The sequence below is a fragment of the Anolis sagrei genome, chromosome 3, assembly GCF_037176765.1.
Source record: "Anolis sagrei isolate rAnoSag1 chromosome 3, rAnoSag1.mat, whole genome shotgun sequence".
In the NCBI taxonomy this organism is placed as follows: Eukaryota; Metazoa; Chordata; class Lepidosauria; order Squamata; family Dactyloidae; genus Anolis; species Anolis sagrei.
In genome coordinates, this window is record NC_090023.1 from 272,913,511 (window position 1) to 273,056,503 (window position 142,993).

Here is a 142,993-nt window from a genome sequence, read left to right on the forward strand (position 1 = left end):
CTGAGAAAGGCGGTATACAAATACAGTAAATAAATAAATCAATGTCCCCTCATGGGGAGCTGGAGCTGACAGAGGGAGCTCATCTGTGCTCTCCCTGTATTTGAACCTCTGACCTGTTGGTCTTCAGTCCTGTGGGCACAAAAGTTTAACCCATTGTGCCACCAGAGGCTCCTGTTTACACCAAGTGGAGGAGAATGACCAATGGAGCTCCTTAAACAGGGGGGTTGACCGCTCCCTGAAATTTTACTCAGCATTCACACACATAAACATTCATTCATCCATCAAGCATACATTACAATCCCTTCTTCCTGCTCCTGGAGAAGAGGCCCACACGTAGGGCAGATCGCGTTCCCACAATTCTGCCATCCTGCAAATACACCACACTCTCAGCCCTAGAAAACCTCAGAACAGGATCTCCAAAAATTGGAAATGCCTTGGAAGTTAAGAGGGAAATCTCTGACAGGTGACTTCATAGGTCTCCTCTACTCCATTTGCCCAGATGTCAACAGGGGGTTGACATCTGGGAGATGGGCCTGGGAGATGAGATCTGGGAGATGGGCCTGGGAGAACAAAATGAAGCGGGACGCAGGCTGATAGAATTCTGCCAGGAAAACTCGCTGTGTATAACGAATACTCTCTTCCAACAACCTAAAAGACGGCTTTATACATGGACTTCACCAGATGGTCAACACCGAAATCAGATTGACTACATCCTTTGCAGCCAAAGGTGGCGGACATCCATCCAGTCGGAGAAAACAAGACCTGGGGCTGACTGTAGCTCAGATCACGAACTTCTTATTGCCCAATTTAGAATAAAACTAAAGAGAGCAGGGGAAATACACAGACCAGTTAGATATGATCTCACTAACATTCCTAGCGAATATACAGTGGAAGTGAAGAACAGATTTGAAGGACTAGATTTAGTAAACAGAGTCCCAGAAGAACTATGGACAGAAGTCCGCGACATTGTTCAGGAGGCAGCAACAAAGTACGTTCCAAAGAAAAAGAAAACCAAGAAGGCAAAATGGTTGTCTGCTGAGACACTGGAAATAGCCCAAGAAAGGAGGAAAGCAAAAGGAAACAGTGAAAAGGGGAGATATGCCCAGTTAAATGCGCAATTCCAGAGGTTAGCCAGAAGAGATAAGGAACTATTTTCAAATAAGCAATGCATGGAAGTGGAAGAAGACAACAGAATAGGAAGGACAAGAGACCTCTTCCAGAAAATTAGAAACATTGGAGGTAAATTTCAGGCAAAAATTGGTATGATAAGAAACAAAGATGGCAGGGACCTAACAGAAGCTGAAGAGATCAAGAGAAGGTGGCGAGACTATACAGAAGATCTGTATAGGAAGGATAATAAAATTGAGGATAGTTTTGACGGTGTGGTGAATGAATTAGAACCAGACATCCTGAGGAGTGAGGTGGAATGGGCCTTAAGAAGCATTGCTAACAACAAGGCAGCAGGAGACGATGGGATCCCAGCTGAACTGTTTAAAATCTTAAAAGATGATGCTGTCAAGGTGATGCATGCCATCTGCCAGCAAATATGGAAAACACAAGAATGGCCATCAGACTGGAAAAAATCAACTTATATCCCCATACCAAAAAAGGGAAATGCGAAAGACTGCTCCAACTTCCGTACAGTGGCCCTTATTTCTCATGCCAGTAAGGTAATGCTCAAGATCCTGCAAGGAAGACTCCAGCAATACATGGAGCGAGAGTTGCCAGATGTTCAAGCTGGGTTTAGAAAAGGCAGAGGAACGAGAGACCAGATTGCCAATATCCGCTGGATAATGGAGAAAGGCAGGGAGTTTCAGAAAAACATCTACTTCTGCTTCATTGACTATTCTAAAGCCTTTGACTGTGTGGATCATAATAAACTGTGGCAAGTTCTTGGCGGGATGGGCATACCAAGCCACCTTGTCTCTCTCCTGAGGAATCTGTACAAGGACCAAGTAGCAACAGTCAGAACTGACCACGGAACAACAGACTGGTTCAAGATTGGGAAAGGCGTACGGCAAGGCTGCATCCTCTCACCCAACCTTTTTAACTTGTATGCAGAACACATCATGCGAGGATGTGCGGGGCTTGAGGAATGCAAAGCTGGGGTGAAAATTGCTGGAAGAAATATTAACAACCTCAGATATGCAGATGACACCACTCTGATGGCCGAAAGCGAGGAGGAGCTGAGGAGCCTTTTAATCAAGGTGAAAGAAGAAAGCGCAAAAGCCGGGTTGCAGCTAAACGTCAAAAAAACCAAGATTATGGCAACAAGAATGATTGACAACTGGAAAATAGAGGGAGAAACCGTGGAGGCCGTGACAGACTTTGTATTTCTAGGGGCAAAGATGACTGCAGATGCAGACTGTGGCCAGGAAATCAGAAGACGCTTACTTCTTGGGAGGAGAGCAATGTCCAGTCTCGATAAAATAGTGAAGAGTAGAGACATCAGACTGGCAACAAAGATCCACCTAGTCAAAGCCATGGTCTTCCCTGTAGTAGTCACCTACGGAGGTGAGAGCTGGACCTTAGGGAAGGCTGAGCGAAGGAAGATCGATGCTTTTGAGCTGTGGTGTTGGAGGAAAGTGCTGAGAGTGCCTTGGACTGCGAGAAGATCCAACCAGTCCATCCTCCAGGAAATAAAGCCCGACTGCTCACTGGAGGGAAAGATACTAGAGACAAAGTTGAAGTCCTTTGGCCACATCATGAGGAGACAGGAAAGCCTAGAGAAGACAATTATGCTGGGGAAAGTGGAAGGCAAAAGGAAGAGGGGCCGACCAAGGGCAAGATGGATGGATGGCATCCTTGAAGTGACTGGACTGACCTTGAGGGAGCTGGGGGTGGTAACGGCCGACAGGGAGCTCTGGCGTAGGCTGGTCCATGAGGTCACGAAGAGTCGGAGACGACTGAACGAATGAACAACAACAACAACAGGGGGTCCTTTGTGAAGAGGTGGATGCATGCCATATCTAGCATTATACTCCAAGAGAGGAAACCAACTTGCAAGATGGCCATGGATTCTGCCATACAGGGGCCCTTTTGACTGAGTCTTCTGTCTGTTATATGTTGATGGAAACCTAATGTAGACAATCTCCCTCTGGCAAAAGCAAGAGACTCCACTTAGGAAGAAAAAACGAAATGCAAAGAGACAGAATGGGGGACGATGATGCCTGGCTCGAGAGCAGGACGTGTGAAAAAGATCTTGGAGTTCTCATGGACAACAAGTTAAACATGAGCCAGGAATGTGATGTGGCGGCAAAAAAAGCCAGTGGGATGTTGGCCTGCATCAAGAGGAGCCTAGTGTCTAGGTCCAGGGAAGTCATGCTCCCCATGCTCTATTCTGTTTTGGTTAGACCACACCTGGAATATTGTGTCCAATTCTGGGCACCACAATTCAAGAGAGATATTGACAAGCTGGAATGTGTCCAGAGGAGGGCGACTAAAATGATCAAGGGTCTGGAGAACAAGCCCTATGAGGAGTGGCTTAAGGAGCTGGGCATGTTTAGCCTTAAGAAGAGAAGGCTGAGAGGAGACATGATAGCCATGTATAAATATGTGAGAGGAAGCCACAGGGAGGAGGAGGGAGCAAGCTTCCTTTCTGCTTCCCTGGAGACTAGGACGCAATGGAGCAATGGCTTCAAACTACAAGAGAGGAGATTCCATCTGAACATGAGGAAGAACTTCCTGACTGTGAGAGCCGTTCAGCAGTGGAACTCTCTGCCCTGGAGTGTGGTGGAGGCTCCTTCTTTGGAAGCTTTTGAGCAGAGGCTGGATGGCCATCTGTCAGGGGTGATTTGAATGCAATATTCCTGCTTCTTGGCAGAATGGGGTTGGACTGGACGGTCCATGAGGTCTCTTCCAACTCTTTGATTCTATGATTCTATGACTTCTTTTCTTCTTTCAGCAAATGCAGCTTCTTGGGAATTACCAGTTCCTCCTGCAAGATGGCATTGCCATGGTTGCCTGCCTAACAAGTAAGCAGCCTGTCCTTTGTCCTACCTTCTCCCATTCCTCTCCTCATATCCCTGTGGGGTGGGAGCAAGCACTGCGGAGTGATGGGCAAACCATGCCCTCAAGATGTGGCCCATGCTCCTGGCAGACCTAGCATTGAGTCCCGTTTGCTGGGAGCAGCTTGCCAGAACAAACCCTTGCTTGGGTCCAAGTTCTGCTGAGCCTTTAGGGCAGGTGGGCTCCTGCAGTTTTGGGGAAGCCACCAAAAAGGCCTCTACACAATCCCAAACCTAGCAATCTCCGATGGCGCTTTGGAGACCCTTATCTCTGTGCTCCTGGTCACCTTTCCTTTTCTCCAACCCTTTCCAATGAAGGAGTGAAAACAGAGGCAGAGCTTTATGTTGGAGCTCAGCCTGTGATTGCATTTCTGGATCAGGTGCTTTGGATGTGGGGAGTTATGTCAATGAGTTGCAAGATGAGTTTCAAGATGGCCATGGTTTGGCCATCTTGATGAAGAGATATTGATGCAGAGAATGACCAGGAGATCCCTCTTCAAAGTGTAGTTTCCCATGAGAATGTCCCTGAAGGGTGTGGGGATGATGGTGTGCTTTCTGAATTGTTACCAGAGAGTTCCCATGATAGGGAACATGAAAATAGTTTGGCACCTGGCCCAGCTGCAGAAATTAATGAGGAAATAGATAGAGGGGAAGAGATCAGTCAAAACAGGAGAGCCGAACAGTGGCTTTGGCATTCTGCCAGACTCTGAGAGAAAAAGATAAGAAATTCTCAGCTAAGGCGAAACCAATTTCTGAGTGCTAGAGACATAGCTAACGAGGAGACAAAAGTCCCAAGCACAGGAAATGAGGAAATAGATAGATGGGAAGAGATCAGTCAAAACAGGAGAGCCGAACAGTGGCTTTGGCGTTCTGCCAGGCTCTGAGAGAAAAAGATAAGAAATTCTCAGCTAAAGCGAAACTGATTTCTGAGTGCTAGAGACATAGCTAACGAGGAGACAAAAGTCCCAAGCACAGGAAATGAGGAAATAGATAGATGGGAAGAGATCAGTCAAAACAGGAGAGCTGAACAGTGGCTTTGGCATTCTGCCAGACTCTGAGAGAAAAAGATAAGAAATTCTCAGCTAAAGCGAAACCAATTTCTGAATGCTAGAGACATAGCTAACGAGGAGACAAAAGTCCCAAGCACAGGAAATGAGGAAATAGATAGATGGGAAGAGATCAGTCAAAACAGGAGAGCCGAACAGTGGCTTTGGCGTTCTGCCAGGCTCTGAGAGAAAAAGATAAGAAATTCTCAGCTAAAGCGAAACTGATTTCTGAGTGCTAGAGACATAGCTAACGAGGAGACAAAAGTCCCAAGCACAGGAAATGAGGAAATAGATAGATGGGAAGAGATCAGTCAAAACAGGAGAGCTGAACAGTGGCTTTGGCATTCTGCCAGACTCTGAGAGAAAAAGATAAGAAATTCTCAGCTAAAGCGAAACCAATTTCTGAATGCTAGAGACATAGCTAACGAGGAGACAAAAGTCCCAAGCACAGGAAATGAGGAAATAGATAGATGGGAAGAGATCAGTCAAAACAGGAGAGCCGAACAGTGGCTTTGGCGTTCTGCCAGACTCTGAGAGAAAAAGATAAGAAATTCTCAGCTAAGGCGAAACCAATTTCTGAGTGCTAGAGATATAGCTAACGAGGAGATAAAAGTCCCAAGCACAGGAAATGTAGTCAGATGAAGCATCGTTTGGAATCAAGTCAAAATCTCGTCCTTGTTCATGGAAGCTTTGCTTGGAAAATTCATGCTTTATGGACCTTTGTTTCATGGTTTTGATTCTTGGATTCTATGCTTCTATATTCATGCCTTGGATTCATGTTTCCTGATTTTATTTGGAAAGTTTTGACTTTGTTTTTATGGACTTTGCTGGACTATCACTCTGGACTACTTTGTTCCTGCTTATCTTCCTACCTAATTGGATTTACCTATTTCTTTAAAGTGCTTTTTTTACCTTACTGCTTTTTCATTATCTTCAATAAAAGGATTGTTTTCTATCCAGCGGTGTGGTGTTTAACGTCAGAGGGCTTTTCCTGTCCTGGAGTGCAACACTTTATGGTTCTGCCACTCTTTCTGCCCAGCTCCAGTCTGGCTGTCCTTTCTGGCCCTTGGGTTTAAGATAATTGTTGTTGCATAGGATGGGGATGCCTTGGGACTCCATCCTTCCATCCATCCTTGACTGTTCCCCTCCTTTCCTTCCCTCTGCAGTGAGCCTGACGCAAGCCCACCCCAGGCTGGCCCCCTTCCGCCCCTCCGGGCGCCTCATCTCCCCACCACTTCTGGCCTCCATCATCTTCAGCATCCTCTCGGCCCTCGTCATCCAAACCTGCGGCTTCGTCTTTGTCAAGCAGCAGCCCTGGTATGCAGAGGTGCGCCACTACAGGTGAGCTCTCTGGACAGAGGCCATGGGGGTATCTTCACCATGGGATGGATGCCGTTTTGCAGCACTTGAACTGCCATGGCTCAGTGCCATGGAATCTTGAGAGTTGTAGTTTGGTTAGATATTTATTTACCCTTCTCTGGGTGCATCTATACTAGGGAATGAATGCTATTTGATACTGCATTTCACCACTATGGCTCAAATCTATGGAGTTGTTTATTTACTTTATTTATTTGTATTCCGCTCTCTCTCAGCCCGTAGGCAACTCAGAGCGGTTTACAACCAAGTCAGTATACAAAGTGCACAACATTAGCATTTAAAACACTAACCAAGGCAACTACATCAATATAACATCAATACATCCCTATAACTAATCCATCACGTCTCATCAGCAAAGTCATAGTCCGATCTCCTTGTCCATTATTCCAAGTTCCATGATCAATCGATTAATTGCACTGCTTAATTAAACGCCTGTTCAAAGAGCCAGGTCTTCACTCTTCTCCTGAACGCCAGCAGGGAGGAGGCCGATCTAATGTCTGCGGGCAGGACGTTCCACAGCTGAGGGGCCACCACTGAGAAGGCCCTGTCTCTCGCCCCTGCCAGCCGTGCTTGTGAGGCTGGTGGGATCGAGAGCAGGGCCTCCCCGGACGATCTTAATGTCCTAACTGGTTCATAGGAGATGCATTCGGACAGATAGGTCGGGCCAGAACCGTTTAGGGCTTTAAAGGCTAAAGCCAGCACCTTGAATTGTGCCCGGTAGCAAATTGGCAGCCAGTGGAGCTGGCGCAACAGAGGAGTGGTGTGCTCCCTGAGTGCTGCTCCTGTTAATAACCTGGCTGCCGATCGTTGGACTAGTTGGAGCTTCCAAGCAGTCTTCATAGGCAACCCCACGTAGAGAGCGTTGCAGTAGTCTATACGGGATGTAACCAGCGCGTGGACTACCGTGGCCAAGTCAGACTTCCCAAGGTACGGGCGCAGCTGGCGCACAAGTTTTAATTGTGCAAATGCTCCCCTGGTCACCACCGAAACCCGGCGTTCCAGGCTTGTTGTTTGGTGAGCCTCCAACACTCTTTGGCAGAGAAGGCTAAAGACCTTGCAAAGCTATTACTCACAAGATTTTTTAATATTGAACCATGACAGTTCAAGCAATTGTTAAGTGACCTTACCTGTACAGTGCAAATGGAGATCCTAAGGCAGTGGTTCTCAACCTGTGGGTCCCCAGATGTTTTGGCCTACAACTCCCAGAAATCCCAGCCAGTTTACCAGCTGTTGGGATTTCTGGGAGTTGAAGGCCAAAACATCTGGGGACCCACAGGTTGAGAACCACTGTCCTAAGGGCAGCCATTTTCACTTGGCTTTTGCTGCTCCTCCATGGTTTCTTCCTATGCAGCAGATTTCCTTGCATCCCTAGATCAAAGCTTTCTAAACTGTGTGTTACAAAAATGTGTGTGTCGGCTGCAGTGTGTGGGTGTTGTTGTGTGAACGTAACAAGAAGTCACTAAGCCTATCAATATAAAATGAAAGGTTTTATTACTGATTTATTATTTATTTAGAGCTTTTATAACCCGGTCTTCTCGACCTCCGAGGAGGGGCTCAGACCGGCTAACAACAGAGAATCAATATACAAATAAACTAAAGCATAATAACATCATAATACATTAATACATTAAAACACATTAAAATACAGATCAAGAATGACATAAAGCTAATTCGTCAAGGTAAATCACAAATTCACCACCATCCGCCTTGTGGTCAACAGTTATTGATTCGATCATCAATCTGAGAATGCTAAGTTCCAGAGCCAAGATTTTACCATCTTTCTGAAAGTCAGGAGGGAGGGGGCAGATCTGATCTCTATCAGGAGAGAGTTCCACAGCTGAGGGGCCACCACCGAGAAGGCCCTGTCCCTCGTCCCCACCAGACGCGATTGCGAAGGTGGTGGGACCGAGAGCAAGGCCCCTCCAGAAGATCTTAACAATCTTGATGGTTCGTAGGGGAGAATCCGTTCGGACAGGTAAACTGGGCCAGAGTCGTTTAGGGCTTTATAGGTCAACACCAGCACTTTGAATTGTGCTTGGAAGCTGATTGGCAGCCAGTGGAGTAGTATGCTCCCTGTACCCCGCTCCTGTTAGTAATCCGGCTGCCGCACGTTGGACTAGTTATAGCTTCCGGGCAGTCTTCAGAGGCAACCCCATGTAGAGAGCGTTGCAGTAGTCTATACGGGATGTAACCAGAGCGTGGACCACCGTGGCCAAGTCAGACTTTCATGAGACGTGAGTCTCCTTTGTGGAGAGAAAAGGCAAGGTATAAATAAACATAATAAATCCTCAAAAGGTGCCTTGTCCACAGATGCAGACAAAACATTAGGAGAAAATGTTGCTAGAAACACGGTCATACACCACAGAAACCAGACAACACCCCAGTGATTCCCACAATACATTAAACATCATTAACACCAGAAGGAGGAGGAGGAGGTGGAGGAGGTTCACCGATAGAATCATACAATAATAGAATCAAAGAGTTGGAAGAGACCTCCTGGGCCATCCAGTCCAACCTTATTCTTCCAAGAAGCAGGAATATTGCATTCAAATCACCCCTGACAGATGGCCATCCAGCCTCTGTTTCAAAGTTTCCAAAGGAGGAGCCTCCACCACATTCCCTCCGGGGCAGAGAATTCCACTGCTGAACGGCTCTCACAGTCAGGAAGTTCTTCCTCATGTTCAGATGGAATCTCCTCTCTTGTAGTTTGAAGCCATTGTTCCATTGCGTCCTAGTCTCCAGGGAAGCAGAAAACAAGCTTGCTCCCTCCTCCTCCCTGTGGCTTCCTCTCACATATTTATACATGGCCTTCATCATGTCTCCTCTCAGCCTTCTCTTCTTCAGGCTAAACATGCCCAGCTCCTTAAGCCGCTCCTCATAGGGCTTGTTCTCCAGACCCTTGATCATTTTAGTCACCCTCCTCTGGACACATTCCAGCTTGTTAACATCTCTCTTGAATTGTGTTGCCCAGAATTGGACACAATATTCCAGGTGTGGTCTAACCAAAGCGGAATAGAGCATGGAGAGCATGACTTCCCTAGATCTAGACACAATGCTCCTCTTGATGCAGGCCAAAATCCCATTGGCTTTTTTTGCCACCACATCACATTGTTGGCTCATGTTGAACTTGTTGTCCACGAGGACTCCAAGATTTTTATCGCACGTACTGCTCTCGAGCCAGGTGTCCCCCATTCTATCTCTTTGCATTTCGTTTTTTCTGCCTAAGTGGAGTATCTTGCATTTGTCCCTGTTGAACTTCATTTTGTTAGTTTTGGCCCATCTCTCTAGTTTGTCAAGATTATTTAAGATACAAATTATGTGTGTGTGTGTGTGTGTGTGTGTTTGTATGTTTTCTTATAAGGGGTTGACTTACCTTTTGGTTTGCTAGTAGAACTGAATTACTGTGTCACGAAATGATGCATATGATGTCTAAAAAGGGTGTCACCAGCACGAAATGCTTGGAAAACTTTGACCCAAATACTCTGAAGGTCTTCATCCTGGAAGCTGTGATCCTGGCAGCACCTCTGGTCCTTTTAAGCAAGCAAGGATCTTTTGGGCTCCAGCCTTGGCTCATGTTAAGACCAGAGCATGTTCCTCCAGGCCAAAAACAAGGGGCCCGAGAGAGACAGAGAGTAGAAGATTGGGATGATGGAAGAGGCCATTTCCAGGGTCTGCTTTTCCTTCCAGCCCGTGCCCCTCTGGCAACCACTCCTCCGAAGGCACATTGGCCGTAGGTCACCCGGTGCTGAGCTACGAGGACACCACCATCTACCACCTGTGCAGCCTCGACTGCTGCATCCTGGCTTTCATCTTCTGCAAAGGGAGGCCCTTCCGGAAGCCCGTCTACACTAACTGTGAGTCCAAATACATTCCCAGTATTTCAGGCTTTCGACAGGAGTGCTAAGCAGTGTGATATCAGGAGTGTTATTTCCTGAGGACTTTCCTGGTTGTAATTTATTTATTTATTTATTTACATCATTTCTATCCCGCCCATATCAGCCCGGAGGCGACTCAGGGCGGTATACACAGTCGGCACAATTCGATGCCATAAAAATACATACAGTAATAAAGCAAAAACATTAAAGTGCATTTAAACATAAGGTAAAAAGGTAAAGGTAGTCCCCTGACATTAAGTCCAGTCATGTCTGACTCTGGGGTGTGGTGCTCATCTCCATTTCTAAGCCGAAGAGCCAGCGTTGTCCGTAGACACCTCCAAGGTCATGTGGCCGGCATGACTGCATGGAGCGCCGTTACCTTCCCGCCGGAGCGGTACCTATTGATCTACTCACATTTGCATGTTTTTGAACTGCTAGGTTGGCAGAAGCTAGGGCTGACAGCGGAAGCTCACGCCGCTCCCCATAAAGACAGTGCATAATTCAATCCTCAACCGTTCCATTGTCTTGGTCGTTCCTGGGTCATTTTCCAGCTCTAGTTTGTCTATTTATTCCGGGGTTCCGAATGCTTGCTCAAAGAGCCAAGTTTTTACTCATTTTTGGAAAGTCAGGAGGGAGGGGGCTGATCTAATATCCCTAGGCAGGGAGTTCCACAGCCGAGGGGCCACCACAGAGAAGGCCCTGTCTCTCGTCCCCACCAGACGTGCTTGCGATTTTGCATTTGTGAGGTTTTGAGATGACAGATGACAGATCTCCATGGTTTCCACAGCTGATGAAGTATGTCCTCACTAAGGATTTTCTAGGCCCTCCAGAGGTATCCTGGGCCAGAAGTCCTCCTTTCCAATCTGCTACAGGAAGAGCATCATGGGATTCATTGGGCCTTTCCCCTTTTGTTTCCCTGATTTTCCCCAGATGTTTTCTCCTGCCTGATGTCCATCTGGTTCGGGATTTCGGTGTTCATTCTCTTTGCCGACACAGATGTTGTGTACAAGGGGCTACAGGTGAGTCTACAACAGTGGTTCTCAACTTGGGGTCTCCAGATGTTTTTGGCCTTCAACTCCCAGAAATCCTGACAGCTGGGATTTCTGGGAGTTGTAGGCCAAAAACACCTGGGGACCCCAGGTTGAGAACCACTGGTCTACAAGGTGCTCTGAAGGAAGAGGCATGTCCCATTCCCTTTGCAAGCAAATCGTCTCTTGGCCAATCTGATGTAAGGGAATGGCCAATGGACCACTGACATAGTCATGCCCATTGGCTACCGTTGTTCCTTCCCTGCGCAGAAGTTCAGCTGGGACCCATGGCTTGTGGACCAGCATCTGCCCATAGTACATTTAGAACATGCCCGGGCAATGGGAAACCAGAATTGGAGCCCATGGGGTGCATCTACACTCTCAAATGAATGCAGTTTGACTTCACTTTAACTGTGATTGCTTGATGATATGGAATCCTGGGATGTTTGGTGAGATACCCTACACCATACAATGAAGGTGATTTGACTTCTCTTGAGCTGCCCTAACTCTGGAATCCTGGGAGTTGTAGTTTTGCAAGACTGTTCTCTTCCAAAAAGCCCTGGATGAAGAAGCTGTTCTTCTTAAGAAAGGCCCTCAAGAACAGAAGCTCTAGACATCTGCCCTTCATATATTAAAGTCCATCTGATGCCAAATAACCACACTGACTTTCTGAGGCAGGTGCCAAATGCCCAAGAGGACCACTGTTGTCCTCCATGTCGTTGAGGGCAGATGGAGGCTCATCAGGTATATTACATGGTGGAGGCTTAGATTGAAGGAGCTTGCTGGGGGGCACTAAGTTTGGCCCATTTGGGTCTTTTGTGCAGCAGTAGCTCTGAGCAAAAGGTTGTGTTGGAGACATTGTCCACATCCATGGGAAGTATTTCCTCCCTTCCACAAGGCAAACTGTGTGACCAAGCACCAGGTTCTAGGATCTGTGTCTTTTGTGTGGCCAAAGGTACAGAAAATGCACTAGAATCATAGAATCAAAGAGTTGGAAGACACCTCATGGGCCATCCAGTCCAACCCCATTCTGCCAAGAAGCAGGAATATTGCATTCAAATCACCCCTGACAAATGGCCATCCAGCCTCTGCTTAAAAGCTTCCAAAGAAGGAGCCTCCACCACACTCCGGGGCAGAGAGTTCCACTGCTGAATGGCTCTCACAGTCAGGAAGTTCTTCCTCATGTTCAGATGGAATCTCCTCTCTTGTAGTTTGAAGCCATTGTTCCATTGTGTCCTAGTCTCCAGGGAAGCAGAAAGGAAGCTTGCTCCCTCCTCCCTGTGGCTTCCTCTCACATATTTATCCATGGCTATCATATCTCCTCTCAGCCTTCCCTTCTTCAGGCTAAACATGTCCAGTTCCCTAAGCCGCTCCTCATAGGGCTTGTTCTCCAGACCCTTGATCATTTTAGTCGCCCTCCTCTGGACACATTCCAGCTTGTCAATATCTCTCTTGAATTGTGGTGCCCAGAATTGGACACAATATTCCAGATAAAATGAAATACAGGGGCACCACTGACCCCAAAGGTATCACCAATACGAAGCCAATGAGTCCAACCCTATGCTACGTGGTGTTTTCCCAGGTATGGCATTGTCTTCTCTGTAAGACAGTTGGGTGCAGCTGCGTCCCTTGAAAAGCCAGAACACCATCTTTGGCTTCGTATGTATATATGTATAGTCCCTCTCAAATGGGGTGCCCCAGACCTCTTCCTGACCCCCTTTTCTTTCCTGCAGCTCCTCTGCATCCCTACTCTCTGGAGGGTTTGGATTCTGGTCATGATGGCGGTCCGGTTTGCCGTCTCCTTTTTTGTGGAGGTAAGCAGCCACTGTGAATTTTTAGCTTTCTCCTTCTTAAGTTTCCCTGGACTTCAGTTTTCCTGTCTGAGAAGAATGGTAAGCAATATTGTTGGAACCTGGCCCAACGGAGGCCGAGAAAAGGGGAGTGGAGTTGCCTTCAAACACTTGGGGAGGAAGCAGGCCCTCCGTTCATCATTTTCAGAACTAAACATGGAGTGAACAATGGACAGCAGACCTTTTCATGTCAAACTCTTGATTGGGAAGAGCATTGTTTCCCCATTGCCTCCCAGCTCTCTCATTCATGGGGCTGAACCCAACCTTGCCATACATCACAACAATAACAGCAAAGCAGTCCACCAGGAAATCATATTCATCATCATCATATTTAATTACTTATTAATCACCCTCCATCTGAGATGCTCTAGAACAGTGTCTCTCAACCTGGGGGTCGGGACCCCTGGGGGGGTCGCGAGAGGGTGTCCGAGGGGTCACCGAAGACCATCAGAAAACACAGTATTTTCTCTTGAACATCTGAGTTACGTGTGGAAAGTTAGGTCCAATTCTATTGTTGGTGGAGTTCAGAATGCTCTTTGATTGTAGGTGAACTATAAATCCCAGCAACTACAACTCCCAAATGCCAAGGTCTATTTCCCCCAAACTCCACTAATGTTCGCATTTGGGCAGATGGAATATTCGTGCCAAATTTGGTCCTGATCCATCATTGTTTGAGTCCACAGATGTAGATGAACTACACCTCCCAAACTCAGGATCCATGCCCACCAAACCCTGCTAGTGTTTTCTGATGGCCATGGGAGTTTTGTGTGCCAAGATTGGTTCAGTTCCATCATTGGTGGAGATCTGAATGCTCTTGATTGTAGGTGAACTATAAATCCCAACAAGGACAACTCTCAAATGACAAAACCAGTCCCTCCCCCCAACCCCACTAGTATTCAAATTTGGGCCTATTGGGTATTTGTGCCAAGTTTGGTCCAGTGAATGAAAATACATCCTGCATACTTACATGACGATTCATAACAGCAGCAAAATTACAGTTGTGAGGTAGCAACAAAAATAATTATATGGTTGGGGGTCACCACAACATGAGGAACTGTATCAAGGGGTCGCGGCATTAGAAGGTTGAGAACCACTGCTCTAGAAAATGAGGACTGCTTTGCTGTTATTGTTGTGATATACAGCAAGGCTGGGTTCAACCCCATGAATGAGAGAGGTGGGATTAAAGATTCATTGAATCTTAGAGCTGGAAGGGACCCAAGGGCCATTCAGTCTGAGTCTCCTTCTTCCTTGCAGAAATGCATAACTAAGGCATTCCTAAGAGATGCCCATCCAGTCTCTGTTTATAGCTTTCCAAAGGTGGAGAGCCCAACAGCCTTCCTGGTGGACCATTCCATTGTTAAACATGTTTCCAGTCCCGAGTTCCTTCCTAATGTTTAGATGCAAGCTCTTTTTCTTCCAAACTGCTGCATCTTCTAGAAGCAGGAAAAAACTTGCTTCTTCTTCTTCTCTGTGACATCCTTTCAGCATGGCTTCTCTTCTCCAAGCTGTTTCTTTAAAACATAAGCTGCCACCATTGAGTTCTTGATTTCTGCTTAAAGCCGCTTTTAAACCTTTATGCACAGAGGCACACTTGAGTCAGATGTGATGAGCAATAAACAATAATGTTTATTAACAAGAACAGGAACAATGCAGGAACTAAACTTGGCTGTTACAGAGATTTGTCTAGAAAGCATGTGGTTACATAAACAGTTCTGACTTTATTGCACAAGAAATTCTTCTTTCTCTCTCCAAACAAGAATCCCAACAGGATAGTTTCTCTGACAGTAATTCTCCACCAGCACAGATAGTCCTAACCTGGATCTATCTATCTGTTTCCCAGCTATCCTCCTAATAGCTGTAAACTCCTCACTAACTAACCCTGCTAGCAACTCTGGCCAATCTCAGGCCTTTTCCTAACCCTCTACACTACTCCAAACTACAAACACCCTCTCCCTTCAACACCCAAGTTCAATCTCCTGACAGGGATTTCATAACCTCTCTTTAAAGACATTTTTTTTCCTTTTGCCAAGTTATGCTTTGCCCACTCTAACTCGGCCAATCACATTCCTCTCTCATTTTTCTCCAAAAGCTGGTCTTACTAAACACGCCTTCCTTCCCTTCTTCTTTGCAGGATGCCCTCCTGGAGAACCATCGCCTGTGGCTCTGGGTGAAGGCCCGCTTCCGGATCCACTCCGCCAGCAAATACCGGAAGCTACAAAGGCAGATGGATGGGGATGTGTCTTGGCCTCCGACGAACCACAAAGATTTTGCAGCAGATGGGGAAAGCAATCGAAAAAGCGAAGTCTACATCAACCCCTGTTATGAGAGCAGCAAAGAGGACTAGCTGGCTGGTGGACAAGGGCTTGCTCGCCAAGTCATCTCACTGGCGTTCTTGTGGTGTGTTTTGATATGTGACTCCAGCTTCCCTGCGGGTTCAGGGTCCCCACATGCTTAGGCTCCGAAGGTCAAATGAGACACGAATGAGGGGAAGGCAAAGGACAGAGACTTCATTCCCTCGTCCAAAGTGGATGCCAGGATGGTCTGCTTTCTCCCATCTGACATAAAGGCAGAGACATCTATAAGAGTTTGACAGCTATTCAAACATTGACCTTTTGTCACTCTGAGCACTGATTGGTGCAGGCTGGTTTTTATTTATTTATTGTATCAGGAGCAAACCAATGTATTCCTGCTTCTTGGCAGAATGGGGTTGGACTGGATGGCCCATGAGGTCTCTTCCAACTCTAGGATTCTATGTACAGAAGCACCCTTTGGGTTCAGCAGTCACCCAGTTCCCAATCCGCCTCACAGGAGCATTGCCATGCCCACATTTTATTAGCTTCTCTATGAGAACGCCTTGGGGAACCTTGTCAAAGGTTTTATTGAAAGGAGGGAAGGAGGAGAGAGCAGGGCCCCAATCCTCCCATGGCTTCCTTGAGCCTTGTCTTGGGAAGGATTCACTCCCAGAGGTGTCATCTGGGGAATTCCCTGCCTGGAAAGCACCGGGCTTCAGATGCAATGAGGTTCCAAACACTGCCATTCCTGTTGATCGGTCAGCACCTACGCAGCCTTTGCACCACATAAGGAAAAGCACTGAGCATGCGGGTCTGTGTTGGGTGGCAGGACTGGGAAATTCCCTTTATGAGCTCAGTTCCTACACAACTCTCCAGATCCAGAAGGACATACTTATCTGAGCTCCTTTTTCTCCAACATCTTCTTTGGATTCTGCCTTAGGGCAGGAAGGAGCATGCTCTCTTGCCTGCCCAGCCTCACATTGCAATCTTACAGGTTGCTGAGTAATACACAACAGTGAGGGCCAGAAAGGAGGATGAGCCAAAGGACTCATGGGTTTTTGTTTTGTTTTAGGGTTCAGACAAGGCTACACCCAAAGCTCCCCAAACAAGGCGCCAAATGACTCACTCAGGCTTTGAGGTGTGAGATGAGCACCCACACACCTTCCTTGTGTTTTGCATAGAGGTGAAACTGGCAGAAGGAAAATTGAGGTCACACAATCCTGGAATCCTAGAGTTGGAAGAACCTCCAAAATCCATCCTGCCCAACCCTCTCCTGCCAGGCAGGAAGACATCATCCAAGCCCTCCTGGCAGATGGCCATCCAGCTTCTGCTTAAAAACCCCCAGAGAAATGGACTCTAGCCTCTTCTGTATTGCTATATAATCCAGATAATCAAACCAGATAATCCACACTGCTTGTGACATCAGAGCCAGCTCTGCCAATCAGCGTGAAGCCAGCCCAGCTGGGCATTCATACATGCATGCATGCATGCATGCAAAAAAAAAAAAAAAAAAAGACTGAACTGTATAAAATGTGTGTTTTATCTGTATCATGACATGTCAACTTCTTTGAGCACCTTACCGCTGGCTGTCATCCTTTCCAGCCAGATCAAATAAAATACCTTGGTTACTTCTGCTTCATCTGTTGAGACTTCTTTGATTGGAGAACACTGGGTTTTAGTTTTGGGTCTCTCCAGGCTCAGACTCTGCAGCCCAGTACCGGATCTCATTGTTTGCTTGTCCATTCTCGTTATTCATGTATCGGGTTTCATTATCATAGAATCCTAGAATCAAAGAGTTGGAAGAGACCTCCTGGGCCATCCCGTCCAACCCCATTCTGCCAAGAAGCAGGAATATTGCATCCAAATCACCCCTGACAGATGGCCATCCAGCCTCTGTTTCAAAGCTTCCAAAGAAGGAGCCTCCACCACCCTCCGGGGCAGAGAGTTCCACTGCTGAACGGCTCTCACAGTCAGGAAGCTCTTCCTCGTGTTCAGATGGAATCTCCTCTCTTGTAGTTTGAAGCCATTGTTCCGCCTCCTAGTCTCCAAGGAAGCAGAAAACAAGCTTGCTCCCTCCTCCCTGTGGCTTCCTCTCACATATTTATACATGGCTATCGTATCTCCTCTCAACCTTCTCTTCTTCAGGCTAAATATTCCCAGCTCCTTAAGCCGCTCCTCATAGGGCTTGTTCTCCAGACCCTTGATCATTTGAGTCGCCCTCCTCTGGACACATGCCAGCTTGTCAATATCTCCCTTCAATTGTGGTGCCCAGAATTGGACACAATATTCCAGGTGTGGTCTAACCAAGGCGGAATAGAGCATGGGGAGCATGACTTCCCTGGATCTAGACACTAGGTTCCTCTTGATGCAGGCCACAATCCCATTGGCTTTTTTGCCGCTGCATCACATTCCTGGCTCATGTTTAACTTGTTGTCCACGAGGACTCCAAGATCTTTTTCACACGTCCTGCTCTCGAGCCAGGCCTCATTGTCCCCCATTCTATATCTTTGCATTTCATTTTTCCTGCCAAAGTGGAGTCTCTTGCATTTGTCACTGTTGAACTCCCATTTGTTAGTTTTGGCCCATCATCTCTCTCATCTGTCAAGATCATTTTGAGTCCTACTCCTGCCCTCTGGAGTATTGGCTCTCCCTCCCAATTTGGTGTTGTCTGCAAACTTGATGATCCTGCCTTCTATCCACTGTCTCAATCTCACTATCCACAAACTGCTCTAAATTTTCTCGATTTCACTACTTGAATCCATGGCTCTATTCCATCCCAGTTTCCAGAGTACCAGAAACCAAGCTCACCCATTCCTCCTCAATGGAACACCCTTCCAAATATCCAAACATGGCTCTTGCTTCTCCCAGATTTCTCCCAGCCCTTCCCTTTGGGTCATGTTGTGCTATGGAGTTTTGGGAATAATTCCAAATATTCTGTTCCGTCTCCCAGGAGCCTGATTTTCCTCACTTTAAAGTTGCTTGAGGTTGCTTCCTCTTGCATTTTCTCCCAGGGCTGCTGCATCTTTGCAAGAGTCCTGAAAGTTAATAGTATCAGAGTCTGCAGGTCTCTTTGCAACCATTGGCTTAGAGAGCAGCTCTTTGAGTTTAGGGACTGCCTTTTCTCTCAGGGAAAGATCTCCATTTTAGATTCTCCCCTGCCTTTTCAGTTTGAGGAAAGATTTCAGAAGTGCTGATGGCTAAGCAGTTAGCTCTGGTAGAACCATTGCAAAAACTACACTATAGATAAGTATTAAGCTAAACTGAGTAAGATATATTAAGCTATAGATAGTATAGATAGTGTATTGAGCTGTATTGAGATGTTTTAGACAGATAGGCTTAGTTGAGAAGATTGAGTTATAGAGAGAGTGTGTCATGACTGCTCTGTCTCTGTGACAGCGTGAGTGGCGCCACCTATGTATAGAACTGTTAGTTGCAAGGTTTTAACTGTTGTATCATGCTTAATCCTGCCCCTTTTTACACTGCTTATGTATAATTGTATGGATTGGTTGCTTGTAGCTGTCAATCAGTACTGTTTGGCTCCATCTCTTCCTGCAAGAGGGGAGAACTTCCTTTTCTTTTCATTCTGCCTTCAGAGTTCATACCAGATGGACGTGAGTAAGAGACCTGACTCTAAAGGACCTTGATTTAAGTTACCTCTTAGCACCATTTCTGAGATTTTTACCCCTGGGACTCATGCTTTATGTCCAGATCGTCCTGGACAATTACTGAGGAGACCCAGGTGCCTTCAAGCCGGTTCTTTTGGCTCCAGAGGAAGATTCTGAATCTTCAAGACATAGGCCATCTGAACTGGGGTTGTGGTTTGCTCCGGCATTCACAGCCATTGAGGAAAGAGGAAACTTGGTGAGGCTTCTCAGCTTCAAACCCCTTGGACCCAGGACTAATTGAGACTGTAACGTATGTTTTCCTTCACCCCTCTAAAGTTTTCCAGTTCATTGCATTGAAGAAATGACTTTGTGATCAATAAAACTTATTTTGAGCAATTTACAGCGTTTTGGGTTTTTGGGAGTTCCAGTTTCCTAGAGGAGGGCAAGAAGCAATCCCTTGGGGGGAAAGTGCCACGTCCATCCCTCCTTCATTAAGACTAATAGCCCCCAAGTGTGACGGCACAGTATCCAGAACTAACCTTAAGTTATAGATAGGGGAAAACCTGCTTTTTTCTAAACCACAACAGCTTTAGGTTAGGGTGTAAAGATGCCAGGATCTTATCTGCCATCTGGAGAAAAGGTCACCTCTGTAATAAAGAAAGGAAAGAATATTTTTGTAGTTTCATCTATTGACTGTTTATTTGCAACTTTGATGAACTGTGCCAAGTCTTCAAGGACTTTGAACAAATAAATATCCTTTTTTGATGTTTAAAACCAGTAATAGTCTCAGTTCCTGGGTATCTCAAGCTTCTCAATATAGACACTTGCAGTTCGCTCAGGCAGAGAGAAGCATGTCGCAGTTTTATTTTTTATATCGTCTGGGCGGATGGCGCATATTCCAATGTTAGTTATCCAGAAGCATTTCAGAAGTGACTTTCCCTAGACCAGTCCTGCTTTGCAAATTATTGCCCGCTGATTGAGGGAGAGTTTGCAGGAAAGGAAGGGACAGTTGTGGCCAAAGGGACAAAGGTGCCTCTGGTCCGTCAGGGAAGAAGAAAGCCCCGCTGGTTCTCCACCAAAAATATTAAACACTGGTCTAACCTATTCCCTTATCCACTGATCAGCCCTGAAGATGTTTCGCAGTTGCTTCATGACGTGGAAGGTGATGCACTGGCAACAAAGACAGGTGTGCCCCTCATCCATCACCTGAAAAGCACCTGTTTTGTCCTGGATTGATTGGTTATCTATAGCTATCAATCAGTGTTGTTTGCACCAGTTGAATTGCTTTTCAGCTCAATTGTTTGGCTTCACCTCTTCCTGGAAGAGGGGAGTGCTTCCCTTTTTTATTCCACCTTCAGATTTTCTATCAGATGGACGTAAGAAACTTGGCTCTAAAAGTCCTTGATTAAATTACCTCTCAGCACCAATTCTGAGGTTTTTACCCATGACACTTATGCTTTATGTTCAGACCAAGCTGAATGACGTTGGGAAGTCTCAAGTACCTTCAGACCAGTTCCTTTGGCACCAGAGGAAGACCCTGTGTCTTCAAATATAGGCTATCTGGACTGGGGTTGTGAATTGCTCCGGCATTTGCAGCCATTGAGAAAGAGGGACCTGGAAAAGCTTATCAGCTTCAAAACTTCTTGGACCCAAGACAACCAGAGACTGTAATGTACATTTTCCTTCACCCCTTTGAAACTTCAAGCTTATTGCCTTAAAGAGATAACTCTTTGTGAACAATAAAACTTATTTTGAGTTATCTACAGTGTTTGGGTCTTTGAGAGTCCCAGTTTCCTAAAGGAGGGCAAGAAGCAATCCCCTGGGGAAAGATGTCACGTCTATGGCTCTTTCACTAAGAGCTATAGCCCCCAGACGTGACGGCACAAGCGGAGTTCGCATGATCACATGACTGGCCATGTTGTCTGGATGCCTGACCACCGTCTCCCAAAGCAGTTGCTGTACTCTGAACTCAAGAACGGAAAATGGAATGTCGGAGGACAGGAAAAGAGATTGAAAGTGTTGGGGTTCAGCCTGAGTTTGAATTTGAACCTGATTCTCTGTTTGTTCTTCCTGATGCTAATGAAAATATATTTACTGATGCTAATGAAAATGTACTTCTTGATGTCAATGCTCCTGAAATTAATGAGGAAGAAACTTCTGTAGATTTGGAAAATGAAAGTACCAGTGTTCATGAGACTGTTTCAGAGGGAAGCCATGACCTTTCACTCCCTTCTGCACCTGGTAACTCTAATGAGAATAGAAGGAGCCAGATCTGGCAAGACAGGAGTGAATCACTCAGCTTGCGAAGGTCTTCCCGATTAAAAGAAATACAAACAACGGCTTCAAAGCAGGGAGGTGTTTCACGAAACCAATTCCTCGGCTTTAAGTGCCTTCCGCCGGGCTGACTTTCTCAGTTCAGGCATCGTTTTAGATTGATGAAGACCTTGGCAGTTCTCCCGGTTTCCCTGGCCATCGTCTTGAAAGATTTCTAGGACACCAAGTACGGTTAGTGGATTGCTAACAGGTTCCAGTATTTTACAGTGTGGCTTTGGGTTTTGATCTTGTTCATGGACATTCATGTTTGCTGATTTTGCTGTGGCTTTTGACTTTGCATTTTCCCTTTATTTTGTAACCATTTTTCTTCAATAAAAAAGGATTGTTTTTTCACAGTCAAGTGTGGTGGATGGTTATCTTAGGGCCTCGTTTCCTGCTCTGGATTGCAACAGAAAGATGGGCTCAAAGCCAACCTTAAAAACTCTGGCATAAACACCGAGAACTGGGAAATAAAGTTTAATAAAGTTTATTATTACTATTATTATTATTATTATTATTATTATTAATATTTGGAAGAGAAACATCCCCTTGCTTCTCTAGATGTAGAAAACTATTCCATATTGGCTTCCAACTAATTTCCATTTGAGGACTGTTCCAGCGCCACCAAGAAAGCCCTGCTATGAGTTCTGGGTATCCTGGGTGCCTTTGATGGTTGCATTGTGGGTAGAGCTCAAGCCATGGACCTCTAAGTGGTCAATCCCAACTCTGTGCCATCTGAAGAAATCCTTCACCCTGGTAATTCCTGTCATTTCCCATCATTCACCCCCAGAGGATGACCATATGGTCAGCATGATAATAATGTCTGCCTTTATGCAAAAAGAACGAAAGCAACCCCTTACCCACATTCTCCACGCAATGCATCATATCACACATGTCTGCCAAGTATTTGCATATTGCTCATGGCTAGAAAGAAGAGGACATTTTCCTCAGGGGGATTTGTGATCCCTTGGCTCCGCAGGGGTGCAAATCCCTCCTTTTCTGACCTATGCAGGTCAGAGTGTGGTGCCTACCTCATTGCTTGTGAAGCCAGCAAAGGGGAAAGAGTCACAACAAAGGGACTTACATAAGAAAGATTAATGGCCGGGAGGCAGGAACAGGTTTTCTGAGCCGTGGGTTTTGTGGAAAAATGCTTGTGCTCCAGTTCTTAAAGTCAGCCGGACGCAGCAATGAGGGAGGTCACTGCAGCCCTGAGTTTAGGACCGTTGCAGATGCAGAGAGAGTCCTCTGGAGTGAGTGACAGCTGTCATTCTGGATGGGAGGGAAGCCTTCCTCGCTGGACGGCCACCATGCCCTGCTTGGTAAAGGGACCGAGGAGGAGATGGTAAGTGGAGGAGCGGAAATTGGGCTCTCTGGCACCGTCTTCCCAAACAATGGAGCTTCCCAGGTATTTCTAATCTGGAGTGAGTGACAGCTGTCAGTCTGGAAGGGAGGGATGCCTTCCTCGCTGGATGGCCACCATGCCCTGCTTGGCAAAGGGACCGAGGAGGAGATGGTAAGCGGAGGAGGAGGAAATTGGGCTCTCTGGCACCGTCTTCCCAAACAATGGAGCTTCCCAGGTATTTCTAATCTGGAGTGAGTGACAACTGTCAGTCTGGATGGGAGGGAAGCCTTCCTCGCTGGATGGGCACCATGCCCTGCTTGGCAAAGGGACCGAGGAGGAGATGGTAAGCGGAGGAGGAGGAAATTGGGCTCTCTGGCACCATCTTCCCAAATGTTGGAGCTTCCCAGGTATTTCTAATCTGGAGTGAGTGACAGCTGTCAGTCTGGATGGGAGGGAAGCCTTCCTCACTGGACGGCCACCATGCCTTGCTTGGCAAAGGGACCGAGGAGGAGATGGTAAGCGGAGGAGGAGGAAATTGGGCTCTCTGGCACCGTCTTCCCAAATGTTGGAGCTTCCCAGGTATTTCTAATCTGGAGTGAGTGACAACTGTCAGTCTGGATGGGAGGGAAGCCTTCCTCACTGGACGGCCACCATGCCTTGCTTGGCAAAGGGACCGAGGAGGAGATGGTAAGCGGAGGAGGAGGAAATTGGGCTTTCTCGCACTGTCTTCCCAAATGTTGGAGCTTCCCGGGTATTTCTAATCTGGTGTGAGTGACAGCTGTCAGTCTGAATGGGAGGGAAGCCTTCCTCGCTGGACGGCCAACATGCCCTGCTTGGCAAAGGGACCGAGGAGGAGATGGTAAGCGGAGGAGGAGGAAATTGGGCTCTCTGGCACCGTCTTCCCAAATGTTGGAGCTTCCCAGGTATTTCTAATCTGGAGTGAGTGACAGCTGTCAGTCTGGATGGGAGGGAAGCCTTCCTCACTGGACGGCCACCATGCCTTGCTTGGCAAAGGGACCGAGGAGGAGATGGTAAGCGGAGGAGGAGGAAATTGGGCTTTCTGGCACTGTCTTCCCAAATGTTGGAGCTTCCCGGGTATTTCTAATCTGGTGTGAGTGACAGCTGTCAGTCTGAATGGGAGGGAAGCCTTCCTCGCTGGACGGCCAACATGCCCTGCTTGGCAAAGGGACCGAGGAGGAGATGGTAAGCGGAGGAGGAGGAAATTGGGCTTTCTGGCACCGTCTTCCCAAATATTGGAGCTTCCCGGGTATTTCTAATCTGGAGTGAGTGACAGCTGTCAATCTGGATGGGAGGGAAGCCTTCCTCACTGGACGGCCACCATGCCCTGCTTGGCAAAGGGACCGAGGAGGAGATGGTAAGCAGAGGAGGAGGAAATTGGGCTCTCTGGCACCGTCTTCCCAAATATTGGAGCTTCCCGGGTATTTCTAATCTGGAGTGAGTGACAGCTGTCAATCTGGATGGGAGGGAAGCCTTCCTCACTGGACGGCCACCATGCCCTGCTTGGCAAAGGGACCGAGGAGGAGATGGTAAGCAGAGGAGGAGGAAATTGGGCTCTCTGGCACCGTCTTCCCAAATGTAGGAGCTTCCCAGGTATTTCTAAACACCCACTTTGCTGAGTACTTTGGCTCTTTGGGAAGATTTACTTATGATTGAAAGGAAACTCTCAAGTTTCAGCTCCAAGTAATGCAATGGGAGAATGAAACACTCTTAAAATATTTTTGGGAATGTGTTGTTTTCTGCTGGTATCAAGCTGGCAAACGGTTTGGGACCCGCCTACCTACGTGACCACATCTCCGTATATGAACCCACACGATCCCTCCGTTCATCCGGAGAGGCCCTGCTCACGATTTCACCTGCGTCACAAGCATGTTTGGTGGGGACGAGGGACAGGGCCTTCTCTGTGGTGGCCTCCCGACTCTGGAACTCTCTCCCCAAGGACATCAGGCAAGCCCTAACGTTGGCAGTCTTTAGGAAGAGCTTGAAGACCTGGCTGTTCCAGTGTGCCTTTCCAGAATAGGAAACTCCCACAATCATGTCCCAAACGCACGTTACCAGAGATTTAAGATTGCCTGCACATCGCACCTACCCTAAAATCCTTACATTTACCTGTCATGTCCAGCACTTTTAATTTTATTCATTACATTTGGCCCGGCCCTAGTTTTAAATGTGTCATGATGTATTGTTTTGATGACTTACTGTGATTGATTTAATGTTTATTGGTTTGCTTTATGAGTTTTATTGTTGTATTTGTTATGCTGTTGTTTTATTGAGGGCCTTGGCCTTTTGTAAGCCGCACCGAGTCCTTCGGGAGATGTTTGTTGTTCATTCGTTCAGTCGTCTCCGACTCTTCGTGACCTCATGGACCAGCCCACGCTAGAGCTCCCTGTCAGCCGTCACCACCCCCAGCTCCTTCAAGGTCAGTCCAGTCACTTCAAGGATGCCATCCATCCATCTTGCCCTTGCGGGGTACAAATAAAGTTAATTTAATAAAAAAATGCAGGCAATGCACGGGATGATCGAAATGTCTCCTGCACTGTATTTAATATAATATAATATAATATAATATACTGTGTATACATATAATATTAATAATATTATGATGTGATACAATATAATACTGCTACTAATTATAATAATAATTTATTATTATTAAACTTTATTTGTACCCCGCTAGCATCTCCCGCAGGACTCAATGCAGCTTACAAAGGCCAAGGCCTCAACACGACAACAGCAAAACAATAACAATACAATTTAAAGCAAATTAAAAACATAAGCAATAAGCAATAACAAAACGTTACATCATTATGCAATAAAAACCAGGGCCGGGCCAGTGATGGGCACAGGTTAAAAAAAAGTGCTGGGTGTGGCAGGTGATATGTTGGGATTCTGGGCAAGTGCAGAGTGCAGAGAGTCTTAAACTCTAATAAAGTGCTTCTGGGACGTAGTGCTGGAGGTTATCCTATTCCGGAAAGGCACATCGGAATAGCCAGGTCTTCAGATTCTTCCTAAAGACTGCCAATGTGGGTGCTAGTCTAATGTCTTTGGGGAGGGTGTTCCAGAGTCGGGGGGCAACCACAGAGAAGGCCCTGTCCCTCGTCCCCACCAAACGCACCTACGACGCAGGTGGAATCGTGAGCAGGCACTCTCCGGATGAACGGAGGAAGTGTGTGGGTTCATAAACGGAGATGCGGTCACGCAGGTAGGCAGGTCCCAAACCGTTTAGGGCTTTGTAGGTAAGCACCTGCACCTTATGGAGCCCCCTGTGGTGCAGTGGGTTAAAGCACTGAGCTGCTGAGCTTGTTGATCGAAACAGGTTTGATTCCGGGGAGCGGCGTGAGCTTCCACTGTCAGCCCTAGCTTCTGCCAACCTAGCAGTTCGAAAATATGCAAATGTGAGTAGAGCAATAGGTACCACTCCGGCGGGAAGGTAACGGCGCTCCATGCAGTCATGCCGGCCACATGACCTTGGAGGTGTCTACGGACAACGCTGGCTCTTCGGCTTAGAAATGGAGATGAGCACCACACCCCAGAGTCAGACATGACTGGAGTTAATGTCAGGGGACTACCTTTACCTTTAGCATCTCCATGCAGTCATGCCAGTGGCCACATGACCTTGGAGGTGTCTATGGACAACGCCGGCTCTTCGGCTTAGAAATGGAGATGAGCACCACAGAGTCAGACATGACTGGAGTTAATGTCAGGGGACTACCTTTACCTTTACCTACCTGCACCTTGACTTGGGTTCGGTAGGTAAACGGCAGCCAGTGGAGCTCCTTAAACAGGAGGGTTGACCTCTCTCTGTAAGGAGCGCCAGTTAACATCCTGGCCGCTGCCCGTTGGACCAGTTGGAATTTTCAAGCCGTTTTCAAGGGCAGCCCCACGTAGAGCGCATTGCAGTAGTCCAATCTATAATATGATATTATAATTATATATTTTATATTACATTTAAAATTACTAATAACATTGCAGTATTTATTTATCGTGTCAGGAGCAAGCCAAACAGTTGTATTGCATTTTAACAAACAAACAAACAGACAGACAAAACACAAAGTTTGCAAGCTTGGTAGTTGGTTAAATGTCCTTTGACCAGTATCTGGCCACTTGGAGTGTTTCTGGTGTTGCCGCAAGAAGGTCCTCCCTTGTGCATGTGGCAGGGCTCAGGTTGCATTGCAGCAGGAGGTCAGTGGTCTGCTCTTCTCCGCACTCGCGTGTCGTGGATTCCACTTTGTGGCCCCATTTCTTGAGATTGGCTCTGCATCTCGTGGTGCCAGAGCGCAGTCTGTTCAGCGCCTTCCAAGTTGCCCAGTCTTCTGCGTACCCAGGGGGGAGTCTCTCATTGGGTATCAGCCATTGATTGAGGTTCTGAGTTTGAGCCTGCCACTTTTGGACTCTCGCTTGCTGGGGTGTTCCAGCGAGTTTCATATTATATTACAGTATAATGGTATAGTACAATATAGTAATATCTAGAACTAATATTGTGCTATGATAATAATATAATATATTGTTTTTACTTGTAAGCCTCTCTGAGACCCCTTCGGGGTGAGAAGAACAGCATATAAATGTCATAAATAAATAAATAAATGCTCTTAACATTTATGGGCAAATAATGTTCGTAAGCATGTATTTTCTGCCAGTGCTATTCAAGGAATTGGCAATAGATGTCTCTCCAAAAGGGTGAAGCCAGCTTGTGGTTTCCCCAGAGTTTCCATGGCCAGAGGCCCCTTATAGACCACACACCTCATATGGCCTGGAGATGGAGAAGGTCTCTTTCTTGGGTGCCCTCAGCCTGTGGATCATGGATGTCAGCGCTTGGCTGCACTCACTGTCTACTTGAGGGACAAGATCCTTATCGGAGGAATGTAACTGAACCTGGAGGTATTCTAGGACACTAAAGGAGCTGTTTTACTGGCTTGTGAGGGCAGAGGTTAAGCTGGAAGAGGAGCCACTGTTGGGCACCTTGAAAGGGGGATTGGCCTGGCTTCTGAATGAATCATAGAATCCTAGAGTTGGAAGAGACCTCCTGGGCCATCCAGTCCAACCCCATTCTGCCAAGAAGCAGGAACATTGCATTCAAATCACCCCTGACAGATGGCCATCCAGCCTCTGTTTCAAAGTTTCCAAAGAAGGAGCCTCCACCACACTCCAGGTCAGAGAGTTCCACTGCTGAACGGCTCTCACAATCAGGAAGTTCTTCCTTATGTTCAGACGGATTCTCCTTTCTTGTAGTTTGAAGCCATTGTTCCTTGTCCTAATCTCCATGGAAGCAGAAAACAAGCTTGCTCCCTCCTCCTCCCTGTGGCTTCCTCTCACATATTTATACATGGCTATCATGTCTCCTCTCAGCCTTCTCTTCTTCAGGCTAAACATGCCCAGTTCCCTAAGCCGCTCCTCATAGGGCTTGTTCTCCAGACTCTTGATCATTTGAGTCGCCCTCCTCTGGACACATTCCAGCTTGTCAATATCTCTCTTGAATTGTGGTGCCCAGAATTGGACACAATATTCCAGATGTGGTTTAACCAAAGTGGAATAGAGCATGGGGAGCAGGACTTCCCTGGATCTAGGCACTAGGCTCCTCTTGATGGAGGCCAAAATCCCATTGGCTTTTTTTGCCGCCACATCACATTCCTGGCTCATGTTTAACTTGTTGTCCACGAGGACTCCAAGATCTTTTTCACACGTCCTGCTCTCGAGCCAGGCCTCATTGTCCCCCATTCTGTCTCTTTGCATTTCATTTTTCCTGCGTAAGTGGAGTCTCTTGCATGTGTCCATGTTGAGTTTCATTTTATTAGTTTTGGCCCATCTCTTTAATGTTGCAGTGTGCTTTTTGTGTCACTGCCTTGGAGCGACTTTGGGACGTTGTGGTAGTCCACGTCACAACAAAGACCACTGCAAGTATTTGGGGGCACATTCATAGCAATCTACACAATGAACACAGTTTGAGACCACCTTCACTCCCATGATTCCATACTGTGGCATTCTGGGAGTTGTAGTTTGACAAGGTTTTGAGCTTTCTCTGCCAAAGAGTGCTGGTGCCTCAAGGAACTATAGCTCCCAGGTTTCCAACGCATGGAGACATGGCAGTTACAAGTGGGGTCAAACTGCATCAATGTCAGTGCACCTAGAGAAGGCTATGGACCTTGCAAATCTACAAACCCCAGATCTCTATAGCCTTGAGCCATGACCATTACTGAAGTCGAACATGACCCCCCCCCCCCCCAATAAGAGATAGTAACTTATAGTTTTGCTAAGGGCAAGGACACCAGGCTGGATAATAAGGGTTAAGCCTTGGTCAGTTTGGTGTGTATCATTTAATCAAGGCTTTACGCCCTATTTTCATACGTTTACAGCAGTTTAACCAATTTATTACTCAAAATCATGCCACAAAAGTATTTGAATTTTCCCATCTGAGACACACCTGGGCTCCTGATGGTCCCCCATCTCACAAACATGGGACTCTCTTTCCCCCTCATGGATAGATTTCCCTTTATGGACCTTCCTATGAATAATATGAACTATGGGCACTGGGGGAGGGTAGTTGGGTTTACTCTCTGTATTATGATTTCTATATTTTCATATTTTCTCCTGTATTTCTATATTTCCCGTCATGTATCTGACCTTGCCCTGACCCTTTTGCCCCCTTCCCCTCTCCTTGAGGAAATTACATAAGGAAGTTGCCCTGCCTCTGAAAAAAGCAATCAGCGATCATGAAAGCCCCATATCTTAGGACATTGCTTGCATGGAAAATAACAAAGAATTATCTTTCTTGACTTTGGAGTCGGGCCATCAAGAGGATTTTTGCTTGGCAAACTTTTAATTATATAACAATGGGGGAAAGATGACCTTCGAAAAGTCCTTCTTCCCCCAACCCATTTTTCTTTCAAATCTCTCCACTAAAGACATTCACCAAAGTCTCCCCCTTTGTGCCCTATCTGATCGCAAGAGGAAAACTCGGATTAAGTAATCAATGCTTATCACAGACACATCTCAAGACAATAGCCTTGGTTTTTCTGGCAGGCCGGTTCCTGACTCAATAAGCCTCCAGGACATTAAACTCCATAATCCACTCAAGAATGCATTGTATCCCTTCGTCCCGCCTTCCTCTGTTCTGATTCGCTGAAGCGTCGAGGCAGCAGGAGCCTCCTGATTGGCTCTGGCATACCGCAAAAGCCCTGTGTGTGGCCCTGATGCATGGGGGACAGCCAAGCCTCCTCCCAGCTGTTTGCATGTCAGCCAATCCCCTTCGAGCTGGGCAAGAGGGAGGAGCGGGAATTTTGAAACTCACAACTCTGTATTTTCTATAAAAATGGCCTTTATTTCTGTAACCACATGCTCTGCTTGATGAATGATCACGGCTTTGCATCCTTTTCAGCTGAATCGCTAATAAACATCTCGGTGGCACTTTGGTGAGATTCTTTTTGGGAACTTAAGGAAAATAAATTGCTTAAAATTAGGCTTCTCTTTGCTCACCAATGTAGCAATCCCTCTTTGGTGGGGCCGCAGGGTCTCTCCTCCTAGGATAGACCCTTCTAAAGTTCCTATCGACTTCATTACAAGTGGGGTCAAACTGCATTCTTTAGTCTTTGCAAAACTACAACTCCTAGATGCTGGTGTTGTTTTGCACACGTGCAACTTTTACACGCATGTAACTTCCTGACCATATGCAGTGATCCCTTTTTGGGCATCCCATGACATCTATATTCAAATCACATATTCACAGCTGAAGTCTGACTTGTGCTCCTGTTGCATGCCCAGGTGTGCATTCCTGGATGATGTGCAACTATCTGGAGCATCACTTGCTTCACTGGGAATGTGGAAACTTATGATTCCCCCGCTGCACCATGATATGTACACAGGCATTCTGAGGATCCCTTCCAACCTCTGACTCTAGGATTCTATGAATAATTGAACACTATTTTTTTTCTACCTCTTAGGAAATATTTGGCTACAGGAGCCAGGTCGCCAAGAGGGTCCTTTGCGTTGCTGGCTACCTCTTCTCCTGCGGAGCCCTTCTGCTCCTCTTCTATTGGAAGCCGGAGTGGGACGTCTGGGCCACCTGCGTTCCCTGCCACCTGGAGGAGGCCGATACCGTATTATTACGGGCCACAGTGAGTCTCACATGCTGCTTGTATACATTCTTATCTGTGGATGTTATAGCCCAGGTGAAGGGGGTTCTGCTCCATGTTGCTGTCCACCTCCACCAAGGAGGGTTTCCATCCCTTGTGAAGTCTTACTGATGGGGAGATATTGGAAAAATAGATATTTATTTATACATATATTGTATGTACAAGCATTGAAATGTAAGAAAAAATCAAGTTCTCTCTGTATCAGAAACCCAAGCTGACAGGACAAGCTGCTGTCCAGGCACAGAAAGAGGGGGGGTGAATATTCCAGGAAGGGGGGAGATAAGCCCGTCCTAGCACCAACAGAGATAAGTAAAAAGTAGGGAGCCTATCCCCTCCCTCCTGACAGGTCAAAGTAGGCCCCTTGATTGATGGATGTAAGCTGTCAGCCAGGCTTCAGCCCCCCCCCCCCCTCGAAATTCTCATGGTGGTTTGCGAAAAGGCCTTCCTGGTGCATTATTTAAACTGTTATGTTTATTCATATCATGATCTGATCACCATACTCAATATATCCCATATGCATGGGGGTATTGGGGTAATGATACAAAAGGTTTGCTAGGGTAGACCCTCTTTCACTCAGACTCAGCCCCCCCCCCCCCGAAACTCAGCCCCCCCCCCCGCCCAAAACCCCCTGAAACTGCCCCCCCCTCGAATCGAAATCCTGGCTACAGGCCTGCTGTCAGCTGTATGCTGCTCTTTAGAAAGAAATACAGAGACATGCCTTTTGCATGTTGGAAGATAGAATTTGATATTTCTATGATGCTAAAGTGACGCAGTGAATGATGTCAATGTATGTAGAAGCATGTTTCTTTGTTTGCCTGCATTTGTAGAGGTATAAAAGGCACAGTCAATGCCTTTATCCTCACTCTGGTTGCTTTTGGACACAGCTCCACTCCAGGGTCCCAGCTGGAAATAAAGCCGTACTTTTCTTTCTCCGAAAAGGATCTCTCTTGATATTATCTCTCCTATTTGCTGCTACATTTCCATTTTACCTGGAAGTTGCATGCATGTATCATTCCCACTCTCGCAAGAGTAGAGATCTGCAAAAGCTTCCCTCCAAGAGAATCCACCCCATCTTTCTGCCTTTCTCCCCTGAGGATGAGTTTCAGAGATGCAAGAGGAAGAAGGTGATCTCTCTCGACTTGCAGAATCTCCTGGACAGCGAGACGCCGGATGAGCTCTTCAGCGAAGACCAGGAATCTGTCATCAACAGTGCCATTGCCAGGCCTGGATACAAAGTAAGCACTCCTTGCACTCAAGGAAGTCATCCTAAACAAAGGAGAGAAGGAATTGGAGGAAGTTATAGTTATACTGAGAGCTGGCTGAGTGAGCTTAGAGATGGCTCCAGTCGAAGGAGCCCAGAAAATGTCCAAATGCAATACAATTGGAGCACTTTCCAGTGTTTCACTTATCCACATCCAACAAAGTATGTCCTCTCTGGACATTTTCCATGTCAGCCTTGGCTTTGACTACCTATGCAAAGTCCTGGTGTTGGATAAAACCAAAAATAGCATTCCTAGTATAGAATCATAATATCCTAGAGTTGGAAGAGACCTCGTGGGCCATCTAGTCCAACCCCCTCTGCCAAGAAACAGGAAAATTGCATTCAATGAAGAGCCACACCCACTGTGTTAGTGTGGAGAGATGTGTCTGGCATCTCGTGGTGCCAGAGCATAGTCTGTTCAGCGCCTTCCAAGTCGCCCAGTCTTCTGTGTGCCCGGGGTGGGGTGGGGGGGCTCTCATTGGTTTGAGCCTGCCACTTTTGGACTCTCGCTTGCTGAGGTGTTCCTGCGAGTATCTCTGTCTATCTTAGGAAGCTGTTTCTTGATTTAAGTTGTTGGCATGCTGGCTCAAACAGGGGATGGGCCAGAGATGTCACTGCCTTGGTCCTTTCACTATTGGTTGCTACTTCCTGGCAGATGTCAAGTGTAATTTTTCTCCAGTGGTATAGAGCACAGATACCCCGTGACAATGCAGCATGTTTCATTAAGAGCCACACCCACTGTTTGAGTGTGGTGAGATGTGTGTTGCGCTAAGCATATTTCAGTTAAGTCCAATGCAGAAGATACAATAACATTGCACCCAGGCAAGAGGAAAAAGAACAGAAAAACCTTACTCTTATCAACAGAGTTAAAACATAAACTTGCAATGTTACAAACAGTGCAACAAACTTACGTCATCTTTGTAAGCAATACAGAATAAGGCTTCTTCATCTCCATCCAAATGAGAGAGCAGTAGAAATGGTTGAGCAAAGTGCCTGAGCAAAGGCTCCTCAGAGCAAAAGCTGAACTGTATTCTAAAAACCATACAGTTACACCCCACCGGGTATGGTCCAAACTTACTAGTTGACCTACATTATCAGCTGCACATAATAATTAACAGCATAAGGATTTCAACACATACACATACTTGATCCTGTCACAACTTACTGTAACAATGTGTTCCACACTGGGCATGCATACTCAGCAGCGGAGTAGCAAAGTGTTGTGTATTGCATGCCTTGTGTATTGCAGGTGAAGTACATCCAAGTGCAAAAAATCCGCTGCGTCTGGAACGTGTCCGAAAAAGCCTTTGTCAGAGTTGGGTGAGTTTGGAGCTATTTACCAGGAAAATAAACAAAAGGCCCATTATCTGATATATTATTTCACATCCCTATGAGATGTTTCTCCTCTTTTTGCAGATCACTTGAGGACAGCAACACTTGCTATCAGATACACCAGAAATTTGGAGATGGGCTGACGAGGAAGCAGCAAGAACTCAGGTATTGTCTGCAGAAATTGTGTGACTTGCAGTTCAGATCTCACCAGCAGGAACATCAACTCAGGAGAAAGACTTAGGCCCACCCAATGGCCAAAAAGATGTTGATGCATCCCCTTATTTTCCATCTTCATTGTTATGATACTTCATTTTGTTGATGGGAAGCTTTCCACCGGAGTGAAAATCATCTATTTGGCAGATGGCAAGCTATTTAACCTCAGCAGACTGAACGCCAAAACCAAGGTTACAACAACATCTGGTATAGAGCTCCAGTATGCTGATGACAACATCGTCTGTGTGCATTTAGAAGAAGACCTACAATCCAATCTAAACACCTTTACAGAAGCATACGAGAAGCTCAGCCTATCATTAAACATTGAGAAAACCACCAGCCAATCCCTCTCCAATTGCGGAAATACAACATAATGGCGTAACATTAGAAAATGTTGACCATTTCCGCTCCCTCGGTAGCCACCTCTCCACAAAAATCAACATTGACACTGAATTGACAACACCGCCTGAGCTCTGTGAGTGCAGCATTTTTCCAAATGAAGTAGGAGTGTTTGAGGACCGGGACATCTTATGGGAGACCAAAATGCTTGTTTATAAAGCTATTCCCCTCCCAACCCTGCTATATGCCTGCAAAATGCGGACTGTCTACAGACTTCACATGCAACTCCTAGAACGATTCCATCAGCCCTGCCTCCGAAAAATCCTGCAAATCTCTTGGAAGAAACACTGAAGTGATGCTCCTCTGCCATCAACTCCGCTGGACTGGCCCAACCACCGTCTCCCAAAGCAGCTGCTCTCCTCCAAACTCAAGAACAGAAAACAGAATGTTGGTGGGCAGGAAAAGAGATTTAAAGACGGGCTCAAAGCCAACCTTCAAAACTCTGGCATAGACACTGAGAACTGGGAAGCCCTGGCCCTTGAGTGCTCCAACTGCAGGTCAGCTATGACCAGCAGTGCTGCAGAATTTGAAGAGGCACAAATGGAGGGTGCAAGAGAGAAACGTGCCAAGAGGAAGGCGCCTCAAGCCAACCCTGACTGAGACTGCCTTCCACCTAGAAACTAATGCCCTCACTGCAGGAGAAGATGCAGGTCAAGAATAGGGCTCCACAGTCACCTACGGACCCACCGCCAGGACACTGATCCTGGAGGACTATCCTACTCAGACAATGAGGGATCGCCTAACTTAAGAGTGTGGTGGTCTTGAATAGCACTCAAAATACAATTCATATGCCACATATTCACCAATGTAGTATGTCAGTTCCTTGGAGTGCTGTCTCCACTGACATCCTCTCTGACCATTGAGAATAAAGCCTCTGATTTTGCCTTCAGCCCATCTGCGTCTCATCTGGCTCTTTGGAAGCTTGGAATTCTGGGCGCCAAACCAACCAGCAATTCTTGTGGAACTGAAATCACATAACAATAACTGCATTGAAGTGAATTATATAGGAGCCCCCGGTGGCACAGTGTCGCAGGTTCAAATCCAGGGAGAGGCGGATGAGCTCCCACTGTCAACTCCAGCTCCTCATGCGGGGACATGTATAGCCATGTATAAATATGTGAGAGGAAGCCACAGGGAGGAGGAGGGAGCAAGCTTGTTTTCTGCTTCCTTGGAGACTAGGACGGCGGACGCAATGGAACAATGGCTTCAAACTACAAGAGAGGAGATTCCATCTGAACATGAGGAAGAACTTCCTGACTGGGAGAGCCGTTCAGCAGTGGAACTCTCTGCCCCGGAGTGTGGTGGAGGCTCCTTCCTTCTTTGGAAGCTTTGAAACAGAGGCTGGATGGCCATCTGTCAGGGGTGATTTGAATGCAATTTTCCTGCTTCTTGGCAGAATGGGCTTGGACTGGATGATGGCCCAGGAGGTCTCTTCCAACTCTTTGATTCTATGATTCTATGATTCTATGACATGAGAGAAGCCTCCCAGAAGGATCATAAATCATCCGGGTGTCCCCTGGGCAACGTCCTTCCAGACGGCCAATTCTCTCACACCAGAAATGACTTGCAGTTTCTCAAGTCGCTCCTGACAAGACAAAAAAAAACTGAATTATATGGCTCTATGCTGACATATAATGCAGTTCAATGCTGTTAAGCTGCATCCTGATACTTTAATATATGCCAGTGTAAATGGGGCCCTAGAGCTTGGAAGGGATTGCAAGGACTGTCCAATCCCACCTCTTTCTGCCAGGCAGGAGTATGTTGCGGTTTCCTAAGAGTAAATTGGGAACTGTTGTGTCCTCATCCCACTTCCAAGGCAATCCCATACTTTGTCGAAGGCTTTCATGGCTGGAATCACTAGGTTCTTGTGGGTTTTTTCGGGCTATAAAGCCATGTTCTAGAGGCATTTCTTGCCCCACCCCAGCCATTCCACAGATATATAAACCCATTTTTCCTACTTCCAACAGACCTCACAACCTCTGAGGAAGCTTGCCATAGATGCAGGCGAAACGTCTGGAGAGAATGCCTCTAGAACATGGCTCTATAGCCCGAAAAAACCCACAAGAATCCCATACTTATTATGAGGAAGCAAGAAGTCTGAGGATGCTTGCCATAGATGCAGGCAAAATGTCAGGAGAGAATGCCTCTAGAACATGGCCTGAAAAAACCTACAACAACCCAGTGATTCCAGCCATGAAAGCCTTCGACAAGACATTGGTCTCTGTTCTGCTGTCCTTTTCATCCTTCTCTTTCACCCTTCTCTCTTTTGTAGGAAGATGGTGTGTGGACCCAACGCCATTGAAATCGAAATCCAGCCCATCTGGAAACTGCTTTTCAAAGAGGTAACTGAGGAGTGCCATTCCAGTCTCTTCTGATTACTTTCCCAAAGATTTCCAAATGTTTTCAACTTCCAATAGTTTCCAAGAGCCTCGCAGTGATTTTTGTGGGTTGCCGTGGGGTCGTGCCAGCAAAATGGTACTATCCGGTGATGCCATAATCAGCTTGCATTTGAGTTGTGTGCTCTGGCAGCATAACTTTGGGGCTTTTAGGTTACCATTCCTTGACCCAGAGTCCTTCCTGTGAGTTGGACTGCAACTACTATTTATTCATTTATTTATTTATTTATTTACAGCTTTTCTATTCCGCCCTTCTCCTCACCCCGCAGGGGACTCAGGGCAGATTACAGTGTACACATATATGGCAAACATTCAATGCCAATTTTTGACATACAAACATATACAGACATATACAGAGGCTATTTAACTTTTTTCTGGCCGCCAGGGGAGCTGTCGCTTTCATCATCCATCTGCGATGCTAATGGAGCACTACCGCATTCCCCGCATGCTTCCCCGCTGGAATGCTTTGCTGGAGTCTTCTTTATGGCCTCATAAATCAGTTAATTTAGCCTCCCCACACTTTAAGGTGGTACCTAATTTTCCTACTTGACAGATGCAACTGTCTTTCAGATTGCAAAGGTCGACAACAGGCTACACACAATTGGTTGGAAACCCACTCCAACCCAGGCTGACACTCAACCCTTTTGGTCAGAGTGATCTTAATGCAGCTGACACTCAGCCAGCTGCGCCACAATCCTGTTGCTCCTATCATTCCCAGAAAGTGTGGGTACGGCATTGGAAGTGATGGCAATTAAAGTATTTCATAATTTCTTTGTATTGTCGAAGGCTTTCATGGCCGGAGAGTGAGACCTCACTACCTCTGAGGATGCTTGCCATAGATGCAGGCAAAATGTCAGGAGAGAATGCCTCTAGAACATGGCCATATAGCCAAAAAAAGCCTACAACAACCCAGTGATTCCGGCCATGAAAGCCTTCGACAATCAGAGGCGGCCCTAGGTAATTTTCAAAGGTAAGCAAACAGTATTTTGGCACCCCCCCCCCCCAACCAATCATTGATATGTATATTTTCTGTTTGTCGTGGGAGTTCTGTGGGCCATATTTGGTTCAATTCCATCATTGGTGGAGTTCAGAATGCTCTTTGGTTGTAGGTGAACTATACATCCCAGTAACTACACTTGCCGCACTTGCTCCCTTGCCTGGCCCGCTTTGGGTCCAGAGGCATGCCTGAAGACCCCAGCGTGTGCACCAAAATCACCTCTTCTCCTGACTTTCTCCTCAGCCATTGGGACCAAGAGAGAGAGAGAGAGAGAGAGAGAGGTGGAGATGCCCACCTTTCCTGAAGGTAGGCGCAAAAACAAAGGAGGGAGCAGAGGTGGGAGATACCTCCAGCCGGAGGGGCCCTCTCTCTCTCTCTCTCTCGGTCCCAATGGCTGAAGAGAAAGTCAGGAGAAGAGGCGACTTTTGGTGCGCACGCTGGGGTCTTCAAACACGCCTCCGGACCCAAAACGGACCAGGTGCAGCGGCTCTGCCCCTTGGCCCACCCGCGGATTGGGGAGAGGAGAGGAGGCGGGTGGAGCGCCGGGGGATCGGGAAAGGGAGCCGGTCATGGGGAAGGGATCGAACGCGGAGAACGATTGAGCGCCGGCTCTGCTCGTGCACCCGGTGGCCGGGTGGAGCAGGAACGAGAGGGGCTAGGCGAGGCTCAAGGGCCCGGCCCCTTTGAAAAGAGGATTGCCCGGGAGCGAGGCAAGAAAACTGAGGCTCCCCCCGGACTGCTAGGGCTGTTGTGAGTCGAGGGGGCGCTCCTCAAGTGGCGGTTGTGGGGCATTTACAGAGGTGCCTCTGCGCCCCTGGCAAAAAAAGTGTTCTGCGACTGCTTACTTCGCATAATGGATGAGCCGCCCCTGTCGACAATACATTGAACATCTGTACGGGGAGAAACTTTTCCAAGACACACGGAAACTGGAAAAACTAAGGACCAGGAAAACACATCTACTGACTTTCCTTCTACGCTGCAGACACACAGATACCATCCCACAATAGCTCTAGAACATGGCCATATAGCCCAAAAAAAACCTACAACAACCCATAATTTCTTTGTTGAAGGACTGCATCCTGTACCTCCCTTACTATATGTCCAAGGCTTTCAAAATGTTCTGCAAATGGGGAGTACCAAATTGGGAAAATTGATTGCAATCTAGCAACACACAGTAAACAATCCCAGTTCCACCAGAAAATTGGGGGCTCATCCAGTATGTGCAGAGCATGGCTAGCAAACACGGCAGGACCTTTGATCTAGCTCACTTTGAGAGCTGGCATTTGGCACACTTGGTTTTGCAATCGAACAAAGACTGACCTTCCAAGTTGGCATCTCTGAAGGCATCTCATTGTGGGGGTGGAAACAGGTTCATCAAAGGAGAAAGGCATTTACGGAAGAGGCCAAGGGACGCCATGCATTCCAGCGGGCACTGCGAGTTCTCATTATAGCAATGGACAAATCAGTCTCCAACCCACATTCACTTTTGCAAGTTATTTTGGTCCCACTTGAATTCATTTTTAATGGGACACATATGAAGAAAACAGCCAGACCTATACATACATAATACTTGAACAACAGATGATAATAATAATAATAATAATAATAATAATAATAATATATTTTTTATTTGTCGTGTCAGGGCAACCAGTCAATTATATTATATTTCTAACAGAACAAAGCAAACAAACAGACAAAATACAAAATTTGCAAGTTTGGTAGTTGGTTAAATGTCCTTTGACCAGTCTCTGTCCCCTTGGAGTGCCTCTGGTGTTGCCGCAAGAAGGTCCTCCATTGTGCATGTGGCAGGGCTCAGGATGCATTGCAGCAGGGTTGAGTATCATCTATGCTGATGATCGTGCCATTACTACTCAATCAGGGAGCTTTGAGATGGTTGAACAGAAGCTCTCCAAAGCTCTAGGTGCTCTTACTGCCTATGACAGGGAAAACCAGCTGATCCCCAACCCATCTAAAACACAGACATGTGCCTTTCATCTCAAGAACAGAGAAGCATCCTGAGCTCTGAAGATCACCTGGGAAGGAATCCCACTGGAGCATTGCAGCGCACCCAAATCCCTGGGAGTCACTCTGGACCGTGCTCTGACCTACAAGAAGCACTGCCTGAACATCAAACAAAAAGTGGGTGCTAGAAACAATATCATACGAAAGCTGACTGGCACAACCTGGGGATCACAACCAGACACAGTGAAGACATCTGCCCTTGTGCTGTGCTACTCTGCTGCTGAGTATGCATGCCCAGTGTGGAACACATCTCACCACACTAAAACAGTGGATGTGGCTCTTAAGGAGACATGCCACATTATCACAGGGTGTCTACACCCTACACCACTGGAGAAATGACACTGCTTAGCCGGTATTGCACCACCTGACATCCGCCGGGAAGTAGCAGCCAATAGTGTAAAGACCAAGGCAGAGACATCTCCAGCTCACCCCCTGTTTGGGTATCAGCCAGCACGTCAACGACTTAAATCAAGACATAGTTTTCTAAGATCTACAGAGACACTCGCTGGAACACTTCAGCAAGCGAGAGTCCAAAAGTGGCAGGCTCAAACCCAGAACCTCAACCAATGGCTGATACCAAATGAGAGACTCCCTCCTAGGCACACAGAGGACGACGGGGCGACTTGGAAGGCGCTGAACAGACTGCGCTCTGGCACCACGAGAGATGCAGAGCCAACCTTCAGAAATGGGGCCACAAAGTGGAATCCTCAACATGCGAATGTGGAGAGGAGCAAACCACTGACCACCTGCTGCAATGCAACCATAATAATAATAATAATAATGCAATGCTATAACTTCATGTCCATGGTTTTTGTTTGTCCCAGTAGAGATCATGTTGGATCTGGCTGTATTCCGATTCTAAAAATTTCTTGTAACAACTTCTGCATCAGTATTCTTTTACTCAGTCCTTTACAAGACGCATAGAGAAACCGAGTGCCTGGTGTTGTAGTTCAACCTGTGACTGTGTCTGATGTCAGCCAGATATGATAGCCATGTATAAATATGTGAGAGGAAGCCACAGGGAGGAGGAGGGAGCAAGCTTGTTTTCTGCTTCCCTGGAGATTAGGACAAGGAACAATGGCTTCAAACTACAAGAGAGGAGATTCCATCTGAACATGAGGAAGAACTTCCTGACTGTGAGAGCCGTTCAGCAGTGGAACTCTCTGCCCTGGAGTGTGGTGGAGGCTCCTTCTTTGGAAGCTTTTAAGCAGAGGCTGGATGGCCATCTGTCAGGGGTGATTTGAATGCAATATTCCTGCTTCTTGGCAGAATGGGGTTGGACTGGATGGCCCAGGAGGTCTCTTCCAACTCTAGGATTCTATGATTCTATGAGTGGGGATGATGGCTTTCCTGGGCTTGTGTCTGATGTCAATGGGGATGAGGGTTTTTCTGGGCCTGAGTCAAGCCCATGCTTTGCTGAGACACCTGAGGTTCCTCATGAAGAGAGTGCTTCTCCTGCAGATTCCCAAAGTCAAATTCATGAAAGTGGCCCACAGCAACCTTTCTCTGAGAGACTGTCTTCTGAGGATGATTTGTCAGGTTCAGAAGTTGATGAGATTGAAGATAGAAGACAAGATTTTGTAAACTAAGACAAAGTTCATAAGATTACCAAAGTTCAGCTCGTAGAAAAGAGAGATGAGAAATCCTTATCTGGTTGTAAAGGCAAACGGAATGCTTTCCTTTCATTTCATGGGACAAGAAAAGCTTTATACGGTACGGGGAAAGGATTTTAGCTTACTTTCAGCAACATTGAACTTTCATGACAGTCATAGAATCATAGAATCAAAGAGTTGGAAGAGACCTTAAGCCGCTCCTCATAGGGCTTGTTCTCCTGGGCCATCCAGTCCAACCCCATCCTGGGCCATCCAGTCCAACCCCATTCTGCCAAGAAGCAGGAATATTGCATTCAAATCACCCCTGACAGATGGCCACTCAGCCTCTGTTTCAAAGCTTCCAAAGAAGGAGCCTCCACCACACTCCAGGGCAGAGAGTTCCACTGCTGAACAACTCTCACAGTCAGGAAGTTCTTCCTCATGTTCAGATGGAATCTCCTCTCTTGTAGTTTGAAGCCATTGTTCCTTTGTGTCCTAGTCTCCAAGGAAGCAGAAAACAAGCTTGCTCCCTCCTCCTCCCTGTGGCTTCCTCTCACATATTTATACATGGCTGTCATATCTCCTCTCAGCCTTCTCTTCTTCAGGCTGGCTCCTTAAGCCGCTCCTCATAGGGCTTGTTCTCCAGACCCTTGATCATTTGAGTCGCCCTCCTCTGGACACATTCCAACTTGTCAATATCTCTCTTGAATTGTGGTGCCCAGAATTGGACACAATATTCCAGGTGTGGTCTAACCAAGGCGGAATAGAGCATGGGTAGGATTACTTCCTTAGATCTAGACACTATGCTCCTATTGATGCAGGCCAAAATCCCATTGGCTTTTTTTGCCGCCACATCACATTGTTGGCTCGTGTTTAACTTGTTCCCCACGAGGACTCCAAGATCTTTTTCACACGTACTGCTCTCGAGCCAGGCATTGTCCCCCATTCTATAGTCTTGTTTCCAAGTGGATTTCTAGTTTCGTGTTTCAAGTTTAGCCAGGTTCCTCTTCTGGGTATTGGATTCCCATACTGTCTTCTTCTTTTTGGAGTTTGCAATCTTGGATCTTGTGTACCTTGTACCTTGAAGTTCATGGACTATTTGTTGCCTATGGAAAATACTGTTTTGACTATACTGTTTCTATCATTTTCATTGATTTGCTTACATATATCCTTCAATAAACCACTTTCTGATTTTACTATACTTGTGTGGTGTTTAAGGACAGAGGTGTTCACGCTCTTGGATACAACAACTGGTCTCTGGAGTTCACCAAAGGAGGATGCAATGGTGCTGAAGGGTATTTTGAGGAGGAAATGCTCATTGTGTTTGCTGCACCCTAGAACTATTCTGGTGCATGACCTGTGGCCCCTCTACTCTCTTGACAGATCCTGAACCCCTTCTATGTGTTCCAAGCCTTCACCCTGGCACTCTGGCTGGCCCAAGGGTACATTGAGTACTCCATCTCCATCATCATCATGTCCATCATCTCCATCAGCCTCACCGTCTATGATCTGCGGCGGGTGAGTGGCCCAAGCCCTTCAGCCAGACTGTAAGGCACAGCTAAAGCACTCCTGAAAGATTGCCGTCCAACCCCTATTGAAAGACCTCTTAAGGTGGAGAGTCTACCACCATCCAAGGTGGTCTTTTGGTAGGATGCTAGAGTTAGAAGGGACCCCCAGAGTCAATCTAGTCCAACCTCATTCTACCCTGAAGGAAGACCCAACCAAAACACTCCTGAAAGATGGTCATCCAAGCTAAGTTTAAGGATCTTCAAAGACGGTGAGTCCATCGTCTTACTCTGAAGGAGACTATTCCACTATCAATGGCTTTTTTGCCATTTAAATCCACTGTTTTGTGTTTTGGTTTCTGGCTCATCAGAAGCAAGATCTCTCCATTTTTGACAGCCCCCTAACTATTCATAAATAGCTCTTGCCTCTCTGCTTTTTCTTTTGCTTTCCCACAGCAATCCATCAATTTGCACAACTTGGTGAAGGAGCATAACAAGGTCCAAGTCACAGTCTGGACTAAAGCCAAAGGTGAGAATATGCTGTCTTGATGTTGAGGGGAGTCTTCCTCTATGGAGGTTTTTAAGCAGAGGTTGGATGGCCATCTGTTGGGAGGGCTTGGATTGTGTATTGCTGCCCGGCACAAAGGGATTGGACTGAATGTCCCTTCCAACTCTTCTGGGAGCCCAGTGGAGCCTCATTCTCTGGAGGTTTTCAAACACAGGCTAGAAATGGGTGTCTATCGGGAGGGCTTAGATGGTGTCATCTGGCCTGGCAGAAGAGGGTTAGACTAGATAGCCCTTGGGGATCCAATGAAGGAAACCTCCAGGAGAGGATCACCATCAGTTGGACTCAATGGCAACACTGGTTTCCCATTAAGCTTTGCCTTTCCACAGGTGAGCACCAGTCAGAGTCCTGCAACTTGGTCCCAGGAGACGTTCTCCTCTTGGAAGGCCAGAAGCATTCCTTGCCCTGCGATGCCATCCTCCTGGAGGGAAGTTGTGTGGTTGACGAAGGCATGCTCACAGGTGTGCAATCATGGCCTTTGTCCTCTGCCTCTCCTTTTGTGCAGCTTTCCAAACAGGTGCTGCTTCTGGCACCAAGCAGCAGAAACAGTTCAAAGAGCTTGACCCCACTTGAACTGCCTTGATTCATTGCTATGGGATCCTGGGAGCTGTAGCCTCCTCTGCCAGAGAAGACTGGTGCCTCACCAAGGCATGATTGGCGGATTCCAGATCAAAGAGCCAGGGCGGGTACAGCTAGTAAATAAATAAATATAATGGATTTGCCTTGAACTGCTATACTGTTATGACGCTTTCGCCTTGTGTTGCTATGCTATTTTGACGCTGTTGCCTTGAAATGCTATGATGCTATGATGTTTGTGTCTTGAATTGCTATACTATTGTGATGTTTTTGCCTCGAATTGCTATAACGCAATGACACTTTTGCCCTTATTTATCGTGTCATCAGCAACCATACCATTGTATTACAATTCTAACAGAGCAAAACAAACACACAGATTAAAAAGAAAAAGAAAAAAGACACACAGATTTTGCAAATTTGGTAGTTGCTTAAATGTCCTTTGACCAGTCTCTGGCCCCTTGGAGTGCCTCTCGGGTTGCCTCAAGAAGGTCCTCCCTTGTGCATCATGAGGCAGGGCTCAGGTTGCATTGCAGCAAGTGGTCAGTGGTTTGTTCTTCTCCGCACTCGCATGCCGAGGATTCCACCCTGTAGCCCCATTTCTTAAGGTTGGCTCTGCATCTCGTGGTGCCAGAGCGCAGTCTGTTCAGCGCCTTCCAAGTCGCCCAGTCTTCTGTGTGCCCAGGGGGGAGTCTCTCATCTGGTATCACCCATGGATTGAGGTGCTGGGTTTGGGCCTGCCACTTTTGGACTCTTGCTTGCTGAGGTGTTCCAACGAGTGTCTCTGTATATCTAAGAAAACTATGTCTTGATTTAAGTCGTTGACGTGCTGGCTGATACCCAAACAGGGAATGAGCTGGAGATGTCTCCGCCCCAGTCCCACTTCCCGGCGGATGTCAGGTGGTGCAACACCGGCCAAGCAGCGCAATTTCTCCAGTGGTGTGGGGCGCAGACACCCCGCGATAATGCGGCATGTCTCATTAAGAGCCACATCCACTGTTTGAGCGTGGTGAGATGTGTTCCACACTGGGCATGCATACTCAGCAGCAGAGTAGCACAGCGCAAGGGCAGATGTCCTCACTGTGTCCGGTTGTGATCCCCAGGTTGTGCCAGTCAGCTTTCATATGATATTGTTTCTAGCACCCACTTTTTGCTTGATGTTCAGGCAGTGCTTCTTGTAGGTCAGAGCACGGTCCAGAGTGACTCCTCCCAGGTATTTGGGTGCGCTGCAATGCTCCAGTGGGATTCCTTCCTTCCCAGGTAATCCTCAGAGCTCGGGATGCTTGTCTGTTCTTAAGGTGAAAGGCGCATGTCTGTGTTTTAGATGGATTAGGGATCAGTTGGTTTTCCCTGTAAGAGGCAGTAAGAGCACCTAGAGCTTCGGAGAGCTTCTGTTCAACCATCTCAAAGCTCCCTGCTTGAGTGGTAATGGCACATGCCAAATGCTATAATGCTATGATGCTTGTGTCTTGAATTGCTATACTGTTGTGATGTTTTTGCCTCAAATTGCTATAACGCAATGACACTTTTGCCCTGAAATGCTATAGCACTATGATACTTTGCCTTGTGATGCTATAATGGTTTTGCCTTGAATTGCTATAACACTATGATGCTTTTGACTTGAATTGCTATGCTATCATGACACTGTTGCCTTGAAATGCTGTAATGCTATGATGCTTTTCCCCTGTAACATTATGGCTCCGATGTGGCAGTTCTGTGTCTCTTGCTAATGCTTTCTGCCCAGGTGCACTGATTCAAGGTGTGTGGGGGATGTGGGTTGCCTTTGCAGGTGAGAGTGTCCCGGTGACCAAGACCCCTTTGCCCCAAGTGGACAACGTCCAGCCCTGGAAGAAGCACAGCCTGGAAGACCACCGACGCCATGTCCTCTTCTGCGGCACAGAGGTCATCCAGACCAGGCCTAGCGGCAAAGGGCCGGTCAGAGCCGTCGTATTGCAGACAGGTGAGGGTCTCCACTCCATTTTTTGAGGAAGAGGAGGGCTACTCTGTGCTTGTGGCTGCAAGAAAGAGAAATGAGGAGCTGAGATGGACAGACTGACCATGCTAATCAAGGAGAAATCATTGGCCAATTTTAAGACTGGCTATGATTTGTTTATTACTTTTTAACAAAAAGGGTAGGATTTATGCATTAGAGCAGTATTCTTCAGCTCCTGCCATTCCAAACAGCTGGTAAGCTGCCTTGGATTTCTGGGAGTTGAAGTCCAAAACACCTAGAGAAGGAGAGTCTTGTTGGGGTTCAGCCTGATCCTGATCTGTGTGAACCGGATTCTCTGATAGTTTGTCCAACTGAGCAAGCTCTCCCTGACCCTGACAGTGTGGAATCTGTTGTTGATGCTGAGGTCAGCGGCGATGAAAATGAAACTCAGCTGGAGGAAAATGTTTTGGAAGTTAGCCGCAATATCACTAGCAGTGATATCTCTCCACCTGGGGTTTTTAATGAGGACTGAAGAGAACAGATAGTTAGAGACAGAAATATTTCCCAGTGTCTACAAAGGTCACATCGTTTACAGGAGAGACAGGCCCAGACGTCAAAGTCAAGGGGCGTTTCAAAGCATAGCTTCTTTGGTTTAAGAGGCCTCCTGCCGGGTGTCTCTTTAGATCAAGCAACGTTTGGGACTGTGGCTGTGCCTTGGCAGAATTCCTGTGTTCCATGGCCAGTAATCCCAGAGGCTTCTAGTTTTCAAGTTCATGGTTAGTAAAAGGCTAACAGAATCCTGGTTCTTGTATTGTGGCTTTTGGAATTTTGCTCAAGTTCAGAGATTCTACTGACTGCTGTGTTTTTCTGTGGCTTTTTGACTTTGCATTTACCTTTCTTTTGTAACCAATTTTTCATCAATAAACAAGGATTGCTTTTCCTACAGTCCAGTGTGGTGGATTTAATCTTATGGTCTCGTTTCTTGAACTGGGATGCAACAAGTCTGTGGAACGCTGCATTAAAGAGATGCTATTAAAAGATAGCAGTTGTTGGGAATCAGCCTGTGTTTGTGTTTCAGGATACTGATGTGGGAAATGATGAGGGAAATGATGGTGCCGAGGCTGAGGTACAAGATGGAGATGGTTTGGTCAATGATTTTCAGGCAGACAATGACAGAGAGGCCCCAGTGCAAAGGGCAGTTTCTCATGAGAATATTCCTGCTGGGCCTAGCAATGATGGTTCACTCCCTTTCTCTGTGAGCTCTCAAGATTTGAATTTGGAAAACAATCTGACACCTGGGAATTTTAATGAGCAGCCAGATAGGGAGCTGAAGAATAAGCGGCTGGAGATTGACAGCAAGCTCAGTATTTACACCGCTCTGAAAGACTTTGTCTGATAAGGGGGAAATGTGGGAGGAAGCGAAACCAATTTCTGAGTTTTGGGATAAAAGGTTTGCCTCAAGGGGAAACCTGTTAGATCAGGCATCATTTGGAAACCAAGTTCCTGTGGCATGGAAATCCTGTTCAAGGGGTCTTTTGGATTGTCTTTGCATCCTGTTTGATTCTTGTCTGGATTAATGCCATCTTGGATTGCTTTTATTACTTGTGTGGACATTGCTTTGTGTTACTGCTTTTTACGGACTTATTACTTTTTGGAACCTTCTTATTTTCTTACAAGCATTTATTTCTTCTGACTATTCACTAAGCTTCAATAAAAGATTTGTTTCTTCACTCTTTGAGTGATGTTTTAAAGTCAGAGGGCTTCTTCCTGACCTGGATTGCAACAGTAGTATTGGTTATATAGTACTATCCAAAGGGAACAGGATAAGAAAGGGTGAAAATCAAAAGACAGGGTTTCATACAGCAACTGCTATTCATGCCGGGAGGGCTCCCAGCATATGATACAAGCCTCATGTATTAATCCTCTGAGAGTCTTCCTGTAGGTTTCAGCACAGCCAAAGGAGACCTGGTGCGGTCCATCCTCTACCCAAAACCCATGAACTTCCGGCTCCACAAAGAGGCTTTCTTCTTCATTGTTGGCCTGGTCATCATTGGGCTCATAGGGCTGGTCTATGCGGTGGCCGTCTTTGGGAGCCAAGGGGTGAGTTTGGTCAGTGAAACCCCAGCGTCTCCTTCCCAAGTCCCCTTCCTTCCCCAGTGTTTGGGTGTGTGTGTCTTCTCATCACATTTGTGGGGGGGTCCACAGTCTCTCTCTATGAAAGGCAAAGAGACCATGGGATCTCTCCCGTCCTTCTTTGGAAACCCAGGACTATTCCTCACCTTGGTCCTTCTCATGTGCTGCCTAATGTGTCTTTGCCCCCTTCCACAGAGGCCAGCTTCGGAAACAGTGACCATGGCACTCCTTCTCCTGACAGCCGCTGTCCCTCCGGCCATTCCAGCCGCCTTGACCACCGGCATTGTCTACGCCCAGCGGAGGCTCAAGAAGAAGAAGATCTTCTGCATCAGCCCTCAAAGGATCAATATCTGTGGGCAGATCAACCTGGTCTGCTTCGACAAGGTGCGCCCTGGGATCTTCTGGATGGTTTGTGAATAGAAAATGGGAGGGTGGAGAAAGGAGACCTAGAGCCACTAAAATTCTAGAATTGGAAGTGACCCCTAAGGTCCATCCAGTCCAACCCCCTGCTGCCAGGCAGGAAGACACTTTCCACTCACAATCCTGATAAACGGCCATCTGGCTTCTGTTTCGAAATCTCCAGAGAAGGAGACTCCAATAGACTCCCAGAATCTGTATATTACATGTCAAATAATGTAGACCATCAATAAGTTCTTCCTAATCTTTTCCTGCAATTTGAATCCATCTTCCCTTGTGCCTTGGTACCTGGAGCTCGTATTTTGGCCCCTCTTCAGCAGGACATCCTTTCAGATATTTAAACCTGACTCTTATGTCCTGTTCCCTCAGCCTTCTTTTCTCCAAAGTAAATACTCCACCCCACTCCCTATTCCCTAGGGCATTCCCCATTGGGATTCATAGTTTTCCCACCTTGGGCCTTCTGGTCACCCTGCTCTGGACACTCTCCACTTTGTCCATCTCCTTCTTGAGTTGCTTTGCCCAGAACAGGACTCTGTTATAACCAAAGCATAACGGAGTGGGGATATTCCTTCTCTGGATTTAGTCAATAGATTCCTATAGATGCAGCCCAGCATCACATTGGTTGTTTTAGCTAAATGTAGGAGCTGAATTCAAACCTGCCCTTCCTCTTCCCGTTCCCATTCCACTTCTACTTTTGTTTCCACTTCCACTTCTCCTTTCCCCTTTCCCCTTCTGCTTTCCCCTTCCCTTTTCTCTTTTCTCCTTTCTCCTCCCCTTCCTCGTCCTCTTCCTCTTCCCTCCCCCCCTTTCCCTTTCCCCTTCCCCTTTCCCCTTCCCCTTTCCCCTTTCTCCTTTCCCTTTCCCCTTCCCTTTTCCCTTCCCTTTTCCCTTCCCCTAACTCTAACCCTAACGCTTCCCCTTTACCCGTTCCGCTTCCCTTTTCTTCTTTCTCCATTCTCCTTTTACCTTCCTCCTTGCCCTTCCCTTTCCCCTTCCCCTTTCTCCTTTATCCTTTCCCCTTCCCTTTCCCCTTTCCCCTTCCCCTAACTCTAACCCTAACGCTTCCCCTTTACCCTTTCCCCGTTCCCCTTCCCTTTTCTTCTTTCTCCATTCATCCTTTCACCTTCCTCCTTGCCCTTCCCTTTCCCCTTCCCCTTTCTCCTTTCTCCTTCCCCTTCCCTGTGTCCTTCCCCTTTCCCTGTTCCCCTTTTCTTCTTTCTCCTTTCTCCTTTCACCTTTCTCGTTTCTCCTTCCCCTTCTCTTTTTCCCTTTCCCTTTCCCTGTTCTCCTTTCTCCTTTCACCTTCCCCTTCTCTTTCTCTTTCCCTTTCCCCTAACTCTAACCCTAACGCTTCCCCTTTACCCGTTCCGCTTCCCTTTTCTTCTTTCTCCATTCTCCTTTTACCTTCCTCCTTGCCCTTCCCTTTCCCCTTCCCCTTTCTCCTTTATCCTTTCCCCTTCCCTTTCCCCTTTCCCCTTCCCCTAACTCTAACCCTAACGCTTCCCCTTTACCCTTTCCCCGTTCCCCTTCCCTTTTCTTCTTTCTCCATTCATCCTTTCACCTTCCTCCTTGCCCTTCCCTTTCCCCTTCCCCTTTCTCCTTTCTCCTTCCCCTTCCCTGTGTCCTTCCCCTTTCCCTGTTCCCCTTTTCTTCTTTCTCCTTTCTCCTTTCACCTTTCTCGTTTCTCCTTCCCCTTCTCTTTTTCCCTTTCCCTTTCCCTGTTCTCCTTTCTCCTTTCACCTTCCCCTTCTCTTTCTCTTTCCCTTTCCCCTAACTCTAACCCTAACACTTCCCCTTTACGCTTTACCCATTCCCCTTCCCTTTTCTCCTTTCACCTTTCACCTTCCCCTTCCCCTTCCCCTTCCTCTCTCTGCTTTCTCCTTTCTCCTTTCTCCTTTTACCTTTCTCCTTTCTCCTTTCACCTTTCACCTTCCCCTTCCTCTCTCTTTCTCCTTTCTCCTTTCTTTCTCCTTTCTCCTTTTACCTTTCTCCTTTTACCTTTCTCCTTTCTCCTTTCTCCTTTCACCTTTCACCTTCCCCTTCCCCTTCCTCTCTCTGCTTTCTCCTTTCTCCTTTCACCTTTCACCTTCCCCTTCCCCTTCCTCTCTCTTTCTCCTTTCTCCTTTCTTTCTCCTTTTACCTTTCTCCTTTCTCCTTTCTCCTTTCACCTTTCACCTTTCACCTTCCCCTTCCCCTTCCTCTCTCTGCTTTCTCCTTTCTCCTTTCTTTCTCCTTTCTCCTTTCTCCTTTCTCCGTTCTCCTTTCCCTTCCCTTCCCTTTCCCCTTCCCCTTCCCCTTCCCCTTCCCCCTTCCCCCTTTCTCCTTCCCCCTTCCCCCCCCCCCCCGTTCTCCTTTCCCCTTCCCCTTGGGGAGGCCCTCCTTTCTCCCTCTTGGTCTCTTGACCCACATCTGCCATGGAGGGAGGAAACAGGAGCCTGCCTTCAATGGATCCTAGCTAAGGTTGCTCCATTTGTGAGCAAAAGGAATCCCAAATGCTTCAGAGTGCCATATAAATGGCAAAGGTGAGGAAGCTTTTGGATGTTTGCATTGACCTCTCTGTTGTCTTGAGCCAGTCCATCTGTGAGCATGCCGTACTTTTCTCTTTATTGTTATGTTTTTTAAATACAAGATTTACTATATTTTGCAGTGGATGCCATCTTAATGTGCTAATTGGGTTCTAACCAATATATAATCAGGTCGGAAGCTTGATCTCATTCTTAGTCTTGTTATATTGGTCAAGACTGTTGGTCAAGCTTAATGGTGGCCTTTTGTATGTGCTTAACGGGATTGCTTTTTAAGTGTGAGCTGCTTGGAGTCTCCATTCACAGAAGAAGTAGAAGAAAGCATCATGATGACGATTTAATAATAGACCAGAGGTTTAGATCCCATGGTATTAGCAGTGGGCTCCAGAGAACGTCCCATTTTCCTGAAGGACCCCAGGCTCCTTTTCATCCCACTGCCCCCCATGCTCTCCATATCTGCCCCTCTTGACCCACTTCCACCCCAAAAGGGTCTGCACTTGACCCTTCCCTGCCCCACTAAAACCAGGCCAAAAATCACGGCCATCTTTTCCTAATTTTCATTTAAAACTCTCCTTGATCCTAGACTGGGACGTTGACGGAGGACGGTCTAGATCTTTGGGGGGCCATCCCTTGCCAGGGAAGGAGGTGAGTAAGGAACACGGGTTGTAAATCGGTCCAAAGCATGCAAGGAAGTGGCATCCTGTTGTTGTTTTTTGTTTATATGTTTATATCCCGCATTTCTCTCTGAGTTGAGACCCAAATTGGCATCTCCCAGAGTTTGTGTTGAAAAGTTCTCAGCATCCTTTGGGCGTTCACACCATTGTAAGGCACATCTTAGAATCATAGAATCCAAGAGTTGGAAGAGACCTCATGGGCCATCTAGTCTAGTGTTTCTCAACCTGGAGGTCGGGACCCCTGAGGGGGTCGTGAGGAGGTGCCAGAGGGGTCGCCAAAGACCATCAGAAAACATAGTATTTTCTGTTGGTCATTGAGATTCTGTGTGGGAAGTTTGACCCAATTCTAATGTTGGTTGAGTTCAGAATGCTCTTTGATTGTAGGTGAACTATAAACCCCAAAAACTACAACTCCCAAATATCAAGGTCTATTTTCCTCCAGACTGGAATGTGTCCAGAGGAGGGCAACTAAAATGATTAAGGGTCTGGAGAACAAGCCCTATGAGGAGCGGCTTAGGGAACTGGGCATGTTTAGCCTGAAGAAGAGAAGGCTGCAAGGAGATATGATAGCCGTGTATAAATATGTGAGAGGAAGCCACAGGGAGGAGGGAGCAAGCTTGTTTTCTGCTTCCTTGGAGACTAGGACGCAAGGGAACAATGGCTTCAAACTACAAGAGAGGAGATTCCATCTGAACATTAGGAAGAACTTCCTGACTGTGAGAGCCGTTCAGCAGTGGAACTCTCTGCCCCGGAGGGAGTGTGGTGGAGGCTCCTTCTTTGGAAGCTTTTAAGCAGAGGCTGGATGGCCATCTGTCAGGGGTGATTTGAATGCAATATTCCTGCTTCTTGGCAGAATGGGGTTGGACTGGTTGACCCATGAGGTCTCTTCCAACTCTTTGATTCTATGATTCTATGACTCCACCAGTGTTCACATTTGGGCATATTGAGTATTTGTGCCAAGTTTGGTCCAGATCCATCATTGCATGAATCCACAACACTCCACTGGATATAGGTGAACTACAACTCCCAAAATGCCCACCAAACCCTTCCAATGTTTTCTGTTGGTCATGGGAGTTCTCTGTGCCAAGTTCGGTTTAAATCCATTGCTGGTGGAGTTCAGAATGCTCTTTGATTATAGGTGAACTATAAATCCCAGCAACTACAACTCCCAAATTACAAAATCAATCCTCCCCAACCCCACTAGCATTCACATTTGGGCATATTGGGCATTTGTGCTCAATTTAGTCCAGTGAATGAAAATACATCCTGCATATTGGATATTTACATTACGATTTATAACAGTATTAAAATGACACGTATCAAATAGCAATGAAAACAATATTATGGTTGGGGGTCACCACAACATATGGAACTGCATTAAGGGGTCACGCCATTAGCTAGGTTGAGAACCACTGATCTAGTCCACCCCCATTCTGCCAAGAAACAGGAATATTGCATTCAAAGCACCCCTGACAGATGGCCATCCAGCCTCTGTTTAAAAGCTTCCAAAGAAGGAGCCTCCACCACACTCCGGGGCAGAGAGTTCCACTGCTGAACGGCTCTCAAAGTCAAGAAGTTCTTCGTCATGTTCAGATGGAATCTCCTCTCTTGTAGTTTGAAGCCATTGTTCTGCGTCCTAGTCTCCATGGAAGCAGTAAACAAGCTTCAAAACAAGATAGTGCCTTGCTAGACTACAAAATCCCAGGACTCCACAGCACTGAGCCTTGAAACAGAGGCTCTCAAACTTTGGGGTGCAGTTTTCCAGAAAACACCATAGTTCCTCAAAAGCAGGGTAAGACATTGAATTATTACTGTCATCCATTGAATTGGGGGGATGTTATGCACGTCGATATAAGGAGTACAAAGTTTGAGAATCAGAGAAGAAGCAGAAAAAAGGAGAGGTCCCCCAGCCAAAGGGCAAAAGAGCCATTGTTTCCTTGCCCTCTTGAACCCTTAACAGATGAAGTGAAGGAGGCCTACAATTTTCGGACTAGAAACTCTTGTCTGCCCTGTTTTGTGAGAACAGGTTCAGTAGAAGCAACAGTTGGAAATGACCAGGAGGCAGGTTTAGGTAAGCCTTGGAAGAGTCGTCCTATTCATCACAAATACTGGGTAGTCTGAGGATAAAGGAAGATGTAGATAAGGTCTTGGTTCTGGGGAGGCCAGGAGGAATAACTTGATGAAGTCTTCTGCCAACAGTTGACCAAACAGGCACAAAGAAGAGTAGTCATGGGTGATTTCAACTATCCCGATATTTGTTGGAAAACAAACTCGGCCAAGAGTACAAGGTCCAACAAATTGCTCGCTTGCCTTGCAGACAGTTTCATGGTCCAGAAGGTAGAAGAGGCAACAAGGGGATTGACTACTCTTGATCTCATCCTAACAAATGTGGAGGACCTGGTCAATGCGGTTGAAGTGGTCGGATCCTTAGGGGCAAGTGACCATGTGCTCCTGCAATTTAAGGTACAAAGGAAGGCCAAAACGAAGACAAGTCAAACCCGCATTTTGGACTTTAGGAGAGCTGATTTTCTAAACATGAAGGAAACACTGAGCAGCATTCCGTGGAAACAGATACTAAAAGACAAGGGAGTTACGGATGGATGGGAATTTCTCAAGAGTGAAATACTCAATGTGCAATTGCAAACCGTGCCAACAAAGAGAAAAAATAAGACAAGTGCAAAGAAGCCAGAATGGATGTCCAAAGAACTTCTAACTGTGCTAAAACTCAAAAGAGACATGCACAAGAAGTGAAAAAAGGGAGAAACCACCAAAGAAGAATTCAAACAAATAGCCAACTCCTGTAGGGAAAAGGTCCACAAGGCTAAAGCACAAATTGAGATCAGGCTTGCCAGGGACATTAAAAACAATAAAAGGGCTACTTTTCTTATATCAGTAGAAAAAGGAAGAACAAGGCGGCGATAGGGCCTCTTTGAGGACAAGATGGGGCAATGCTGACAGGAGGTAGGGAAAAGGCAGAATTACTTAATGCCTTCTTTGCCTCGGTCTTCTCACAAAAAGAAAGTCATCTTCAACCTCAGCAAGATGGAGTGGATGAGGGATTGGAGGACATCCAACCTCAAATTGGGAAAGAAGTCGTCCAGGAATACCTGGCCGCTCTTAATGAGTTCAAGTCCCCAGGGCCAGATCAACTACACCCCAGAGTATTGAAGGAACGAGCGGAAGTCATTTCGGAACCATTGGCAACCATCTTTGAGAGTTCTCGGAGAACGGGAGAAGTTCCAGCAGATTGGAGGAGGGCCAATGTGGTCCCAATCTTCAAGAAGGGAAAAAAGGACGACCCAAACAACTACCGTCCGGTCAGCCTCACGTCGATACCGGGCAAGATTCTGGAAAAGATTGTTAAGGAAGCGGTCTGCAAACACTTAGAAACAAATGCAGTCATCGCTAATAGTCAACATGGATTTATCAAAAACAAGTCATGCCAGACTCATCTGATCTCTTTTTTCGATAGAGCTACAAGCTGGGTAGATGCGGGGAATGCCGTGGATGGAGCGTACCTGGATTTCAGGAAGGCCTTCTTTGACAAGGTCCCCCATGACCTTCTGGCAAGGAAACTAGTCCAATGTGGGCTAGGCAAAACTACGTTGAGGTGGATCTGGAATTGGTTAAGTGGATGAACCCAGAGGGTGATTCTCCCCAAGTCTTCCTCTTCATCTTGGAAAGAAGTGACGAGTGGAATGCCACAAGCAGGGTTCCGTCCTGGGCCCGGTCCTGTTCAACATCTTTATTAATGACTTAGATGAAGGGCTAGAAGGCAGGATCATCAAGTTTGCAGATGACACCAAATTGGGAGGGAGAGCCAAGACTCCAGAGGACAGGAGCAGGATTCAAATGGATCTTGACAGATTAGAGAGATGAATGGCCAAAACTAACACAATGAAGTTCAACAGGGACAAATGCAAGATACTCCACTTAGGCAGAAAAAAAACGAAATGCAAAGAATCAGAATGGGGGATGCCTGACTCGAGAGCAGTACGTGTGAAAAAGATCTTGGAGTCCTCGTGGACAACAAGTTAAACATGAGCCAACAATGTGACGTGGCAGCAAAAAAAGCCAATGGGATTTTGGCCTGCATCAAGAGGAGCATAGTGTCTAGATCTAGGGAAGTCATGCTCCCCATGCTCTATTCCGCTTAGGTGAGACCACACCTGGAATATTGTGGCCACTTCTGGGCACCACAATTCAAGAGAGATATTGACAAGCTGGAATGTGTCCAGAGGAGGGCAACTCAAATGATCAAGGGTCTGGAGAACAAGCCCTATGAGGAGCAGTTTAAAGAGCAGGGCATGTTTAGCCTGAAGAAGAGAAGGCTGAGAGGAGACATGTGAGAGGAAGCCACAGGGAGGAGGAGGGAGCAAGCTTCCTTTCTGCTTCCCTGGAGACTAGGACGCAATGGAACAATGGCTTCAAACTACAAGAAAGGAGATTCCATCTGAACATGAGGAAGAACTTCCTGACTGTGAGAGCCATTCAGCAGTGGAACTCTCTGTCCCAGAGTATGGTAGATGCTCCTTCATTAGAAGCTTTTAAACAGAGGGTGGATGGCCATCTGTCGGGGGTGATTTAAATGCAATTTTCCTGCTTCTTGGCACAATGGGGTTGGACTGGATGGCCCATGAGGTCTCTTCTAACTCTTTGATTCTTTTCTATGAAAACAAAGCAATGAACAAATGGGCCAAAGATCAATGAGGGGATGGAGTGTCTTCAGCTCAAGAAGATCAGTCATTGCTGTAAAGCCTTGTTCTGTGTGCCACTGACCTATTTGCTTGTGCTTACCTCACTGATATTTCTCTCTTTTCTGGCTCAGCTTCCTTCCGCTGCACAGCTTCTCCTCCTCGGGCCCTTTGCCCTGGGGCCCCCTCTGCCAAGCCATGGCCACCTGCCATTCGCTCCTCTTCCTGGAGGGGAAGATTCAAGGGGACCCCATGGACCTCAAGATGTTTGAAGGCACCGGATGGGTGAGCCTCTTCCCTTCATCACAATTAGTATAAGATTAGTATCTTGCACTAATGCCACCTGTAAGTGTGTTAAGAGGAATCCCCTGGAACGGCTCATGTGTTTCTCTTCCTTCAGGAGATGCAAGAACCCAGTTCGGAAAAGGAAACAGGGGAGATGGAGGCATTCCCCATTGTTAAACCTGGAGCCACTACTTCCAAGGTAAATTTCCCACCAAAGGACCTTTTGCCTTGGAAGACACTTCATGGTGCAAACCAGCCACCCAACGCTTCGAAATTGGTTGCTAGATTTGCAGCCTCTGGGATTTAGCTTTGGATTGCATGTAAAGAACGATCAACCCAAGTTGGAAACTAAGTGTGCATCTACAATGTAGGATTAATGAAGTTTGGTTCCATTTTAACTGACTTGGCTCAATGCTATGGAAGTTATGGCTTCTCTGTCAAAGAGGATTGGTGCCTCATAGAATCATAGAATCATAGAATCAAAGAGTTGGAAGAGACCTCCTGAGCCATCCAGTCCACCCCCATTCTGCCAAGAAGCAGGAATATTGCATTCAAATCACCCCTGACAGATGGCCATCCAGCCTCTGTTTCAAAGCCTCCAAAGAAAGAGCCTCCACCACACTCCGGGGCAGAGAGTTCCACTGCTGAATGGCTCTCACAGTCAGGAAGTTCTTCCTCATGTTCAGATGGAATCTCCTCTCTTGTAGTTTGAAGCCATTGTTCTGCGTCCTAGTCTCCAGGGAAGCAGAAAACAAGCTTGCTCCCTCCTCCTCCCTGTGGCTTCCTCTCACATATGTATACCTGGCCCTCATCATATCTCCTCTCAGCCTTCTCTTCTTCAGGCTAAACATGCCCAGCTCCTTAAGCCGCTCCTCATAGGGCTTGTTCTCCAGACCCTGGATCCTTTGAGTCGCCCTCTTCCTCTGGACACATTCCAGCTTGTCAATCTCTTTCTTGAATTGTGGTGCCCAGAATTGGACACAATATTCCAGGTGTGGTCTAACCAAAGCGAAATAGAGGGGTAGCCTCACCAAACTTCAAATCCCAGGATTTCATTGCATTGAGCCATGGCAGTTCAAATACCATCAAACTTCCTTATTGAACTTATTTGACAGTATGGATGCACCCTTAGATGCATCTGCAAAGAAAATTCCATGAAAAATAAACTGAAAGGAAAGGGTAATGCAGAAATCCAGAGGAGGGTTTGTATCACTCACTGAAAACACTCGGGAGATGCAGTGCAAAGCCAAGGGGGTCAATGGGTGAACACAGAGAAGCATCCAGATGCTGGCCTCTCTTGCAAAACTCAGGTGTAGACTGGCTTCTGCCTGAAATGGGGGCCCAGATATCTTGCATGCTTACAACCCAATGTCCCTTGGTGGAAGGCCGGTTTAATGGGGTCATGATCTCACCACCTGCTTCTCCCCCTCCAGGCCCCATTGGAAGGAATGGCCATCCTGCACCAGTTCCCCTTCTCCTCCTCTCTGCTGCGGATGTCGGTCATCACCAAAGAGCTGGGGAAGGACACCCACGGCCTCTACATGAAGGGAGCCCCTGAGAAAGTGGCCAGCTTCTGCAAGCCAAGGACTGGTAAGAGGCAAAGTCAATCTGCTGGTTTGATGTGCCGAAGCCAAGGAAGGAGCCCAGCCTCCCTCCCAGTCTCAGACATTCCACTTCTGGAGTCCAGGCTGCGGTCATTCTTGGCAAAAAAAACCATTAGTGTCCATAGTGACACCATTTGGAGACTCTGGTGAAGGTGCCGCTGGCCCAGTCTGGCTTTCCATGCATATATGCGTCTTTCAAAAGGTACACAGCATCCAAACTGGGACCATAATCCAGTATAATATGATCATCCAGGTAAAGCTACACTATGGGTTTTCCCTCCCAATTGTACCCTGCATCACACCATGGCGACTGTACCTGGTGACACTCTTTGCACAGTGGTTGAGAGGCTTGCATGACACTTTCAAAAGCACAATTGCTTGTGCCACAGTGCTGTCCACCGAGTTCTAACCATTGTGTTGTTTGTATTGTCGAAGGCTTTCATGGCTGGAATCACTGGGTTGTTGAAGGTTTTTTCGGGCTATATGGCCATGGTCTAGAGGCATTCTCTCCTGACGTTTCGCCTGCATCTATGGCAAGAATCCTTAGAGGTAGTGAAGTATGTTGGAACTAGAAAAAAGGGTTTATATATCTGTGGAATGATGACCAGGGTGGGACAAAGGACCCTTGTCTGCTGGAGCTAAGTGTGAATGTTTCAACTGACCACCTTGATTAGCATTTGATGGTCTGGCAGTGCCTGGAGCAAACAGCCCGAAAAAACCTACAACAACCCATTGTGTTGTTCCTCACAACATCAGTCTCTGAGTATGAAGAGATGTTCTGGAGGTTCAGAGCAAGCTTTGAGGGTTTGTCTTATTGACTACACCTGCAGCTGCCAAAGGCTCCAGGTGGGATTCAGTCTTAGCTTTGCATGGAGCAGCTGCCAGAGATTGAACCCAAGACCTTTGGCTTGCAGGGCAGGGTCCTTGACACTTAGTTCCAGCTCTCCTTAGTAGGAACTGCACTATTCTCCTTCCCTTCCCCCTTTCCTTCCCCCTTTCCTTCCTTCCTTCCTTCTTTCCTTCTTTCTTTCTTTCTTTCTTTCTTTCCTTCCTTTCTTCCTTTCTTCCTTCCTTTCTTCCTTTCTTCCTTCTTTCCATCCTTCCTTCCTTCTTTCCTTCTTTCCTTCCTTCCTTCCTTCCTTCCTTCCTCTTTCCTTCCTTCCTTTTTTCAGTCTGCATGCAAGACTGTTGTGAATTGCACGAAAACAAAGTGGTTTCAGCTTCTTTGCCTTGCTGTTTTGTCTGCACATTGCACGCCTTTGTCGTTCACTTCAGTTCAAATGGAGAGCCTTTGTTAATGGGTTTTGTGGGGATTAAGCTCTGTGTTTATGTAATGCCTGGTTAACTTGTGCAATTCATTGGCACCGGATTCCTGCATGGCAACTAGCATAAGAGGCTTTTGACACAGATTACTTAGTTACTACTCTAAGTCAACAACTGCCATAAGAAGCTTTTGACACAGATTCCTACTCTCAATCGACGACTCAAAGATCACACTTTTAGGGGTAGAAATAGAGCCTCTTTGGACCAAAGGCCCACCTAGTATTTCCTTCTTGTGTTGGCCAAAACCTCTCACAAGTGGGCTCTATCTGTCCAGCAACAACTGAAAAACACATGTCACCATGGGTTATTTTGGTGCATATCCAGGACTGTTCATTTAGTCTTTGTCCAAGGCAATTGTGTGGTATCCCAAGGAGTCTCTCTAGCACCAAAGTGGGTTCATCAAAGGATGACTGCTGTGCTGGTACATCTGTACCAGGAGCTCCAACTTTATTTTCTTTCTATTGAGTGTTTGCATGCATTCCAAAGTTTCAGGGATTCTGCAAAAAGGTGGCTTCCTTTGGTTTGCAGTCATAGGGCAAGCCACCTGTCTATCATTGTTAAGTTTGGATCCGCCCCTTCTCCCAGGGACATGGGAAGGGAACCATTTTAGTTAGTCTCAGCAAGGAAAGCTAATGTACAGGACGTGTGCAAGCCTGTACAAAAGCTTCAACCCTTAAGATTTTCCAGGGGAGAACAGTCTTAAGAGTCTCCAAAGATTTTCAGGGAAACAGCCCTAAAGACCAAAGAACTCCAGCTGGGGAATATCTGAGCCTTTACTGGTAGGTCCACTCGGTGCTTCAAGACTGAGTGGACCTATCAGCGGAGCCCACATCAGTAAGGGTTAGATTACAGTCAGCCTGGGAGAAGTTAAAAAGGGGATTTTCCTTTAAAGTAAAGAAGAAGTTATTGAAGACAGTTGCCTGTCCTTCGTGGGCAAGATTAGGAAGCCACCAGTTGCATAAAAGCCTGGAAGCATTTGTTTAGCTTTATTGAAGACAAGAGAAGTTTCTGTTTGATTGTTCATTAATAAAATACTTGGTTATACTTCACAAGCCATCTAAAGACTATTTGTGGTGGAAAACCTCTGAGCATTTCTCCTTGGGCCCCCTGGCTTCTCGCTGGGCAAAGGTTGCACGTCCTGTTCTAAAGGAAATTCTTTACAGACCCAGCACGCGACAGAACAACTGCAGTAGTGGCTTTGAGACATGTACTGGATGTGCAGCACCTGTCCTGGCCCTCCATCTCCCTGATATTGGAAGCCCTGCTGGGTTCTGCTTCAAGGTCAGTGCTTTCTCCTGACTCTATTGCCCATGGGTCTCTGACATGCAACACTTTCTTCCTCCCCCTCCAGTGCCTCCCTCCTTCCAAGTGGAGCTGAAATCCTTCACGGCACAAGGCTTCCGGGTCATCGCTTTGGCCCACAAAGCTCTCTCCTTGGATGCAGGGCACAACCTCAGGGACCTGGACAGGTAAGGCCTGGCGTGTGAGAGAGAAGGGTGGTAGGGACAGCAGTACAACATCCATAACTTTGACCCAGTGAAGGAGAAGACTTCATTGGTTTGCTCACTCTTCCATTCATGTGCCTTGTCCCATTGGTACATTGCGATCCACTATTAATGCACAACTTCTTGCCCAACATTCAAACCAATGGGATGTGCTGACTCTTTATATTTATTTATTTACTTACTTACTTATATACCGCTTTTCTCAGCCCTCAGGCGACTCAAATCAGTTAACAACAGCAAAATTCAATGCAAAAGCATCACAAAAAGAATATGGGACAGTTAAAAACAGTAGCATCATCAACGATTAAACATCAATATAACAATCATTAGTGTCTCATCAGTAAAATCAGAATCCAATCTCATCATCCATTATTCCATATTCCTATATTCAATTACACTGCTTAATCGAATGCTTGTTCGAACAGCCAGGTCTTCACTTTCCTCCGAAATGCCAACAGGGACGGGGCCGATCTGATATCTGTAGGAAGGGCGTTCCACAGCCGAGGGGCCACCACTGAGAAGGCCCTGCCTCTCGTCCCCGCCAGGTGCACCTGTGATGCAGGCGGGACCGAGACCAGGGCCTCCCCAGATGATCTTTCTAAGTGTACTGTATTGTTTTTAGTACTGTTTACACATGCTGTTGTTGTTATTGTTGATAATAATAATAATAATAATAATAATAATAATAATAAAGACCTTGCCCTGCACTTAAACACAATCAGCGCTGACAATATTAAAAGATATAAAGATTGAACTGCAAAGACTGTGGCACAAACCAGTAAAGGTGGTCCCAGTGGTGATCGGCACACTGGGTGCAGTGCCTAAAGACCTCGGCCTGCACTTAAATACAATTGGCGCTGGCAAAATTACCATCTTCCAGGTGCAAAAGGCCACCTTACTGGGATCTGCACGCATTATTCGCCAATACATCCCACAGTCCTAGACACTTGGGAAGTGTCCAATGTGTGATCCAATACAACAGCCAGGAGAGTGTCTGCTGTGGACTTATAATAATAATAATAATAATAATAATAATAATAATAATAACTACTATACTGTGTGACTTTCGAATCTAGACTGACAAAAGTTTTGGAACACAATACACCAGACATCACTATTGTGGAGATATATATCTATATAAATAAAAATGTCATGTTCGTTTGTGGGATTAACACAACTCAAAAACCACTGGACAAATTGACACCAAATTTGGACGCAAGACACCTAACAACCCAATGTATGTTCTTCACTCAAAAAAATTGATTTTGTCATTTGGGAGTTGTAGTTGCTGGGATTTATAGTTCACCTACAATCAAAGAGTATTCTGAACCCCACCAACGATGGAATTGAACCGAACTTGGCACACAGTTCTCCCATGACCAACAGAACATACTGGAAGGGTTTGGTGGGCAGTGTCCTTTGGTTTTGGAGTTGTAGTTCACCAGAGAGCACTGTGGACTCAAACAATGATGGATCTGGACCAAACTCTACACGAACACTCAGTATGCCCAAATGTGAACACTGGTGGAGTTTGGGGAAAATAGAATCTTGACGTTTGGGAGTTGTAGTTGCTGGGATTTGCAGTTCACATACAATCACAGAGCATTCTGAACCCGACCAACGATAGAATTGGGCCAAACCTCCCACACAGAACCCCCATGAAGACCAGAGTGGGCCACAGCAACATGTGTCAGGGGATGGCTAGTGTGTGTGTGGTGTGTGTGTGTGTGTGTGTGTGTGTGTGTGTATACATACATACACACATTCTGGGTGTGTGTCAGAGAATTTGTGTTTGTATGTGTGTGTGTGTGTATGTATAGTGTCCCTACTTCATGGATTTTCATTTATCGCAGGTGGATGCTTAGAAGCAGAAGTGCTTTGGATTTTGCATCCCCCTCCCCAGATTTTGGAATGCCTTTGTATTTCCAGTTAAGGGATGCTCAACTCCATTTTGCCCCAGAGATGTTTGGCTCTTTTATATCTTGCCTGATCAGAGAGAAGCCTCCTTTCTCCTCCTATTGAAGAAGGAAGAGGTAACCTTCACCTGTTGCTTTCTGCTTCTTCCAAGGGATGAGTTGGAGTCCGGCCTGACCTTCCTGGGCCTCCTGGTCATGGAGAACCGGCTGAAGGGCGAGACCAGGCCTGTCCTGGAGGAGCTCAGGGAGGCCCGCATCCGCACTGTCATGGTCACAGGTATTGTCTCTCCCTGCCTGTCTCTCTTTTGAGGGACAAACAACAACGCTATCCATGCACTGAGAGTGGGCAGAGCCACTGCTGTGGAGCTACGGCAATTGTGACACAGCCAACATTCCCATCAATCCCTTGAGGCCCTTCCAGGTGGGCCAAGAGAAGCTCCCATGACACTCAATCCCTGGACTTCTCCTTCTCCTTTGCAGGCGACAACCTGGAGACGGCCATCACGGTGAGCAGGAACTCTGGCATGATCCCTTTGGGAGACAGAGTCATCCTGGTGGAAGCCAGTGATCCAGAGGATCCCCATCCAGCATCTGTCACATGGCAGGCCATGGAGGACACACAGCCCTGCAAGGAGAAGAACCAGGTGCCATATGCTGGACTTCCTCTTAAGAAACAGGGTTTGGGGGTTGATGTTCTTGAGTTGCATAGTGGCAGCATTGGACAAAATCATAATAGCCCTTCTGTGCAAGAGCAGAGAAAATCCCCACTCCTCGAATTTTGTCATGCCATGCTTTGAGCCTTGGGATAGGACTCTGGAAGGCAGGGTTCAGATAGGACTCTGGAGAGTGGTTTGGAACCTGCCTACCTGCGTGACTGCATCTTTGTGTACGAACCCACACAATCTCTTCGTTCATCCGGAGAGGCCCTGCTCGCGCTCCCACCCCCATCGCAGGCATGATTGGTGGGGATGAGGGAGAGGGCTTTCTCGGTGATGGCCCCTCGACTCTGGAACTCACTCCCCAAGGACATCAGGCATGCCCCAACTCTGGCAGTCTTTAGGAGGAGCCTGAAAACGTGGTTGTTTCAGTGTGCCTTCCCAGGATAAGGAATCTCCCAGCAATATTCCTGCTTCTTGGCAGAATGGGGTTGGACTGGATGGCCCATGAGGTCTCTTCCAACTCTTTGATTCTATGATTTTAATATGTCCTTAAATGCACTTTATTAATGCTCTAGGATTGTCTGCACGCCCCATCCCTCTCCGAAAACTCAGTCGTAGTCATATTCCACCTGTTCATGCTCAGAATTATTTTTAAAATTTTAATTATTACATTTGGCCCAGCCATACATTTTTTTAAATGTCGTTGTGTTACTGTTAATGTTTATTGCTAATTTTTTGTTATGGGTTTTATTTTATTTATTTATTTGCTTTACTTCTATACCGCCTTTCTCAGCCGAAATGGCGACTCAAGGCGGTTTACATAGTAAAGGATTAACACAGCAACATCAAAAAGCAGTTAAAAACACATTATACAAAGCATATCAAGTCAAAAAACAATCATTATCAAAGACGTGCGCCTCAACAAACAAATCAGAATCAGAATCCGCAATCATAATCCGTTATACCGGTTCCTATGTTCCGTTGTACCATCTTACTGTGTTTCATTGCACTATTTAGCCAAACGCTTGTTCGTAAAGCCAAGTCTTGACCTTCCTCCGGAATGCCAGCAGTGAAGGGGCCTGTCTGATGTCCACAGGTAGGGCGTTCCACAGCCGAGGGGCCACCACCGAGAAGACCCTGTCCCTTGTCCCCGCCAGCCGCGCCTGAGATGCGGGCGGGACCGAGAGCAGGGCCTCCCCAGACTATCTTAACGTCCTAGTCGGTTCATAGGAGGAGATGCGTTCGGAGAGGTAAGTAGGGCCAGAACCGTTTAGGGCAGTGTTTCTCAACCTGGGGGTCGGGACCCCTGAGGGGGTCGCAAGGGGGTGTCAGAGGGGTCGCCAAAGACCATAAGAAAACACAGTATTTTCTGATGGGTCATGAGATTCCATGTGGGAAGTTTGAGCCAATTCTATCATTGGTGGAGTTCAGAATGTTCTTTGATTATTATGAACTATAACTCCCAGCAACTACAACTCCCAAATGGCAAGGTCTATTTTCTCTAAACTCTACCAGTGTTCACATTTGGGTGTATTGTGCCAAGTTTGATCCAGATCCATCACTGTTTGAGTCCACAGTGTTCTATGGATATAGGTGAACCACAACTCCAAAAACTCAAGGTCAGTGTCCACCAGACTCTCCCAGTATTTCTCTTGGCCATGGGAATTCTGTGTGCCAAATTTGATTCAATTCCATCATTGATGGAGTTCAAAGGGCTCTTTGATTTTAGGTGAACTATAAATCCCAGCAATTCCAACATTCCCAAATGACAAAATCAATCCCCTCCAACCCCACCAGTATTCAAATTTGGGCGTTTTGTGTTTTTGTGCCAAATTTGGTCCAGTGAATGAAAATACATCCTGCATATCCGATATTTATATTACGATTCACAACATTATGGTTGGGGGTCACCACAACGTGGGAACCTGTACTAAGGGGTCGCGGCATTAGGAAGGTTGAGAACCACTGGTTTAGGGCTTTATAGGCTAAAGCCAGCACCTTGAATTGTGCCCGGTAGCAGATTGGCAGCCAGTGGAGCTGGCGCAACAGAGGAGTGGTGTGCTCCCTGAGTGCCGCTCCTGTTAGTAGCCTGGCTGCCAAGCGTTGGACCATTTGAAGCTTCCGAGCAATCTTCAAGGGCAACCCCACGTAGAGAGCGTTGCAGTAGTCTAAGCGGGATGTAACCAGAGCGTGGACTACTGTGGCCAAGTCAGACTTCCCAAGGTACGGTCGCAGCTGGCGCACGAGTTTTAACTGTGCGAATGCTCCCCTGGTCACCGCTGAAACCTGGGGTTCCAGGCTCAGCGATGAGTCCAGGGTCACACCCAGACTATTGTTTGTATTACTGTTGTTATTGTTCTTATTACTGATCTATTGTGGGCTCAGCCTCATGTAAGTCACACCGAGTCCCTTGGGGAGATGGTGACACTCTCTCGGACTCAGAGGAAGACAAGGAAAACCAGGAAACCCAGAGGCTGGTCTTTTTGGTCTCACTGAAGAATAGAAATGCATGAATGGCAGTTGACAAATTATTTCTTTTAATGGCATCTCTTAATGTCTTAAGACACTCCTTTTCATTGATCATTAGAAATAGGCATATATTGTATATGGCACTAGTGATGGAGTTGCCCCACCTTCTTGGGTGGGCAGAACAGGTGTCCTTGTAGTTCACCTGCCAGTCCAGTATTAGCCATCATTACTGGAGAAACACTTGCTCTCACCATTGTACAGCCTCATGAGCTCCATTGTTGTTGTTGTGGTTGTGGTTGTTGTCGACATTATTCCTATTCAGTTTCCTCTTCTCCTTCCTATCATCCGTCTTCTTCTTTGGACTGAAGTCATTTCTTATGGTGGCTCTAAGGCCCCTTCTACACTGTCATATACTCCAGTTCAATGCAGATAATCTGGATTTTATATGGCAGTGTAGAAGGGGCCTAAAGTTGTCTAATCCGGAGTTTCAGGGTCCAGTGCCAGCTGTACACAGAGGAGATTCCATCTGAACATTAGGAAGAACTTCCTGACTGTGAGAGCCGTTCAGCAGTGGAACTCTCTGCCTCGGAGTGTGGTGGAGGCTCCTTCTTTGGAAGCTTTTAAACAGAAGCTGGATGGCCATCTGTCAGGGGTGATTTGAATGCAATATTCCTGCTTCTTGGCAGAATGGGGTTGGACTGGATGGCCCATGAGGTCTCTTCCAACTCTTTGATTCTATGATTCTATTCTATGATTCTATGTCCAACTCTGTCCCTCCTTCCCACGTGCTACTAAGGAGGCTGTTCAAGTCCTCAACCAGAGGTCCTCCTGGTCAGTCGAAAGGCCGAACAGGGTATAGGGTTACAGCCTGTGCTGGACTGGGTTACAATCCCCCTATAAATCCCTATATGGTTCCGGCCCAGTTTACCTGTCTGAACGTATTCTCCCCTATGAACCATCAAGGACATTAAGATCTTCCGGAGAGGTCCTGCTCTCGGTCCCACCACCTTCGCAAGCACGTTTGGTGGGAACGAGAGCAGGACCTCTCCGGAAGATCTTAATGTCCTTGATGGTTCATAGGGGAGAATACGTTCGGACAGGTAAACTGGGCCGAACCATATAGGGATTTATACGTTTGGTGGGAACGAGAGACAGGGCCTTCTCTGTGGTGGCCCCTTTGCTATTGAACTCTTTCCCAAGCAAGATTAGATCTGCCCCCTCCCTCTTGTCCTTCAGGAGGCTAGTGAAATCCTGGTTATGGAACGAAGCATTCCCAGAATAATGGCTGAAACTGGTTACAAACCAAAGTGAGCGACTGCATATGTGGACTGAGTTGAACATGATTTTACCTTGGTATATATGTATTTTATCTATGTGTATTTTAATCTTGTATTGTTGTATGATGTTTTAACTTGTATTAGTAGCATTGAATCCTTGCTGTAAACCAGTCTGAGTCCCTCTACGGAAGTGAGAAGATCGGGATAGAAAAGTTTTAAATAAATAAATAAATAATCACCAGATTTTCTCAGCAAGATTTAACCAGAGAGGGTTTGCCGTTGTCTTGAGTGTGATTTACCCAAGGCCAGCCAGTTCCCATGCGAACTTGAACTTCCATTAGTCCTAAAAACCCACTTTGGGAATAACTTTCACCTGACTTCCAGGATCCCTGCATTACCATTGATGGAAGCAGCAGCAGCAGCACCAGTTTCCACTTTGCCATGAACGGGAAGACCTTTCAGGTGCTCCAGAAGTACTTCAGCCCTTTGCTGCCAAAGGTAACTTGGAGGGCAAACTGGGATGAGGGGAGGCTCATCGCTGGTGTAAATGGAATCATTGCTCATGTCTTACAGATAAGCTCATTCTGCTTTACTGCAGATTCTTATGAATGGGACTGTGTTTGCGCGGATGTCTCCAGGGCAGAAGTCCAGCCTGGTCGAGGAGTTCCAGAAACTGAAGTGAGTGATTTGGTCCTAAAACATAGACAGATAGAAAGGGAGAGATGCTGCAGCAACAAAGATGGATGGACAAATGACCAAAGGTGAGGCTATGAGGGGTCCAGAACACACACACCCTCATACACATGAGCCCAGACAGTGGGAAGCCACCACTGTATATCAAATATTTCCTTGGTGCCACCAAATATTTATTAAGGTTTCTTCTGGTTCAACAGTGACAAATGCAAGATACTCCACGTGGACAACAAGTTAAACATGAGCCAACAATGTGATGTGGCGGCAAAAAAAGCCAATGGGATTTTGGCCTGCATCAATAGGAGCCTAGTGTCTAGATCTAAGGAAGTCATGCTACCCCTCTATTCTGTTTTGGTTAGACCACATCTGGAATATTGTGTCCAATTCTGGGCACCACAATTCAAGAGAGATATTGACTCTAAGCTGGAATGTGTCCAGAGGAGGGCGACTAAAATGATCAAGGGTCTGGAGAACAAGCCCTATGAGGAGCGGCTTAAGGAGCTGGGCACGTTTAGCCTGAAGAAGAGAAGGCTGAGAGGAGACATGATAGCCATGTACAAATATGTGAGAGGAAGCCACAGGGAGGAGGAGGGAGCAAGCTTGTTTTCTGCTTCCTTGGAGACTAGGACGCAATGGAACAATGGCTTCAAACTACAAGAGAGGAGATTCCATCTGAACATTAGGAAGAACTTCCTGACTGTGAGAGCCGTTCAGCAGTGGAACTCTCTGCCCCGGAGTGTGGTGGAGGCTCCTTCTTTGGAGGCTTTTAAGCAGAGGCTGGATGTCCATCTGTCAGGGGTGATTTGAATGCAATATTCCTGCTTCTTGGCAGGGAGTTGGACTGGATGGCCCATGAGGTCTCTTCCAACTCTTTGATTCTATGATTCTATGATTCTATGCTGCCATCAATTTATTATTTCATAGGCCACCTCCTTCAATAAAATGTTTCAAAGGCCACACAAACTCTTCGGGTAAAATAAAATAAAATAAAACAAGAATATGTTGTTTATTTTGTTTTGGAACAGTAAATAAGTGTAGCAGTTTCAATAGATTAACAGGCTTTACTGGGTCAGAGAATAGACATATAATTTGAGTTCCTTAAAAGCAATTTTCCACATGCAAGAATACAAACAGGGTCTTTTGAACCTTTAGAATTTTCCTTCCACACCAGCACTCTAATCACTATAGAGGCCTAACTATTTTCCTCAAAGAGGTATCTTTTCACAACTGTTCCCAAAACTTTTCCTTCCTTCCTTCCTTCCTTCCTTCCTTCCTTCCTTCCTTCCTTCTTTCCTTCCTTCCTTCCTTCCTTCCTTCCTTCCTTCCTTCTCCTTCAAAACTCCTAACCAACCCTTCTACTTCCAAACTCCCAACTGAACTAACTGTGGCTGCCTTTTCTACTTTTATTTCTGCCCATCTCCAGTTGCTAAGCATTTCCCTCCAATTTCATCAGCCAATCAGACTGCACCTCTGGCTATGAGGCTGCCTGATTGCTCTACCCCTCCTCTCTCCTTAGCTTTTGCAAGCCAGGCCTGTTTACTGCCTTTTACACCTGCCCTTTAAGGTAGGCCAATCCATTACAGATGCATTTCCCCTAAAGCCCAGAATGGATTTATGGACCACTATGGAAGGAGGTAGAGTCAGGAAAGTGCATTGGTTGGAATTTTGGACTGGGAGTCCAGGGCTCAAATCTCTGTTCGAGCATAGAAACCCCAATTGGGTAACCTTAGGTGGGTGTTCCATCTCCCAGGAGCCTGGTTTGCTTTACCTTACAGTTGCTTGAAGTTGCTTCCCCTTGTATTTCTTCCCAGGGATGCTGCAACTCTGCAGAGCCATGAAAGTTAACAGTTTCAGAGGCTGGAAAGCCAGTCTGCAGGCCTTTTGCAGCTATTGGCTTAGAAGGTATCTTTATGAGTTTAGAGACCGCCCTTTTTCCCAGGGAAGAGATCTCCATTTTGGAATCTCCCCTTCCTTTTTAGTTTAGAGAAGGAACTTCAGATTTGCTGGTGGTTAGTCAGGGTAGCTCTGGGAAAATCATTGTAAGTACTAGGGCTGGGCAACCACAGAAAAATTTGTTTCTAAACTCGATTCATTTTTAGGGGGTTTTTGCATTTCGATTTTTAAAAAAATTCCGAAATTTTTCTTTAAAAAAGTTCAAAATTTACGAAATTTCGGAAATAATGAAACATTAACGAAACAATTACGAATCGATTTGTTAATGGCAGACGCGACCACGCAATACGCTAAAAAAACCTCCAAATGGGACAGGGGGAACTTCTGAAGCTTCCCTCTCCCTCTGTTGTTGACTGTTGGTGTGATAATTATATATTTTTTTCACTGATAAAACAAACAACAACTATAAAACTTGCACCAGACATGCGGAAATAATAACGAAACGATTTCGAAACGATTTCGAAACAATTACGAAACAATTACGAAACGAATTGAAAAATTCGTTTTGATTTTTAGTTGCCCCTGAATGGTTCAATATCGCTTCGTTATCAAAAAAATAACGAATTAATAACGAATTACAAAATTAACGAATGAAACCGCCCAGCCCTAGTAAGTACTATTAAGACTATTAAGATACTATAGATAGCTAAGCTTGATTGAGTGATTGAGTTATAGCTGATTGAAAAATTGAAGATTGAGATATTATAGATAGATATTGAAGATTGAGATTGAAGTAATATAGATAGAGAAGCCTATTGAGAAACTGAGTTATATAGGTATATAGAGAGAGACTTCATTGCTTTAATGTCAGAACTAACCTTGATTATAGATAGGGAAAGACCTGGTCTTTCTAAAAAGTAACAGCTTAGGGTTAGGGTGAAAAGATTCCAGGATCTTCTCTGCCTTCTGGGGAAAAGTTAACTCAGTGACTGGAGGAGAAGGGAAAGAAAGAATATCTCTGTGGATTCACTATTGACTGTTCTGTTTGTAACCTCGATAAGCTGTGCCAAGTCTGCAAGGACTTTGAAGAATAAATATCCTTTTCTTTTAATGCTCAAAACCTTTAATAGCCTCAGTTGTTGAATATCTCAAGCTTCTAAAGAAAGACACCCGCAGTTCGCTCAGACATAGAGGAAAGCACATCTTAGTTTATTTTTATAACGTCTGGGTGTAACGGCACAGTGGGTTACATTCTCTCAGCCTCAGAGGGAGGCAGTAAACCCCCTCTCTCAGTGTGAACCCATCTTGTCAACAAACTTTATAATAGATTTGCCTTAGGGTCACTCAAAGGCACAAAACAACCATAGATAAACAGGAAGCATGGAAGCCCCTTCAGGAAGAAACTTGCTAGCCTTAAAGATATCATAAGACTGCGTTCCAAGTGATTGTTCTGTGTTCCTGTTTTATTTCATGGGTGGCCCAATGATGTCTTCTCCTGTCTTGCAGTTACTTTGTGGGGATGTGCGGAGACGGAGCCAACGACTGTGGGGTAAGCCAGGTTGTTGTGTTGTTGCCGTCTCCATCTTTGTTGTTGCCCATCCTGATCCCTTCCCCGTAAACATGGTGGGGATCGTTAGTGGAAACAATCCCTTCCAAACCCATTTAAAGCAATGTCCATTTCTTCATGGTAAGTAAAGACTTTGCAAATATTTAGGGTTTTCTTTGTACACAATATTGATCATGCAACAATGAATCTCATTCATCTGTTACTGTGTCAGTGTATTCGTTTCTGTTTATTACACCATAAGCAATCTGTGCTCAGAACTGAGATGGGGCTGAGAAGGGGGTCTCTTTCCCCTTGAGACCCAATTTTATAGGTTCCCTTTAGTGTCTCCTTAAGTCAGAGATGACCTGAAAGCACACAACAACAACAAGAAGATCTATGGACTATCAAGTCATCTATTGTCTTATGCCTGATTTCATATAGTTTCCTTAGCAAGACTCAAAGTGTACCTACACTGTGGAATTAATGCATTTTGAAACCACTTAAATTGCCATGGCTCAATGCTGTAGAGCCCTGTGAATTGTAGCCTTACGAGGTCTTTAGTCTCCTCTGGTAGACAGGGCTGGTGTCCCACCAAACTACAACTCCCAGGATTCCATCGTGGAGAAAGTGACGGCAACCCACTGGCTCCACTGGCTGCCTGTCCAGTTCCAAGCACAATTCAAAGTGCTGGTCTTGACCTATAAAGCCCTATATGGTTCTGGCCCAGCTTACTTGTCTAAACTAGGGCTGGGCGGTTTCGTTTCGTTAATTCGTAATTCGTTAAAAATTCGTTATTTTTTTTTATAACGAAGCAATAACGAACCATTCTGGAGCAACTTAAAAACGAAACGAATTTTTAAATTCGTTTCGTAAATGCTTCGGATTCGTTATGTATTCGTTTCGTTATCGGTTTGAGGTCGTTTCGTTATTATTTCCGCATGTCTGGGGCAAGTTTTATAGTTGTTTTTTGTTTAATTAGTGAAAAAAATTATAATATCACACCAACAGTCAACAACAGAGGGAGAGGGAAGCTTCAGAAGTTCCCCCTGTCCCATTTGGAGGATTTTTAGCGTATTACGCGGTCGCGTCCGCCATTAACGAATCGATTCGTAATTGTTTCGTATTTGTTTTGTTAATGTTTCGTAATTTTTTTTTACATTTATGAAACTTCGTAAATATCGAACTTTTTAAAAGAAAAATTTTGGAATTCTTTTAAATATTGAAACGCAAAAAACCCCAAAAAACGAATCGATTTTAGAAACAAATTTTTCTGTGGTTGCCCAGGCCTAGTCTAAACGTATCTCCCCCTACGTCCCACCTCAGAGTAGAATCACCTTGCTGAAAACACCAAACTGCACACAGCCAGAAGTCTTTATAGTTTATTAAAAAGAAAAGGTAAAAAGTTCTTGAAGACAAAGGTAAATTTTCCAAAAGATCAATATGACATTGCACTTGAAGCTTAATCCAAAAAGGCACCAGTAAAGCAAAACCCAAAAGAACATGACAAAGTCCTGAAACCATGAACACAAGAAGATAGTCCAGATAAACCAAGGCAAGCTTCTTAGTTGAACGAAAAGTTGCTTTGACAAAAGTTTGATCTTAAGCACACCGCTTAATATCATTTGCAAAACATGAAGGCGTTTATTTGGCCTCTGGCCTCCCTCTTGTTAGCTACTCTCTCACTCCTTCGAATTCGGAATTCCAAACGGTCAGCCCGATCTAAGATTCCCATTTCATCAAGGTCAGTCTGTTCATTAGTATCATCCTGTTTCCCTGCTTGCTTATTATCAGGCTGAGAACTGTCCTCCTTCTCTGAGTCAATCTGCACCTTCACCTGGCTGTTTTCAGAATCAACACTCTCATTCCTTGCCATGGGAAACTGTACTTCTTCACTGTCTATAACAGGGACATTTTGAACCAGACTGTGAACCTGAATCCCATCATCCTCATCAGAGACACTCTGTGAATCCAGCTGAGTCACAACAGAAACTTATGATCTTCCGGGGAGGCCCTGCTCTCATTTCCCACCTTCATCGCAAATGCGCTTGGTGGAGATGAGGGACAGGGCCTTCTCGGCGGTGCCCCCCCCCCCCCCCGCCTATGGAACTCGCTCCCTAGTGAAATTAGGTCAACAGCTTCCTTCCTTTCCTTCAGGAAAAAGTTGAAGACGAGGCCATGGGACCAGGCATTCAGATAGCAGGTTGACAATAAAAATTATGACAATGCTATGGAAAACAGACTATGGACAGGCTTCAGATTAAGTTGTTGATTGTAGAACTTGGACTTGTTGTACTATTTTATATAGCTTTTTTAATGTTAATCATAGAATCATAGAATCAAAGAGTTGGAAGAGACCTCATGGGCCATCCAGTCCAACCCCATTCTGCCAAGAAGCAGGAATATTGCATTCAAACCACCCCTGACAGATGGCCATCCAGCCCCTGCTTAAAAGCTTCCAAGGAAGGAGCCTCCACCACACTCCGGGGCAGAGAGTTCCACTGCTGAACGGCTCTCACAGTCAGGAAGTTCTTCCTCATGTTCAGATGGAATCTCCTCTCTTGTAGTTTGAAGCCATTGTTCCACGTCCTAGTCTGCAAGGAAGCAGAAACCAAGCTTGCTCCCTCCTCCCTGTGGCTTCCTCTCACATATTTATACATGGCTATCATATCTCCTCTCAGCCTTCTCTTCTTCAGGCTAAACATGCCCAGTTCCCTAAACCGCTCCTCGTAGGGCTTGTTCTCCAGACCCTTGATCATTTTAGTCACCCTCCTCTGGACACATTCCAGCTTAGAGTCAATATCTCTCTTGAATTGTGGCGCCCAGAATTGGACACAATATTCCAGGTGTGGTCTAACCAAGGCAGAATAGAGCATGGGGAGCATTACTCCCTTAGATCTAGACACTATGCTCCTCTTGGTGCAGGACAAAATCCCATTGGCTTTTTTTGCCGCCACATCACATTGTTGGCTCATGTTTACCTTCCTGTCCACGAGGACTCCAAGATCTTTTTCACACGTACTGCTCTCGAGCCAGGCATTGTCCCCCATTCTGTATCTTTGCATTTCATTTTTCCTGCCAAAGTGGAGTATCTTGCATTTGTCACTGTTGAACTTCATTTTGTTAGTTTTGGCCCATCTCTCTAATCTGTCAAGATCGTTTTGAATTCTGCTCCTGTCCTCTGGACTATTGGCTATCCCTCCCAATTTGGTGTCGTCTGTAAACTTGATGATCCTGCCTTCTAACCCTTCATCTAAGTCATTAATAAAGATGTTGAACAGATGTTGAACATGTTTTACTGATTACGTAACTGTTGTTTTATCTGTTGTATATGGGGGCGTTGAATTGTTGCCGTCTGTAAGCCTCCCTGAGTCCTCCTTTGGGGGTAGAGAAGAGCGGGGTACAAATATTTGAAATAAATAAAATAAATAAACCCCGTTCATTCTACATTGCAGACAGAGGGGGTTTTGCCCTACATGAAATTGAGGTCTTCCAACACATGAGGGATCACAGCATACAAGAGGATCGTTCCCATTTTACTTGGATGGAGAGATGTAATCACTGGGAATTATTTTGCTTCCTTCCCTCCAGGCTTTGAAGATGGCTCATGCGGGGATCTCCCTCTCCGAGCAGGAGGCCTCCGTGGCTTCGCCCTTCACCTCCCAAACCCCCAACATCCAGTGCGTCCCAGAACTCATCCGGTACGTTGTGCCTCCTTCCATGTGACACAAACAAAGGGCTCCCCATTTATACAAAGAGGCCTCTTATGCTCCCCTTCAGAGGATTCCTTTCTGCACTGGACCTCCTCTCCTGGCATCCAGATTGCCATGTTGGTGATTGCAAGGCAATGTGAGGCCAGACAGTGGTCCTAAGGGTGGGCCTTTCTCCCAGACACCAATGCACATTTGATTCAGGCTGAAGGTGTTTCCTCAGTGCTCCTGAACCAACCACTGTCACCTTGAGTGCATCACAAACACTTGATCTTTCTATCACAGGGAAGGCCGGGCATCTCTAGTGTCCTCCTTTGCCGTTTTCAAATACCTGGCCATTTACGCCTTGACGCAGTTCTTCGGGACAGCTCTGCTTTTCTGGGTAAGCCCTCTGTAACACATGGAGGTTTATTTTGGGGAACAAAATATCCCACCAAAGTGGCAACCACCAGTTATGGACTATGGCTTAAGATGGTTAAAAGCCAAAATAAAAAAATTGTAATAAAAGCTGGAACTTTCTTAAAAGCACTGTTAAGCCCTTGGCTTACTCGAAGTATCGTAAGCAAAAGTGTGTTGGATTAGCTTGTGTTCTGATGTAACACTAAAAGATTGTTCTTTAAATTATACGCTGCCACCATACTCTTGTTTGCTGCCAGAAACTGCTTTTAAAACTTCACCCATAGAGGCACACGTGAGGCAGATGTTGTGAACAACAAAACATTGATGTTTATTTAAGATAACTTGAACAAAACAGGTATACAGCTTAGCTGTTTCAAAGTATTGGCATAAAAGTGTGTGGTTATGTTAAGCAGTTCAGACTTAGTTACACAGGAACACTTCTCTCTCCCTTCACAGAATTTACTGACAGGATTGCTTCTCTGAAAGTAATTTCTAAACACCCTACCCTGGATCTATCTCCTCACTCCTCTGCCAGCTATCTCCCTAGTAGCTGTAGAAATCTATTCACTAGCTATCTCTGCTAGCCAGCTGACCAATTTTTAGGCCTCTCTCGCTAACTCTTCACCACTCCTAACTCCCAGCTCCTTCTTCTTTGACACCCACAGTCAATCTGCTTGACAGGGTTTCAAAACCTTCCCTTAAAGTCATTTTTTTCTTTTGCCAAGTTAGGCTCTGCCCACTCTCACTCAGCTAATTACAGTCTTCCCTCATTTCCCTCCAAAGCTGCTCTTTCTAAACATGCCCCCTTCAGGAAATGAGTAACTAAAATGAATTCCCCTGGCACCCTTTCCAAAATGGCTGCTGAACTTCTTGAGCCTACTTTTCTAGGGAATTCACTACACCCTCCCCTACAGATCTGATGTGTATTTTGTTATCCATGGGTTTAACTTGTGCTATGTGTGTAGGGTTAATGATCAGAGTTACACATTATAGTAGCTATTACATGTTGCGTAATGCCTTTGCCCATTAAGCACTTTGTTTGCAATTTATTTATTTATTTATTTATTTATTTGCTGTATTTGTATACCGCCCTTCTCAGCCTTCAGGCGACTCAGGGCAGTTTACAGAGGCAACGATTCGATGCCCAATACACCATAAAACGTTTAAAAGCATGAACACGTAATATAAAACCATAACAATAGTATTAAAAACATACATCAGTTACATCTCCTAATAAAAACATTGTCCAATCTTGTCGTCCAGTCGTTCCAATTCCTATGTCATTTACCTTGCATTTTCAAATGCTTGCTCAAACAACTAAGTCTTGACTCTTTTCCAAAATGTTAAGAGGGAGGGGGTAACCAGTCTATTGTCTGCCACACTTTTGGATAGTAAAAAGGTCTCTTATACAGCATAGCATATTTCTTGCTGTTGTTGTTGTTCCAAAAAGTTGTAAATGACTGACAGGTTGTTTTGCAGCTAAAATATGCTGACCCCATCGGTTCCAGACAGATGTTAGTTTTCCTTTTTAAGTAAGGTGCATTTTTTTTTTGCTACCTTAACTTAAAGTATCATTGTCTTTGACTATGTAAACATGTTGTTTTCCACCAAGAGTTAATCACTGTCTCTGGCCGTGTCAGCAGTTCTCGTCAGCAACTTTTCTAATCACAGTTCAGCCATTAATGAATTCTTAACCTCCTTTTGTATTTCCAGGCTCATATCTTAGGATGGTGTCTTCAGTCTCCATCAGACCCCATTCATACACCTTCCATTCAATTTCATTCCAACCATACATTACATGTGGTCCTGTTGCAAGAAGTCCAATGTGGGGCAACGTTCATGAAGTGGGAGGGGAGCATAAGAATGCAGCTGCAGCACAAGAGCCAAATGGGTTTGCAAGAGCGGGTGCCTTCCATAAAAGAGGGCATTGGTTTGTGGATGTCTTTTTTTGCAAAGCCCTGTGGCCTCATTCCAATCCCTACCAATGAAGCCATTATTAAGAGTTGCAAAACAAGTCTTCATGGGGCTCCTGTGAATTGCTCTTTGTTTTTTTTTTCCAAATTAGCAACTACAGATCTTTGGGAATTTCCAGTACTTCACACAAGACGTCTGCATCACCCTCGTTGTCTGCCTCACAAGTAAGTGGATCCTCGCCCTGAACACACTCTCTATCAGGTTGGGAGGGAAATTGGCTCCATTTATGGTGCTGAAGAGCTCACTTGCACAAGCCTAGAGCAAGTTTGGGGCCTCTCCAGGGCTTCCAGGCGTCTGGGGCAACCACCAAAATTCCTCTGCCCAATCCCAAACTAGGCTGTAAGTCTCCTCTGCCTCCCTTCTCTGCCCTTACCCACTCCTTTGGGGCTTGGCAACCCTCGTTGGAAAGACAGTCTAACGGGATTAAGACAAATTTCCCTAAAAGCCAGTATGATCTAGTGATGTTATTGTTGGATACAGGAAGACCACGGTTGGATACAGGAAGACCCCTAAAAGCCAGTGTGATCTAGTGATGTTATTGTTGGATACAGGAAGACCCGGGTTGGATACAGGAAGACCCCTAAAAGCCAGTATGATCTAGTGATGTTATTGTTGGATACAGGAAGACCAGGGTTGGATACAGGAAGACCCCTAAAAGCCAGTATGATCTAGTGATGTTATTGTTGGATACAGGAAGACCAGGGTTGGATACAGGAAGACCCCTAAAAGCCAGTATGATCTAATGATGTTATTGTTGGATACAGGAAGACCAGGGTTGGATACAGGAAGACCCCTAAAAGCCAGTATGATCTAGTGATGTTATTGTTGGATACAGGAAGACCAGGGTTGGATACAGGAAGACCCCTAAAAGCCAGTATGATCTAGTGATGTTATTGTTGGATACAGGAAGACCAGGGTTGGATACAGGAAGACCCCTAAAAGCCAGTATGATCTAGTGATGTTATTGTTGGATACAGGAAGACCAGGGTTGGATACAGGAAGACCCCTAAAAGCCAGTATGATCTAGTGATGTTATTGTTGGATACAGGAAGACCAGGGTTGGATACAGGAAGACCCCTAAAAGCCAGTATGATCTAGTGATGTTATTGTTGGATACAGGAAGACCAGGGTTGGATACAGGAAGACCCTTAAAAGCCAGTATGATCTAGTGATGTTATTGTTGGATACAGGAAGACCAGGGTTGGATACAGGAAGACCCCTAAAAGCCAGTATGATCTAGTGATGTTATTGTTGGATACAGGAAGACCAGGGTTGGATACAGGAAGACCCCTAAAAGCCAGTATGATCTAGTGATGTTATTGTTGGATACAGGAAGACCAGGGTTGGATACAGGAAGACCCCTAAAAGCCAGTATGATCTAGTGATGTTATTGTTGGATACAGGAAGACCAGGGTTGGATACAGGAAGACCCTTAAAAGCCAGTATGATCTAGTGATGTTATTGTTGGATACAGGAAGACCAGGGTTGGATACAGGAAGACCCTTAAAAGCCAGTATGATCTAGTGATGTTATTGTTGGATACAGGAAGACCAGGGTTGGATACAGGAAGACCCCTAAAAGCCAGTGTGATCTAGTGATGTTATTGTTGGATACAGGAAGACCAGGGTTGGATACAGGAAGACCCCTAAAAGCCAGTATGATCTAGTGATGTTATTGTTGGATACAGGAAGACCAGGGTTGGATACAGGAAGACCCCTAAAAGCCAGTATGATCTAGTGATGTTATTGTTGGATACAGGAAGACCAGGGTTGGATACAGGAAGACCCCTAAAAGCCAGTATGATCTAGTGATGTTATTGTTGGATACAGGAAGACCAGGGTTGGATACAGGAAGACCCCTAAAAGCCAGTATGATCTAGTGATGTTATTGTTGGATACAGGAAGACCAGGGTTGGATACAGGAAGACCCCTAAAAGCCAGTATGATCTAGTGCTGTTATTGTTGGATACAGGAAGACCAGGGTTGGATACAGGAAGACCCCTAAAAGCCAGTATGAGCTAGTGATGTTATTGTTGGATACAGGAAGACCAGGGTTGGATACAGGAAGACCCCTAAAAGCCAGTAGGATCTAGTGATGTTATTGTTGGATACAGGAAGACCAGGGTTGGATACAGGAAGACCCCTAAAAGCCAGTATGATCTAGTGATGTTATTGTTGGATACAGGAAGACCAGGGTTGGATACAGGAAGACCCCTAAAAGCCAGTATGATCTAGTGATGTTATTGTTGGATACAGGAAGACCAGGGTTGGATACAGGAAGACCCCTAAAAGCCAGTATGATCTAGTGCTGTTATTGTTGGATACAGGAAGACCAGGGTTGGATACAGGAAGACCCCTAAAAGCCAGTAGGATCTCGTGATGTTATTGTTGGATACAGGAAGACCAGGGTTGGATACAGGAAGACCCCTAAAAGCCAGTATGATCTAGTGATGTTATTGTTGGATACAGGAAGACCAGGGTGGGATACAGGAAGACCCCTAAAAGCCAGTGTGATCTAGTGATGTTATTGTTGGATACAGGAAGACCAGGGTTGGATACAGGAAGACCCCTAAAAGCCAGTATGATCTAGTGATGTTATTGTTGGATACAGGAAGACCAGGGTTGGATACAGGAAGACCCTTAAAAGCCAGTATGATCTAGTGATGTTATTGTTGGATACAGGAAGACCAGGGTTGGATACAGGAAGACCCTTAAAAGCCAGTATGATCTAGTGATGTTATTGTTGGATACAGGAAGACCAGGGTTGGATACAGGAAGACCCCTAAAAGCCAGTGTGATCTAGTGATGTTATTGTTGGATACAGGAAGACCAGGGTTGGATACAGGAAGACCCCTAAAAGCCAGTATGATCTAGTGATGTTATTGTTGGATACAGGAAGACCAGGGTTGGATACAGGAAGACCCCTAAAAGCCAGTATGATCTAGTGATGTTATTGTTGGATACAGGAAGACCAGGGTTGGATACAGGAAGACCCCTAAAAGCCAGTATGATCTAGTGATGTTATTGTTGGATACAGGAAGACCAGGGTGGGATACAGGAAGACCCCTAAAAGCCAGTAGGATCTCGTGATGTTATTGTTGGATACAGGAAGACCAGGGTTGGATACAGGAAGACCCCTAAAAGCCAGTATGATCTAGTGATGTTATTGTTGGATACAGGAAGACCAGGGTTGGATACAGGAAGACCCCTAAAAGCCAGTGTGATCTAGTGATGTTATTGTTGGATACAGGAAGACCAGGGTTGGATACAGGAAGACCCCTAAAAGCCAGTACAATCTAGTGATGTTATTGTTGGATACAGGAAGACCAGGGTTGGATACAGGAAGACCCCTAAAAGCCAGTATGATCTAGTGATGTTATTGTTGGATACAGGAAGACCAGGGTTGGATACAGGAAGACCCCTAAAAGCCAGTATGATCTAGTGATGTTATTGTTGGATACAGGAAGACCAGGGTTGGATACAGGAAGACCCCTGAAAGCCAGTATGATCTAGTGATGTTATTGTTGGATACAGGAAGACCAGGGTTGGATACAGGAAGACCCCTAAAAGCCAGTATGATCTAGTGATGTTATTGTTGGATACAGGAAGACCAGGGTTGGATACAGGAAGACCCCTGAAAGCCAGTATGATCTAGTGATGTTATTGTTGGATACAGGAAGACCAGGGTTGGATACAGGAAGACCCCTAAAAGCCAGTATGATCTAGTGATGTTATTGTTGGATACAGGAAGACCAGGGTTGGATACAGGAAGACCCCTGAAAGCCAGTATGATCTAGTGATGTTATTGTTGGATACAGGAAGACCAGGGTTGGATACAGGAAGACCCCTAAAAGCCAGTGTGATCTAGTGATGTTATTGTTGGATACAGGAAGACCAGGGTTGGATACAGGAAGACCCCTAAAAGCCAGTAGGATCTAGTGATGTTATTGCTGGATACAGGAAGACCAGGGTTGGATACAGGAAGACCCCTAAAAGCCAGTATGATCTAGTGATGTTATTGTTGGATACAGGAAGACCAGGGTTGGATACAGGAAGACCCCTAAAAGCCAGTATGATCTAGTGATGTTATTGTTGGATACAGGAAGACCAGGGTTGGATACAGGAAGACCCCTAAAAGCCAGTATGAGCTAGTGATGTTATTGTTGAATACAGGAAGACCAGGGTTGGATACAGGAAGACCCCTAAAAGCCAGTATGATCTAGTGATGTTATTGTTGGATACAGGAAGACCAGGGTTGGATACAGGAAGACCCCTAAAAGCCAGTAGGATCTAGTGATGTTATTGTTGGATACAGGAAGACCAGGGTTGGATACAGGAAGACCCCTAAAAGCCAGTATGATCTAGTGACGTTATTGCTGGATACAGGAAGACCAGGGTTGGATACAGGAAGACCCCTAAAAGCCAGTATGATCTAGTGATGTTATTGTTGGATACAGGAAGACCAGGGTTGGATACAGGAAGACCCCTAAAAGCCAGTATGATCTAGTGATGTTATTGTTGGATACAGGAAGACCAGGGTTGGATACAGGAAGACCCCTAAAAGCCAGTATGATCTAGTGACGTTATTGCTGGATACAGGAAGACCAGGGTTGGATACAGGAAGACCCCTAAAAGCCAGTATGATCTAGTGATGTTATTGTTGGATACAGGAAGACCAGGGTTGGATACAGGAAGACCCCTAAAAGCCAGTATGATCTAGTGACGTTATTGCTGGATACAGGAAGACCAGGGTTGGATACAGGAAGACCCCTAAAAGCCAGTATGATTTAGTGATGTTATTGTTGGATACAGGAAGACCAGGGTTGGATACAGGAAGACCCCTTAAAGCCAGTATGATCTAGTGATGTTATTGTTGGATACAGGAAGACCAGGGTTGGATACAGGAAGACCCCTAAAAGCCAGTATGATCTAGTGATGTTATTGTTGGATACAGGAAGACCAGGGTTGGATACAGGAAGACCCCTAAAAGCCAGTATGATCTAGTGATGTTATTGTTGGATACAGGAAGACCAGGGTTGGATACAGGAAGACCCCTAAAAGCCAGTAGGATCTAGTGATGTTATTGTTGGATACAGGAAGACCAGGGTTGGATACAGGAAGACCCCTAAAAGCCAGTATGATCTAGTGACGTTATTGCTGGATACAGGAAGACCAGGGTTGGATACAGGAAGACCCCTAAAAGCCAGTATGATCTAGTGATGTTATTGTTGGATACAGGAAGACCAGGGTTGGATACAGGAAGACCCCTAAAAGCCAGTAGGATCTAGTGATGTTATTGCTGGATACAGGAAGACCAGGGTTGGATACAGGAAGACCCCTAAAAGCCAGTATGATTTAGTGATGTTATTGTTGGATACAGGAAGACCAGGGTTGGATATAGGAAGACCCCTAAAAGCCAGTAGGATCTAGTGATGTTATTGTTGGATACAGGAAGACCAGGGTTGGATACAGGAAGACCCCTAAAAGCCAGTAGGATCTAGTGATGTTATTGCTGGATACAGGAAGACCAGGGTTGGATACAGGAAGACCCCTAAAAGCCAGTATGATTTAGTGATGTTATTGTTGGATACAGGAAGACCAGGGTTGGATACAGGAAGACCCCTAAAAGCCAGTATGATCTAGTGATGTTATTGTTGCATACAGGAAGACCAGGGTTGGATACAGGAAGACCCCTAAAAGCCAGTATGATCTAGTGATGTTATTGTTGGATACAGGAAGACCAGGGTTGGATACAGGAAGACCCCTAAAAGCCAGTATGATCTAATGATGTTATTGTTGGATACAGGAAGACCAGGGTTGGATACAGGAAGACCCCTAAAAGCCAGTATGATCTAGTGATGTTATTGTTGGATACAGGAAGACCAGGGTTGGATACAGGAAGACCCCTAAAAGCCAGTAGGATCTAGTGATGTTATTGCTGGATACAGGAAGACCAGGGTTGGATACAGGAAGACCCCTAAAAGCCAGTATGATTTAGTGATGTTATTGTTGGATACAGGAAGACCAGGGTTGGATACAGGAAGACCCCTAAAAGCCAGTATGAGCTAGTGATGTTATTGTTGGATACAGGAAGACCCCTAAAAGCCAGTATGATCTAATGATGTTATTGTTGGATACAGGAAGACCAGGGTTGGATACAGGAAGACCCCTAAAAGCCAGTATGATCTAGTGACGTTATTGCTGGATACAGGAAGACCAGGGTTGGATACAGGAAGACCCTTAAAGCCAGTATGATCTAGTGATGTTATTGTTGGATACAGGAAGACCAGGGTTGGATACAGGAAGACCCCTAAAAGCCAGTATGAGCTAGTGATGTTATTGTTGGATACAGGAAGACCAGGGTTGGATACAGGAAGACCCCTAAAAGCCAGTATGATCTAGTGATGTTATTGTTGGATACAGGAAGACCAGGGTTGGATACAGGAAGACCCCTAAAAGCCAGTATGATCTAATGATGTTATTGTTGGATACAGGAAGACCAGGGTTGGATACAGGAAGACCCTCTAAAAGCCAGTATGATCTAGTGACGTTATTGCTGGATACAGGAAGACCAGGGTTGGATACAGGAAGACCCTTAAAGCCAGTATGATCTAGTGATGTTATTGTTGGATACAGGAAGACCAGGGTTGGATACAGGAAGACCCCTAAAAGCCAGTAGGATCTAGTGATGTTATTGTTGGATACAGGAAGACCAGGGTTGGATACAGGAAGACCCCTAAAAGCCAGTATGATCTAGTGATGTTATTGTTGGATACAGGAAGACCAGGGTTGGATACAGGAAGACCCCTAAAAGCCAGTATGATCTAGTGATGTTATTGTTGGATACAGGAAGACCAGGGTTGGATACAGGAAGACCCCTAAAAGCCAGTATGATCTAGTGACGTTATTGCTGGATACAGGAAGACCAGGGTTGGATACAGGAAGACCCCTAAAAGCCAGTATGATCTAGTGATGTTATTGTTGGATACAGGAAGACCAGGGTTGGATACAGGAAGACCCCTAAAAGCCAGTAGGATCTAGTGATGTTATTGTTGGATACAGGAAGACCAGGGTTGGATACAGGAAGACCCCTAAAAGCCAGTATGATCTAGTGATGTTATTGTTGGATACAGGAAGACCAGGGTTGGATACAGGAAGACCCCTAAAAGCCAGTATGATCTAGTGATGTTATTGTTGGATACAGGAAGACCAGGGTTGGATACAGGAAGACCCCTAAAAGCCAGTACAATCTAGTGATGTTATTGTTGGATACAGGAAGACCAGGGTTGGATACAGGAAGACCCCTAAAAGCCAGTATGATCTAGTGATGTTATTGTTGGATACAGGAAGACCAGGGTTGGATACAGGAAGACCCCTAAAAGCCAGTAGGATCTAGTGATGTTATTGTTGGATACAGGAAGACCAGGGTTGGATACAGGAAGACCCCTAAAAGCCAGTATGATCTAGTGATGTTATTGTTGGATACAGGAAGACCAGGGTTGGATACAGGAAGACCCCTAAAAGCCAGTATGATCTAGTGACGTTATTGCTGGATACAGGAAGACCAGGGTTGGATACAGGAAGACCCCTAAAAGCCAGTATGATCTAGTGATGTTATTGTTGGATACAGGAAGACCAGGAAAGGTCAACCAGTGGGTTTCCATGGCCACGTGGCTATGGAAACCCACTGGTTGACCTTTCAGCTTTAGAGGAAAGCAGTGGGGGCAAATGTCCTCCAAAAAAACATTGCCAAGAAACCCATGCCATAGGGTGGCCACAAACCAGCAATGACTTCAACACAACAACAAATACCCAATAGGCATCAGAGCTCATCTGATCTTGGATGCTGGACAGGGCCCACCCTGGTTAGTACCTTGGGTGGGAAAACATTGTGGACTACTGTAGGAAGGACCAGCAGAACCACGCCTGACTTTTCCTTGCTTGAGAAATCTTTAAGAAATCCATGAAGTCACCATAAGTCAACTTAATGGCCGTGACACACATAAGAACTGGGCTCGGGCCCTTTCCCAAAAAGGCTGCTGAATTCCCCAGTCAGTGATGCCTAGCCTTCCTGAAGCCCAGAAGGACCAACAAGGGATCCCAGATGACATTGGTTCTTTTTCAGAGGAAGGAACTGACCAAACCACCTCTGACTGTTCTTTGCCTTTGTTGTGACTCAGCTGGAATCTCAGAGTGATAGTGTCAATGATTCTGATGAGGATGATGGGATTCAGATTCACAGTCAGGTGCAGAGCGCTGTCCCTGTGATAGACGAGGAAGAACAGGGTACAGAAGTTCAGCATCAGCAAGGGATGACGCTGTTGATAATGAGACTACTGAGAGCCAGGTGCATTCTGATTCAGGAAGGGAGGAGAGTTGTTCTCAGCCAGATAAAGAGCAAGAAAGCACTATCAAACAGACTGACCTTGATGAGGCTGGAGCTTTAGATTGAGCTGGTCGCTTGGAATTTAAGGTTCGAAGGAGTGTGAGAATCGCTAACAAGAGAGAGAGAGGGAGGCCAAGGGCCAGAGGAATGCCTTCATGTTTTCCAAAGGGTATTAAACAGGCTGTTTGAAAATACCCCAGTGTCAGAGCAACTTCTCGCTTCAGCCAAGGGGCTTGGGATTCATCTTGTAGTTTTCATGTTCATGGTTTCAAGACTTTGTCATGTTCTCATGGGACTTTGCCTTGCTGGTGTCTCCGTGGATCCTGTTTTCAAGTGTTTCCTTGTATTGAACTTTGGAGCTATACTTTTGCTTTTTGAACTTTTTATCTTTTACTTCAATAAACCATAAAGGCTATCGCCTGTATGCTGTTTGGTGTCTTAAGCAAGGTGATTCTACTTTGAGGTGCGACAGTCTTAGGAAACTCTTTGAGATTTATGGGGCCACCATAGGTCCACAGGTGACTTAATGTCACTGATAGTGAAACCATGGCTTGTGGGCCATTACTGAAATTGGAGTATGGGGTAGTGGGTGTCCATTAGGGCTGGGCGGTTTCATTTCGTTAATTCGTAATTCGTTAATAATTCGTTAATTTTTTTAATTACAAAACGATAACGAACCATTCTGGAGCAATTTTTTTAAAAACGAATTTTTAAACACCTTTTGTAAATGCTTTGTATTTCGTTATTGTATTCGTTTCGTTATTGTTCTGAGGTCGTTTTGTTATTATTTCCGCATGGCTGGGGCAAGTTTTTTGTTTAATTAGTGAAAAAAAATTATAATATCACACCAACAGTCAACAACAGAGGGAGAGGGAAGCTTCAGAAGGTTTTGGAGGTTTTTTAGCATATTTCGCGGTCGCGTCCGCCATTAACGAATCGATTCGTTATTGTTTCGGAAATCGATTCGTTAATGTTTTGTAATTTTTTTCACATTTACGAAATTTCGTAAATATCGAACTTTTTAAAAGGAAAATTTTGTAATTATTTTAAATAACGAAACGCAAAACCCCCCAAAAAACGAATCGATTTTAGAAACAAATTTTTCCGTTGTTACCCAGGCCTAGTGTTTTGCTTTCCCAGGTGCTGCCAGCTGTGGGGCAGGGAATATAAGAGCCGTCGCAAACTCTGTTCCTGCGGGAGCAAACCTTGCTAGCACGTCCCTGACGTCATGAGCCTGCGCCTCTCTCCCCGCCCCTTTCTCCGCCCCTTTCTCTTTGCCAGCATGGTTTTTCCTTTGCTAGGGCAGCATTGCGCGCATTTTCTCTCAGTTGAATTCTGCCAACTGAGAGAGTATGCTGGCAATGCTGCCCTAGCAAAGGAAAAACCACTCTCGCAAGGAGAAAGGGGCGGGGTGAGAGGCGGATTTTCATGACGTCAGGGACATGCTAGCAAGGTTTTCTCCCGCAGGAACAGAGTTTGCGACGGGTCTAAAGGGCCTTATTGTTTGCAATGGAGAAGAACTCCCTGGAATGGTCTTCTTTTTTTCCTTCCTTAGTGAGCCTGACGGAGGCCTACCCGAAGCTGGCCCCCTACCGCCCCGCCAGTCGCCTCCTCTCACCTCCTCTGCTGCTCTCCGTCTTCCTCAACGTCTGCTTCACCCTCATCGTCCAGATCTTTGCCTTCCGCTTTGTCAGGCACCAGCCGTGGTACTCCCCGATCCGCAGCCACAGGTCAGTCCTGGCCCAACGGAAGAGGGGCTCAAGGGAAGAGCAAGGTGGCAACCACTTCTCTAGGGCTTTCCCTGATGGCTAGCAATTGCTTCCTAAGAACCAAAGATTCTTTCATTTAGGGTCCCCTAGAGGTCATCTTCTGGCCTACAATTCAGCCCCTGATTCCAAAGGACAGTATCACCTTTGGTGACCTTTGGATATTATCCTCCATTGAGTCCTGTTTTCTGGGGTTTTATGGTAGTTCAGTCACTGCTATGACTCTACAGGCAGTTTTGTTGTGATCTCATTTCTTTGTGTGTGCTTAGCAACTTGAATATGTATCTTGTAAGCTGCCCTAGAATTACACAGCGGCATCCATGTCTCTGACACAGGCCACTCAGAGAATCATAGAATCCAAGAGTTGGAAGAGACCTCATGGGCCATCCAGTCCAACCCCATTCTGCCCAGAAGCAGGAATATTGCATTCAAATCACCCCTGACAGATGGCCATCCAGCCTCTGCTTAAAAGCTTTCAAAGAAGGAGCCTCCACCACACTCCGGGGCAGAGAGTCCCACTGCTGAACAGCTCTCACAGTCAGGAAGTTCTTCCTCATGTTCAGATGGAATCTCCTCTCTTGTAGTTTGAAGCCATTGTTTCGTGTCCTAGTCTCCAGGGCAGCAGAAAACAAGCTTGCTCCCTCCTCCTCCCTGTGGCTACTCTTCTGCAAAATGCTGGAGGAGCATATTTCCAGATGTGGCACAGTTGTTGTGTGGCAGCCCATTGTGTTCCATAAGGGCCTACATCAGGTATGGGCACACTTCAGCCCTCCAAGTGTTTTGGACTTCAATTCCCACAAGTCCTAACAGCTGGTGGGAGTTGAAGTCCAAAACACCTGGAGGGCCATGCTTGACCTAGATGCCCAACAGCAGTTCAACATCAAGGGGTGGCCTCAAAACCTTGATTCCCAGTCTTGGGGAAGAGGTGGACCACCAATAAAGGCAGGGAGAAAGGGAGGGATGTCCATTCGAGCTCAATCACATCAAGCCCTGCCTCTCTCTGGCCGAGTGCAAAACAGTCCTGGTCAGAGGCGGTCCTAGGTAATTTTCAACGGTAAGCAAACAGTATTTTGGCGCCCTCTCCATAACTAATCACTGATATATATTTTTTCTGTTCGTCGTGGGAGTTCTGTGTGCGATATTTGGTTCAATTCCATCATTGGTGGAGTTCAGAATGCTCTTTGATTGCAGGTGAACTATACATCCCAGTAACTACACTTGCCGCATTTGCTCCCTTGCCTGGCCCGCTTTGGGTCCGGAGGCGTGCACCAAAAGTCACCTCTTCTTCTGACTTTCTCCTCAGCCATTGGGACCAAGAGAGAGAGAGAGAGAGAGAGAGGTGGAGATGCCCACCTTTCCTGAAGGTAGGCACAAAAACAAAGGAGGGAGCGGAGGTGGGAGATACCTCCAGCCGGAGGGGCTCTCTCTCTCTCTCTCGGTCCCAATGGCTGAAGAGAAAGTCAGGAGAAGAAGCGACTTTTGGTGCACACGCCGGGGTCTTCAGACACGCCTCCGGACCTGAAGCGGGCCAGGCGCAGTGGCTCCGCCCCTTGGCCCACCCACGGATTGGGGAGAGGAGAGGAGAGGAGGCGGGTGGAGCGCCGGGGGATCGGGAAAGGGAGCCGGTCATGGGGAAGGGATCGAACGTGGAGAACGATTGAGCGCCGGCTCTGCTTGCGCACCCGGTGACCAGGTGGAGCAGGAACGAGAGGGGCTAGGCGAGGCTCAAGGGCCCGGCCCCTTTGGGAAGAGGATCGCCTGGCAGCGAGGCAAGAAAGCCGAGGCTCCCCCCGGACTGCTAGGGCTGTTGTGAGCTGAGGGGCGCTCCTCAAGTGGCGGTCGAGGGGCATTTACAGAGGCGCCTCTGTGCCCCTGGCAAAAAAAAAGTGTTCTGCGACTGCTTACTTTGCGTAATGGATGAGCCGCCCCTGGTCCTGGTCAAGGCAGAGGAAAAAGCTGGTCAATGAGGGGAAAGTCATCCTTCTTGGGGGTCCTTCTTGCAGGGGCTGTCCTTTGGGGAACCAGCCCATCCTCCTGGGCAATGGGACGGGGAACGCCACGGAGCCAGAAGACATGGTGCTGAGCTATGAAGACACCTCCCTCTGGGCCATTGTCACCTTCTACTGCATCACTGTGGCCTTTGTCTTCTCCAAGGGGAAGCCCTTCAGGAAGCCCATCTACACCAACTGTGAGTTCTGGGAAGGGGACCTTCCGTGGTATATATATATATATATATATATATATATATATATATATATATATATTCCAGCCTTTGTAAGCATCTGTCTTTGACCTCTGGTCCAAACTGCCCCTGTCTGGACTGCCAGGCCTCCAATTCCATCCTGTAAAAATAAGGAATCTTAGAATCCTGGAGTTGTAAGAGACCCCCACTCCGCCAGGGAGGAGGACACCATCCAAGCCCTCCCGACAGATGGCCATCTAGTCTTCTTTTAAAGACTGGCGAAGGAGACTCCACCAGACTCCCAGGCACTCCTCTCCAAGGTCCCAATGAGATGTGTGTGCCTACCTTGCTACTCCTGGGTCTCCATACTCGTAGTCCAGATGCTATCTCCATGGATTGAACTGGTTTTCTCCATTCTTTGATTCTGCAGACATTTTCTCCATCTTCCTCTGCATCCAGCTGGGCCTGAGCCTGTTCCTCTTCTTTGCTGACATAGAGGCCATCTACAAGGGGCTGATGGTGAGTAGCTAAGGAGTCTGTAAATGGCATTGAGCCCTTTCTCTCCATCTCCCTGAAGCATCAAGATCTGGCCAATGAGAACAAGGCTGAAAGCAATGCTCTGTTGTTGTTCATTCATTCAGTCGTTTCCGACTCTTCGTGACCTCATGGACCAGTCCACGCCAGAGCTCCCTGTCGGCCGTCACCACCCCCAACTCCTTCAAGGTCAATCCAGTCACTTCAAGGATGCCATCCATCCATATTGCCCTTGGTCAGCCCCTCTTCCTTTTTCCTTCCACTTTCTCCAGCATCATTGTCTTCTCCAAGCTTTCCTGTCTTCTCATGATGTGGCCAAAGGACTTCATCTTGGCCTCTACTATCCTTCCCTCCAGTGAGCATTTGGGCTTTATTTCCTGAAGTATGGACCAGTTGGATCTTCTTGCGGTCCAAGGCACTCTCAGAACTTTCCTCCAACACCACAATCTCTCTTCCTTCACTCAGCCTTCCCTATGGTCCAGCTCTCACATCCGTAGGTGACTACGGGGAATACCATTGCTTTCACTATGCAGATCTTCGTTGCCATGAAGAAGCTGTGCTTGGAGCAAAAAGCAGGATTATGCTCCGCTCCCTGCAGCAAAACTCTTGACTGGGTGAAGTGGTCAGGAAAGGTGGCCATACTAGAGTTTTTTTTTTCCTTTCCTTACAGCTCATCTGCACCCCAACCATCTGGAGGATTTACATCCTGATCATGGTGCTGGTCAAGTTTATTGTCTCCTTCATTGTGGAGGTGAGTGAGGAACTGGGGTTGTGAGTCTGAGCTTGAAGACTCTCTGAAGGGTCTGGATCAAGTGTTCTCGAATGGCAAGACAGGGCTGGACTGGGTGGTCTTTGGGAGTCCCTTTCAACTCTCAGACTCTATGGCCAAAGGTTGATGTTTTCACAAGAGTGGCATCCATTGCTATGGACACCATCCGCAAGGAGCATAGTGACCATGAGGAGGGGGGATTATAAGGATGGGACATTCTACCCCACAAATGGCAGCAAAACTCTTGGAAGAAGCAATTCTTGGCATTCCTCTCATTGCTGTCTTCTTACTTACTTGAAGATAAGACAGCCTTCCTTCCTAGACCTGATCATCCCATCTTGGGTCAAAAGGACTAAAGCAGTGGTTCTCAATCTGGGGTCCCCAGATGTTTTTGGCCTACAACTCCCAGAAATCCTACCCAGTTTACCAGCTGTTAGGATTTCTGGGAATTGAAGGCCAAAAACATCTGGGGACTCCAGGTTGAGAACTACTGGACTAAAGGATCCCCAATAGGGAGGGCGACCAACCTGATGGATTTCTCTGTTGGTGGTGGTGATGGTGGTGGTGTCTACCTTTAATTGTATTCAAGGTGAGAGAGTCTGCCTTGTCCAGTGGGTTTCCATGGTTTAGTGGAGGGTCAAACCCTGGTGTCCTTAGTCTCTTGTATCATCAGTATCAGTATCATCATCATCATCATCATCATCATCCCTCCCCTTTTATGTCCTGATTGAGGTCCCATCTACCATATAATGCAGTTTCAGAATGCAGTTTAACTGCATTGAACTGATTATATGATTCTGAACTGGCATATATGAGTCTACACAGGCATATAATTCAGTTGAATTGATTATATGAGTCTACACTGGCATATAATGCAGTTCAGTGCAGTTAAACCACATTATATAGCAGTGTAGATGTGTCCAGAAGCTTACATTTTGCTGAGCAAAGGGTGTATTTCTTTGCTTGCCTGTATCTATGTTTCCAAGCACCTTCAAATCATAGAATCCTTCCTTCCTTCCTTCCTTCCTTCCTTCCTTCCTTCCTTCCTTCCTTCCTTCCTTCCTTTGCTCTTTGGTTCCATCCTTCCTTCTCTCTTTCCTCCCTTCCTTCCCTCTTTCTCTCCTTCTTTTCTTCTCCCGTCCTTCCCTCTCTCCTTCCTTCCTTCCTTCCTTCCTTCCTTCCTTCCTTCCTTCCTTCCTTCCCTTTTTTCCTTTCCTTCTCTACATCTTCCTTTTTTCCTTTCCTTCTCTCCTTCCTTCCTTCTCTACATCTTTCCTGCGTTCCCCCTTTTCTATACCTTCCCCTTTCTCTCCTTCCCTCCTTCCTTCTTTACCTCTTTCCTTCCTTCCTTCCTTCCTTCCTTTGCTCTTTGTTTCCATCCTTCTTTCTCTCTTCCCTCCCTTCCTTCCCTCTTTCTCTCCTTCTTTTCTTCTCCCCTTCCTTCCTTCCTTCCTTCCTTCCTTCCTTCCTTCCTTCCTTCCTTCCTTCCCTCTTTTTCCTTTCCTTCTCTACGTCTTCCTTCTTTTCTTTCCTTTCCTTCTCTCCTTCCTTCCTTCTCTACGTCTTTCCTGCGTTCCCCTTTTCTTTACCTTCCCCTTTCTCTCCTTTCTTCCTTCCTTCCTTCTTTACCTTTTTCCTTCCTTCCTTTGCTCTTTGGTTCTATCCCTTCTCTCTTTCCTCCCTCCCTTCCCTCCCTTCCTTCTCTCCTTCTTTTCTTCACCCCGTCCTTCCCTCTCTCCTTCCTTCCCTCTCTCCTTCCTTCCTTCCTTCCCTTTTTCTTTTCATTCTCTCCTTCCTCCCTTCTCTACATCTTTCCTGCATTCCCCCTTTTCTTTACCTTTTCCTTTCTCTCCAACTATCAAGAGTTTTGATCTCCTGAAGCTGTAGCTCAACATTTGCATATTGTGCATTATTATCCTGAATATATATATATATATATATATATATATATATATATATATATATATCCCAACGTATTTCTTATTCAAGTAAATGGGGTTTTCTTGACAAGATTTGTTCAGAGCAGCCGTGCCTTCATCTACGGCTGAGATAGTGTGACTTCCTCAGAGTCATCCAATGGGTTTCCATGACTGAGGGAGGACTTGAACCCAGGTCTCCAGAGGCACATTCCAGTGTTCAGGCCGTTGTGCCTCACTGCCTGCCTTCCTTCTTCCTTTCCTTTGCAGGACGCCATCTTGCAAAACCACCGCCTCTGGCTCTGGATCAAAGCCCTCTTCCGGTTCCGTTCCTCCAGCGCGTACCGGGTGCTCCAGAGGCAGCTGCAGAGGGATCCCTCTTGGCCTCCGTTGAACCAAAGGGACTTTGCAGAGGACAGCAAAAGCGAGGCTTATATCAACCCTGTCTTTGAAGACAGCGATGAGGACAAGCCAGGACTGAATAGTTTATCTGTCCAGGATGCAAATGGAACCAAAATACTAATACAGATCCATGGAGAGCACCGTTACAAAGAAGATATTTAGATAAGTTGGAAACAAGCAGCTTTGGAGACTTCTGAGTTGGAAATGGTGCTGAGTGGTTGGCTGTGATGAAGGATGGGACTTGGTCATGGCTCTTGCCTAGTTGGCTGGCTACCAACAGGAAAGCATGGCCTCCTTGCCACAGCAAGCTCTGGGGACTGTGTGCATGAGTCCTGGCATCCAGGAAACACAAGTCTGGGCTACAAGGATGGAGCAAACCAAAAAAGGAATATCCCTCTCTGCCCTGTCTTGCCAAAGCTTATCCACAATTGGAATGGTTCAAGCCTCTGGGAGGCCTAAAGAGACTGCTCACTACCACTTTGTGGTCATAATAAAGCTGACTTCTGTGTCTTTCTCTAAATGATTTCCTTTTAGCCTTTTGTAATAAATATAAATATGTGTTTTAGAAAGCTATTCAGAGACAGGAGAATGGCACCAGTGGAGTGATTTCAGGTAGGACCACAGTTAAAGGGTCTGTACCCGGCAGGCGTAAGCTAAACCAGATAGGCCAGGACAGAGAAAGACAACTCACAGAGGTTTATTACAATTTGGACAAAGCTCATCCATAGAATCATAGAATCTAGGGCTGAGCGGTTTCGTTCACTAATTTCGTAATTCGTTATTAATTTGTATTTAAAGTAGCTTACGATCCGATATTGAACCATTCAGGATCAACTAAAAATCGAAACGAATTTTTCAATTCATTTCGTAATTGTTTCGTAATTGTTTCGAAATTGATTCGTTATTATTTCCGTATGTCTGGTGCAAGTTTTATAGTTGTTGTTTGTTTTATCAGTGATAAAAAAAATAAATTATCACACCAACAGTCAACAACAGAGGGAGAGGGAAGCTTCAGAAGTTCCCCCTATCCCATTTGGAGGGTTTTTTAGCATATTGCGCAATCGTGTCCGCCATTAACGAATCGATTCGTAATTGTTTCGTAATCAATTCGTAATTTTACGAAATTTCGTATATATTGAACTTTTTTAAAGAAAAATTTCAGAATTCTTTTAAAAAACGGAACGCAAAAAACCCCTAAAAACGATTCGAGTTTAGAAACAAATTTTTCCGTGGTTGCCCAGCCCTAATAGAATCATAGAATCCTAGAGTTGGAAGAGACCTCATGGGCCATCCAGTCCAACCCCATTCTGCCAAGAAGCAGGAATATTGCATTCAAATCACCCCTGACAAATGGCCATCCAGCCTCTGTTTAAAAGCTTCCAAAGAAGGAGCCTCCACCACACTCCAGGGCAGAGAGTTCCACCCATCAGAAAGTTCTTCCTAATGTTCAGATGGAATCTCCTCTCTTGTAGTTTGAAGCCATTGTTCCGCGTCCTAGTCTCCAAGGAAGCAGAAAACAAGCTTGCTCCCTCCTCCCTGTGGCTTCCTCTCACATATTTATACATGGCTATCATGTCTCCTCTCATCCTTCTCTTCTTCAGGCTAAACATGCCCAGCTCCTTAAGCCGCTCCTCATAGGGCTTGTTCTCCAGACCCTGGATCATTTTAGTCGCCCTCCTCTGGACACATTCCAGCTTAGAGTCAATATCTCTCTTGAATTGTGGTGCCCAGAATTGGACACAATATTCCAGGTGTGGTCTAACCAAAGCGGAATAGAGCATGAGGAGCATGACTTCCCTAGATCTAGACACTGTGCTCCTCTTGATGCAGGCCAACATCCCTTTGGCTTTTTTTGCCACCACATCGCATTGTTGGCTCATGTTTAACTTGTTGTCCATGAGGACTCCAAGATCTTTTTCACACGTACTGCTCTCAATCCAGTCTCATCGTCCCCCATTCTGTATCTTTGCATTTTGTTTTTCCTGCCAAAATGGAGTATCTTGCATTTGTCCCTGTTGAACTTCATTTTGTTAGTTTTGGCCCATCTCTCTAATCTGTCAAGGTCATTTTGAATTCTGCTCCTGTCCTCTGGAGTCTTGGCTATCCCTCCCAATCCAGTCCAACCCCCTTCTGCCATCCAGGAGGACACCATCCAAGTGTATTAATAATATTTTTTAAAATGTCAGTAAACATATTTATTTATTTATTTATTTATTATTTTTAACATTTGTACCCCACCCTTCTCAAACATTCAATGCCATAGACACACAACATATATAGGCAGACACACAGAGGCTATTTCACATTCCAGCTTTTTCATGAGGGTATTCTGGCCACCAGAGGAGCTGTTGCCTCACCTTCCATTTATGACACAGATTAAGTACTTCCTCATTCTTTGCATGCTTGCTGGAGATTTTTATGGCATTGTAAATTAGCCTCCCCGCATAAGCGATACCTAAATTTCCTACTTGACAGATACAACTGTCTTTCGGGCTGCAAAAGTTGACAGCAAGCTACACAAATTGGTTGGAAGCTCACTCTGACCCGGGCTGGCTTCGAAGTCATGGCCTTTTGGTCAGTAGTTGATGCAGCTGATTCCCAGCCAGCTGCGCCACAGTCCCGGTCTATGGACAATGCCAACTCTTCAGCTTAGAAATTGTGTTCTGATACGGCTGTACCAGGAGCTCCAGCTTCTTTTCCTTTCTTTGAGTGCATGTATTTCAAAGTTCCATGCATTTTGCAATAAGGTGGCTTCCCTTGGTTTGCAATTATAGGGCCAATGACCCATCAATCATCATTAGGTTCTTTAGTTACGCCCCTTTTTCTGGGTTTAGGAGAGAAAAAGGGGACCTCCAGTTCTCACAGAGAAGCCTTTCGTACAGGGCGTGAGTCAGTTCCACCTGTAGAAAGCTTCGTCTTTTACAGTTTTTGCTGGAGGAGTTCAGTCCCACACCTCTACAGAGAAGCATAGCTTTTGCTGGGGGGATCCAGTCCCACAGCTTTACAGCCAGCCTTTACTGGGAATTGAAGACCTTCTTTCCTCTTGGAAATCTACAAAAGGACTCTGTTTGGTAAGGACCACTCGCGGCAGCCATAACGCAATTTGGACTGGGTGTAGGGGCCCACGCCAGCAGAGCCTAAGACAGATTTCCCAGGTAGAGGTCAAGGATTTCCCTGATAGTGAAGAAACAGTTCATGAAGATAGTTGCCTGTCCCTTGTGGACAAGATTAAGAAAGCCACCAGTTGATTCAAAGCCTTGAAGTATTTGTTGGATTTATTGAAGACCTAAACAATAATAAAGAACTTTGTTAAACTTTTCAAGTTTCTAAAGACTGTGTTTAGGGAAATCCAAAGGGCCTCTAATCCGAGGCAACCCCGGCATCCCGTTGGGCATACAGAGCACGTCCTGTCTACAGACCTTTTCACAGGCCCAGTGCGTGACAGCACAAATTGAGATGAGCACCAACCCTCAGAATCAGACACGACTGGCATTAATGTCAGGGGAAAACATTTACCTTTACCTTACATTTTGAGCATTGGCTTGGTCCCTTTTTGCATCCTTTTTGGCCAAACTGTAATAAGCCTTTGTAGTTTGCCTTCAGCCCGGAGTGCTTGTTCTCTTTCCTGGCTGATCGGATATAGTGGAAGTTCACCGGGTAAATACCTCTCCATTCGCAGTCCTAGCAAAATCTCATCACTACCAATGCAAAAGCAACTGCGCCAGAGCAAGGAGGCAGTGGGCATTCCCAACTCACCAGCCTTTTAGTAGAGTATCAAGGAGAAACCCCCACTTCCAACATTTGGCATTTTTACAGACGATTCCTCCCACTGGGCCTTCCCAGAAGTCCAAATACTGTCATTAGCAGTGCCATGGCTTGGCAAACTGGCGTTTCCACCTGTGAAGGGCTGGAGATAATTGCACTCAGGAGGATAGAGATGGCCTCTCCCCAAAGCAGGGCTTGGCCTCATTTCATAACATTATGGAATCATAGAGTTGGAAGACCGATCCAGTACAACCCCATTCTGCCAGGCAGAAAGACACAGCTAAAGCACTCCTGTTAATCCCACAAACGAACATTACATTTTTATTTATATAGATGATCAATTAGAGAAAAAACAAAGTCAACTTTATTGTGACAAAGTGCAAGTTAGCAGCCTATTTTGGCAGTGGCTTAAACCATTCAAACTGTGGTAGGCAGTCCTTTCTTGGTCCACTCCCTTCTTGTAGCCCAGACTTGTGCTTTCTGGATGCCAGAAACAGGAACTGGGCTTGTGGGCCAAGGAGAGCATTCTTGCCTGTTGCTAGCCAGCCAGCCAAACAGGCAAGGACCAGGACTTGTGCCAGTCTCTCATCACAGCCAACCACATGGCGACATTTCAAGCCCAGAAGTCCCCAAAGCTCTTCCAAGGATTTTCTTTGTAACAGTGCTCTCCACAGATCTGTATGTCTATAAGTTCCATTTACATCCTGAACAGAGAAATGATTCAGTCCTCATTCCCCAACCGCCTCCAGGGTGGCTCCATCTGGCAAGTCCCCTTCGCTGTTTTCAAAGACGGGGTTGACATAGGCCTTGCTTTTCCGGTCCTCGGCAAAGTCCCTTTGGTTCAAAGGAGGCCAAGAAGGATCCCTCTGCAACTGCCTCTGCAACTTCCGGTATTTGCTGGAGGAGCGGAAGCGGAAGAGGGCCTTGATCCAGAGCCAGAGGCGGTGGTTTTGCAAGATGGCATCCTGCAAAGGGAAGGAAGAAGGGAATCAGGCAGCATGGCACAATTTATTATTTATTTATTTATTTAAAACTTTTATATCCTGATCTTCTCTACCTCCGTAGAGGGACTCAGACCAGACTCAGAATGGTCTGAGTACTGGACTGCCAAGCAATTTCAGCTCCGCAAGAACTGCGGGTTCGAGGCCTGGTATGTCAAGCTCCCAAAGGACCAAATAAGACAAAGATGGGATGAAGGCAAAGAACAGAGGCATAATGTGGATGTCAGCAGTCACAGATTTAATTACATGAATAAGAAATATGTCACACACACACACACACTAGATGTATCCACCACGCGTTGCTGTGACCAACCTTCCCTCCCTCTTCCTCTCCTTTCTTTCCTTTCTTCCTTCTCTACCTCTTTCTTTCCTTCCTTCCTTTGATCTTTGGTTTCATCCTTCCCTCTCTCTTTCCTTCCTTGCTTCTCTTTTTTTCTTTCATTCTCTCCTTCCTTCCTTCTCTACCTCTTTCTTTCCTTCCTTCCTTCTTTCCCTCCTTCCTTCTTTTCCTCTTTCCCTCCCTCATTCTCTCCTTCCTCCCTTCCTTCCTTCCTTCCTTCCTTCCTTCCTTCCTTCCTTCCTTCTTTCCTTCCTTCCTTCTCCCTTTGCCTCCTTCCCTCTAGACATAGGCCGGAAAAGAGTTGGGCTTGAAGTGTCTAGATCTAGGGAAGTAATGCTCCCCATGCTCTATTCCGCTTTGGTTAGACCACATCTGGAATATTGTGTCCAATTCTGGGCACCACAATTCAAGAGAGATATTGACTCTAAGCTGGAATGTGTCCAGAGGAGGGCGACTAAAATGATCAAGGGTCTGGAGAACAAGCCCTATGAGGAGCGGCTTAAGGAGCTGGGCATGTTCAGCCTGAAGAAGAGAAGGCTGAGAGGAGACATGATAGCCATGAATAAATATGTGAGAGGAAGCCACAGGGAGGAGGAGGGAGCAAGCTTGTTTTCTGCTTTCTTGGAGACTAGGACGCAATGGAACAATGGCTTCAAACTACAAGAGAGGAGATTCCATCTGAACATGAGGAAGAACTTCCTGACTGTGAGAGCCGTTCAGCAGTGGAACTCTCTGCCCCGGAGTGTGGTGGAGGCTCCTTCTTTGGAAGCTTTTAAAGAGAGGCTGGATGGCCATCTGTCAGGGGTGATTTGAATGCAATATTCCTGCTTCATGGCAGAATCGGGTTGGACTGGATGGCCCATGAGGTCTCTTCCAACTCTTTGATTCTATGATTCTGTGATTCCCCCTTCCCTCTAGACATAGGCTGAAAAAGAGTTGGGATTGAAGGCAGCACTGGAGAGAGGTGCGTCCCTTCTCTCTGCAGAGCAAGGACTCCATGGTTAGTAAGCCGTGCGTCTGCGAGTGACTTCCTGCCGCGAGGTAGGGGAACTGTCTCATGGGCCCAGTCTGGCAGGTGAGGGGTTAAGCGGAAGTGTGTGAGGCCTATGGCCAGACGGCCAGATGGCCAGCCAACCGGTGGTCATGGTGGCACCTGTAGACAGTGGCCCAGGCTTGAGGCATGGTCTGAGTCATTTGCGAAGTCCAGGTAGGAAGGCTATCTTGTTTTCAGGTGAGGAAGAAGACAGCAACGAGAGTCAATGCCAAACATTGCTTCACTTGTGGGATGGCATGCCCTGACTTCTGTTGCCTCGGTTTCCCCTGTGCATGGTCTCCACAGCAGTGGGTCCCACTCTCATAAAAGTATCATCCATTAGCCATAGAGTCCTACAGTTGGAAGGGACCCCCCTCCAAAGGCCATCCAGTCAAACCCCATGCTTCCAGTCGGCAACAATTTGATACCGCATAATAAAATACAAATAACCAATAATTATAATAGTTAAAACATTAAAACAATACACTTACAATCTACTGATTGCGTGGTGGAGGCTCCTTCTTTGGAAGCTTTGAAACAGAGGCTGGATGGCCATCTGTCAGGGGTGATTTGAATGCAATATTCCTGCTTCTTGGCAGGATGGGGTTGGACTGGATGAGGGCCCATGAGGTCTCTTCCAACTCTAGGATTCTAGGATTCTAGAGAACAAGCCCTATGAGGAGCGGCTTAGGGAACTGGGCATGTTTAGCCTGAAGAAGAGAAGGCTGAGAGGAGATATGATAGCCATGTATAAATATGTGAGAGGAAGCCACAGGGAGGAGGAGGGAGCAAGCTTGTTTTCTGCTTCCTTGGAGACTAGGACGCGGAACAACGGCTTCAAACTACAAGAGAGGAGATTCCATCTGAACATTAGGAAGAACTTCCTGACTGTGAGAGCCGTTCAGCAGTGGAACTCTCTGCCCCGGAGTGTGGTGGAGGCTCCTTCTTTGGAAGCTTTTAAACAGAGGCTGGATGGCCATCTGTCAGGGGTGATTTGAATGCAATATTCCTGCTTCTTGGCAGAATGGGGTTGGACTGGATGGCCCATGAGGTCTCTTCCAACTCTTGGATTCTATGATTCTATGATTCTACTGGACTATTACCAGTCTGGTGGCCCTAATCTAGCCGAATTCCAGGATTGAGTACTCCATTTAACTTATCCACAATCCATTTCCAAGCCATTGTCAACCTTGCCATTGTCATTTCCGCCTAATTCCCCAAAGGCCTGGTCCCACATCCACGTTTTTAACTTCTTTCTAAAGGTGAGGAGGGATGAAGATGACCTAATTTCCCCGGGGAGTGAATTCCACAGGCGAGGGGCCACCACCGAGAAGGCCCTGTCCCATGTCCCCGCCTAGCGTGTTTGAGACAGAGGTGAGGCCGAGAGCAAAGCCTCCCCAGAAGATCTTAAACTCGGAGGTGGGACGTAGAAGGAGATACATTCAGACAGGCACGCTGGACTATCATTCAAGAGCACTCCGTCCCAGTCCTCCCAACAGTCTTCGAGGGAAGCAGAGCAACGAATGAAGCCACCCTCCATTTCTCACTCACCTCCACAAAGAAGGAGACCCCAAACTTGACCAGGAGCATGATCAGGATGTAAATCCTCCAGATGGTTGGGGTGCAGAGAAGCTGTGGAAAAAAGAGAAAGAGGTCATTGCTTTTAGCCTCAATGGAGAGCCTCATGGCACAAATTATTATTATTATTATTATTATGGAAGGGCCGTGCGGTTTCCGGGTTCCTTAGCTACTCACCATCAGCCCCTTGTAGATGGCTTCTATGTCAGCAAAGAAGAGGAACAGGCAGAGGCCCAGCTGGATGCAGAGGAAGATGGAGAAAATGTCTGCAGAATCAAAGAATAGAGAGAAGGGTCCCAGTGAGATCTACAACAACAATAACAAGCAAGACCAAACTTGGCACACAGAGCCCCCATGACCCTCTCTACATCCTGGTGGAGTTTGAAGGAGGACAGATCATGGACGATGGGACTCGCAGTACCTTCACTAACTTCCTGAGACTGCTGCGAGCCACATAAATAATGGATAAAGACCAACCTTGGCACACAATGCCTTCCTCAAATAACCTGGGCATCGCCGGGTCCCCAAGCTAGTGTGTGTGTGTAGTGGGTGCCGCCCAGAACTCACAGTTGGTGTAGATGGGCTTCCTGAAGGGCTTCCCCTTGGAGAAGACAAAGGCCATGATGATGCAGTAGATGGTCACTAACGGCCAGAGAGAGGTGTCTTCATAGCTCAGGACCGTGTCCTCCGGCTCCGTGGAGTTCCCCGTCCCATTGCCCAGGAGGAAGGGCTCATTTCCCAAAGGGCAGCCCCTGCAAGAGAACCACCTCCAAGAATTATGACTTCACCTTCATTGACCAGCCTCTGCCTTGCCCTTGGATGATGGTGGTTTGCACCCGGCCAGAGAGAATCTTGAATGGACATCCTTCCCTTTCTCTCTGCCTTTATTGGTGTCCCACTTCTTCCTCAAGACCGGGAATCAAGGTTATGAGGCCACCCCTTGATGTTGAACTGCTGTTGGTCATCTAGGTCAGGCATAGCCCTCCAGGTGTTTTGGACTTCAACTCCCACCAGCTGTTAGGAATTGTGGGAATTGAAGTCCAAAACACCTGGAGGGCTGAAGTTTGCCCATGTCTGATCTAGGCCCTTGTGGAACACAATGGGCTGCCACACAACAACTGTGCCACATCTGGAAAGATGCTCCTCCAGCATTTTGCAGAAGAGTAGCAGTGAGTGGCCTGGGTCAGAGTCCTGGATGCCGCTGTGTAATTCTAGGGCAGCTTACAAGATAACGGCGCTCCATGCAGTCATGCCGGCCACATGACCTTGGAGGTGTCTACGGACAACGCTGGCTCTTCGGCTTAGAAATGGAGATGAGCACCACACCCCAGAGTCAGACATGACTTGACTTAATGTCAGGGGACTACCTTTACCTTTTAAGCACACACAAAGAAATAAGATCACAACAAAGGTCCCTGTAAGAGTGAAAGCAGTGACTGAACTACCAGAAAACCCCAGAAAACAGGACTCAATGGAGGATAATATCAAAGGTCAGCAAAGGTGATACTGTCCTTTGGAATCAGGGGCTGAATTGTAGGCCAGAAGATGACCTCTCAGGGACCCTAAATGAAAGAATCATAGACTCATCGAGTTGGAAGAGACCTGGTGGGCCATCCAGTCCAACCCCATTCTGCCAAGAAGGTGGACATTTGCATTCAAAGCATCCCCAACAGATGGCCATCCAGGAGCCTCCACCACCCTTTAGTGTAGAGCAATGGTTCTCAACCTAGGATCTCCAGATGTTTTTGGCCTACAACTCCCAGTTTACCAACTGTTAGGATTTCTGGGAGTTGAAGGCCAAAAACATCTGGGGACCCCAGGCTGAGATCCACTGGTGTAGAGAGTTCCACTGCTGAATAGCTCTCACAGTTAGGAAGTTCTTCCTAATGTTCAGGAGGCATCTCCTTTCCTGTAGTTGGAAGCCATTGCTCCACGTCCTAGTCTCCAGGGCAGCAGAAAACAAGCTTGTTCCCTTCTCCCTATGGTTCTTAGGAAGCAATTGCTAGCCATCAGGGAAAGCCCTACAGAAGTGGTTGCCACCTTGCTCTTCCCTTGAGCCCCTCTTCTATTGGGCTAGGACTGACCTGTGGCTGCGGATTGCGGAGTACCAGGGTTGTTGCCTGACGAAGAGGAAGGCAAAGATCTGGACGATGAGGGTGAAGCAGACGTTGAGGAAGACGGAGAGCAGCAGCGGAGGAGAGAGGAGGCGACCGGCGGGGCGGTAGGGGGCCAGTTTTGGGTAGGCCTCCGTCAGGCTCACTGAGGAAGGAAGAAGCCAGGCATCCAAGTTGGAAGAGAGCCCAAGAGGCCATCCAGTCCAACCCCCTTCTGCCAGGCAGGAAGATACAATCAAAGCACTCCTAAAAGATGGCCACCCAGCCTCTGTGTAAAAATCTCCAGATAAGGAAACTCCGCCATAGTCCTTATCCCACATTCCCATGAATGCTTCTCCTAGAAGGGGCTTTGTCTTTACTCTTCTTGCTTGCCACTATATCCCTTTGAAGATGTAGCAATGGAATCTCTGTGAGGGATGAGGTAACTTCCTCTCTAAAGGTATTTTGATTGCACCGGATTTTTGGCCATGTGGTTAATCTCCATTGCTCTCTCTCTCTCTCTCTCTCTCTCTGCCTTTGTCTCCTTTCCAATGAGGATGCATTTTGCCTTTCTCCAGGAAAAATGTAGCTGCATGGATATTGTGCAATTATCTCCTCCCCCTTTGAAGATGTAGCAATGGAATCTCTGTGAGCGATGAGATAACTTCCTTTCTAAAGGTATTTTGATTGCACTGGGTTTTTGACCATGTGGTCAATCTCCATTGCTCTCTCTCTCTCTCTCTCTTTGCCTTTGTCTCCTTTCCAATGAGGACGCATTTTGCCTTTCTCCAGGCAAAATGTAGCTGCATGGATATTTTGCCACTATCTCCTCCCCCATGAAGATGTAGCAATGGAATCTCTGTGAGGGATGAGGTAACTTCCTCTTTAAAGGTATTTTTATTGCCCTGGGTTTTTGGCCATTGCTCCCCCTCTGCCTTTGTCTCCCTTCCAGTGAGGACGCATTAAGTCTTTTTCTAGGCAAAATGTAGCTGCATGGATACTTTTGGAAGTATCAGGAAGTATTTTTATGTGCCAAAAGCCTGCAAAACTTGGCCTGTGTGGGACAAGGCACCTGCTTACTTGTGAGGCAGACAACGAGGGTGATGCAGACGTCTTGGATGAGGTACTGGTAGTTCCCAAAGATCTGTAGTTGCTGTTTTGCAAAAACAAATGTCATTAGAAGAAGTCCCACAAAGGCCCTTTTTTACAATCATAGAGCTGGAAGAGACCGCATGGTCCAACTAGTCCAACCCCTGGGAATGCAGGAAAAGCACAATCCAAGCACTCCTGACGGATGGCTATCCAGCCTCTGTTTTGCAGCTCTTAACAATTGCTTGATTGATATGAAGCAATTCTTAAGGGCCCTCTAGTGGTGCAGTGGGTTAAACTGCTGAATTGCTGAACTTGCTGACCAAAAGGTTGGTGGTTCAAATATGGGGAGAGAGGTGAGCTCCCACTGTTAGCCCCAGCTTCTGCTAACCTAGCAGTTTGAAAATATGCAAGTGTGAGGATGGTGTCGAGGGCCCCCGTCCAGTAATTGGTCTGCACTGCAGTGGAGAGTTCCGCAGTTCCTGGAAGCCAAAATTGGAAAAAACTGATGAAATGTGCCCCAACAGGCAGCTCCAACTAAGACTGCACTCAGCCTCTGTTACTTTCCCTCTAGCCCTGACTTTGTATCTAATCCCTAATAAAAGTACTTGAGAATTGCAACTTTTAACTTTTCCGCTTGATACTTTGTGTCCTTCACTTGCCTGGGCTAACCAATGCATGAAATAAACGTCTTTCTAGACTCCGGGGAACCGTGAGTCTGCCTGGGATGCCTTCCTGGTGTCCCAGGGATGCCGGATCTGCGTCAATTGGAATCGCGGATACGAGGATCCCCCTTTCGGACCCCCGTATCCGCTAAAATTTCAAAATGTCGGATCGGCTCCATTTTAATGCCATATTTTTCTGTGTTTTATTCTAAACTAAACTGCTAAATCGCTTTTCTCATTTTGGACCCCTACGCCCAGGAAATAACCTTTTTACTTTAAAGAATATAATTTGACAGAAAACAGCTGATTGTCAAATTCGCCGGTTCCATGCAAACAGCCAATCAGCGAGGAGCCGGGCAGAGAAGGGCGGGCGGGAAATTTGAAATGTTTTTCTGTATTTTGCCTATAAAAATGCCTGTAAATTCTGTATTGGTATGCTTGTGGTGGAACTATCCCTACAATGCATCCGATCTCAGCTGAATCGCTAATAAAAAGCCTCGGTCACCATCTTCTTCCGCTTGGTGGGATTTTATTATTTTTAATATTTTTCACTGCTGGAATTCGCTTCTCTGATCTCGCCAAGTTCTAGAGACCCTCTTTGGTGCGGTCTCAAGAGTCTCTTCTCCATGGGGAGACTCTTCCAAATTCAAGCTTGATATCAAGGAGATCAATAGGTACCCCTTCTGCGGAAAGGTAACAGCACTCCATTCAGTCATGATGGCCACGTGACTTTGTAGGCGTCTACGGACAACACCGGCTCTTCAGCTTACAAATGGAGATGAGCACCAACCCCCAGAGTCAGACACAACTGGACTTCACGTCAGGAGAAACCTTTACCTTTACAATGTCTTCATTGATAGAAACAAGAATGACTCTATGGGGCTTAGCAATAAGAACCCAGGCAATCCAACGCCCTCTTTTGAGGAAGTCATCTTCTCTTGCAACCCATTTGGTTCTTGGGCTGAATCTGCCCCTTTCATTTCTATGCCCACTTCCCAACCCATGAAAGCTGTCCCACATCACACTTCATGCAATTGGGTCATAGGCCTGCCAGTTTCTAGGGCATCTCATCACAGCTATGACAAACACCCCTTATGGCAGTTAAGGTGCTTTTCCCTCAATATGCAAGAGAGACTCTACAGCATATTTCCCCCTTATCTGACACTTAAAAAGCAGTAGCATTGAGATCGGAGTGACCCCCCCCCCCCCCCAGGACTCTGTAAAAGATAGTTCAAAATCAGGGAATTCATAGTTTTGCCAACGACACCAGGCTGGAATGATCCCATTATCCCCTATCTCTCCCCCATGTGGGAAACTATGGCTTTTTCCATATATGTTCCCTTGCCCCATTCCCCATCTCCTATGTGTCTGTATGTTTATATGAAAATATGAAGGAAAGCAACCTTTTTTCTCATAAACCAGCAACTTTTGAATCTGGAAGCCCCACGCTTCCTGAGTTGATAATCCCCTAACAAAAGGATTTCACCAAGCCTACTTGCATGGACAATAAAGTAAATGGCTCTTATCAGACAGGGCTTCAGAGGGCAAAGCTAGACCACCTGGAATGATAGGACCTATGGGCACTTTAATCACTCATCACATAGGGGAACTTCCTGTCTGTGAAGAACCAGGAACTTTGCTATGGGCTGGCCTCTCCATTGTGTCAATTCTGACCGGCTAGAAACCAACATTAACTTCTTCAATGGACTCCATATCTCAGGACTGTAAAAACACAGGACATAGCCTCTAGGGGCTAGACCAAGATTTAGGTGACCAATGTTAGCCAAATGGCTGGGCGATAACCTTTAGGCTCTCAACCCTAGGCAAGGTTATTGTTTGATTCATTGGATTAATAAGAATCAAACAATAACCTTGGCTAGGCTTGAGAGCCTAAAGGTTATCACCCAGCCATTTGGCTAACATTGGTCCTGACAACTAGACATTTCTTCATTCTTTCCCTGTTACCCGCCTCCCTTCTACCTCATTGGCTGAGCGGCCAAAGCAGGGCTCAGGCCACCATTGGCTCTCTTGCTGGCTTGCTGACATCACAGCCAAACATAACAAAGCCAGCTCAGAGGAAGGGAGAGGGGTGGGCATGGGAACTTTATGAATGTGAAGGCTATAAATATTGTATCTCTCTGCCCAGTGGACATGTCAATTTTGTTGGCAGATTACTGCAATCATCATCCTTTCCAGCTGGAATAAAATAAAAACCTCGGTGGCTTTCTCTTCAACTTGGTGAGATTTATTCTGCTCTACTGGCTTCTTTTCTCACCAGGCATCCCACAATGGCTTGGATCTCTCTATCCACAGCCACTCTAAATTCCTTGACAATAGCATCACTCTTCCCGCTTTGGGAGTGCATCCATAAACTCTGTGGGGGGTTTTGGAGCACCTTAAGGAGAAAGCACATTTCTCATTCTTTCCAGGCCATGGTGCCAATGCTGACGCCCAGACAGTGTTGGTCATCCACGCCCTGGCAGGATGCAATGGGGTGCAACCAACATCTGCCCCACATCTGGAGACGTTGTCCCCTTTGTCGAAGAGTAACACTGTGGTAGGGAATGGGTGCCCTTCTGCATGCTGTAATGTGCAGGTGCAATGCACATTTTTCAATTGAGATACATATTGTGCACACAAAAATGCTCAGAGGGCAAAAGCAATCCACAATGTGCAATTGAATACCACAATGGTATACTCTCATGGTGCTGTGACAAATAGTGCACCCTACAAAAAGAGCACATGGATATATCACTAACAAAAGACCAGTTGCAAAGCACATCAGCTTCATAGGGAAGGACTTACCCAGTAAAGCAGAGCTGTACCAATGAACTGCGTCAAGCCGTAAATGGTCAGGTATTTGAAAACGGCAAAGGAGGACACCAGAGATGCCCGGCCTTCCCTGCGAGGAAAAGATCAACCATTTGTGATGCATTCAGGTGACAGTGGGTGCTTCAGGGGCACCGAGGAAATGCCTTCAGCCTGGACCAAAGATGCATTGGTGTCCAAAAGGAAGGACTACTCTTAGGGCCACACTCCTCAGCTCCCCATTGCCTTGTATAAAGAATCAACCTTCTGCTCACCAAATTATAACGACCCACACAGCAGCCTACCAAATTATAACGATGACACCACTCCAGAATAGCTCATCAAAAATATAGAGGGAGAATAGTTCTTGGACCAACTGTCTATTTAACAGTTAGGAACTGGGAACCACAGGAACTGAGAGACTTAAAATGATTCTTTAAAATGTTTCTGCTGCCACCATATTACTAAAGAACAGGCTGAGGAACTATTGAGAGGTTGTTCAGTAACACACTCTGTGTTACTCTAGTTTTCTTAGAGACTGGTAAAAAGCTGACTTGAATAACACTTTTACCACAAAGGTATTCACACTGAGGCTGGTATAAGTTGGTAAAAATAACAAGAACTTTTATTGAACAGGCGTGAATAATTCAGGTACAAATGCTTGATGGTTTCAGTAAAAATCTGGCATACAAAGCTTGTGGTTACGTTTGAAAAGAGATATTAAAAACTTCTGGGTTACAAGTCTTAAAGTTTCCACACAGAAAATTACTTCAGGAAATGAATCTCTGAAAGTAACTCCCACAAAAATCCCTCTTAGGAATCTAGCCAAAACCTGAACTAGCCTTCCTTAAGGAAAAGAACAGACCACTAACGGGGTGCTGCTCCCCACAGTATTCTGGCTATATTTCTCTATAGCTACCCTGAATACTAAACAAAAGACAGACCCAAAGTCCTTCTTCAAAACCCCAAACTGCTTTCGCTAACACCCTTTCCAAACTCCAACTCTCAACTGGCAATCTGAGAACTCAAGTCTCAGTTTAAAAGTCACTTTTTTCCTTCAGATCACTTAGGCTCTGCCCCCATCATTCTAACCAGTCCTAGTGGTCTAACTTTCCCTCCAAGACTAGAACACGCTCCCTTAAGGCAAACCTAACCTAAGATGGCGTCTCCCTGTCTCCCTTCTCTAAAATGGATGCCGTGGCTTCGCCAGGCCCACTCTCATAGGCCTAAGCTAGCTTGCCAAGGAAGGGGATTCATTACACCTTGCAATCCCCAATATGGCAATCTGGAAGCCAGGAGGGGAGGTCTAGTGCAGAAAGGCATCCTCTGAAGGGGAGCACAAGAGGCTTCTCTTTGGAGGAACCGGAAAGTCTATTTCTATCGCATGGAAGGAGGCACAACATACCGGATGAGCTCTGGAACGCACTGGATGTTGGGGGTTTGAGAGGTGAAGGGCGAGGCCACTGAGGCCTCTTGCTCCGAGAGGGAGATCCCCGCATGAGCCATCTTCAAAGCCTGGAGGGAAGGAAGCAAAAGTCCCCAAGATCTCAGCAGGAGGAAGTTCCCATTGACTGCATCTCCTCATCCAAGTAAAACAGGAATGCATCCTATGATCTCACATGTGCTGGAAGATCCCAATTTCATACAAGGCAAAATCCCTTATGAGGGTGCATCTATCTGCAACATATTTATGGCCTTTTCGGTGGTGGCCCCTCGACTCTGGAACTCACTTCCTAAGGACATCAGGCATGCCCCAACAAACAGAGATGAATACACTGATACAGTAACAGATGAACTTGAAAACCAAACCAGATGCCTTCTTGCATAATCAATATTGTTCACAAAGAAAACCCTAAATATATGCAAAGGCTTTAACATGAAGAGATGGACATTGCTTTAAATTATTTGGAAGGTATTGTTTCCTCAAACGACCCCTATCATGTTTATGGGAAAGGGTGGGCAACAACTAACATGGAGACAACAGCAACACAACAACGAACTCCATGGCTTACCCCACAGTCGTTGGCTCCATCTCCGCACATCCCCACAAAGTAACTGCAAGACAGGAGAAGACATCATTGGGCCACCCATGAAACAAAACAGGAACACAGAAGAATGACATGATAAGGTTAGCAAGTTTCTTCTTGTAGAGTCTTCCATGCTTCCCGTTCGTCTATGCTAGTTTTGTGCTTTTGAGGGACCCCAAGGTAAATCTGTCATGCGAGTTTGTTGACAAGATGGGCTCACACTGAGGGGAGGGATTACTGCCTCTCTCTGAGGCTGAGAGAATGTGACCCACCTAAGGTTACCCAATTGGGGGGGGGGGGTGTTGTGGCCGAACAGAGATTTGAGCCCCGGATTCCCAGTCCAATGTTCCAGCCAATACACTTTTCTGACTCTACCTCCTTCCATAGGAAAGGCAAAGGTTTCCCCTGACATTAAACCCAGTCATGTCCAATTGTGGGAGTTGGTGCTCATCTCCATGGTCGAACAGAGATTTGAGTCCCGGATTTCCAGTCCAACGTTCCAGCCAATACACTTTCCTGGGTCTACCTCCTTCCATAGTAAAGGCAAAGGTTTCCCCTGACATTAAGCCCAGTCATGTCTGACTCTGGTGTTAGTGCTCCTCTCCATTTCTAAGTCGAAGAGCCGGTGTTGTCCATAGACACCTCCAAGGTCATGTCACCGGCATGACTGCATGGAGCACAGTTACCCTCCCGCCGGAGCAGTAGCTATTGATCTATTCACGTTTTGTAGGTTGGCAGAGGCTGGGGCTAACAGCGGGAGCTCACCCGACTCCCCAGATTTGAACCTGTGAACTTTTGATACCTTTACCTTATCCCACACTTCCTGCCTTTCTCTGATTTAGAACCAAATCACTCACTTCAGTTTCTGGAACTCCTCGACCAGGCTGGACTTCTGCCCTGGAGACATTCGTGCAAACACAGTCCCGTTCACAAGAATCTACAGTAAAGAAAAATGAGCTAATCTGTAAGACATGAGTAATTATTCTATTTGCACCAGAGAAGAGCCTCCCCTCATCCCGGTTTGCCCTCCAAGTTACCTTTGGCAGCAAAGGGCTGAAGTACTTCTGGAGCACCTGAAAGGTCTTCCCATTCATGGCAAAGTGGAAACTGGAGCAGCTGCTGCCATCAATCGTAATGTAGGGATCCTGGAAGTCAGGTGACAGTGATTCCCAAAGTGGGTTTGAGGATTTATGCAAATTTCCATGGGAATCCAATGGAAGACTTGGGAGACTCCCACTCGCTCAGCCTCAGAGGAAGTTGATGGCAAACCTTCTCTGATTAAATCGTGAGCAAATTCAGTGATAAGACAATCTTAGGGTTGTCATCAAAAATGACTTGAGGGCACACAACAACAACAACCACAACAACAATAACAAAGACCATGGGGCTGTAGAGAGATCCCTTCTTGCTCCCTTTCACCCTCTTTCGTCTTGTGGGCAGATATTTCTCCAGAAATGATGGGGAACGCTGAACTGACAGGTGAACCACAAGGAAACATGTTTTGCCTACCTAAGAAGGTGGGCCAGTGGCAATAGTATGATAGCTGGGACCCTACGCTACGCTGCTTGCGCAGCGTAGGTCTGAATTAGGGGAACATGTGCACGAGTGAGCGCACTGAGTGAGAGACGCAGCTGTGGCGGAGACATTGCAATGGAAGAAAGTTTAAAAAGGAGGGGGAAAATACTGTTATATTATCTCACCCTCCTCCTGAGTTAAATTACTTCACTGCTATCCTGTCACAGCTGCGTCTCTCACTTGCTCCGCTGTCTTGTGCACGTGTTCCCTTCATTAATTCTGACCCGTGTTGCACAAGTAGCGTAGGATCCCAGCTATCATACTTGTTGCACTCCAGGACAAGAAAAGTCCTCTGACTGTAAACACCACACCGCTGATTGGAAAACAATCCTTTTATTGAAGATAATTAAAAAGCAAAAAGTAAAAAAGCACTTTAAAGAAATAGGTAAATCCAATTAGGTAAGAAGATTTCAATTTATTTATTTATTTATTTATTTATTTATTTATTTGACTTGTATACCGCTACTCCCAATTTGGCTCGGAGCGGTTTACAGCAGTAGATTAAAACAATACAATTAACTTTAAAATACAATGAAAACAAGAACAAACATAGATAAATACAATAAAAATAAGAACAGATAAGCAGGAGCAAAAAAATTCCAGGGTAAAGTTCAGCAAAGTCCATAAAAACAAAGTCCATACTTCTCTAATATAATTCAGGAAAACAAGAAACATTAATACAAGGCATGAGTAATAATAATAATAATAATAATAATAATAATAATAATCTTTATTTATACCCCACCACCATCTCCCCAATGGGGACTCGGGGCAGCTTACATGAGGCCAAGCCCAAACAACAAATTACAGCAAAATAAAAACGAAAATGAAAACAATAAACAATATCATAATTACATAAAATATATGAATACATAACAATATAAAATTACAGTAAACACAATCGCGATAACAATGGGCAGGCTACATGTAATGATTAAAAGAAAACTAATTAAAAACTGTTAAAAATGTGGGTGAGATAAAGGAGAAGCAGGTTATTCTGGAGGGGGGCTCATCAAAAAAGGAGTTGTGGAATCAAACTTTCCCACAAGGGAAGGGGACGTAGACTCCAATGGCAAAGCATTGAGGCTAAGCAGTAGTGTGGGATTGTATACCTACTCTCCAAAGGCGCAGCTGAAGAGCCAGGTTTTAAGGTTCTTTTTAAAGGTGTCCAGGGTAGGGGCTTTCCTAATCTCTCCAGGTAATGAGTTCCTAATCTCTTCAGGTAATGAGTAGGCATTCATACATTCCAAGAGTCCAAACCATAAACAAGAAATACTTAGAATCATAGAATCATAGAATCAAAGAGTTGGAAGAGACCTCATGGGCCATCCAGTCCAACCCCATTCTGCCAAGAAGCAGGAATATTGCATTCAAATCACCCCTGACAAATGGCCATCCAGCATCTGCTTAAAAGCTTCCAAACTTAAACAAGAACCTTCCATGAAACAAAGGACGAGAGCTATACTTGATTCCAACAATGCTTCATCTGACTATATTTCCCATACTTGGAATTTTTATCCCCTCGTTAAGCTATTCCACGCACTCAGGAATTGGTATCATTTTACTTGAGATTCCCTTATCTTTTTCTGTCGGAACCTGGCAGAATGCCGAAGGCACTGTTCAGCCTCTCTGTTTTGACTAATTTCCTCTCGCCTATCTATTTGCTTATTAAGTCTCGCAGCTGGGCCAGGTGCCCAGTTGTTTTCAAGCCCCAAATCCTGGGAACCCTCTGGTAGCAATTCAGGGAGTACACCATCATCCCCACATCCTTCAGGGACATTCTCATGAGAAACTACACTTTGCACAGGGGTCTCCTGGTCCTTCTCTGCATCATTATCATTGACCAAACCATTGTCATCTTGAAATTCATTGGCATCATTTCCCACATCCAAAGCACCCTGATCCTGAAACACAATCAGAGGCTGAACTCCATCAATACTATTGCTGGGCCAACTCCATCAACAGGGCCATAAATAATATATGCCTTTTTCTCATCCTCAATTAAAAGGGCTGACTTAAGACATTAGGAGATGCCATTAAAATACAAAATGTATCAAATAACTCATTTCTAATTTTCAGCAAGACAGAGAAGATCAACCCCTGGGTTTCCTGGGCAAGAGTTACTCAGGAGGCATTTCATAGAATCACAGAATCAAAGAGTTGGAAGAGACCTCCTGGGCCATCCAGTCCAACCCCATTCTGCCAAGAAGCAGGAATATTGCATTCAAATCACCCCTGACAAATGGCCATCCAGCCTCTGTTTCAAAGCTTCCAAAGAAGGAGCCTCCACCACACTCTGGGGCAGAGAGTTCCACTGCTGAACGGCTCTCACAGTCAGGAAGTTCTTCCTCATGTTCAGATGGAATCGCCTCTCTTGTAGTTTGAAGCCATTGTTCCATTGCGTCCTAGTCTCCAGGGCAGCAGAAAACAAGCTTGCTCCCTCCTCCTCCCTGTGGCTTCCTCTCACATATTTATACATGGCTATCATATCTCCTCTCAGCCTTCTCTTCTTCTGGCTAAACATGCCCAGCTCCTTAAGCCGCTCCTCATAGGTCTTCTCCAGACCCTTGATCATTTTATTCGGCCTCCTCTGGACACATTCCAGCTTGTCAATATCTCTCCTGAATTGCGGCAAGGGCAAAAGGACCCATGGGCCTCCAAGGCTGAGTGAGGACCTGAACCCTGCTCTCCAGAGTCCTATCCCAAGGCTCAAGCCATGGCTTCATGCTGGTTCCTCAAACATTTTGGGAGGAGGATTTTTGCCCCTCAGAAACCCACATTCTTGCACAGAAGGGCTCTTATTTCCCCCCAATGCTGCTACAACGCCACTCAGGTACATCAACCCACATGCCGCCTGAGATATTCTGCTGTTCTGCCCAAACCCTGTCTCTTAAGACGAAGTCTAGCATACAGTACCTGGTTCTTCTCCTTGCAGGGCTGCATGTCCTCCATCAACTGCCAGGTAACAGATGCCGGGTGGGGGCCCTCAGGATCACTGGCTTCCACCAGGATCACTCTGTCTCCTGAAGGGATCATGTCAGAGTTCCTGCTCACTGTGATGGCCGTCTCCAGGTTGTCGCCTGCAAAGGAGAAGGAGAAGCCAAGGTATTGAGTCTCAAGGGAGGTTCGCTTGGCTCACCTGCAAGGGCCTCAAGGGACTGATGGGAGCGTTGGCTGCGTCAGAATGGCCATAGATCCACAGCAGTGTCTCTGCCCACTCTCAGTGCATGGATATAACAACAACAACAACAACAACAACAACAACAACAACAATAACAACAGAACCAATGCCATCAAAGCCAGAATTGAAGAGTCGACAACAGATCCCAAATGTAGACTCTGCAAGGAAGCTGATGAAGCAATAGATTCCATCCTCAGCTGCTGCAAGAAGATCGTGTAGACAGACTACAAGCAAAGGCACAACACCATGGCTCAGTTTATTCATTGAAACTTGTGTCACAAATACCATCTCCCTACGACAAAGAACTGGTGGGATCACAAGCTGGAAAACGTTACAGAGAATGAACACGTCAAACTCCTCTGGAACTTCCGGATTCAGACAGACAGAGTTTTGGAGCACAAGACTCCTGACCTCACAATCATGTTAAAAAAACAAAGTATGGATCGTTGATGTCGCAATCCCAGGTGACAGCAGGATTGCAGAGAAACAACTGGAAAAGCTGACACGATACAAGGATTTAAAAATCGAACTGCAAAGACTCTGGCACAAACCAGTAAAGGCGGTCCCAGTGGTGATCGGTGTGAAGATCCCTTACCTTGCCAGCCAGGGTGGCAGGGCCTAGAAGAGACAGGCTAGGTAGTTTCAGCTTGGAAGGCCTGGCAGAGAGCTGCAGGAGCCATCTTGGTTTAGGGAAAAGCTCCAGTTCAGAGATGGGAAGTGGCTGAGGCCTGAGCCAGCCCAGCAACAGCCAGGATTGGTTTGGAAAAGGGGGGCGGAGTTAGCCAGTTGGAGGGAAAGAGAGAAAGCTTAATTTGACAGTTCAGTTCAGTTCTGGGTGATGGTAGAGTAGGATTAGAGTTTTAGGAGTCTCTGTTAGGAATAAGCAGCTTGCCTGTAGTTTTGCACAGCAAAGTAGGCTGTGGCAGACTGGTTACAGCTATTTTAGAAAAGAAAATAGCTGGGTTTTGTTTTAGGAATTGTAACAAAGAAATGAACCATTCTCTCATGTAACCGATACGCTTCTAAGAACCAAGAACACTTTAATTGTAACAGCCAAGCCTCTGAACCTGCATTCACTTTTATTCTGTAACTTGTATTCAATAAACTCTTTCTTGTTATTTTTAAAATTTAAGCCTGAGTCAAGTGCCATTTGTGATTTGAGTCTCTTTCCTTTTTGAATCAACCTCTCCTGTTTCCTCAAAGAAGCCCTTGTTAATACACAGTGTTTGGTGGTCCTAGAAAAGCCTTTTAATATTTAAATAGCTAGAGGGTTCCTGATTCTTCAGTTTATGGTGGCAGCGAAGGTTTTTAATAAAGAGACATCCCCTCAAACGCAATAAGTGCCAAAGTGGTGTGGATTCCTTATTAAAGGAAGGACAGTGGTGGGATCTGTTTGCCCCCTGTCTAGTCATATTGTTTAGCCATAAAGACTGCCTTTATGATTAGGGGTAGATGGTGGGATTGATCACATTGCCATCTGCCTGGTTATTATAATTGGTGGGACTGAGGTGGGATTCTTTGACCCCCTGCCCAGACGGCCATCGAGCGTATATCTTTATAATCGGCACACTGGGTGCAGTGCCTAAAGACTTTGGCCTGCACTTAAACACAATCGGCACTGACAAAGTTAACATCTGCCAGCTGCAAAAGGCCACCTTTGGAACAGGAAGCAGCGCAAAATGTGGACGAACATTATGGGGGGAGTGACAGCGAGAGATGCAAGATCACTCTCCAAAGGTGTAATGGAAAAGCAAAGTTTTGAGGTTATTCTAGGGTGGGGGATATCTCATAAAAGAAAGAGGCAGAGCAGCAGAAGAGAGGTGTTACCTGTGACCATGACGGTCCGGATGCGGGCCTCCCTGAGCTCCTCCAGGACAGGCCTGGTCTCGCCCTTCAGCCGGTTCTCCATGACCAGAAGACCCAGGAAGGTCAGGCCGGACTCCAACTCATCCCTTGGAAGAAGCAGAAAGCAACAGGTGAAGGTTACTTGTTCCTTCTCCAACAGAAGGAGAAAGGAGGCTTCTCTCTGATCAGGTAGGACAGAAAAGGGCCAAATGTCTCTGAGCATCCCTTAACTGGAACTATAAAGTCATTCCAAAATCAGTGGGTTGGGGAATCCAAAATCCAAAGCACTTCTGCTTCCAAGGATTTTGTATAAGACTCACCTGCATTCTGCAATAGGCTTAAGGATTGCTGTACCTATTTATTAATGTAGTTGCTATTGTTCTTGTTCAGTCTTCCAGGAGCTCGGTTTGCATTGCCCTTTAGTTGCTTGAAATAGCATCCCCATTTTGGAGAAATCTCCCCTGCCTTCTTCAGTTTAGAAAAAGCCTCAGATGTGCAGATGGTCAAGCTAGGCAGCTCGGACAGGCCATCGTGAGTACGTTACCCTCTTGCCTCTAAAACTGGTGCTAAGCTTAGAATAGGGAAAGACCCGCTCTTTCTGTAAATAACAGCTAAGCATTGGGGTAGAGAATATCCCTGGATTTCTCTGCCATTGAGAGAAGCTCTGTTACTTCATCCCCAAGCTAGCTCTGAGCTCAGATAGGGAAAGCCCTGTTCTTTCTAACCATAGCGGCTCAGGGCTAGGGTAGAGTGTCCCAGGATTTTCTACCATTGGCGGAAGTCAACCCAGCAACTGAAAGGAATAAGGAAGAATGGAACATCCGTATGGTTTCATAAGTTGATTGTTTGTGTTTGTAACTTCTACAAGCTGTGCCAAGTCTGTCAAGGACTTCAAAAAATAAATATTCACCTCACTACCTCTGAGGATTGGAGGTAAACATTGGAGGTAAATTTCAGGCAAAAATTGGTATGATAAGAAACAAAGATGGCAGGGACCTAACAGAAGCTGAAGAGATCAAGAGAAGGTGGCGAGACTATACAGAAGATCTGTATAGGAAGGATAATAATATTGAGGATAGTTTTGACGGTGTGGTGAATGAATTAGAACCAGACATCCTGAGGAGTGAGGTTGAATGGGCCTTAAGAAGCATTGCTAACAACAAGGCAGCAGGAGACGACGGGATCCCAGCTGAACTGTTTAAAATCTTAAAAGATGATGCTGTCAAGGTGATGCATGCCATTTGCCAGCAAATATGGAAAACACAAGAATGGCCATCAGACTGGAAAAAATCAACTTATATCCCCATACCAAAAAAGGGAAATGCGAAAGACTGCTCCAACTTCCGTACAGTGGCCCTTATTTCTCATGCCAGTAAGGTAATGCTCAAGATCCTGCAAGGAAGACTCCAGCAATACATGGAGCGAGAGCTGCCAGATGTTCAGGCTGGGTTTAGAAAAGGCAGAGGAACGAGAGACCAAATTGCCAATATCCGCTGGATAATGGAGAAAGGCAGGGAGTTTCAGAAAAACATCTACTTCTGCTTCATTGACTATTCCAAAGCCTTTGACTGTGTGGATCATAATAAATTGTGGCAAGTTCTTAGTGGGATGGGCATCCCAAGCCACCTTGTCTCTCTCCTGAGGAATCTGTACAAGGACCAAGTAGCAACAGTAAGAACTGACCACGGAACAACAGACTGGTTCAAGATTGGAAAAGGCGTACGGCAAGGCTGCATCCTCTCACCCAACCTTTTTAACTTGTATGCAGAACACATCATGCGATGTGCGGGGCTGGATGAATGCAAAGCTGAGGTGAAAATTGCTGGAAGAAACATTAACAACCTCAGATATGCAGATGACACCACTCTGATGGCCGAAAGCGAGGAGGAGCTGAGGAGCCTTCTAATCAAGGTGAAAGAAGAAAGCGCAAAAGCCGGGTTGCAGCTAAACGTCAAAAAAACCAAGATTATGGCAACAAGAATGATTGACAACTGGAAAATAGAGGGAGAAACCGTGGAGGCCATGACAGACTTTGTATTTCTAGGTGCAAAGATTACTGCAGATGCAGACTGTGGCCAGGAAATCAGAAGACGCTTACTTCTTGGGAGGAGAGCAATGTCCAGTCTCGATAAAATAGTAAAGAGTAGAGACATCAGACTGGCAACAAAGATCCGCCTAGTCAAAGCCATGGTATTCTCTGTAGTAACCTACGGATGTGAGAGCTGGACCTGAGGGAAGGCTGAGCGAAGGAAGATAGATGCTTTTGAGCTGTGGTGCTGGAGGAAAGTGCTGAGAGTGCCTTGGACTGCGAGAAGATCTAACCAGTCCATCCTCCAGGAAATAAAGCCCGACTGCTCACTGGAGGGAAAGATACTAGAGACAAAGTTGAAGTACTTTGGCCACATCATGAGGAGACAGGAAAGCCTAGAGAAGACAATTATGCTGGGGAAAGTGGAAGGCAAAAGGAAGAGGGGCCGACCAAGGGCAAGATGGATGGATGGCATCCTTGAAGTGACTGGACTGACCTTGACGGAGCTGGGGGTGGTGACGGCCGACAGGGAGCTCTGGCGTGGGCTGGTCCATGAGGTCACGAAGAGTCGGAGACGACTGAACGAATGAACAACAACAACCTCTGAGGATGCTTGCCATAGATGCAGGCGAAACGTCGGGAGAAAATGCCTCTAGAACATGGCCATATAGCCCGAAAAAACCCACAAGAACTGAGTGATTCCAGCCATGAAAGCCTTCGACAATACATTATTACTATTATTATCAACCTCAGATATGCAGATGACACCACTCTGATGGCCGAAAGCGAGGAAGAGCTGAGGAGCCTTCCAATCAAGGTGAAAGAAGAAAGCGCAAAAGCCGGGTTGCAGCTAAACGTCAAAAAAACCAAGATTATGGCAACAAGAATGATTGACAACTGGGAAATAGAGGGAGAAAATGTGGAGGCCGTGACAGGGTTTGTATTTCTAGGTGCAAAGATGAGTGCAGATGCAGACTGTGGCCAGGAAATCAGGAGACGCTTCCTTCTTGGGAGGAGAGCAATGTCCAGTCTCGATAAAATAGTAAAGAGCAGAGACATCAGACTGGCAACCAAGATCCATTGCCTAGTCCAAGCCATGGTCTTCCCTGTAGTCACCTACGGATGTGAGAGCTGGACCTTCGGGAAGGCTGAGCCAAGGAAGAGAGGCGCTTTTGAGCTGTGGTGCTGGAGGAAAGTGCTGAGAGTGCCTTGGACTGCGAGAAGATCCAACCAGTCCATCCTCCAGGAAAGAAAGCCCGACTGCTCATTGGAGGGAAGGAGACCAGAGACAAAGTTGAAGTACTTTGGCCACATCATGAGGAGACAGCAAAGCCTAGAGAAGGGAATGATCCTGGGGAAAGTGGAAGGCAAAAGGAAGAGGGGCCGACCAAGGGCAAGATGGATGGATGGCATCCTTGAAGTGACTGGACTGACCTTGAAGGAGCTGGGGGTGGTGACGGCCGACAGGGAGCTCTGGCGTGGGCTGGTCCATGAGGTCACGAAGAGTCGGAGACGACTGAACGAATGAACAACAACAACATTATTATCAACAACGACAACAATATGCAGTGAACAGTGCTAATAACAATACAGTATACTTCTAAAGAGCCAGAACGTCCCATTGGTTTGAGTGTTGGAGATGCAGTTGTGCAATCGTAGTGAACTGCAATGCACAAATGAGGGAAGGCACATGGATTGAAAAGTGAGCCAGTCACGAAATCTTCTCCTTCACTGTGATAGAGGTCTTACCTGTCCAGGTCACTGAGGCTGTCCCCTGCGTCCAGGAAGAGCGCCTTGTGGGCCAAAGCGATGACCCGGAAGCCCTGCGCCGTGAAGGACTTCAGCTCTGCTTGGAAGGAGGGAGGCACTGGAGAGGGAAGATGGAGGAAGGAGGCATTGTGTGTCAGGGTCATGTGGGCAACAGAGTCAGGGGGAAGACCTGGCCCTAAAGCAGAACCAGCAGGGCTTCCAATACCAGGGAGATGGAGAACCTCCCTGGTATTGGAAGAGGGGCTGCGGATCCAGTAAGAGTCACAAGGTCACCACTGCAGCCACACAAGGGCATCCAGCTCCTTTGGTGAGCACACTTTGCCTGGAGAGACCCCTTGGGGTTGACACACAATAATAACAACAATACTTTATGTGTAGTCTGCCCTATCTCCCCAAGGCCACTCAGAATGGATCACAGTACACATGTGCGGCAAACATTCAATGCCGTTTGGACAGACAGGACAGAACAGATGGAAGGGGGGTATATTATGTTGACGTCCAGCTTTTTGGAGCTGTGGAGGTAGTGCTCAAATCCAGCCACAGGGGGTGCTGTTGCTCCATCCTCTATGACACAAAAACGCCAGGACTTTCTCCTTTCTTTTGGTTGCCGGGCATTTTTCTGATTTTTTTGCTTTTATGGTGTCGTAAAATACCTCTCCCACTTTTTAGCAGTACCTAATTGGCCATATAGCCTGAACCTACAACACCTGGTACCTAATTTCTCTGCTTACAGTTCCAAACTGTTTTCAAGCTGCTTAGGTAAACAATGAGCTGGGCTGATTGTTGGGTGCTCACTTCAACCAGAGCTTCAAACTGGCAACCTTTTGGTTAGTAGATCTTATTGCTTACTGGTGGTGATTTGCCATCTGTGCTATAGCCCGGCCCATGGACAAGGACTAAATGCACAATCCTGGGTGTGCACAGGCGTCGGCGGTGGCCGGGAGGGCTTTTGCACAACTGAGAGTTGTGCGTCAGCTGCGCCCGTACCTCGCTAAGGCTGATCTGACTGGGGTGGTCCATGCCTTAGTCACCTCCAGACTGGATTACTGCAATGCGCTCTATGTGGGGCTGCCCTTGAAAACGGCTCGGAAATTCCAATTGGTCCAACGGGCAGCAGCCAGGATGCTAACAGGGGCCCATTACAGAGAGAGGTCAACCCTCCTGTTTAAGGAGCTCCACTGGCTGCCGTTTATTTTCCGAGCCCAATTTAAGGTGCAGGTGCTTACCTACAAAGCCCTGAACGGTTTGGGACCACCCTACCTGCGTGACCGCATCACAGTCTATGAACCCACACGCTCACTCCGGTCATCAGGAGAGGCCCTGCTCGTGATCCCGCCCGCATCGCAGGCGCGTTTGGTGGGGACGCGGGACAGGGCCTTCTCTGTGGTGGCTCCCCGCCTCTGGAATGCCCTCCCGAAAGATCTCAGACAGGCCCCTACTTTGGCGGTTTTCAGAAAGAACCTGAAAATTTGGCTGTTCCAACGTGCCTTTTCAGATTAGGAACCCCACTACCAAAGCCCAGAAGCACTTTAGTAGAGTCAAGATCACCTTCACCGCACACTGCTCTTATATTTTAATCCCATATCCCTCCGACACTTCAGCACTTTTAACCCTGTACCCCACTCCGGCCGGCCCAGTTTTTAATAATGTCCTGTTGTATTGCTATTGCTATTGTTTTTCTGCTTTAACTGTTTTATTTGCTATGTATTGTGTTGTTGTATTGTGTTGGGCTCCGGCCTATTGTAAGCCGCATCGAATCCCCTGGGAGATGCTAGCGGGGTACAAAGAAAGTAATAATAATAATAATAATAATAATAATAATAATAATAGTTGTTGCTGAACAATCCAGAGGATAGTGTGGCAGATAGAGCCCACTTCTAAGGGGTTTGGGCCAACATGAGAAGACCATACTAGATAGGTTGACTCTTCTTCCCCTCTACAAAGTATGGAGGATATTTGAGACTTTGAGTAGCAATCCGTGTCAAATGCCTCTTTCACTGGTTGCCTTCCAACAATCCATTGCCAGTGAATTGCACAAGTGAGGCATTACATAAAGACAGGAGCTTAATCCCCATAAAATCCCCTAACAAAAGGCTTTCCTTTTGAACTGAAATGAACAATAAAGGTCTAGGTTCGAAAAGAAGAGCAACTTCAAAAAGCACTAAACCACTTTGTTTTCCTGCAGTTCACAACAGTCTTGCATGAAGACAGAGAGCAGGAGAGAAAGAGTGAGAGGAGAGAAGGGAAGGGAAAGGAAGGGAAAGGATGAGAAAGGGGAGAAGGAGAAGAATACTGTAGTGTAGTCCCCGAAAACCTGTCAAGGAGAGCTGGAGCTAAGTCTCACTGCCCCTGCTCTACATGCCAAAAGTCTTGGGTTCAATCCCTGGCAGCAGCTCCACATAAAGGTAAGAAAGAATCCCACCTGGAGCCTTTGGAAGCTTAAGCACACCTTTAAAGGGAAGCTGTATCTCCAAAACTTCTCTTCCCACTCAGAGACTGATGTTGCGAGGAACAACACAAGGGCTAGAGCTCTGTTGAGAGCATTGTCGCATAAGCAGTTGTGCTTTTGAAAGTGTTGTGCAAGTGTCTCAACCACTGTGCAACAGTAGCATAAAGCAAAGGGCGTCACCAGGTACAGTCACCATGGTATGATTGCGATGGCGCGAGTGGCACCACCTATATGTAGAACTGAAAGTTGCAAGATTTGCACTGTTGTATCATGCCTGATTTTGCCTTTTTACCCTGTAAATGTATAGTTGGATTGATTGGCTATTTATAGCTGTCAATGTTGTTTGCACCAGTTAAATTGCTCTTCCTGTTCAATTGTTTGACCCCACCTCTTCCTAGAGAGCAGGACAGTGTTTCCTTTTCCTTTCCACCATCAAACTTTCTATCAGATGGATGTGAGAAAGGGACTTGGCTCTAAAGCCCTTGATTAAGTTACCTCTCAGCACCAATTCTGAGGTTCTTACCCTTGAGACTTATGCTTCATGTTCAGATCAACCTGGACGACATTGAGAAGTCTCAAGCGCCTTCAAACCAGTTCTTTGGCACCAGAGGAAGGCTTTGTGCCTTCAAAATATAGGCCATTGGAATTGGGGTTGTGATTATTTCGATATTCACAGCCATTGAGAAAGAGGGACCTGGAAAAGCTTCTCAACTGCAAAACTCCTTGGACCCAAGACAACCAGAGACTGTAATGTATATTTTCCTTTACCCCTTTGAAACTTCCAGCTTATTGCCTTAAAGGGATAACTCTTTGTAAACAACAACACTATTTTGAGTTATCTACAGTGTTTTGGTACTTGGGAGTTCCAGTTTCCTAAAGGAGGACAAAAAGCAATCCCTTGGGGGAAAGATGTCACGTCCATGCCTCTTTCACTAAGAGTTATAGTCCCCAGGCGTGATGGCACAGTGATCTAGGGTAAAATTAGGAGAGAAAACCCATAGTGTAGTGTTATCACAGTGACCATACTCTACGCAACCACTCTACTGGATTGTAGCCCCTGTGTGGATGCTGTGTACCTTTTGAAAGACACATAGATGCATGGAAAGCCAGGCTGGGCCAGAGGCATCTTCATCACAGTCTACAAATGGAGGGACATTTGGGCAATGAAGGTTTTTGCCAAGAGTGACCACAGCCTGGACCCCAGAAGTGGAATAGCTGAGACTGGGCTCCTTCCTTGGTTTTGATACATCGAACCAGCAGATTGACTTGGCCTCCTACCGGTGCTCGGCTGGCAGAAGCTGGCCACGGTCTCGGGGGCTCCCTTCATGTGGAGGCCGTGGGTGTCCTTTCCCAGCTCTTTGGTGATGACCGACATCCGCAGCAGAGAGGAGGAGAAGGGGAACTGGTGCAGGATGGCCATCCCTTCCAATGGAGCCTGGAGGGGAGAAGCAAGCGGTAATGGCCTTCCACCAAGGGACATTGGGTTGCAAGCATGTAAGATATCTGGACCCCCATTTCATGCAGAAACCAATTTACACCTGAGGTTTGCAAGAGAGGCCAGCTTCTCTCTGCTCACCCATCGACCCACTCAGCACTGTACTGTATCTCCCCATCTTTTCAGTGGGTGACACAAACCTTCCTCTGGATTTCTCCATTATCCTTTCTTTTCCGTTTATTTTTCATGGAACTTAGAATCATAGAATCAAAGAGTTGGAAGAGACCTCCTGGGCCATCATCCAGTCCAACCCCATTCTGCCAAGAAGCAGGAATATTGCACTCAAATCACCCCTGACAGATGGCCATCCAGCCTCTGTTTAAAAGCTTCCAAAGAAGGAACCTCCAACACACTCTGGGGCAGAGAGTTCCACTGCTGAACGGTTCTCACAGGAAGTTCTTCCTCATATTCAGATGGAATCTCCTCTCTTGTAGTTTGAAGCCATTATTCCGCATCCTAGTCTCCAAGGAAACAGAAAACAAGCTTGCTCCCTCCTCCCTAGGACTTTCCCTTCACATATTTATACATGGCTATCATATCTCCTCTCAGCCTTCTCTTCTTCAGGCTAAACATGCCCAGCTCCTTAAGCCACTCCTTATAGGGCTTGTTCTCCAGACCCTTGATCATTTTAGTCGCCCTCCTCTGGACACATTCCAGCTTAGAGTCAACATCTCTCTTGAATTGTGGTGCCCAGAACTGGACACAATATTCCAGGTGTGGTCTAACCAAAGCAGAATAGAGCATGGGGAGCATGACTTCCCTAGATCTAGACACTATGCTCCTATTGATGCAGGCCAAAATCCCATTGGCTTCCTCTGGATTTCTCCATTATCCTTTCTTTTCCGTTTATTTTTCATGGAACTTGCTTTGCAGATGCATCTAAGGGTGCATCCATACTGCCAAATAAGTTCAATAAGGAAGTTTGACAGTATTTGAACTGCCATGGCTCAATGTGATGAAATCCTGGGATTTGAAGTTTGGTGAGGCACCAGCCCTCTTTGATAGAGAAGCCACAACTCCCAGGATCCCATAGCATTGAGCCAAGTCAGTTAAAATGGAGTTAAACTACATTAGAACTACATGGTAGGTGCACGCTTAGTTTCCAACTTGAGTTGATAGTTCTTTACATGCAGTCCAAAGCTAAATCCCAGAAGCTGCAAATACATCAACCAATTTCCAGCAGTTGAGTGGCTAGTTTGCACCATTAAGGCACTTTTACAGGGTTTTCCAGGGCAAAGGGTCTTTCGGTGGGAAATTCACCTGGGAAGCAGAGGTTCCTGGTTTAACAACGGTGAATGCCTCCATCTCTCCTGTTTCCCTCTCTTCTGAACGGGCCTCTTGCATCTCCTGAAGGAAGAGAAACACATGAGCCATTCCAGGGGATTCTTCTTAACTCACTTGCAGGTGGCATTAATGCAAAATACTAATGATATACTAATTGTGATGAAGGGGAAGAGGCTCACCCATCCGGTGCCTTCAAACATCTTGAGGTCCATGGGGTCCCCCTGAATCTTCCCTTCCAGGAAGAGGAGTGAATGGCAGGTGGCCATGGCTTGGCAGAGGGGGCCCCAGGGCAAGGGGCCCGAGGAGGAGAAGCTGTGCAGCGGAAGGAAGCTGCGACACAAAAGAGATAAGCACAAGCAAATAAGTCAGTTGCACAAAGAACAAAGTTTTACAGCAATGACTGATCTTCGTGAGCTGAAGACACTCCATCCCCTCATTAATCTTTGCCCCATTTGCTCATTGCTTTCTTTCACTTGTTTACCTCCCACCTTTCCCCCTCAAGGCAGCTTACAACAAGGCAAAAGCAACAGAAATTAAATCTATTATTATTATTATTTATTTATTTATTTATTTATTTATTTATTTTGGACATTTGTATCACGTCCTATCTCGACCTCCACAACCGGCAATCCATGGTGCCCACAACCAAAAGCATAAATATACAATTTAAATAAAAACAATATAAAAACAGTATTAAAACATTCAAACTGTCAAACAGTCGCCCATTTAAGTCATCATCCCAAAAGCAGTCCGTCAAGTCCATTAAAAGCATAGCTTAGAATCCTAGAATCCTAGAGTTGGAAGAGACCTCCTGGGCCATCCTGTCCAACCCCATTCTGCCAAGAAGCAGGAATATTGCATTCAAATCACCCCTGACAGATGGCCATCCAGCATTTGCTTAAAAGCTTCCAAAGCTTTGCCAGCAGGTCAGCCTAGTCTGCAAAGGCCTGATCCCATAGGCAGGATTTCACTTGTTTCTGAAAGGTCAGGAGGGATGGAGCAGATCTAATTTCGCTTGGGAGGGAGTTTCATAGCTGAGGGGCCACCACCGAAAAGCCCTGTCCCTTGTCCCCATCAAATGCAATTGCAATTATGGGGGGACAACGACCAGGGTCTTCCCAGATGACCTAAGGTCCTAGGTGGATGATAGACGGAGATACGTTCGGACAAGTAAACTGGGCCAGAACCATTCAGGGCTTTATAGGCCAGCACTTGGAATTGTGCCCGGAAGCTGATAGGCAGCCAGTGGAGCTGGCGTAGCAAGAGCGTTGTGCTCTCCCTGTACTCCACTCCAGTGAGCAATCTGGCTGCCAAGCATTGGACTAATTGGAGCTTCTGGGCAGTCTTCAGAGGCAACCCCACGTAGAGTGCATTGCAGTAGTCTATTCGGGATGTAACCAAAACATGGCCCACCATGGCCAAGTCAGACTTCCCAAGATACGGTCGCAGGTGGTGCAGAAGTTTTAACTGTGCAAAAGCTCTCATGGCCACCGCCAAAACCTGGGATTCCAGGCTCAGTGATGAGTCCAGGAGAACTCCCAAGCTGCTGTGCCTTCAGATGGAGTGTAACTCCGCCAAGTACAGGTTATAACCCTATGTCCTACTTGGCATGGCCTTCGTCTCCATGATGTGGAATTAATATAGAATCATAGAATCAAAGAGTTGGAAGAGACCTCATGGGCCATCCGGTCCAACCCTATTCTGCCAAGAAGCAGGGATATTGCATTCAAATCACCCCTGACAAATGGCCATCCAGCCTCTGCTTAAAAGCTTCCAAAGAAGGAGCCTCCACCACACTCCAGGTCAGAGAGTTCCACTGCTGAACGGCTCTCACAGCCAGGAAGTTCTTCCTCATGTTCAGATGGAATCTCCTCTCTTGTAGTTTGAAGCCATTGTTCCGCGTCCTAGTCTCCAAGGAAGCAGTAAACCAGCTTGCTCCCTCCTCCTCCCTGTGGCTTCCTCTCACATATTTATACATGGCTATCATATCTCCTCTCAGCCTTCTCTTCTTCAGGCTAAACATGCCCAGCTCCCCAAGCCGCTCCTCATAGGGCTTGTTCTCCAGACCCTTGATCTGCTCCCTCCTCCCTGTGGCTTCCTCTCACATATTTATACATGGCTCTCATCATGTCTCCTCTCAGCCTTCTCTTCTTCAGGCTAAACATGCCCAGCTCCTTAAGCCGCTCCTCATAGGGCTTGTTCTCCAGACCCTTGATCTGCTCCCTCCTCCCTGTGGCTTCCTCTCACATATTTATACATGGCTATCATATCTCCTCTCAGCCTTCTCTTCTTCAGGCTAAACATGCCCAGCTCCCCAAGCCGCTCCTCATAGGGCTTGTTCTCCAGACCCTTGATCATTTTAGTCGCCCTCCTCTGGACACATTTCAGCTTGTCAATATCTCTCTTGAATTGTGGTGCCCAGAACTGGACACAATATTCCAGGTAAAGTGGTCTAACCAAAGCAGAATAGAGGGGTAGCATGACTTCCCTAAATCTAGACACTATGCTCCTCTTGATGCAGGCCAAAATCCCATTGGCTTTTTTGCCGCCACATCACATTGTTGGCTCATGTTTAACTTGTTGTCCACGAGGACTCCAAGATCTTTTTCTTGGATTAATGCAGAATTAATGCAAAATCCACCCCATGCATCAATGCTGAAAGCCAATGCTTCCTGGGAGTCCAGAGCCTTCACTGGAGGTTTTGAAGCAGAGGATGGATGGGCACCTGTCAAGAGGGATTGGATGGTGTCTTCCTACCTGGCAGAAGGGGGTTGGATTGGGTAACCCTTGAGGTGGTTCTCTTCCAACTCTAGGATTCTATGATTCATTGAGTCCTGGGATGTGTACTTTGCTGAGGCACCAGCACTCCTTGCTCAACAAGGTTGAAGCCCTTATAAAGCTAGAACTCCCAGGATTCCATCGCATTGAGTCATGGCTGCTAAAGAGGAGTCAAACTACATTCATTCTACAATGAAGATGCAAGGTGGGATTTACAAATGGGTGAACGGTCAATGGAGGGTGAGAACTTTCTCAATGTGAGGACCCGGAGATGCCAATTTGGGCCTCATTCCACAAAGAAAATCCAGATACAAATAGCCATAACAACGACAAAAACAACCACTCTCTTCCTTGAATGTATCAAACCGCTCTGCAGGCAGTATTCCTTACCTCTTTTCCTGGCAAGGGATGGCACCCCAGAGATCAAGCCCGTCCTCCGTCAATGTCCCGGTCTGGGTTAAGGAAGACAAAGTGAAGACAACATTAGGAAAACAAAAGTTATTTTTGGCTTGGTTTCAATAGGAGGTGGTGTCGGGTGGAAAAGTTTCAAAAGGGGTAGAAATTGGGGTCTGGAGGGCAGGGGTCCAAAGTGGGATGGATTGATGGATGGATGGACAGATGGATAGATGGATGGACGGATGGATGGATGGACGGATGGACGGATGGACGGATGGATAGATGGATGGATAGATGGATGGATGGATGGACGGATGGACGGATGGACGGATGGACGGATAGACAGATGGATAGATGGATGGACAGATGGATGGACAGATGGATGGATGGACGGATGGACGGATGGACGGATGGACGAATGGACGGATGGACGGATGGATAGATGGATGGATAGATGGATGGACGGATGGATGGATGGATGGATGGATGGACAGATGGATGGATGGATGGACAGATGGATGGATAGATGGACGGATAGATGGACGGATAGATAGATGGATAGATGGACGGATAGATGGACGGATGGATGGACGTATGGATGGATGGATGGATAGACGGATGGATAGATGGATACATGGACAGATGGACAGACAGACAGACAGACGGATGGATAGATGGATAGATGGATGAAATTGTATGGTTAGGGTCTGGCTGGGTCCTATTAAGGCTTGACAGGACTGAAGATAGCAACAAAGATGAAGACTGGATTAACTTTGGTATGTAAAGTGCTGATGAAGAAAAACTGCTGAACAAGCATAACTAACCTGAGAACTGAGGCTGCTAAAAAAAGCCAATTGGATTTTGATCTGCTGATCTGCATCAATAGGAGTCTAGTGCCTAGATCCAGGGACGTCATGCTACCCATGCTCTATTCTACTCTGCCTTGGTCAGACCACATTACCTGGAATCACACTATGTCCAATTCTGGGCACCGTAGCTGAAGGGAGATGTTGACAAACTGGATGATGTTACTTGGAAACTGCTCTGAAGCCCCTTTTTGTTGTAGAGAACAAAGTTCTCTACACTGCAGTACATCTACACTGCAGAATCAAGGCAGTTTGACTGCCAAGGCTCAATGCTATGGGATCCTGAGAGTTATAGTTTGGTGAGGCACCAAACTATACAAGCTAAAGGCCTTGTAAAAACAACAATTCCCAAGATGCCATTGTATTGAGCCATGACCTCCTCTCTCTGGTTGCCCCAAATCAGCCGGAATATCAAGAAACACACCTTGTCAAAGCAGACCATGTTGATCTGCCCACAGATGTTGATTCTTTGAGGGCTGATGCAGAAGATCTTCTTCTTCTTGAGCCTCCGCTGGGCATAGACAATGCCGGTGGTCAAGGCGGCTGGAATGGCCGGAGGGACAGCAACCGTCAAGAGGAGGAGGGACATGGCCACTGTGTCCGACGCAGGCCTCTGGGGAAACAGGGACAAACACATCAAGCAGTGCATGAGAAGAAGTGAACAAGGGGGACATCCAAGCAGGATTTCTGAGAGAATCCAAAGGTTATTGGCATGGAATGGAGGAGGAGCAAGAAGGCCCTTTTCTCTGGACAACACAAGTGCCCTCGCATTGCCAGATATAAAAGGTGGGGCTTATTTGAGAAATAAAATCCCAAAACACTAAACACCAAATGTAGTTGGAATGTGATTAAAAAGCCCAAAACAAAAGCTGCACTAAGCTGGAACTTTCTTCTGGCCGAAAAACCCTTTTGAAAACCCTCTGGCCACCACCAAACTTAAAAGCACTGATAAGCCCTTGGCTTACTTGAAGTATCGTAGGCAAAAGTGTGTTTGAATAGCCCTCAGGCTTGTGTTCTGAGGTAACACTAAAAGATTGTTTTTTAAATTATACGCTGCCACCATTTATACTCTTGTTCGCTGCCAAAGCACTGCTTTTAAAACTTCGCCCACAGAAGCACACGTGAGGCAGATGTTGTGAGCAACAAAACAAATATGTTTATTTAAGAGAACTTAAACAAATCAGATATAAAGCTTAGATGTTTCAAAGTACTGACTTAAAAGTGTATGGTTACTTTAAGCAATTCAGACTTAGTTACACAGGAACACTTCTCTCTCCCTCCACAGAATTTACTAACAGGATTGCTTCTCTGAAAATAATTCTAAAACACCTCCACAGATAGTCCTACCCTGGATCTATCTCTACATGCCTCCACCAGCTATGTTTTCTGCTGCTCTAAACACTATGACACAAAAGAGTAATGGATTCAAATTGCAGGAAAAGGCTGTGCCGCAGCTGGCTGGGAGTATGCTGCATTAAGATGACTACTGACTGAAAGGTCATGCATTTGAAGCCAGCCTGGGTTGGAATGAGCTTCTGACCAATTTGTGTAGCTTGCTCTCAACCTTTGCAGTCCAAAAGACAGTTGCATCTGTCAAGTAGGAAATTTAGATACCGCTTATGCAGGAAGGCTAATTTAACTAATTTACGAGGCCATACAAATCTCCATGCAAAGAATGAGGAAGTACTTCATCAGTCTCACAAATGGCCGGTGAAGGGACAGCGCCCCTGGTGGCCAGAATACCCTCATGAAAGCTGGAAAGTTAAATAGCCTCTGTGTGTCTGTCTATATATTTTGTGTGTCTCTGGCATTGAATGTTTGCCATGTATATGTACATTGTAATCCACCCTGAATCCCCTGCGGGGTGAGAAGGGTGGAATATAAATGCTGTCAATAAATAAATAAAATGCTGAGTTGCAACAGCCGTATTGGCAAATTGAGGCTCCGGAGGAACAGGCTGAGCAGTTTCTGGATTCCTTTTTCAAATATTTTTGGTAAAGATAAAACCAAGCCAGGCTTGACCCAACCTTCCCTTGAAAGACATGTTCAGTGTCCACAATAGATGTTTGAGTGCCTACTGATGAACAGAAGGGAGAAATTGGAAGAGGAAAGTGGGAAGGAGGCAACTTCAGTCTCCCAAAAAGCATATGATCCCAAGCAGAGAATACCAGGAGTCAATTTCTGACAGGATGAAGACGTCACAAATTCCCTCTGTGACATCCTGACTGAATTACCCTGGCTGAATCAATTCTCTCTCTGTGACATTTTGAAGCCAGCTGAGGGTGCTGGGAACCTTGTATTGGAACTTGTGAAGTGTAAAGATCCCTTACCTTGCCAGCCTGGATGGCAGGGCCTAGGAGAGACAGGCCAGTTAGTTGCAGCTTTGGTGGGCCTGGCAGAGGGTTCAGGGAAAACACCATTTTGGAGAGGGGGAGTGGCCTAGGCCTGGGTTAGCATTAGAGCAGCCAGGATTGGTTTAGAAAAGGGGGCGGAGTTTAGAAAGGTTTGGAGGGAAAGAAAGAGGCTTTTTCAGACAGTCTGTTGTTGTGGGAGAGTAGGACTAGGAAGGTAGTTTAGGAGTTCGTGTTTTAAGATTAGTTAAGGGAAGGCAGTTTGCCTGAGGTTTGCCAGCGAAGTAAGCTGTAGCAAACTGGTAACAGCTATTAGGGAAAGAATAGCTAGATTTGTAGTTAGCTAGGCCACAGTTGAGGGTAGCTAAGCTACAGTTGTATCTTGGCAGAGATTCAGATCCTGTCAAGTATACTTGGTTTAAAAGAGAAGAAAATCTCTATATTTGTAACAAAGACAGAACCATTCACATGTAACCGTTACGCTTGCAAGACAAACCAGAATTTCCTCTGTAACCACCAAGATTTTAAACAGCACTTACTTTCTGTATTCCATCAATAAACTTTTCTTGTTCATTTTACAACTTTAAAAGCCTGAGTCCAGTGTGCCTTTGTGGCTATAGTCCCTTTTTCAAACAACCTCAATTGTTTTCCTTTAAAGAAGAAAATAATAAAACACAGTGCTTGGTGGTCTTAAAAACCCTTTTAATATTTTAAACAGCTAGGGTGTTCCTGTGCATTGCAGTTTATGGTGGCAGCGGAAGTTAATTAGTGAGAGATATCCCCTCAAGCGTTATATAGGTGCCAGTGAATTCTTTATATTGGAGGGACAGTTGGTGGGATTTGTTTTCTCCCCTGTCAAGATATTGTTTGCCATACACGTGCCTTTATATGAAGCAACAAGTTCTAATAAGGAAACTGAGAAGAGGGGGGAGATGGGCAGGAAAGGTGTCTAAAAGGAAGTGGTGGTGGGAAAAAGTCAGTAGTGTCTTTCTTTGCTGCAGAGATACAAGCCATATATCCATTTCAAAGCAGAACCGGCTTGTGAGTGGTTATTTAATATTGCTATATAGACCCTACAGTCTGACAGAGAAACATCAGGTTCCTCCTTGGTGTTGAAAGTCTTCAGAGCACGTTCCTACCACCCTTGAAGGCAATGTGACCCCTTCTCCTCCTCCCATGGAGAGGACAGCAGACTGCCACTCTCTCCCTGGACATTAGGGAAGGAAGGGGGCTCGGGATTGGGTTTTGCTGCCCAAACTCACCCCTCGACTCCCAAAAACGGCTGCTGCGTAGACCAGTCCTATGAGCCCAATGACGACCAAGCCGACAATGAAGAGGAAGGCCTCTTTGTAGAGGCGGAAGTTCATGGGCTTGGGGTAGAGGATGGACCGCACCAAGTCCCCCTTCGCTGTGTTGAAACCTGTGGGAAGACACTCAAAGGATTAACACATGCGACTCGCAGCAGGTGTTGAGAGCCCTCCAGCAACGCCATTCAAGGAGATGAACAAGGTGGAAAGGAAAGAGGAGGAGGTCAAAGGAAATTATGAATCTCTATGAGGAGCAGCTCTGGAAACTGTGGAGGTTTAGCTTTGAGAATATAAGGCTGGGAAAGAGGGACATAAGGGCCAAGTTTAGCTATTTGGAAGGAGGTCCCATTGAGGAGAAGGGGCCAGCTTGTTTTCTGCTGCTCTGGGAAACAGGGTGCAATGGATTCTGAACATGAGGAAGAACTTCCTGACTGTGAGAGCCGTTCAGCAGTGGAACTCTCTGCCCCGGAGTGTGGTGGAGGCTCCTTCTTTGGAAGCTTTTAAGCAGAGGCTGGATGGCCATCTGTCAAGGGTGATTTGAATGCAATATTCCTGCTTCTTGGCAGAATGGGGTTGGACTGGATGGCCCATGAGGTCTCTTCCAACTCTTTGATTCTATGATTCTATGATTCTATGATTCTATGTCCATGCAAAGAGATTCCACCTCAACATGAGGGTCCTGATAATCGGAGCTATTCAGCAGTGGAATCTGCTTGGAGTCTCTTGGAAGTTCATAGAATCATAGAATCATAGAGTTGGAAGAGACCTCATGGGCCATCCAGTCCAACCCCATTCTGCCAAGAAGCAGGAATATTGCATTCAAATCACCCCTGACAGATAGCCATCCATCTTTGAAGCAGAGACTTGATGGCCATCTGTCTGGAGTGCTTGGATAGTTTTTCTTTTTTTATTTATGTAAACATAATACAATTGTTTTGTCACATTTTCTATTTCCAGATCTATAACCATAACGCATAACTCAGTGAGGCAATGGGTTAAACTCTTGTGCCAGCTGAACTGCTGACCTTCTCTTCTGCAGGCTAAACATTTGTTGTTGTTCATTCGTTCAGTCGCCGCCGACTCTTCGTGACCTCATGGACCAGCCCACGCCAGAGCTCCCTGTCGGCCGTCACCACCCCCAGCTCCTTCAAGGTCAGTCTAGTCACTTCAAGGATGCCATCCATCCGCTTTGCCCTTGGTCGGCCCCTCTTCCTTTTGCCTTCCATTTTCCCCAGCATAATTGTCTTCTCTAGGTGACCTCATTAACCAGTCCACGCCAGAGCTCCCTGTCAGCCATCACCACCCCCAGCTCCTTCAAGGTCAATCCAGTCCCTTCAAGGATGCCACCCACCCACCTTGCCCTTGGTCGGCCCCTCTTCCTTTTGCCTTCCACCTTCCCCAACATCATTCCCTTCTCTAGGCTTTGCTGTCTCCTCATGATGTGGCCAAAGGACTTCAACTTTGTCTCTAGTCTCCTTCCCTCCAGTGAGCAGTCGGGCTTTCTTTCCTGGAGGATGGACTGGTTGGATCTTCTCGCAGTCCAAGGCACTCTCAGAACTTTCCTCATACCCAGCTCTTTAAGCTGCTCCTCATGGGGCTTGTTCTCCAAACCCCTGATCATTTTAGTCGCCCGTTCTCTTTCTCTCAGCTACAAACAGAAAGTAGCCTTCCTCTTCCTCAAAAGATGGAGCAAAGCCTCTCACCTGTCTGCAACACGACAGCTCTGGCTGGCCCTTTGCTGCTGTGCCTGGTCTGTATGACCTCTGTGCCACAGAAGAGGACGTGGCGCCGGTGGTCCTCCAGGCTGTGCTTCTTCCAGGGCTGGACATTGTCCACTTGGGGTAAAGGGGTCTTGGTCACCGGGACACTCTCACCTGCAAAGGCACCCCAAAACCCCACACACACCTTGGATCAGTCCACCTGGGCAGGAGACGTTGCCAAGCAAGACACAGAACTGCCACATTGGAGCCATAATGTTTCTGGGGAAAAGCATCATAGCATCATAGCATTTCAAGGCAACAGTGTCATAACAGTATAGCAATTCAAGGCAAAAGCATGATAGAATCACAAGGCAAAAGTAACATAGTGCTACAGCATTTCAGAGTAAAAGTGGTTGTCTCGTTTCAAGACAAAAGCATAAACACATCATAGCCTTTCAGGACAAAAGCGTCATTTCTACATAGCGGAACAAGCCTGGGCATACTTGGGCCCTCCGGGTGTTTTAGACTTCAATTCCCACAATTCCTAACAGCCTACCACTGGAGTTTGGTGGAAAGGAGTAGTAGAATTGGGTGTCATGGATGACTTCACCCAGTGGTTTCATGTAGATGTTGAAGAGCATGGGGGATAGAACAGAACCTTGTGGGACCCTACAGGTCAATGGCCACAGGTCCAAGGACGTTTTCCCCAGCTTCACCAACTGGGAGCCACTGCAAAACAATGCCTCCAAGACCCATTCTGGAGAGCCGCCCCAGAAGGATACCATGCCACTCCTTCCCACCTGCTACTAAGGAGGCTGTCGAGGTCCTGAACCGGTGCTTGGCCGCTGTGACGGTTTGGATGGGGGCAAACAAATTGAAATTGAATCCAGACAAGACAGAGGTACTCCTGGTCAGTCGTAAGGCCGAACAGGGCATAGGGTTACAGCCTGTGTTGGATGGGGTCACACTCCCCCTGAAGATGCAGGTTCGCAGTTTGGGTGTGACCCTGGACTCATCGCTGAGCCTGGAACCCCAGGTTTCGGCGGTGACCAGGGGAGCATTCGCACAGTTAAAACTTGTGCGCCAACTGCGACCGTACCTTGGGAAGTCTGACTTGGCCACGGTAGTCCACGCTCTGGTTACATCCCGTCTTGACTACTGCAACGCTCTCTACGTGGGGTTGCCTTTGAAGACGGCTCAGAAGCTTCAACTAGTCCAACGTTCGGCAGCCATGATTCTAACGGGAGCGGAACGCAGAGAGCACACAACCCCCCTGTTGCGCCAACTCCACTGGCTGCCGATTTGCTACCGGGCCCAATTCAAAGTGCTGGCGTTGGCCTTTAAAGCCCTAAACGGTTCTGGCCCAACCTACCTATCCGAACGTATCTCGGCCTATCAGCCCACCAGGACCCTAAGATCTTCTGGGGAGGCCTTGCTCTCTATCCCGCCTGCTTCACAGGTGCGGCTGGCGGGGACGAGAGACAGGGCCTTTTCTGTGGTGGCCCCTCGGCTCTGGAACGCCCTTCCCATGGAGGTAAGATCAGCCTCCTCGCTGATGGTATTCCGAAAAAGACTAAAAACTTGGATGTTCAAGCAGGCATTTGGTTAATTCGGTGCAATGAATGTGTCGACTACGGATTGGTAATATGGATGATGCAATTGGACCACGATTTTAGTTAGGAGATGTATTGGATTGTGATTTATGTGAAATATTGTGTATTATGTTTTTTACGGTTTTAATTGTATACTGTGTACTGTATATTCTGTTGTAAACCGCGTTGAGTCGCCAGTTAGGCTGAGAAACGGCGGTATACAAGGACAGTAAATTAAATAAATAAATAAATATCGAAAGCCGCTGAGATGTCCAGGAGAACCAACAGGGACACACTTTTCCTTGTCTAGCTCCCTTCGGAAGTCATCCACCAAGGCGACCAATGCCATCTCCATACCGTGGCCAGGCCTAAAACCAGACTGCGATGGATCTAGATAATCGGTGTCGTCCAAGAATCACTGGAGATGGGAGGCCACCATCCGCTCTAGAACCTTGCCCAAAAAGGGGAGGTTAGAAATTGGCCGGTATTTCTGCTGCCTGATGCCAAAAGCAGTACTTGTTTGGAAAGAGGAGCAAGAGAAAGGAGAGATGGAGGACAAAGACCATGATTTTGCACCTGTGAGCATGCCTTCGTCAACCACGCAGCTTCCCTCCAGAAGGATGGCATCGCAGGGCATGGAGAGCCTCTGCCCTTCCAAGAGCAGGATGTCTCCAGGGACCAAGTGGCAGGACTCCGACTGGTGCCCACCTGTGAAAAGATGAAATCCAGGAAAGCAAGAACATTCAATTGTTGTCATTGCTATATGCCCACGTTGGGTTGTGCCAATCCCCTCCTGTGGTTTTCCTTCACTGAAAGGGACCTCCAAAGGCCATCCAGTCCAACCCATTTCCACAGGCAAGAAGACACAATCAAAGTCGCCCCAATGGATGGCCACCAAGCCTCTGTAGAAAAACCCCCAGGAAGGAGGCAACCTATTCTCACCTTCAGGTTGAGTCCAGACCATGACTTGGACTTTGTTGTGCTCCTCCACCAAATTGTGCAATTTGACGGATTGCTGTGGAAAATGGAAAGAAAAGGTGGAGAGATTACATGAGAGCCACGATTAAAGAGCTGGAAGGCTCTCAAAGATGGAGAGAGTTTGCGTCTAGTGATGCAGAGACCAGAACATAAACCAGTAGACTCAGGTGCAAGAAAAGAGGCTCTATTTAAATATGAGGAGGACATCGTGTCTAGATCTAGGGAAGTAATGCTACCCCTCTATTCTGCTTTGGTTAGATCACATCTGGAATATTGTGTCCAATTCTGGGCACCACAATTCAAGAGAGATATTGACAAGCTGGGATGTGTCCAGAGGAGGGCGACTAAAATGATCAAGGGTCTGGAGAACAAGCCCTATGAGGAGCGGCTTAGGGAACTGGGCATGTTTAGCCTGAAGAAGAGAAGGCTGAGAGGAGATATGATAGCCATGTAGAAATATGTGAGAGGAAGCCACAGGGAGGAGGAGGGAGCAAGCTTGTTTTCTGCTCCCCTGGAGACCAGGACGCAATGGAACAATGGCTTCAAACTACAAGAGAGGAAATTCCATCTGAACATTAGGAAGAACTTCCTGACTGTGAGAGCCGTTCAGCAGTGGAACTCTCTGCCCCAGAGTGTGGTGGAGGCTCCTTCTTTGGAAGCTTTTAAGCAGAGGCTGGATGGCCATCTGTCAGGGGTGATTTGAATGCAATATTCCTGCTTCTTGGCAGAATGGGGTTGGACTGGATGGCCCATGAGGTCTCTTCCAACTCTAGGATTCTATGATTCTATGATTTCTGACAGGAAAAGCCATGGACAGTAGCATAGACTTTCTCAGGGAAGAAAGTGGACTCTCCATCTTTGGTGGTTCTTAAACCGAGGTTCTTCTTGAAAAGTTTTAAGACAGTGTTTCTCAACTTCCCTAATGCCGTGGCCCCTTACGACAGTTCCTCCTGTTGTGGTGACCCTCAACCATCACATTATTTTCATTGCTACTTGTGACAGCGGGTCAGGCCTCACTTGTATGTGAATGTACAGTTGAATTGTTTGGCTATCTATTGCTTTCTATCAATGTTGTTTGCATCTGTTGAATTGCCTTCCCTGCTTAATGGTTGGCTCCTCCCCTTCCTGGGGAAGAGTTCAGGGCTTTCTTTTCATTCCACCATCAGACAGCTTTATAGACGGACGTGAGAAAGACTTGGCTCTAAAGCCCTTGTTTAAGCTATCTCTCATCACCAGTTCTCAGGTTTTTAGCCTTGAGACTCACACCATGCCCAGATTTCCCTGGACGACGTTGAGGAGTCTCAAGCACCTTCAAACAAGTCCTTTGGCACCAGTGGAAGACTTTGTGCCTTCAAATATAGGCCATTTGGACTGGAGTTGTGGATGCCATGTATGATAGCCATGTATAAATATGTGAGAGGAAGCCACAGGGAGGAGGGAGCAAGCTTGTTTTCTGCTTCCCTGGAGACTAGGACGCAATGGAACAATGGCTTCAAACTACAAGAGAGGAGATTCCATCTGAACATTAGGAAGAACTTCCTGACTGTGAGAGCCGTTCAGCAGTGGAACTCTCTGCCCCGGAGTGTGGTGGAGGCTCCTTCTTTGGAAGCTTTTAAGCAGAGGCTGGATGGCCATCTGTCAGGGGTGATTTGAATGCAATATTCCTGCTTCTTGGCAGAATGGGGTTGGATTGGATGGCCCAAGAGGTCTCTTCCAACTCTTTGATTCTATGATTCTATTCTATGATTCTATGCTCTGGCATTCACATCCATTGAGAAAAGAGGGAACTTGGAAAGTTTCTCAGCTGCAAACTCCTTGGACCCAAGGCTTCAGAGACTGTAATGTATATTTTCTTTACTCCTGTTGAAACATCAAGTTTATGCCCAAGAAAGATAACTCATTATGAACAATAAAGACCATTTCAAGTTATCTGTTGTGTCTTGGTCCTTGGAAGTTCCAGTTTCCTAAAGGAGGGCAAGAAGCAATCCCCTGGGGAGAGATATCACGTCCATATATCTTTCACTAAGACCAATAGACCCCATGCGCAACAGCACACTACTTCATAACGGTTGTTTTGCTTCTGTTATAAATCGTCATGTAAATATATGATACGCAGGATGTATTTTCATTCCCTGGACCAAACTAGGCACAAATAACCAATATGACCAAATGTGGACACTGGTGGTGTTTAGACCTTGACGTTTTGGGAGTTGTAGTTGCTGGGATTGATAGTTCACCTACAATCAAAGAGCATTCTGAACTCCACCAATGATGGAATTGGGTCAAACTTGGCACACAGAACTCCCATGACCAACAGAAAATACTGGAAGGGTTTCGTGGAAGGCACAGACCTTGAGTTGTTTGAGCACTGTGGACTCAAACAATGATGGATCTGGACCGAACTTGGCACAGACACTCAATATGCCCAAATGTGAACACTGGTGGAGTTTGGGGAAAATAGACCTTGACATTTGGGAGTTGTCATTGCTGGGATGTATAATTCACCTAATTATTTACTACTATTCTTGTATACCGCTGTATCTCAAGCCCGAGGGCGACTCACAGCGGTTTCCAAACAGCAAAGACCATAAAAACAGCAATCATTAATATACAATAACAGTTAAATTACACATTGCCATTAATAATTAATAAGCAATCATCAATACACAGTTATCCCAAATCCCATCCCTGATCGCCTCATCATCCAAACGTGATCCAAATTCGTTGTCCATTGTTCCGTTCCTATGTTCACATTTCCAAAATTGCACTGAATTACTCAAACGCCTGCACAAACATCCAGGTCTTCAACTTTCTACGGAATGCCATGGGAGATGGTGCCAGCCTAACGTCTACAGGAAGGGCGTTCCACAGCCGAGGAGCCACCACCAAGAAGGCCCTATCTCTTGTCCCCGCCAACCGTGCTTGAGAGGCTGGCGGGATCGAGAGCAGGGTCTCCCCGGAAGATCTCAAAGTCCGGGTGGGTTCATAGGCAGAGATGCGGTCGGATAGGTATCTTGGGCCAGAACCGTTTAGGGCTTTATAGGCCAGTACCAACACCTTGAATTGGGCCCGGTAGCAAATCGGCAGCCAGTGGAGCATGCCTAAACATGCCTAGAGGAAGGCACATCAAGCCAACCCCATCTGAGACCGCCTTCCACCTGGAAAATGATGCCCTCACTGCGGGAGAACATGCAGGTCAAAAATAGGGCTTCACAGTCACCTACAGACCCACCACCAGAACACCGATCTTGGAAGACAATCCTACTTGGACTACGAGGGATCACCTAAGTAAGTAAATAAGTAAGTTCACCTACAATCAAAGAGCATTCTGAACCCCACCAATGATAGATTTGGGCCAAACTTCCCACACAGAACACATATCCCTTGAAGGGACTTGCTGGCGCGAGCCTCCCTCTCGCTTTGCACCCTCTCCCTCGCCTGCACATGCACCCCATGCTGCCATGGTCCGAGCATGCATGTTCTCCCCTCCCCACTTTGAGTCTCAGAAACAACCCTCCCCTTGGTCAGCTGAGAGGCCGGCCAATCACAGTGGAGGAGGGCTTTTGGTGGAAGGATTCACTGTTTCCAAAAAGGAAGAGAAGGACAGGCGGAGAGATTTTCAGCCTTCTCTGCCAAAGGGGTTCCTCAGAACATCAGAAATACCTGTTTCCTGATGGTCTTTGGTAGTTGGGTCCTGAATGCTAAGGAACCTCTTTGCTTTGGTCAGTTTCAGGAACTTTACTTACTTACTTACTTAGGCGATCCCTCGTTGGACGAGTAAGATGGTCTTCCATCATGGGTTTCCTTGTGGGTCCGTAGGTGGCTGTGGAGCCCTATTCTTGCTCTGCATCTTCTTCCGCAGTGAGGAGGGCATTGGTTTCCAGGTGGAAGGCGGTCCCGGTCGGGGTTGGCTTGACGCGCCTTCCTCCTGGCACGTTTCTCTCTTTCACCCTCCACCCGTGCCTCCTCGAATTCTGCAGCACTGCTGGTCACAGCTGACCTCCAGCTGGAGCGCTCAAGGGCCAGGGCTTCCCAGTTCTCAGTGTCTATGCCAGAGTTTTTAAGGTTGGCTTTGAGCCCATCTTTAAATCTCTTTTCCTGCCCACCAACATTCCGTTTTCTGTTCTTGAGTTCGGAGTAGAGCAACTGCTTTGGGAGACGGTGGTCAGGCATCCGGACAACGTGGCCTGTCCAGCGGAGTTGATGTTGGAGGACCATCGCTTCAATGCTGGTGGTCTTTGCTTCCTCCAGCACGCTGACGTTTGTCCGCTTGTCTTCCCAGGAGATTTGCAGGATTTTCCGGAGGCAGCGCTGATGGAATCGTTCCAGGAGCTGCATGTGACGTCTGTAGACAGTCCACGTCTCACAGGCGTAGAGCAGGGTTGGGAGGACAATAGCTTTATAGACAAGCACCTTAGTATCCCTACGGATGTCCCGGTCCTCAAACACTCTCTGCTTCATTCGAGAAAATGCTGCACTTGCAGAGCTCAGGCGGTGTTGTATTTCGGCGTCAATGTTGACTTTGGTGGAGAGGTGGCTGCCAAGGTAGCGGAAATGGTCGACATTTTCTAAAGTTACACCATTAAGCTGTATCTCTGGCATTGGAGAGGGGACGGCTGGTGACTGCTGGAACAGCACTTTGGTTTTCTCGATGTTCAGTGACAGGCCAAGTTTTGTGTATGCAAAGATACAGAATGGGGGACGCCTGGCTCGAGAGCAGTACGTGTGAAAAAGATCTTGGAGTCCTCGTGGACAACAAGTTAAACATGAGCCAACAATGTGATGTGGCGGCAAAAAAAGCCAATGGGATTTTGGCCTGCATCAATAGAAGCCTAGTGTCTAGATCTAAGGAAGTCATGCTACCCCTCTATTCTGCTTTGGTTAGACCACATCTGGAATATTGTGTCCAATTCTGGGCACCACAATTCAAGAGAGATATTGACAAGCTGGAAAGTGTCCAGAGGAGGGCGACTAAAATGATCAAGGGTCTGGAGAACAAGCCCTATGAGGAGCGGCTTAGGGAACTGGGCATGTTTAGCCTGAAGAAGAGAAGGCTGAGAGGAGACATGATAGCCATGTATAAATATGTGAGAGGAAGCCACAGGGAGGAGGGAGCAAGCTTGTTTTCTGCTTCCTTGGAGACTAGGACACGGAACAATGGCTTCAAACTACAAGAAAGGAGATTCCATCTGAACATTAGGAAGAACTTCCTGACTGTGAGAGCCGTTCAGCAGTGGAACTCTCTGCCCCGGAGTGTGGTGGAGGCTCCTTCCTTGGAAGCTTTTAAACAGAGGCTGGATGGCCATCTGTCAGGGGTGATTTGAATGCAATATTCCTGCTTCTTGGCAGAATGGGGTTGGACTGGATGATGGCCCAGGAGGTCTCTTCCAACTCTTTGGTTCTATGATTCTATGATTCTGCAAAGGTGTTGAGAGTGGCTTGTAGATCTTCTTCTGTATGCGCACAGACGACATTGTCATCAGCATACTGGAGTTCTATAACAGATGTTGTTGTGACCTTGGTTTTGGCTTTCAGTCTGCTGAGGTTAAATAGCTTGCCATCTGTCCAATAGATGATTTCCACTCCGGTGGGAAGCTTCCCATCAACAAGGTGAAGTATCATGGTGATGAAGATGGAGAATAAAGTTGGGGCAATAACACATCCCTGTTTGACACCCGAGGAACTGGT

The 142,993-nt window shown here is 46.4% G+C and overlaps 3 protein-coding genes across 3 annotated transcripts in view; 2 read left to right on the forward strand and 1 right to left on the reverse strand.

Moving 5' to 3' along the window:
• The window catches only part of LOC132770362 (probable cation-transporting ATPase 13A5), a 111,452-nt gene extending 94,493 nt beyond the window's left edge, over positions 1–16,959 (forward strand). The window contains exons 25-30 of the mRNA XM_067466142.1: positions 3,905–3,974; positions 6,220–6,394; positions 10,118–10,284; positions 11,236–11,324; positions 13,067–13,147; positions 15,315–16,959. Of these exons, the coding sequence (XP_067322243.1) occupies positions 3,905–3,974; positions 6,220–6,394; positions 10,118–10,284; positions 11,236–11,324; positions 13,067–13,147; positions 15,315–15,527 (795 nt within the window). The 3' untranslated portion in view covers positions 15,528–16,959. The remainder of the gene's footprint in view (positions 1–3,904; positions 3,975–6,219; positions 6,395–10,117; positions 10,285–11,235; positions 11,325–13,066; positions 13,148–15,314) is intronic.
• A 7,253-nt stretch (positions 16,960–24,212) lies between these two features.
• Positions 24,213–93,779, forward strand: LOC132770360 (probable cation-transporting ATPase 13A5). The gene is made up of 30 exons (XM_067466289.1): positions 24,213–24,281; positions 30,687–30,860; positions 31,973–32,113; positions 33,389–33,459; positions 33,556–33,636; positions 36,356–36,425; positions 42,474–42,608; positions 43,052–43,124; positions 43,490–43,621; positions 45,523–45,693; positions 47,609–47,766; positions 47,995–48,183; positions 51,322–51,383; positions 56,241–56,391; positions 56,507–56,590; positions 57,825–57,981; positions 60,670–60,787; positions 62,892–63,016; positions 63,220–63,382; positions 67,519–67,642; positions 67,743–67,822; positions 71,237–71,279; positions 74,865–74,974; positions 75,269–75,365; positions 77,448–77,520; positions 87,297–87,471; positions 89,511–89,695; positions 90,120–90,208; positions 90,894–90,974; positions 93,179–93,779. Exons 1-30 carry the CDS (start codon positions 24,213–24,215, stop codon positions 93,470–93,472), a joined length of 3,675 nt encoding a protein of 1,224 aa, XP_067322390.1. The 3' UTR covers positions 93,473–93,779.
• Positions 93,780–97,775: 3,996 nt separating this feature from the next.
• ATP13A5 (ATPase 13A5) overlaps positions 97,776–142,993 on the reverse strand; it is a 72,439-nt gene continuing 27,221 nt past the window's right edge. Inside the window, exons 8-30 of the mRNA XM_067466143.1 lie at positions 137,270–137,342; positions 136,904–137,035; positions 134,739–134,909; positions 132,991–133,148; positions 129,802–129,990; positions 128,506–128,567; positions 125,517–125,667; positions 125,314–125,400; positions 123,837–123,993; positions 120,089–120,206; positions 116,293–116,417; positions 114,201–114,364; positions 110,747–110,854; positions 110,567–110,646; positions 109,695–109,737; positions 109,088–109,197; positions 107,680–107,776; positions 104,201–104,273; positions 103,112–103,286; positions 101,595–101,779; positions 101,205–101,293; positions 101,001–101,081; positions 97,776–98,040 (exon numbers count right to left, since the gene is read on the reverse strand). Coding sequence (XP_067322244.1) covers positions 97,804–98,040; positions 101,001–101,081; positions 101,205–101,293; positions 101,595–101,779; positions 103,112–103,286; positions 104,201–104,273; positions 107,680–107,776; positions 109,088–109,197; positions 109,695–109,737; positions 110,567–110,646; positions 110,747–110,854; positions 114,201–114,364; positions 116,293–116,417; positions 120,089–120,206; positions 123,837–123,993; positions 125,314–125,400; positions 125,517–125,667; positions 128,506–128,567; positions 129,802–129,990; positions 132,991–133,148; positions 134,739–134,909; positions 136,904–137,035; positions 137,270–137,342 — 2,865 coding nt within the window. The 3' untranslated portion in view covers positions 97,776–97,803. The remainder of the gene's footprint in view (positions 98,041–101,000; positions 101,082–101,204; positions 101,294–101,594; positions 101,780–103,111; positions 103,287–104,200; positions 104,274–107,679; positions 107,777–109,087; positions 109,198–109,694; positions 109,738–110,566; positions 110,647–110,746; positions 110,855–114,200; positions 114,365–116,292; positions 116,418–120,088; positions 120,207–123,836; positions 123,994–125,313; positions 125,401–125,516; positions 125,668–128,505; positions 128,568–129,801; positions 129,991–132,990; positions 133,149–134,738; positions 134,910–136,903; positions 137,036–137,269; positions 137,343–142,993) is intronic.

What these genes read in the sequence shown, in the direction of transcription:
- LOC132770360 (XM_067466289.1), top strand. Translation starts at nt 24,213, where the DNA reads ATGGGAGGGAAGCCTTCCTCACTGGACGGCCACCATGCCCTGCTTGGC. An exon ending in CTTCTGCAAGCCAAGGACTG is followed by an intron (nt 57,982 to 60,669) that starts GTAAGAGGCAAA and finishes CTCCCCCTCCAG; the next exon opens with TGCCTCCCTCCTTCCAAGTG. An exon ending in TGCGTCCCAGAACTCATCCG is followed by an intron (nt 74,975 to 75,268) that starts GTACGTTGTGCC and finishes TTTCTATCACAG; the next exon opens with GGAAGGCCGGGCATCTCTAG.